We start from the raw sequence: 110,380 nt of genomic DNA, 5'->3' as shown, positions 1-110,380 counted from the left end.
CTAGGGGAGCGCGGAACCTGGCCCCGGGGCGATCCACCCAGCCGGGTTTTCACTGCGGCCCAAAAGGGGCGGGGCGAGGAGCCGCTAAGGGTCGAGCTTGAGTTCGGAGCGGTGAACCCAACTGGAACCCCGAGGGGAGAGATGCTCGGCTCTCCGGGGGAAATGCAGGGGGCTGCAGCGTGCATCCCATCCTCGGGGATCCGCTTTCAGTTCACCTGGACAGTTGCCCTTTGGGATCTAGAAATTCAGGGGCGATGTGCTCACACTCAGCGCGCTCCGCTGGGAGCTTTCATTTTTAGGGCAAATGAACCGAGTGCCGGGGAAGCGGGAGGTGGGGCGGTGAAAGGGAGCCGGATGAGGTGATACACACTGGAGACACAATAGGGGGTTATTCTTTGTACTAAGACTGACACCTTGAGGACACGGGTGGGGATGGGGGGAGAGGTGGGATTTCTCAGCAAGGGCTGCTGCAGTCACATCCCTGCGAACGATCGTGATCCGACATCCGTGCATAAGGAGAAGGAGGCTGCAGGCCGTGCCGGGGAAATCTGGAGGTGGAGGCAGGGGGAGGGGTGTCCTCGCTGCAGGGATCGTCCCTGCGTTTTCCTGTACCCTGACCATAGCAGTCACCTGGTCTTTTCCACCTGTGCACAGGTAACCTCAGACTCAAGTCAGTGACACTGCTCAACGAACCGGCCACAGCCTTCACCTTCGCTCCCCCTCTCCCCCTCGCAACAGCCTACTCTGCCTGTGGCTGGGTTTTTCGGCCGTGGCTCAGCTCGTTCCCCCCACCCTGGGCTGCTGCAGAAGCACCCGCAGCAAGTGCAGCTACAGGCGGGCGCCTCGAAACAAGCCCGAGCGAGCTCCAGGCAGTCATACTGGGCATGCTCAGTGCGCCTGCCCGTTGGGGACTCGGCGCTCGCACCCGGAGCTGCTGCTTCTGCCCCCTCCCTACAGCCCCTGCTCTGCCCTTCCCTCCCCCGGCGCGGTCCGTCCGCCTCCCGCCTCCCCTTGGGCTCCGAGGCGCCTGGGCTCCCGGCGCGGCGGCGCAGGGGGCGGGCAGGCCGGCGGGCGGTGATGTGGCGGGACTCTTTGTGCACTGCGGCAGGATACACGTTCGGGCGCTGGGACGCGGCTGCGCTCAGTTCTCTCCTCTCGGAAGCTGCAGCCATGATGGAAGTTTGAGAGTTGAGCCGCTGTGAGGCGAGGCCGGGCTCAGGCGAAGGAGATGAGAGACGGCGGCGGCCGCGGCCCAGAGCCCCTCTCAGCGCCTGTGAGCAGCCGCGGGGGCAGCGCCCTCGGGGAGCCGGCCGGCCGGCGGCGGCGGCAGCGGCGGCGTTTCTCGCCTCCTCTTCGTCTTCTTTTCTAACCGTGCAGCCTCTTCCTCGGCTTCTCCTGAAAGGGAAGGTGGAAGCTGTGGACTCGGGCGGGAGCCGGCTGAGGCGCGGCGGCTGCACCTCCCGCTCCTGGAGCGGGGGGGAGAAGCGGCGGCGGCGGCGGCGGCTGCAGCTCCGGGGAGGGTGTCGGAGTCGCCTGTCACCATTTCCAGGGCTGGGAACGCCGGAGAGTTGGTCTCTCCCCTTCTACTGCCTCCAACACGGCGGCGGCGGCGGCGGCACATCCAGGGACCCGGGCCGGTTTTAAACCTCCCCTCCGCCGCCGCCGCACCCCTCCTGGCCCGGGCTCCGGAGGCCGCCGGAGGAGGCAGCCGTTCCGAGGATTATTCTTCTCCCCATTCCGCTGCCGCCGCTGCCAGACCTCTGGCTGCTGAGGAGAAGCAGGCCCAGTCGCTGCAACCATCCAGCAGCCGCCGCAGCAGCCATTACCCGGCTGCTGTCCAGAACCAAGCGGCAGCAGAGCGAGGGGCATCAGCCACCGCCAAGTCCAGAGCCATTTCCATCCTGCAGAAGAAGCCCCGCCACCAGCAGCTTCTGCCATCTCTCTCCTCCTTTTTCTTCAGCCACAGGCTCCCAGACATGACAGCCATCATCAAAGAGATCGTTAGCAGAAACAAAAGGAGATATCAAGAGGATGGATTCGACTTAGACTTGACCTGTATCCATTTCTGTGGCTGCCGCTCCTCTTTGCCTTTCTGTCACTCTCTCTTATAACGTGGGAGTAGACGGATGCGAAAAATGTCCATAGTTTGGGTGACTATGACATTTAACCCTGGTCGGATTTCTAGATCATGTATATTTTGTGCCTCTTTTGAATGCATTCAACCTAGGGTGTGTTCGGCTATTCGGAACTCTTGCCTGGTTGCAAGTGTCAAGGCACTGATGGGTTTCTTAGTCTGTCTGTGGGGACTCTCCCTAAGGGCTATTGTCCGTTAATAAAGAATACAGTACACTGCTAGTGGATTAGTGAGCTCGGTAATCCGGTCTGCTAAATGAACAGAAAAGTAGATGCTTTGAGGTTGAGCATATTTCGATTAAATCTTGGCTTTAGGCCCTAGATCAAGGGTATAGATCAGATTAAAATGAAAATTAGTGTTGCGCGTACGCATATTGCATCAGAATCTTGCAGTGATTGCTTTTAGTTTCCTGAGTTGCATTGATAGATTCTTTTAAAATGTGAGTTGTGAACCGAACTGATTTGCATAACTTTAGAGAGAGAATCATTTTAGCATATATGGTGCTCATTTGAAGGCAAAAGTAGGTTTGTATGTTGAAACTAAGTTAATTACAACTTTGAATCGCATTTAGAAGTTTTGTAGCTTGAAATCAATAGTACCGTGATACATCTCAAAGGCGCTCTTACTAGATCTTTGTTAAATTTGCTTTTTTTGTCTCGTGTTGGGCTGATGTGGGATAGGGCATGAAATTTGCAGTTCAGTAGCACTGTATATTCAGTGCTCTTGTGACACATAATAGAATGGAGATTGAGTGGTTTTTGATCCCAGATGATAATGTTGTGTAGGTTCAAGGGTATTGTGTGTAGCAAATGGTGATTGCAGAGATTAAACTTCAGTTTCACTTGAAATTTAAGTATTATTGTGATACCAGAATTGACACTCACCTTATTTAGGTTTCAGGTCCTGTGACACCTTTGGGTATCCATTAACTTTACTCTGGCTTGTGTAGAATATCAGTATAAGTATAATTTACCAGCTAATAACCAGAAATGCTGGCAAGAGTGGATCACTCCAGCTTCGGATTGTAGGTGTGTTCGCTTTTTTCATATGGTGTATTAAATTTACTGAGTCAGCTTGTTGGATAAGACAGAAACCCAAGAGTTTCAGTGGTATATAATTGGTTGTTTAAAAGTTAGGCCTTTATATTTCAAAAGATAGTGGTTATCGAAAGGCATGAGTCTTTGCAGTTTCAGGTATAATAAACCGGTTTTGATCAAGGATGGCGATAGAGCCCTCCTTTTTTGCAGAATGGAAAGTATCGTAGGAATTGAGACTCACTGGTAGGCCAGTGTAAGGCATGAAGAACAGGATTAAGTTATTGGTCTGAGGTGACTGAAGCATTTTATTAAGGCCTCTATTAAGATAAAAAATTTGGTGCTGTGAATTGTAGCAGTGGACAATACTTACTTAAAACTACATAATTGCATAAGTGTTAATAGTCTTAATAAAAATGGTTTCTTAGCAAGTATCAGTAAACATTTTGCCTAAAGGTAGAGTGACACTAAAGTGTCTATACGTCCAGGTAAAAACCGTGGGGAAGACTTTTTTGAAGAAAATGTTACATATCTGAAGAGGTTTTATTCCTTTGGATTATGTATCCACACATAAATGTGCACAGCTAATTTTGCCCCAGTTTTTGGTATGAAATGAAGATAAAAGTTACTGAAGAAGTAGCTTTACAACACACACAACGTAAGTTTTCTGTTAGGTTAAAAAATGATACTTTAAAAGAATATTTGGAAAGTTTGGAGTTGCATTAATTGAAAAACTTTACTAAAGCTGAACTTGACCCGCTTGCCCAGAAGATAATTATGAAAAAACTCTTCTGATTTGTAACCTATTTCAAAAATAGTCTACTATTGGTATGACTTGACAGTCATCTAGATGTATAGAAACAAATTAATTAAATGTTTAAATTTTTAAAATAAACCCCCATTCAAAAAATTTTCTAGAATGCTGTTTGTTGGGCAGATTGCTTTTAGTATTCAGAATATGTTTATGCTATTTTTGCTTTACACATTTGATTTAAAATTATCAGAGTTATAAGACTAACATTCTACCAGGTTCTTATATATGAGCAGTGAGGTGATTAGCCATTTCTCCTTTGATTTCAGAGTGTGTGTGCCTCTGTGTATGAAATTTATGTGACTTACAACTTTCTCTAAAACTGTCCTTTTAGTTATGGTATGCATAGAAAGCATTATCGTATATTGCATCAAATGACTAATAACACTTAATTTCTAGAGTTGTGGTTTTATTGAGCCAAATGTTGATGTGAAAAAAAAATCACTTAGGGAAGTCAGTAAAGGGTTTACTTTTTTGATAGTTGCACTTCCAATAATTTTGAAATACCAAAGCACTTTAGTTTGCTTGGTTTCACTTTAGTGTTTTGTGTTTACTGTGGTGGGGGGAAAATTAAAATGGCCTTTGAAGGCTTTGTCTCTAGCAGGTTGTAGTATCTCTCTAGCAGGTTGTATGTAGTATCTATTTCAACAGCTAACCTGTTCAAAGTTAAATTCTTTTATGAAAGTAGTGATTGGAGTATTTTTATAAAGATCAATAATGAAGTGATTTCCTCAGAGGAAAATTGAGGACCATACTTTACTTAATTTTTTTTGCAGAATTGAATTATTCTAAAAATAGTTTGTTGGTGGGGTTTTATCCTTAATATGTTAGTCTGGAAAGTGGTATTAAACATGAGACTATAAAAAATTCATTGTCTTTAGATTTCATGGAAACTTTAGGCTTCTGTTGTATTTTAATGGATAAGTTTGATAAGTTTGCATCTTCATAGGGAATACTTTTTAATTCGTAGAGAGTACAGGAGCTATTGAAGTTAGCTGTATTATCTTTTAAGATTAGTGATTACTGAAATGACTATTGTGAGGTTTTTTTTGAAAAAAGATTCTACTCACAATTTTAATTTACATTGTTTTGTATCTGTTAAGTTGTATTTCTTTCCTGTGCAACATAATTGGGCCACCTAATTGCTATACAGTAATTTATAAACTTCATTTTCATAAAGCGTATTAAAGAATAAAGCGCATCTGAGAGGAATTTACAGTTTATATAACTCTTAATATAAGTAAAAAGGAATTTTATTGCTGTTCATTGTAAAAGTTTGCACAGTAGTACAGTCATCAGTGCAGATTTAACATTGCTTATGATACACTAAATAAATACTAAGTAAATATAAAATATGGTGAGGTATAATCACCTTAACTTTAAATAGTTTTAGAAAGATAGTAAAGAAAGGTGCATATGTGTGTATTACCTTTCAAAATTTTATTTTAACAACATTCAAGGTAGCTGGTGATACTTTAATGCTTGTGTGGAACCGTATAGTATCTGCTTTTTCCCATTAACCACACACAAAAAAATATAAACCTCTTAATGTTATAAAATTTCTTACTTTTTGGAAGTCTTTAGTACTGATTTTCAAATGTCCTCATTTTGAGATTTGCCCCATTTGCTATTTGTTCATTTGATGATAGCTTAATACTTTTTAATAATTTCTAAGCAACTTAAGAAGTAGTCACTTCAGTGACTTTTTAACGTAGGAGTATTTATTATGGGAAGATCACTTCACAAAGTTTCTACATTAAATCACTCTCAGTAAACATTCTATTTTTAAATTATTGCCTTTGCATTTTTAGTAAGACAGCAGTGTAGGGAATGTTTTTATATTAGTATTGTATGTGAAATTTGAGTTTGTGAAAAGAAATTTAGAAGTTTGTATGCATATGACAGTTTTTCACTTACTTGAAATGTTAGGCCTTGGCTGTACTGTAAGAATTTAGCTTCCAGAAAAATACGTTATTAATGATGGTGTAAGAAATTTATTTGGTGTGTTTTTTTTTTCCTGTAGCCACCATTATTTCTGAAGTTTTATTTCTATTTCATAGAACCGTCACTCTTTATTTTCTCCTGTCTCTTTTTTTGTTAGATAAACTTAAGTAAAATCAGTATTCTTTTGTGGTATGAATTCATTAAGAAAAGGTGTTAGGATTTGTTCTAAGGATAGTGACTTAAGACATTTGTATCAGCTTGTGAGATTGGGGTCACAAATGGTTTCAGTAAATATTCAGTTTTATGATACTAAATATTCTGTTTTACAGTTGCTTTCTATGTGGTAGCTTTGAGGTTAACACAGTTGCTATCAGAAACACCAGTAATGTTAGACCGAACAACCCTAAGTTGTCAAGGATTTGCTGAGCAAACTGATGTCCTTAATTCCTTTATTTAGGCCATATTAGTGCCACATGCATTCTTTGCTAGGTGGTCAAAAGTGTTTTGGTCTGTGATTCTCTAAGTATTGAATATGTATATGCATTTACTAATGTAAAGTACTTTCATTTGTCAGGAAAGGTGAAATTAGTATATTGGATTTGACTATTCACATATCCCCACATTTTTGGAATTTTTTCATGGGTTACAGAAAAGCTATTGGCAGTTTGGTTCTTTTAAAATAATTTGCACTGGAATTAAAAAAGGCTGTTAGAAAAATATTAGTATAAGAAGAATAAACATAATTTAGGGGTAAATTAATTTTATATGGAAAGTCTTAATTTAGTTCAGTATAGTTAAGGCAAATTCACTTCATTTGCAACAGTTTGCATTAAGAGATGAGTGGACATCTTCACGGTATTAGGTATACACTTGTTGGTAGTGTTGAGAATATTGAGAGATTTGGTTACTGTGGTGCACCTTCCAGCAAAAGAATATTCTTAACCTGTATATAGTGTGGAAAAAAAGACTGTTTATGTATTATATTTTAAGTGATTATACACTTAATTCTTACCAGTAGTCATCACTTCAGGTATGGACAGTGAATCTAACTTATAAGTGTTTGAATACTCTGTGTATATATGTAAATAAAGACAGAGTGAGGAAACTATAGTAATATTTCTAAAAACTGAACTTTTTTCTCTTTAGAGATCATTTGTGGATGTGGTTTTATAATTTTTAAATAAGGTTAAATCTATTTTAAATTACATTAAAATATTGAGTATTAGTTTTATCTACACACTGTTTGTACATTGTTTCATTTTAGATTTTAGGGTGGCAGTGTAGGCTCTGGAACCAACACTGCCTGTGTTGGAATCCTGACTGCCGCTTAGTAGCTGGATGACTGTGTAGGTTACTTTTCTCAATCTGTTATATCTGTAAAATGAGGATGATGGTACCAACCCACATAAAGTTTATTTTGAAAAATAAATGAGATAATGTAAATAATTCACTTAGCATAGCACCTACCACATTGTAAATACTTAAATGGTAACAGCTTGTCTTAAAAATCATAATTTCAGATTACCCGTGTATGAGAAATTATTTGTCTTTTCATTTATGGGAGGAGCAGTGATTTTAACTGAATTTTTCCTCAGTTTTGGATATGTTAGCATGTTAATTGGTTCAGGCTATGACTATTTTTTAGAATAGGGGTATTCTTTTAGGAGTTGTGAGTGTAACATGTCTGTGATTTTGCTGTTTCATTGCAAATAATTTGAAGCTCTGCTCCCTCATACTGTGGAGCAAAGAAGAGATAATCATTGCTAATCGAAGAGTATTTGCTTTAAAATACTAAGGTATGATGTAAACTTCCTCTGTTATGGCTTAATGAAGTAGAAGTTTTAAAATAAAAATTTGCTATAATATTAAATTTTCTTTAGTGTTAAAGATAGGTCAGCTAAAATATCATATAGTTTTATTCACAGAGTAATCTCCATCTCAAAACTTTTAATATATGATACAACAGTTATATAAACTGTCTTATCAATAAAGGTATCTTAGCATTTCTTTCTAAGTTCAGATTTTTGGAGGAGTCATGCAACTTTGAATGCCAAGTTAACATTTATTACAGTAACATTTACACTTAATATAATTTGGCAGTGCATTAATATAGGAATTTTATTTAGGTTAAACCTTTGTATTATTGTTTCCCATTTTTGCTTTTGATCAAGATTCTCATTGTAGGCCCTAGAAATGGGAAGAAGAGCTAAAGGATTTCTTTCTTCATTTATTCTTACCAGGTATGGGGAAGGATGGGATAAGCTTGAGACCTGCCTATTAAAGGCCATTACTTGTACATAGGGATCAATCTGTTTTTTCCTTTCCCTGTGCTGGTCTCCAAGCTGTGTGTCGCAGTACCCTCAGTAGTGAAGCACTTGATTTCCAGTGAGTTTTTTTTTACATATTTGTTTTGCATTGCAGAATGAATTGTGCTGTCTAACTTTATATGCAGTTATCTGATTATATGACTTTTACGTGTTTTGTTATGTGTTGGATAAACTAGCTGTATTTTTGGTCCAAGTCTAGGTTGTAGAATTGAACTGTTCATTTTGACAACTTTTAGGAAAATTTAGTTATCTAAAATTCCCTCTCTTTCTTTCTAATGCTTCATGCTCCTGTATTTTGTTTTATATTACTACCTAAAACTTAGTTGATTTAGTGTTATTAAAGCACTTCTGAATAGTTTTCAATTTTATTTATTTTGATCTTTGTAGGTTCTCAGGCTAAATATAATAAGGTTCTATTTTGTTTAGTAGTAATTGCAGGGATTGCACTCTGCTAATTTTATATGTTTAATATTTTTGATCTTTTAAGGAGGCTGTAATTATTTAAGGTATTATGAAATGGGTTGTGATCTGATTCTTTAAATCATATGTATTCCTAAAGTGATTTATAAATATAATAGCATACTTGTTCAGAGTTGCAAACAACTCCTTGTTTTAAAATGTGTGCAATTGTTTTTTCCATTTAAAATTCTTTTGCTCTCATGAATTTAGTGAGACTCTTCTTTTTGAGTGTTCTAGTTACTCGGAACTTACTGGAGATTAAATAAATAGAATTTAAATCTTTTCTCTACTTTTAAAATGAAGTTTGGATACCTGTTTGGATATGAAACAGTGTTATTACTTTTTTGGGGGGTGGGGGATGGACAGTGCTGGATATTCTGTTTGCCCATCAAGATCCATTTTCCGCCTTTCTCCACCCTTCTTTGAGGCCTGGTAGACTGACATCCTTAGATGGCTCATTCAGGCTCCCTTATCCTCTGGCTTCCATTTGGATTCAGTCCCCAGGAAGCTCTAGCAGAATATTGGAGGGAAGAGGGCGAGTTGGCAGGGGTTGCTGTTGGGCACTAAGACTATAGCTCCTTTATGATGGCTCCTCTTCTATGGCTCTTTATTCCGATAATGGCTGCCTTCCATTGTCCCTTTAGGCCTAGGGGTAAAAATGGTTTACAAGGCTTACCACCATTGCTAAATTCTGTGATGCTTCAGTATTCCTTATTGGTTACCTTGCCTTTAAGCGGTCCTTGCATTAAGCTCTCTTCAAATCAAAAAAAAAAAAAGAAAAATGAACTTTGGGGAATGTTACCAAGCTTGATATTTAGGTGTAATGTATTTATCAATTACTTTACTCTGAGTCCCTCAGAGTGAAAGTGGAATGCCTGGACTTTTTTTTCTTTCATAATGTGAAAAAAGTACTTTGCCAGGCTTAACTTAGCCTTGTAAAATTTATTTAACATTTTAACTTACTCGTTTATGAAGTATGAAAGATGAAAAAGGGAGGACTTAAGTCAGAAGTGTTTTTTTCAATTAATAGAATTAGCTAGTATATACCCTAACAGTGTCTTATATTTGTTCAGTATTTTTTCATTAACAAAGCCTTTTCTTAATCATTAGCTCATTTGATTTTGCAAAGAAAAAAGGAGCAACCTAAGAGATGGTACAGGGCTTCCCTGGTGGTGCAGTGGTTGAGAGTCCGCCTGCTGATGCAGGGCACAAAGGTTCGTGGCCCGGTCCGGGAAGATCCCACATGCCGCGGAGCGGCTAGGCCCGTGAGCCATGGCCGCTGAGCCTGCGCGTCAGGAGCCTGTGCTCCGCAACGGGAGAGGCCACAACAGTGAGAGGCCTGCATACCGCAAAAAAAAAAAAAAAGATGGTACAAGCATTACTTTCCTCATTTTTTGTAGTATAGGAATCGTAGCTCCAAAAAAAAAAAAAAAAAAAAAAAGAAATCAGTAACTTGTTAAAGGCTACCTGAAGATTGGGTCCAAAGAAGGATGCAGGGTTTTTAGGTACCTCGTGCAGTATTTTTCCCATTATGTTACATCGGTGGTTCTCAGACTTTAGATGGCATTCGAATAACTTGTAGGGCTTAAGTCATAGATTACTAGCCCCACCTCCAGAGTTTCTGACTCATCAGGTCTGGGTTGGGGCCTGAGAATTTGTTGGTTTTTTTAAATTAATTAATTTCTGGCTGCGTTGGGTCTTCGTTGCTGTGCGTGGGTTTTCTCTAGTTGCGGCGAGCGGAGGCTACTCTTTCGTTGCGGGGCGCAGGCTTCTCATTGCGGTGGCTTCTCGTTGCGGAGCACGGGCTCTAGGCGCACGGGCTTCCGTAGTTGTGGCACGCAGCCTCAGTAGTTGTGGCTCGTGGGCTCTAGAGTGCAGCTCAGTAGTTGTGGCGCACAGGCTTAGTTGCTCTGCGGCATGTGGGATCTTCCTGGACCAGGGCTCGAACCCGTGTCCCCTGCATTGGCAGGCAGGCTCTTAACCACTGTGCCACCAGGGAAGCCCCAGAATTTGTATTTCTAACAAGTTCCCAGGTGGCGCTGATGATGGTAGTCTGGGGATCACAGTTTGTGAATCACTGTGTTATATTATCTCCTGTCAAGCAAATCCTTAATGTGTTATCTCTTTTAGTTTAATAGAATTTACACATACATTATATCATTTGATTTGTAAACCCTAAGTAGCTCAGCATGGCAAATGTTACCCTGATTTTTGTGGACGAGGCAGTGAGTTTAGAAAAGCAGCATAGTGGAATGGAAGGAGCATAGATTTGGGAGTCAGCTAGACCTAAAGTGTAGCTTAAATCCTTGCTCCGCTACTTATCAGTTATGTAATAAAAGATAAACTCCTTAACCTTAGTGAACCTTAGTTTTCACATCTCTAACATGGTAAAAACCCTTAACTTGTAGGGTGCTTTTTAGGTGTGTTAGAAGAATATATTTTCAGAATATTGTTTGCCAACTGGGAGTGATCTCCTTCCACCTTGTCTGGGTATTTGGCAAAGTCTGGAGACATTTTTGGTGGTCACAGCCCCGGGGGTGGGGGAGTGGTCAAAGCGCGGAAGCTGTTGGCATTTGTCTCAGAGTAGAGGCCGGGAATGCTGCTAAACATCCTACAGTGCACAGAACAGCCTCATCCACAACAAATAATTGCCTAGCCCAAACTGCCAACGCTGCCGAGCTTGAGAAACTCTGGTTTAGAGGTGTAAGTGTCTGGTATATAATAAGTATAATATTTGATAAGTCAGTACCTTTGTCCTTAGGTTGTGGTATTTAAGGTGAAATTGCTAATAAATGATAGAGCTAGGCTTTTAATATCTATTTTTTCTGACTGCTGCTAGGCCAGTATTCTTTATAATAACTTTTTCCACAAAACATATCCCTGGTAACAAAAAAGGGTTTATTTGGAGAAGGCTCATGTGTGACTGACTGATTGTGAAGGTGTTGCTTTGAACTTCTGTCAGAAAAGGCTGAAGATGTTTTCAATAAACGTGTGAGTATATTGCAGTACATGAGGTATTCAGAAGGGTGTTACATAGAACTCTAACGGGATGGATATGCTTTATTAAAGCATTTTTCTTTTCATTTTTATATTGCCATTAGTTTTAAAAGTAATTCTTAGCTTGCTTCTTTTAGTTATGTAATTAAGAGGTACTTTGCTCACAGGATATTTGTTTTGTGCTGTTTAATTCATTCTTTAATCTTCTGCTTTTTTTTTCTAAAGCTGTTTTTGTTACAGTCAGATGTGGTGAAGTTAAATCTGCTTATGTAAAATGGCAAATTTCTGACAAGTTATAAGAATTTCTCATATCTTTCCAGATGAAGTAGGGCCAACTCTAAGGTTCTCTGATGCATGTGTTACATTCTTTTCTAGACCCTAAATTTGCTATGTCAGCCTGTTGAATTAAAGTGCTGTATTTATCTACATTAAAAACTTGCGTTAGTGTGTGAAAGTTTTAGAAAAAAATTGGGATGGAGTTTTAGACTAGTCCAGAGATGAGAAGATGCCAAGGGGGTAGCTTAGTGGATTCTGAATTTTGTGTTGTTTTTAGGGCAGACAAACATAATTACGAAAGTGTTCTAGGAATTGATTGTTTGCTATGATTTTTTTCTGTTCACTTGATATTACAATTTACTTTGCCTCTCAACTTTGCACAGGCAGATTAAAATGTCAAGGCCTATTTTAAAAATCCTTATGAAATTTAAGTTTTGACTGTTATGATTCTTTGTGAAATTACAGGAGATAGAGATACTAATATTTTAAAACCAGGACTGCTAATCATGTGATAGCTTCACATTTATTAAGAAAAACAAGTAGCATTTATTATTGTAATTTAATTGAATAAATATGGTATTTATTTCAGTATATGAATAAAACATTCCATTTGCTTTACTGTACTTAAGAATATTTTTTTTATAAAAACTAACTAAAAATTTTAAAAAATTACTCATTGTCCTACTTCTCTGAAACTTCATATTTCCATGTTAGCTTCTAGTTTTTGTTCATATGCATTTATTTTAAAATATAATTCATCATAGTGAACTTAGAGGTGTGTGTGTGTTTTAACAATTTCCAAAGCACCTCATAATTACCTTAATTATTTTAAATGATGAAGTCATCAGAAATATTTGTTTCTCTGTAGTTATACATTGAACATCTATCCAATATTTGGCCAATTTTTTTTCCTGCCCTTTTCAGATTTTCTTTAGTGTGGACTTAAGCTGACCTAAATATTAGAAAAGGTTTTCATGATTTTGATTCACAAAATCATAGTCTCTTACACAAAAAAGTAGCTGAAGTTTGAAGTCTAGAAGCTTTTTTTTTTCCTTATTTACTTACAGGATAGTTATCGCATATTTAAAATTAAAAGCATATTTTAATTATGTAAAAGTGAGGCAAAATAAAATGTATGTAAACACTTTTGATCTGTCAAATTTTCTTTTGCTATTTTCTATTCCTATTACTAATAGCAGTAGTAATCCTATTGTGTTGAAATTAAAGTAGATATAGAAGTAATTTGAATAAACTGTCACATCACTTTATACTAAAGTTGTTATAACCCTGTTGCTGTCCTCTCTTTAATCAGAAAGGGTATGACTTATGATGTTACTGTTCCGTAGAGCATATTTTGAATGATACAGTTTATATTTGCTTAGTTGCCTTGGTGATAGTAATTGGTAATAGTGATTGATGCAGGTTTGATGTGCATTTGCATTTATAATCAATATTAATTTTTGTGGTAAAAAATTGCATTTGTTTGTATCAAATTTTAATTTTAAGTATCAGTTACTAAAACATGGAAATAATTTTAACCTTATTAGCCAAATGATAATTCTCAATGAATTTATTCATGTAGTTAGAAAAAAAATATTGTGGAAGAAACAAACTTTTCTCTTTTTTAAACACAGTTACTTGTTAGAGTAACATTTTTCCAAATGAGATAAAATTGTTTCAATTTTTTTTTTTTTTTTTTTTTTTTTTTTTTTGCGGTACGCGGGCGGAGCACAGGCTCTGGACGCGCAGGCTCAGCGGCCATGGCTCCCGGGCCCAGCCGCTCCGCGGCATGTGGGATCTTCCCGGACCGGGGCACGAACCCTATCCCCTGCATCGGCAGGCGGACTCTCAACCACTACGCCACCAGGGAAGCACTGTTTCAATTCTTAAACATAAGGAAATTTTAATCTAGGTGTGGGGTACCTTCTTGGGTGTTGATGAAAACATAATGAAGGCAAAAATGTTTTGTTTGTAAGTAAATATATGTATTTTTTTAAAACTCAAGAAGCAATCTAATATATGAATAGTTTTCATGGACTAGTGGTAGGAAATCTAAATAAATAACTTAGTATATGGAAAGTATACAATTTTTCATATCTAGGTTCTGTCTAGTGTGAGCAAGTTTATATCTAATACTGTAAAATACACTGAGGTACTGGTTATTAAGGCTAGTTGGATTCTTCTTGATAATGAAAAGGTCACACAGATTGTGATTTTTGTATAGTGTCCAAAAAGTAAGGTTTGCCATCTGTTACACAAATATAGGAAAAAGTTAAGATAATCTAGTGATATAAGTGGTTTTGACACTTCTCTTTTTGGAATCATCTATTAATTACAATTTTTAAAAACTAATAGCAAATTTTAAGCTTTTGCAAAAATAAAACTTAATGGTTATGCCAGTGTTGATACTTTTCTACTAAAATACAAAGATAGCAGTTGGGAACTAAAGATTATGTAATGAAAGCCTGGCTTTTAGTCATTTACTTTTAGAAGATTGTTTGGATATTTAAGTGGAAACATCGTGTTTTAACTTGAGGTATTAAGTTATACAATATTTTGATACTGTAGTTATACAAGATTTTTAAACTGTAGTTTCCCTCAGAGTTGATATATAGGAATTCATTATTACAGAACTTAATCAAGGATCTGATTGAATAAGTATTCCTTAGAGATTTGCTTAAATATTTTTCAAGTTCTCTTCTTTCTTCTACCATAACTCACTTCTTGTCTGTATGCTAGTAAATGAGTTTCCCCTAAAATTTTGCTATTGCATTTTGAACCACTGCAGTAGTTGTTTCTATAACTTAATTTCTTTTCACCCCCCAAGAATTTAATCTTGCCGAGTTGCATAGAAGTCTTTAAAATTGCATATTGGGCTTAATAAGATCTGATTAATTTTAATCTACTTTGTTTTATTTATTATGTTGACATTGTTTTTTATTGAGAAGTTTGTTACCATGCCAAGTGATTAATATGATCAGGTATAATATTTCAGTTTAGATACCATTTTGAATTTATGTTCTCAAATTCAACTTTGTGTCCAGGGTTTCTATTTTCCGTGTAAGAAACATCTTGCCAATTTCAAATTAATGTCCGATGAAAGTAGATTGTTTTACTAACATCAGTTTATAGATTTTGTTCATTCCTGAATTGTAGGCCATGAACAGAATGTTGCCTTTGTGTACCTTTTTGGATAGATAGTGTGTACATAAATTATATCTCTTACATGAAGTGTGGTGCATGTGTAGGTGAGATTTTTTTATCCAAATACTAAAAGTGTAAAAGTCTTCACCTGTTCTGTTTACTTAATAGTATTTAAATGGTGTGAGGTGTTAAGAGCTCCTTTCCCCTCTTTTCATTTCTGTCCCTCCTGTCTAACTTGGTATTTTTGTTTTTCTGTATGTTAAAACGTTATGGTTTTTGTTTTCTTTTTGCGGTACGCGGGCCTCTCACTGTTGTGGCCTCTCCCGTTGCGGAGCACAGGCTCCGGACGCGCAGGTTCAGTGGCTATGGCTCACGGGCCTAGCCGCTCCGCGGCATGTGGGATCTTCCTGGACCAGGGCACGAACCCGTGTGCCCTGCATCGACAGGCGGACTCTCAACCACTGCGCCACAAGGGAAGCCCCAAACGTTATGTTTTTAAAAGTTTATTTACTGGTTGAAAAAGTTAGTAGCCCTTAAGTTAGTTTTTTCTTTAATGTTTCAGTCTAATTAGTTTCCAAGATTTTTACTGTGTTCTCCTTTGAATATGAAGATTCCACAACTAACCGTGATCAGTAATTGTGTTTTCTCCCCCATTTGCAATATTGGATTCATACTAATAATGGTATCCCTTGAGGAACATGCTGTCTAAAATTAAGTGTTATCAGTTCAAAGCAAGCAATGTACCTTATTCTCATAGCTGTTAGTATATTCTAAAATTGCATATTATTAAATCTTAAGATGAATTTTGACTAGTATTTTAGTATATGTAATTTCAGATCTTTTGGATAATATACTTATTCAAGCAGTTATAAATTGATACAATAATTAAAATACCATCAGTGGGAATATGAATCATATTATACAGTAGTATTAGAACAAGGCACTTATCATAAAATCAGTAATATGATTCTTACCAATAGAGTAATGAATGCCAGTATGTGTGCCTTCATATTTTAAAATCTATATGAATTTCTAGTTTATATTGTTCTTATCCAGATTAAAATACTGCACTTAGGCAAAACTTTTTGCTAATTGAGGAAAAAAGTCATTTCCAGATGATTTTCTGACTTAAGATATGGAATAAAGAGATTTGATTTTATAATATTAAAAGTCAAATATAAAATGAAACAGCACACACTTGTTTGGAGCTTTTCTCCTTTAAAATGTTTCAAATTAACAGGACTTTCTTTGAAAAGTAAATTTGATTGTTAGAAGTAAATTTAAAAATCTTGCAGTTTTGGCTAAATTAATAGGAAAAAGAAAATCCACTTGTTGGAGACACATTTGTATTAGAACTGTGTTTTCTTAGTACCTTGTGTGTGTGTGGTAGTTTTTGAATGTTAGGAAATTTGTTCATGATTGTATCTAAAAGATCAATTCAGTTACAAATCTTGGAATCTTTTTGTTCCTTCCAGAATGCAGTTTGCTAATATTGAGTGAATTGGCACTAAACGTTACTGGCCTTTGTTGTCAAACTACTGATAAATCCCTTGGCATCTTGTACCTTAACTCTTTGAGTGTCTTTTTTCTGTAAAAGTTAATGGCCTTTTATCTTTTTGCATAGCTATAGAGTAGCCAAAACTAATGTTTTAGGTAGTCACTTCTATTAAAATAAATGATAAAAGAATGGCTTTTATAATAGAATGATATTACAGAAGTAATTTATAAATCTAACATTGAATATGAATATTAGAGCATAAAAGACACCCTCTTATGTACTTCAGAGTAATGATGGATTGATATAATTTTAACTTTTACAGTCTTTAATATGCTTTATTAAGATTTTATGGTAGAAAACTAATTAGAATTTACATTTGGCTTGGTTCAGGTATATAATGTGGATAAGTATGTCTAATGCATGTTGTTGAACTGATAATCTTTTTGAAAGTTGTTATGTGTTACAGCCATAATTTGTTTGATTTGTCATTGGTAGTCAATCTTAGATGTTTTTTAGTGGGAGCAACACTTTAGGGAGGGGTGTGTGTGTGTGTATTTTAACAGCAGCAGAGTTCTGAAACAGGAAATCAGTCTTATCGTATTCATCCAGAGACCTAGGAAGAAGGTAATTGTTTGGTATACTCGTTAAAACCAGTTAGTTGGGCAACTTAAATTTTTAGAGGTTCACAGATGTAGGCTTGAACAGTTGTGGATATATTATTTCATAATTAACAAACTACTCTGGAGAAGAATTGATTCAGTTAGTTGAGGGGACTAATAATCCCTCAGCTAATACACTAGAAAATTGTACTTTGGATTTTAGACTATTGCTTGCATTATCAGTGACTTGATATTTTTCCATGGCTCTAATTTGATTAAATTTAAATAAATTTCAGTGCCTTGATTATTCCTTTAAAAAGATTTTTTTAACCTCAGTGTAATCAATATATCTAGCTTGAAATGGTTTCAAAATGATTCTTAAATTTGAACAATTTAATAGAAAAGAGTTACTTCTATTTCAGATATTTGTCACTGGAAATTATCTTTCCCTGTTTGTTAATGTACATATGAACATAATTAGATCCTTGTAATCAGTGTTTTCATACTGTTCTGTGTTCTCTTTTATCACAGATTTTTATCTGTCGATGGATACTTATTTTAATAGCTATATAGGTAATATTTCATCAGGCTAAATATCGTGGTTTGCTAAACAGCACTATTGTAAATAATCTTTGTATAGTTTTTTTTCCTTGGTTTGTTTTTTTAGATTATATTGTTAGAGTGGGATTGTTGGAATAAAAGATACAGCAGTTTCATGGCTCTATAGGTTGCAGATTTCTTGTTTTTTTTTTAAGATGCTCATTCCTTTATTTATTTAGTTTATTTATGTTTTTGGCTGCATTGGGTCTTCATTGCTGCGCGCGGGCTTTCTCTAGTTGCAGCGAGTGGGGGCTACTCTTCGTTGTGGTGCGCGGGCTTCTCATTGAGGTGGCTTCTTGTTGCTGAACACGGGCTCTAGGCATGCGGGCTTCAGTAGTTGTGGCACGCGGGCTCTAGATCGCAGGCTCAGTAGTTGTGGCGCATGGGTTTAGTTGCTCTGCAGCATGTGGGATCTTCCCGGATCAGGGCTGGAACCCTTGTCCCCAGCATTGGCAGGTGGATTCTTAACCACTGCGCCACCAGGGAAGTCACATGATTGCAGATTTCTTGCCAAACGAACCAGTTTATAGTATTGTTTCTAAGTGGAAGAATTACTAGCAATTCTTGATATTACCTTAGAAGAATGTAATTTTTCATTTAGAAAGTGAGATATAAACTTGTGTAAACTTTTCAGTCAAGAAGAGTTGGTATAATATAAAAACATCAAAGAAAGTTGTGAGGTTCAAATTGCTTGGAGAAGTAGAAAACTTCAGTGGAGTTCCTAAGTGATTTGGCAGTCAGTTTTCCTTTCTGGTTTGGCACTGCTAGCAGATAATTAAAAAGTGTTAAAAGGAACCTAAAATTTATGCTAATGTGAATTTAAGTTAATATAATTTGTTTATGAAAACTATCTTGAGTTGCCTTGTAATGAGACATTTAAACTAAAAAATAACAGGACATTTCTAACTTATGCAACCTCAAATAATAACAACCCCTTATTTACAATTGTAGACCCCTTTGCAGTTTTACAGATTTAAAGATATTTCCAATATCGCATTTGATCTTTGAAACAACCGGTGAAGAAGTTACAGCAAGTGTTATTATCATTGTTTTACAGAAAAACAAAAATATTTGAGGCTCAGAGATTAACTTAATCTGAAGTCTAGGCTTTTAAGTTGCAAAGCTAAGAATGGAATTCTGGTTTTCTGTATTAAATGACAGTATGCATTAAGTACTTAGTACAGGGCCTGTCATCTAGTAAATATTTTAGAGTTCCTGTGTCCTGTGTTGTTCCTGGACATTTCTTCTTTATTCTTAAAATTCCCATCTTTTTGAGCATTCTTTCTCTTCATATTTCTGTAGTTCATGCTTTTGTATCTACATACCCTTTTCATTTTAGAAAATAAAATTTTAGGCTGCATTAATTTGGTCTGTACAGGGATGATTATATGATGTATATTAGGGCAGATGATCTTAAATACTGAACAATTAACACTTTATCAACTGGGAAATTCAAGGAACTCCTATTTCTGCTTTCCTCCCAATAGAATCATCAGAAACCAGATCCAAACATTTAACACACTTATTAGGGAAAAATAAAATCTAGTTAAGAAATATAAAATCTTTTATTAAATGAGAAAGTCATAGAAGTCTATGAGCATGGGTGGTATTTAAAACATAATGTGATTATAAAAGTTGATAATGTGGATTAACTGTGACATACTTGGAAAGTATTTGTTAAATTTAAACCTGTTAAAATTTGTTGAAAGAAATGTAAAGCTGATGTAGTTAATGAATGAGTGGCTGAATTTCTTTTCCTCTCACCTGAGCCTTAAGTGTCTGTGAGTTGAAAGCACTGACAGAAATCAGGGGAAAAGCTCCAGAAATTCCTTGAAAATGAAATTAAATGGTGATGTCCTGGTATTCGCTAACATGCTTTGATTCTTGTTGTCTTTTGTTAGTCTGACTTTATTCCTTTACTCCCGCTGCCAGTTTAGCTCAGTGTTCCTCTTGTGAGCCAGGCAACTTCAGATTTGCTTTTGAAACTTTTTGATCACTACCTCTCTAAAATCTGTATGTCACTTTTTATTTGACCTGTCGTGTTCCACGTATGCTATAGCTTCACATTGTACAACTTTCAGTTAACTAGAATTCTAAAAATAGCTTTTATGTGGTCTGTGGAAATAATTTTCCTTAAAATAATTATGGCAGGAAAAATAAGTATTTATTGGTTTGTATACGAGCACTGCACTTCAGTTTATAAGTTAAGGGATAAGTATATCTATATACTATACAGAGTACTACAGAGAAACTTTTCAGAACTGCTTTACTGTTAGTAATTATCATATTTATTTATTTTTAATTAATTAATTTTTGGCTGTGTTGGGTCTTCGCTGCTGTGTGTGGGCTTTCTCTAGTTGTGGTGAGCGGGCTTCTCATTGCAGTGGTTTCTCTTGTTGCAGAGCACGGGCTCTAGGTGTGCGGGCTTCAGTAGTTGTGGCGCATGGGCTTCAGTAGTTGTGGCTCACGGGCTCTAGAGCGCAGGCTCAGTAGTTGTGGCGCACGAGCTTAGTTGCTGTGCAGCATGTGGGATCTTCCCGGACCAGGGCTCGAACCCGTGCCCCTTGCATTGGCAGGCAGATTCTTAACCACTGCACCATCAGGGAAGCCCCCGGTAATTATCATATTTAAAATAAGATTCAGTCTGTGTTAGGAACACATTGTTATAAAATAAAGCTTAGGGAGCTATTTTTTCCCTCCCTTGTCATTTTAATAAAATGTGCAATAGAATGGTAAGTAGTAAAACAAAGTATCTTAGGGAGCTATTTTTGGTTGTTATCCTCTATTTGAAAATTCAAGGTAAATTTATAGTTTAAACCCCATTAATTTAGGCTCAAATAAATTTCTGAGATAAGGTAGACTCATGAGATCTCAAGTCACATGTTTTTTGAAAGATGTTTTGTTAATTAGAGGTAACTTCGAACATATTTTTAGTGTTTTAAGTTATGCTTGGATGCTTAGAACAGCCAATAAAAAATTATTTAACTCATAGTAACCACATTATTTTATAATAGGTCATTTATATTATGGGTTGAATCAACTTCTGTGCACAGATTTTAGACCTTAACTATTATTTATTCATTATTTTCTTTGGGACAGTGTTCTGTGGTGTGAAGGGATTGTTGTAGCACTTGAATCAAACATGGTATACTGTATATAATTATCAGAACTCATAAACCAGTCACTTAAGATCTGTGTATTTATGTAAATTATACCTCAATTAAAGGAAAACAAAACACATTTTAACATGTTTACTTGAAGGAGGAGGAGTGGGGAAAGACTGTCCAGTGCATATCAGATCTCCTGTAGCTATGGTGGCATCCGACCTAGGCAAGATAGTACCATGTATGCATTTCTTACTCTCTCCTTGTTGCATGTGCAGGAGCCACTGGGAAAGAAGGCTTTTTTTTTCCTTTTGGAGTTATATTTTGCGTATGTTCTTAAGTAAAAAGGCAAATTGATATAGTAAAGATTTTAAAGAGTTAAAGATTCTGTTGGGTTTTGATGTTCTTTAGAAGGGTTAGGTTATTCAACAAGTCATTGTCATTGAAAACCAACCAAATAGCGGTGGGCTCTTAAGATCTATGGTTATACCATTTGTTCAGTTCATAGACATCACTGTGTTCTAGGCATTGTTCATATATTAAATCATTTAATCTTTATAACAACCCTATATGATAGGTACTTTTATTAGCCCACTTTTATTATTCAAAATAATATCCAGTAAGTGCAAGTTAAGTCTATTCTGTATTAGAAGTCATATATATATATATATTTTTCCCCCCACCTCAGTTATTCCTATTTGGTTTAAATTGTCTAAAAAAGTATGTCATAAAAATTTTAATGGGAAGCAAAAAAGTCATATGTTAGAAAGGTTTTATTTATTGACATAATTCTTGGCATGAGAAATGTTTGCCTCAAAATTGAGCATTCGTAAGTTGCTGACATCAGTTTTGGAAATACCAGTAGATTTTTGTATTGTCTTTTAGAAGTTTTTTAGTTTTAACGTGTGATTAGTAAATTACTTTCATTTGAATATGCTCCCTTTGAAAATTTTATATTTTTACTATTGATTTGGAAGTATAGAAAATCTTAATCTTTTGAGGCAGAATGGTACAAAAAGTTTGGGCTTTAGAGTTACGTACATAATGGGTTTGAATTGTAACTAACTACTTGCTGGCTTTGGGACCAATCTTTTTGACCCTCAATTTCATCATCTATGAAGTGGTAATGTTACTTCATAGAATTGTTAGGATTAAATGAGAATGTATTTGACCTACTGTCTGGGACATGTTCTCTGTTTTTCTAATTTATGATGGATGCCAAAGTGTTGGGTAAAATCTCAAACTGTATGAATAGGGAAGTTGGGAGTCTGAGGAAAAATGAAACCTTAAGAAGGCTAAATTCCTAGATTCTATTTAAAGGAAGGATTGGATTATTGCTCTGCAAGAAACTCCCATGTTGATCCTGGCCTTTGACTCCTTATCTGTCTGATTGAATTGAACTTCCTGTCACAGCATCCTTAAAACCAGACCTAATCTTCTGTCAGTCCTGCCACCTTCTCCATAAAGCTTTGTGTGTGAGCTATACTGGACTGCTCACTTTTTCTGAATATTTTATGTATTTCCATGTATCTGCTCTACCCTCTGTTTGAAATGTTGTAATTGTTCTTGTTTCTTCCTTTGTTTACTGCTGTATGACCTATTTCTTAAGGATTATCTAACATACTACTACCTACTTTGTGAAGCTGTATCTCTGCCTCTACAGAATTAATCCCTCTTTCTCTGGCTCTTAAAATATCTTGATCTTATGTATATATAATGGGGCCTTTGGCATAGTTGTATGTCTGTGCGTCTTTCTTCCCTGATAGAATAGGAACTCCTAGAGTGCTGTAATCTTTGCTTACTTAGTCTTATGTTCTCAGTGCCCCTTGCACAATGTTCAGTGTGGTTTTGAATGTTCAAAATGTGTTTGGACATTAGTATTAGTTGCTGACATCAGTTTTGGAAATCTGTAAATTCAGTCGGCTCCCTCCTAATTAAGTAAATAAAGGAGGGGGCTGACTGAATTTACTTTAACGAGTATATAACATCCCCAGTTATGTGTAGTTACTGATAAGTATTTTTCTTAAGTAAGTTAACCAAGCCCTTTCCAGCCTTATTTACTTTATTAGTTAGTATTCATAGTACACGGATAAATTTGAGTTTAGTCCTTGTTAAAATGACTGCATTTCAAGGGGCTTTATATTTCTATGCTTTGCTTTCTTTCTTTCTTTTTAAATTTATTGAATGAAGTACAGTGTTTCAGGAGTACAGCAAAGTGATTCGGTTTTGTATATATATGATTATAAGAATATATATATTCCTTTCCATTATAGGTTATTCAAGATATTGAATATGATTCCCTGTGCTGTGCAGTAGGTCCTTGTTGTTTATCTATTTTATATATAGTAGTGTGTATCTGTTAATCCCAAATTCCTAATTTATCCCTCCCCCCACTTCTATGCTTTTCTATAAGGCTAGAATCTTACTAGCATTCTCACAGAGATTAATGGTTAGGTAAGTTTGTTAGTAGTAATAAAAATTTTTTTACATAAAAAATTTTCTGTTGCATTGCTCAGAAAAACTTGGCATTATTTCAATTTATATTTTTTACTAAAATGTATTTATAATTTTTTAGGTAGGAATTCCAGATTTGTGGCAGCTGCCACTGCTTTGGGTTCCCTGCTGCTGCCTCATTTTCTTCTGACTGTTATTTCCCATTTTCTTATGTTTCTACTCTATAAGACAGAGTTAAAAAGTAAAGATGATTCATTTTCAGGAATTGTACTGCTTTAGGCTTAATTTGAGCCTCTGTTCTGGTTTTTTTTTTTGCGGTACGTGGGCCTCTCACTGTTGTGGCCTCTCCTGTTGCGGAGAACAGGCTCCGGACACGCAGGCTCAGCGGCCGTGGCTCACGGGCCCAGCCGCTCCACGGCATGTGGGATCTTCCCGGACCGGGGCACGAACCCGTGTCCCCTGCATTGGCAGGCGGACTCTCAACCACTGCGCCACCAGGGGAGCCCTGTTTTGGTTTTTTTTGTGTGTGTGTGAGTGGATACAATATGCTAAAACATTTTGTTAATTGAATAAGGCTACATTTTTAAGTGGGGCTACTTTCTTATGTGAGAATAATAGATGACAGCTAATATTCGTGATGTTAAAAATGTTAATCCTAACGGTTTTGTCTTGGAGTCTTTATAGTAGAAGAACCCTTTGAGGTTGAGGGTGAATTTATGTATTCTTAAAGTGACAAAAATTGTTCCTGGCCCATAGTAAAAGCTATTTAAGTCTTAGATACTTTTATTATTATACTTTTTTTTTTAAAAGAAATTCAGCATTTAAAAAAACTACATACAAAGCTGATTGTAAGTCATATAGGGAAAGACAATATTTTGTCAAGACACTTAGTAAATAGATTTGGAGATAATTATAAAACAAACATAATTTTTAAAACCTGTTATAGAGGGCTTCCCTGGTGGCGCAGTGGTTGAGAGTCCACCTGCCGATGCAGGGGACACGGGTTCATGCCCCGGTCCAGGAAGATCCCACATGCCGCGGAGCGGCTGGGCCCGTGAGCCATGGCCGCTGAGCCTGCGCGTCTGGAGCCTGTGCTCCGCAATGGGAGAAGCCACAACAGTGAGAGGCCCGCATACCGCAAAAAGCAAAAAACCCGTTATAGAAATAGTACAGGTGCATCATACCAAAAATACAGAACAAGCAAAAATGAGAAAAAATATATATTCCTATCATCTAGAGATTATTACTTTTAGTACTTTAATTTGTAATCTTTTTGTCTACATAATTTAATTAAGTATACAGGTATACTGTATATGTTTTCTTTTATCAAAATGGTGTCACACTGTACCTTCGCTCTTGAAACCTTTTTTTCAGTCAATAATGTCTACTCTTCCATTTCTGTAAATTTTCATCTCAACCAATCCTCGGATCATATTAAAATTTCTTAAAATGTCCTTAATGGCTGGTTTGTCTAAAACAGTAACCAGAACAGGATTGTACCAGTGAACTTGACTGTTAGAACACTTATGTCTTTCTAAATCAAGGATAACTACCCATCCCTCCCCTCCTCACCTTTTAAAATGATATTTGACTTTTTAAAAAGATAATTTGAAAGAGACTGCATCATGTCTGGCAGACCTTTTGAATTTGTCCAGTTTATGCTCATAATGTCATTTAGCTTGTTCTATCTCATATAGTGTCTGTAAGTTAAAATTTATATCTCTAAGTGCTTGGTGGATTCGCAGCTTGAAGATGATTTGGCTATCATAGATGATGCTGTGTTCTTCATATTGCAGCACATCAAAAGTTATGTGATCTCTACTTAACTTTCTTGGTAATGCTGAGATTGACCACTGAAATTGGGTGATGACAGTCTTTTCTGCCCATTATTCAATTATATTTGTCTTACATTAGAAGATATTTTGTGCAGTGTTACTTCGGCTCTGTACGAAAGTTCAGGTCCTCATTATCTAATACCTGTTGGTTTAGCACCATTTGTTGATCCTTGCCTAAATCAATAATTTTATTAGGGCTTGCAAAGTTTGATTTTCCTAATTCTGTCTTTTTATGTTTATTAACTAGTATTTTCTGTTGCGTTTGCTTTATGAAATGGAGTTATTTGCTTTCCCTGAAATAGAGTTCCTACAGGAAAAGTAGGATAAATCCTTAATCTCCCCCTTCACCAATTTCAAAGTAAAGAACTATTCCAATAGCCACTTTTATCAAAAGTTATAAATGAAAATAATTTTTTATTTAGTTGCTCTAACTTTTTCTGTTTTGAGTATCTTTATAGACGCACAGATTTTCATTTTATTCAGGATTCTTTAATTTACTACCATTTAAAATTTTTCTTTGATACTCAGTTTGTCACACATTGAGCCATTGTGATATCCTTCATGCTAGCTCCTATGTCTGTTTGATATAGACCACTAATCTCTGTATGCCTTCCTGCTTTTTGGCACAGAAAGATATCCCAGGCTCACCTTGTACCTTCCCTGCCCCAGATCTGACATCAACCAGTTTTCCAAGGAGTTGGTACCCTTTAGTGTATTATGATATTAGGGATGAAATCGGGTTCTAGAAGTGTTTACTACTGCTAAGGTGACATACTTCTAAGTCATTTCTTTGAAAAGACCTAAACAATATAGAGTTCTACAAACATGAGTTCACATTAATATATTCAGTTATTACTTGAGTTCTTGATTTTATAATGGTATCTCTTTTCTCTTACAGTAATAATCATGAATCTTCAAGTCGTTAACATAACTTCATTGTTTTTTCCTATAATATAAGGAAAAAAATTGAAGGTATCAATACTGATATTATTAGAAATAAACTATCGGAAGAAGTTTAAAATTTCTTTTTAGTTCTCTTCCTTCTTAGAATACTTCCTGCCCAGAAGTACAGTAAAATTAGTGTCCAAATAACCCTTGAAATAAATCCTTTCTCCTGGTTACCAGTTTGATATTTAACAGATTTGTTTCAATGTGTGCTTCCCTCTTTCCCCTCCCCTTCTCTATGAAGCAACCATTTTTGTTAGTTTCTCAGTTATCAGTGTGTCTGTGTGTGTGTGTGTGTGTGTGTGTGTGTGTGTGTGTGTTGGAGGGTTCAAATTCAAACAAAAATATGTATAAATATTTCTTTTATAAAATATCTCTTTTATACAAAAGGTAACATACTATATACTCTGTTTTGCACATTTTTTCTTAAAATATTCTGTAGATCTGTCCAAGCAGTACTAGTAATCATAAAGGTAGAACATATAGTAATATAATCTTTTCTTAAATTATAATGATATATCAAAGTGAAAGCTTTTAGTAATTTAATAGTTATTTTTAGATTGAAAATAATACTGAAATAAGCTCAATAGTGTGAATGCAGCAGAAATAAAGAAAAAAAATCTTTAAAAGGGCACTGGATTTGGTGAATTTTAAATTGTATTTGGAAGATGAATGGGTCCAAGTAGGTAGGTGGGCATAGAGCTTTAGAGATGGTCTTGAGTGGCTTAAGGCAGATTAGCTTGGCTGGTTTCTGTGTCAGAAAATCATGAGATTAGAGAGGGTTGATAGAGCTCAAGAATGAGAGCTAGTATGATGGACAAAATGCATAGAAATGTAGATTATTGGTGCTTTTTTATGGTTAATCTGATACAAATCTTTGAGGGTAGAAGTTTGTTTTATGCAACTGTAATATATAACATAAGTTAATAGAATGGGCATGCTAAATATTGGTTACCTTGTTTGGAAATGAGAATAAGTTTCTACCTCGGTTCAGCATTATCAAGTCATAAATACCAAGGGCCAGAAGAGATCATAGTGGTCTTCTCAACCTAACTATTGTGTAGAATAGGAAAGGTTGAGTTGTCCAATTTATACAACTGTTTAGAGGCATAGCCAGTTCTTAAATCTGACTTTGTAACTCTTAATTGTATCTACTTTTCTCTATACTGTAGTACCTTTTACAACCATGAGAAATGAGAAGTTGTACGCTGTTTTTTGTTTTGTTTTTATTTTGAGTTTTGTCCTGATACTTTAGGACTGTAAATATGGAAGTTACCTTTTACCTTAGGTGCATTCTAAATATACTGAGTAGAAGGATTTAAAAATTGTTTTGTCGTATAATTGTTTTGAGGATCTTTTGGGGGATCAATGTATTTACCTGTATTTCTTAATTACACATGATGGCTTATAAGTAAATACATTTGACAATCTTTTATTAGCGTAGCTTGTAGTGGGGAAAGCTGCTTTTTATAATCAGCTAATGTTTTAAAACATGTATATGTAGTTTGCATTGTTGTGTATTTCAATCAGCTAATGTTTTAAAATGTGTACATGTAGTTTGCATTGTTGTGTATTTCAGTCAGCTAATGTTTTAAAATGTGTACATGTAATTTGCATTGTTGCATATTTCCTTAACTTAAGTACTCAGATATTTATCCAAACATTATTGCCATGGGGTTTCCTGCAGAAAGACTTGAAGGCGTATACAGGAACAATATTGATGATGTAGTAAGGTAAGAACTCTTTAATTTTCTGTTTCAAATATTGATGTATATTCGTGTTGTATTTTCATTTAGAAAAGATTTCTAAACCACAGAAAAAGATGTACATTGTGATGTAAACTTTATTTTTATTATGTTGGTGACCTATAACTGCTTTTTTCTTGCTTCACGTACCTACTCAGCCTCAATGGGATAAAACTCATTTGATAAGAACTGACCTTTTACATAATCAGGTGTATGTGATATGATTTCATGGACTCCATAAAATGCCCCTCACCAGTTTAATGTCTGGATTCCATTACACTATGATTTTTGTCTTTTATTTCACAATTGGGTATTATCCTTAAAATCCTGAGTGGATTTATTCACTTAAATTTATTTATGCTAAGGTGTAGGTACCTGGTACCATGTAATTTTACATAGAGCAGTTTATAATGGGGCATAAGTGTGCCAAGGACCTGAAGAAGTATTTGGTACAGGGGATCTAGAAAGGAGTTGCTGGGCATACCAAAGCCTAAGTGTTTGCTTTACAATTTTGCATAATTTTCTAAGTGTAATTATCATTCAGTTCTGAACAGTAGTTCTCAAGGCTCATTTAAGTAATTTTAAATACATTTATGACCTAAGAGTACGTAATATATTTTATGAGAGAAGGAATTTTTGTCTGCTGTGTAAATAGTCAATATGTTTTCTAATTTCAGAGCAAAAAATATGTGTATAAATAAATTAACTGTAAAATGTCAGTAGGAACTTTAATTGGCTTTCAAAAGTTAAAATTTTGGATTATTCCCTGTACTCTCAGAAGTATCTTTTTTGGAGACTTTCAATTTAAATATTTGGTGGTTATGAGAATTAAATGTTATAATGCGCAGGAAAACACTTTGTAAAGCTTTTTGCAGATGTAGAATCCTTTTTAAATAGTTGTCTTAGTATATAAGACTATCTGTACTCTCACATGAGCTAGGCATTGTTGTTTTACTAAGTGGTTAATTTTTAGCAATTTGCTTTGAGCCAGAGTATATTTACATTTTTGCAGTATGAGTTGTATCCAATTGGATTTTTGTAATGTTGTGTTCAGAATTAAATTTCAGTATCTACAAAAAACTCCCAGAGTTCTTTGTAGTTTCTGTTACGGTTATAGATGGTACATGAGGCTGTCAGAGGAACTATTTAAGAACTTGAAAATAGGAAATGAATTTGCCTTCTCATAGTTGGGCAGGACACGATGGAAGAACGTGTAATATCGCAGATCCATGGGAGCAACAGCTTGATATGGCTTAGTCAGTGATAATACCCATCTACAGAAAATAAAGTGAATGATAGAAAAAAGAATAAGAGAGGTAAAGTTTGACTCAAGAGATGGAGAATCTGGGAAATGAGCAGTGCAGTCATCAAACATGTGTTTGCTGCTGTGGTGCAGGAGTGTTTATCAGGCCTCTTTATGGCCTAGACGAAACATCTCTGAAGTCTGTCTACTTCACATGACTATAATTCTGTATTCAACCAAGTCAGGTTAATACTTATACGGAAAAGGAGTATGAGTACTCTGAGCAGAGGATGCGTTTTCTGATCACTGTAAGGATATCCTTGTGATAAATTATCCTAATTTTTACATTGTCCTCTTCTGAATGTGAATTAGTCTCTTTTGACTGAATTTACTGAGGCTGACTGATCATGTTTCAGATTACTGATAAAGTCCAGTTTCTGGTTCTATACGTATGACTATCAGATCTTAGGTTGTAATAACGTCATCAAGCAACTACTGTGCTGGGAAGTATTTTGATCTGTCATCTTCTGACTTCATAACCTCTGCTTTTATGCCTCTGAATTAAGATTCACACATTTAGCTTGTAATCAGGAACAAAGGTTGAAATTTGTTCTATCTTCTTTAAAGTTTATTTTATCTAGCTTTTGACTTTTTCAAATGTCACTCTTGAAAAGAGTTTTATGTGTATGGATTGTTATTTAGCCAGTGGTTACTTTAGCCAACTGATCTTGTCACCCCAGTGATAATGGTAATAGCACATAAAAATGAAAAATTATCAACTGAACATAATAGCTATGCTGTGCTTGTTTTTTTTTTAATTTATTTTATTATTGTATTTTATTTATTTATTGTTTCTGGCTGCGTTCGGTCTCCATTGCTGTGCGCAGGACTTTCTCTAGTTGCGGCGAGCGGGGGCTTCTCATTGCGGCGGCTTCTCTTGTTGTGGAGCACGGGCTCTAGGTGTGCATGCTTCAGTAGTTGTGGCATGCAGGCTCAGTAGTTGTAGCGCACGGGCTTACTTGCTCTGCGGCATGTGGGATCTTCCTGGACCAGGGCTTGAACCCGTGTCCCCTGCATTGGCAGGTGGATTCTTAACCACTGAGCCACCAGGGAAGCCCATTGTGCTTGTTTTGTTTTTGTTTTGGATTGGTGGATAAATGGCCAGTAAGGCTTTGTTGGCCTCAGTTACCCACCCCCCCTTAGTTTATGAGAAAGGATGAACAGTGACCAGGAAGGAAGATGTAGTTTTTCCTATGAAGTAAAATCAAAATAAATAATTCCTAAGTAGATTGCATGTTAGGATTAACCTCTCCATGGAAATGACTGTCTCTAGTACCTAAATAATTGATTTCCTTGAATGGCTTACACTATATTGGAGACACTAGTACTAATCAGTAATGATTCCTTTTTGGTTCAAAGATGATAACATCTCAGTGAAAAATGTATTTTCTTATATCTTTTCTGTTAACAAAAAGAAAACATGGGGATTTAGACATTGGGATGTCTAAAGAATACTTAAAATTACCTTTTCTTCTCTAATTCCATATTTTCCCTATGATTTTCCCCCCAAGCAGGAAATATTGTACAGAATTCAGACTTGGTTGTTGCTGTACGTCATTGCTTTGAGTAAAATAAAATCAAATTACAAATATCTTCATGCTTAAATTATTTAACCGTTTAGGGATATGGTTTATTATAGCAACGTGAGATTTTATACTTGAGGTACTCAAAGTAATACTTCTGTGACAGATATTTAACTTCTCCTTTCGAAGTTACCTCCTGGGATCAGGAATTTAATGTAAAAAATAAAAAGAGGTGAAAAAGAGAACCAAGTTGAAATTTTTTACTATCTTAACTGCAAATGTTTTCTTTAATAAGCGATCAGAATTGACAGGACAGGACAGGGTCATTTCATAGAAGGGAAGTTGAAGAACTAGCTCTTCCCAGATTTTTTTTTCTTCTTAATACTGCCTTCTCTCCCCGTTTTTTCTTGCCACTAAACTCTTGCTGTGACCAGCTGGTAATATGAAACAATGTTTTATTCAGGTGATTGACTATTCTTTGATATGTATATTAATCTTGTGTGTGTGTGTGTGTGTGTGTGTGTGTGTGTGTGTGTGTGTATTAATCTTATCCCTCAGGCTAATATTGAAGTTATCTAATTTACATGTTATCTGGTATAAATCTAGGCAATTTTTAACAAATTGATGCTTCATATGTTTAACAGACATAGCTTGAGAACTGTTCTGTACCTAATAAATCAGGAAAGTTTAGGTTTAATAGAGGTGAACTGGCTTTCTTACTGCAGAAGCTTTAATGTGCTATTACTCATTGTAAATCTCCAAAGAATGAAATTTTAATATGTTGCTTTCCTTTTTTTTTTCTTTTCTTTCCATTTCTCTTCCTCTCCCTCCTTTCCCCCTTCTATCTCTCTTTTCTTTTGTAGTATAGTAAATAGCATCTCTCTAGTGCTAATAGTGTTCCATGGAGCACAATTTGGGAAATGTTGAAAATGAAAAAAGATGTATATAACAATATTTTCCTCTAGTTTGTCAGTAGGAAATAATTTACTTCCTCCTCTTTTATTGGAAAGATTTTAGATGTGGGAAGATTTCTGTATTTATTATGAGGAAATGCTTAGAGCTCAGTCTCCTGATATTTAGTGATTTTTGAAAAAAGCCTTTATTCATTGTCTTGTATACTATCAGCTTTTTTACCCATATATAAGCAGCTGTATTATAGATTCAAAAGTCCATCTTCCCCTTTCCTGTTTTATACATTTTCTTCCCGAAGAAAAATTTCAGATATTCTTTCTTGGGCTTCTCTGGTGGCGCAGTGGTTGAGAGTCCGCTTGCTGATGCAGGGGACACGGGTTTGTGCCCCGGTCCGGGAAGATCCCACATGCCGCGGAGCGGCTGGGCGCGTGAGCCATGGCCGCTGAGCCTGCGCGTCCGGAGCCTGTGCTCCACAACGGGAGAGGCCACAACAGTGAGAGGCCCGCGTACCACCAAACAAACAAACAAACAAACTTTTCTTAATCACATGCTGATCTCTCAATCAACCTTAATTTTATGTTGATTTTCAATAAAAAGTGTTTGTCATCTCAACATTACCATTATTGGTTATTCAGTGAAAAAGAGTTGAAAAGAGATTATTTAGAGGAAAGCTTCAAAATAATTTAGAGGAAAGGATATCAGTTCCCTCTCCCTTTCCAACAGCTTTCGACTAATTCCCTCATATTGCCTCTCTGTTTCCTGCTTCCTTTTTTTTATTGAGGTGTAAATCCCATAACATAAAATTAACCACTTTAAAGTATACAATTCACTTACATTTAGTACCCTCACAATGTTTTGTAACCACCACCTCTGTCAAGTTCCAAAACATTTTTTATAACCCCAGAAGAAAACCCTGTCCCCATTTGCTGCCTCCCATTTCTTTTGTTAGTCTTTTTTTTTTTTTTTTGCCGTTCGCGGGGCTCTCACTGTTGTGGCTCCTCCCGCTGCGGAGCACAGGCTCCTGACGCGCAGGCTCAGTGGCCATGACTCACGGCTCACGGCTCACGGCTCACGGGCCCAGCCACTCCGCAGCATGTGGGATCTTCCCGGACCAGGGCACGAACCTGTGTCCCCTGCATCGGCAGGCGGACTCTCAACCACTGCGCCACCAGGGAAGCCCTGTTAGTCTTATTCTTTACAAATATTGAAGCCATGAAGGATTTGACAATGATTAAATTATCTGCACCAATTCAATTTTTGATATTTTAATAATAGGTAACATTTACGTTTATTATATACATGTGTTACTGTTGTATAAGCAGTTTACATGCGTCATCTTATTAAATTGCTACAGTAAACCGATCACCATTTCATAGATGGTTTAAAAGAAGCTAACTTCCCCAAGTGCCACAGCTGGTAAGAACTGAGGCTGAGGATTGAGTCCAGGTCTGTCAGATTCCAAAGCTGATTTCCTTAATAACCATAAAATCCTGTATATCAGAGGACAAAAACTGGAAACTCTTGGGCTCATCTAGCTTGTTGATGTCCTTTGTTTGGCCTAACACAGTGTTGGTCCCCACACAGTGTGGGAACTCATCAAAGAAAATCGTTTCTGGTATTATACCAGATATTTCTTTAGGATTTGAGTCTCCAGATTGAAAAGACCTATATAGTGCCAAGCACAATAAATGAGAACAGGCCAATACCAGGCAAATTATTTTGAAATTAAAAATACCAAGAATAATGAGAATTTCTCAAAAGCTTTCAGGATCATTTAGAAAGGATTAGGAATATCAGTGGCATCTAACTTCTCAGCAGTAGAATTAAAGATAGAAGATGGAGGAACAGCACTTCAGATGTTCTGCAGTCAGCCTAGAATTCTGTGTCTAGCCAAACCATCAATCAAGTGCAAGAGTAGGAAAAAAAAGACACTCAAGGACTAAAAACAATTTGTCCTTGTAACATATCTTAGGAGATTACTAGAAGATGTGCCCTAGCAAAACAGGGAAATAAACCATGGAAGAAAAGAAAAGGGCTTCAATAAACAGAGAATACAACTCAGAAACAACAAAGGAAAGGCCCAGGGTGACAACGGTGCCACAAAGCTGAAGAGTAACCAGTAGTGATTAGAGCAGTAGGACAGAGGGCTGCAGGGAAAGAAATTATAGGTGGATATTGAAATATTTAGGAGAAAATATAATAGATTCTTAGGAAATTAGGTGAGTTAGAAACAGGAAGCAATTTAAATTTAATATCTGTTGATTTATTTAACCCAAAATTGTGATGGTGCCATTTGGAGGGGATTAAGAGAAATGAAATATTTGTGTTGGGGGTACTACTGGTTTTGTAAGCCTCCTCTAACATGGCAGAAAATATGTAGGTAATTGATAAATTTACAAAAAGCATTATTATGTATATTATGTAGAAATGCTGAATTAAATACCAGGAAAAGGAATTCCAGTACTTGAGGGTAGTTGCTTTGGGGGGAAAAAATATGGGTTTGAGGATGAAAAGAGATGGAAATTAGTAATTTTTTTTTTATTGTGGTATAATATATATAAGGTAATTTCATTTTAACCATTTTTAAGTGTACAGTTTCAGTAACATTAAGTATATTCACTTTCTTGTGCAACTATCACCGCTATCCATCTCTAAAACTATTTTATCATTCCATACTGAAATGTACTCTTTAAACAGTAACTCCCCATTCCCCCTACTCCCAGCCCCTGGAAACCACTGTTCGATTTTCTGTTTCTATATGTTTGACCATTCTAGGTACCTTAGATAAGTGGAGTCATTTAATATTTATCTTTTTGTGACTTACTTCACTTAGTGTAATTTCTTTAAGGTTCACCCATATTGTGGTATGTGTCATTGTATGTATATACCACAATCTGTTTATCCATTCATCTGTTGATGGACACTTGGGTTGCTTCCACCTTTTGACTATTGTAGATAATGTTGGTATGAGCATGGGTCTACCAGTATGTGTTCAAGTCTCTGCTTTGAATTTGTTTAGGTATACACCCAGAAGTGGGATTGCTGGGTCAAATGGTCATTCCACGCTTAATTTTTTGAGGAACTATCGTATTGTTTTCTACTGTGGCTGTATCATTTTACATTCCTACCAGCAATGTACAGATGTTCCAATTTCTCCACATTCTCGTTGCCAACACTGCTATTTTCTGGGCTTTCTGGGTTTTTTTTGTTTGTTTGGTTGTTTCTTTTGGATGATAGCCATCCGAATGGGTGTAAAGTGGTATCTCATTGTGGTTTTGATTTGCATTTCCTTAATGATAAATGATGTTGAGCATCTTTTCATGTGCTTATTGACCATTTTTATATCTTCTTTGGAGATATATCTATTTAAGTCCTTTGCCTGTTTATGAGTTGGATGGTTTGTTTTTTTGTTGTTGAGTTTTATATATCTGGATATTAATCCTTTATTAGATACGTGATTTGCAAATATTTTCTTCCATCCTATGGGTTGCCTTTTTACTATGTTGCTTTTGTCCTTTGATACATAAAAGTTTCAAATTTTGATGCAGTTCAGTGTATCTATTTTTCGTTGCCTGTGTCTTTAGTGTTGCATCCAAGAAATCATTGCTAAATCCAATGTCATGAGCTTTTCCCCTGTCTTTCCTTTTAAGAGTTTTATAGTTTTAGGTCTTTGATCAATTTTAGTTAATTTTTGTATATGATGTAAGATAAAAGTCCAGCTTAATGCTTTGGCAAGTGGATATCCACGTTTCCCAGCACCATTTATTGAAAAGACTCTCCTTTCTCTATTGAATAATTTTGGCACACTAGTCAAAAATCATGTGACAGTATATACAAGGTTTTATTTCTGAGCTCTGTATTCTATTCCATTGGTGTATGTCTGTCTTTATGCCAGTACCATACATTGTAGCTTTGTACAAAGTAAATTTTGAAATCAGGAATTGTGAGTCCTACAACGTTGTTCTTCTATTTCAAGGTTGTTTTGGCGATTTAGGGTCCTGTGAGAATCCATATGAATTTTAGGATGGAATTTTCTATTCATGCAAAAGAAAATAGTTGCTGAGATTTTGATAGGAATTGCATTAATCTATAGATTGCATAGTATGGTATGAAATCTTAACGATATCAAGTCTTCTAATCCAGGAACATGAGATATCTTTCTGTTTATTTAGGTCTTCTTTAATTTTTTTTAACAGTGTTTTGTAGCTTTTTGTGTACAAGTATTTCAACTCCTTGCTTAAGATAATTCCTAGATATTTTATCCTTTTTGATGCTATCGTAAATAGAATTGTTTTCTTAATTTTCCTTTTTGGATTGTTCATTGTTATTGTATAAAAATGCAACTGATTTTTGCATGTTAATTTTGTATGCTGCTACTTTGCTGAATTTGTTTATTCTAACAATTTTTTTTGTGGCATCTTAAAAGTTTTCTATATATAAGATCATGTCATCTGCAAACATAATTTTACTTCTTTCTTTCTAATTTGGATGCCTTTTTTTCTTCTTCTTGCCTAATTACTCTGGCTTGAACATTCAGTACTATGTTTGAATGGAAGTGGCGAAAACAGGCCTCCTGCCTTGTTATTTACTTTAGAGGAAAAACTTTGTCTTTTACCATAGCATATCATATTAGCTGTGGAGTGTTGTTGTTTTTTTTTTAATAGACTTTATTTTTTAGAGCCATATTACATTTGCAGCTATATTGAGCAGAAGGTACAGAGATTTCCCATATACCCCCTGCTATTCATGCATAGCTTCCTCATTATCGATGTCCCCAACCAGAGTGGTACATTTGTTAAAATTGATGAACCTACATTGACACATCTTTATCATGTGAAGTCCATAGTTTACATTAGGGCTTGGTATTGTACAGTCCGTGGGTATGGACAAATTTATCATTATAAATATATATCCACTATTATAGTATCATACAGAGTAGCTTTACTGCCCTAAAAGTGGTCTGTGCTTCGGCTATTCATCCCTCTTTCTCCCCAGCCTCTGGCAACCACTGATGTTTTTACAGTCTCCACTGTAAAGCTTCTGTTTGACTTTTCCAGAATGTATTATAGGTAGAATTATCCAGTATGTAGCATACAGAAACTCTCTTCCTATTCAATATGGCAGTATATGAAAACTCCACAGCACGCTGTGTACAACTACTTTGGGAAGACAGTTGGTGGTTTCTTACAAAACCACACCTACTCCATACAGTCAAGCAATGCACCCCTTTGGCTGTTTACCCGAAGAAGTTGAAGACTAGTGTTCACACAGAAAGACTTAGTGTTCATCCTTTTCATGGATGTCATACTTCTTAAATGTCTGGCTCCCAAAAGAAGAAAAGGGAAAAAAAATAGGCTCTGGATCTCTAAATCCCCTGGAAGCCATTTCAATTGTTGGGAATTGCAACAATGGCAGCCTGCTTCTGTGTCTGCACATCCATAATCGTAATCAGAAGCAGCAGTCAAGGATCAAGACACAGATCTCTGATATTTGGAGGACAAGTCCCACAAGCTCCATCAGGAATACATCCATGGCTGCCTGCTGGGAGGGGATGAGGGGTGGATAGCTGCTACCACACCAAGAGTTGAAATTGAAATTAACTGTGATTTACTGTCCAGGCCTTCTCCTGGAAGCTGCAAGCTTTTGAATAGACTCCAGAGTTCCAAAATAGTTACATCAGACAGATTATGCCAGTACAATTTTTGTCTAGGTGGGGAGATGCATTCCTAGTGCTTCCTATTCTGCCATCTTCACTCAAGTAATTTTTTATTACAAACTTTTTATATCTCTTGGAATATATATGTTTATATATTATTTTGACAAAAATAATTTTAAAAATTTTGCACATTGGAAGCTTATTTAGAACTATCTCATAGGAATTCTTTGAGGAAAGGAAAGACTTAAAAAATACGACAGTGTTTATTCTCACAACTGTCTTTAATGAATTCAGATTTTATATATATATGAAATTATTTGAAATAAGGTATAGAAATGAGAGAGATTTGAATTCAAGATTTTTTAAGTTTTGAGGGTATTACCTCTCTGCTCTTGTCTAAGTTCTTATTCTCAACTTTCCAAGTATCCACAGTTAAATTTTCCCATTTCCCTTTGGAAAGTGCTGTTTTCTTGCTTTTTTCCGCCTTTCCATTGTATCAGACTTATAAGGCAATGAGCCAATTGTGGGCATGAAATCCTTGGGAGGAGAGAGGAGGAAGTGGGAGGGACAGTCATGCTGAATGTTTCCCTAAGTAATATTCAAGTTCTTTGAGAGAACTTACCCTCCCTCCTTTAAAAAAAAAATGCTGTGATGTTTTCTTTTAAATAGATTGTTTATTCTCCTGCCTGTCTCACTGTTGCCCACAGTGCTAGATAAGAAATTACAGTAAAGTTCAAATATTAAAGGGAGCACACAAAAAAGTATGTGTATGATTTCACCAACCCTCATTAAAAAAAAAAGAAAAGAAAACTATAGGAAAATAAAAGAAAGCAGTCAGGGTTCTTGGTTGCACATGACAAAAGGTAACTCTAATTAGCTTAATTAGAAGACAATTTTTTGAAAAATATTAGATAGCTCATAGCTAGAGAACCAGACTTTGAAGATTTTCAGAAGCTAAGAGAAGCAGGGCATAGTCAAGAGGTTATAATAAGAATATCCTATGCTGAGGACATTGCTGCTTGGATATTTGCTGTCCCAGATACTGCCACCATGACTGGATATTGGTGGCTGTGCTCATAAACTTTAAGTTCCTCTGGAGATCTCTCTGAATAATCTCTGACTACTCCGCACCTTGCTCTCACTACCGGGATTCAGTGTTCAGAACACAAGGACATAACTGATCTTAGACGTTGTACATGTGATGCGAGCAAGATGGGGAAGGGTGTATTTGCTTCTCATCTCTTGAAATTCTCCAAAATGGAATGGTTTTGGATGCTCAGCAGCCTAGAGATGGCAAATATCCCCTACAGTTTCTCCTATTTTACACGTCCCACCCTCAGACCCTCTTCCCAAAGATATCTACAATTAAAAGTTTCACATATTCTTTAAAAAATTGTTTTCATCTTATACTCACTTTTTTAAGAATTACAAATGAGAACATACTGCATATTCTTTTTTCATTTAACATACTTAGGAATTTTCCATATTGGTGTGGAGATATAATTGATTATTTTATTGGTTGTCTTTTATTCCATTTTATGATCATACCATAATAAACAGCCTGCCCAGATACATTTTTTAGGGTATTTCCAGTTATTGCTATTGAAAACAGTGCTCTAATGAAAAGCTTCACACATTTATCTTGGTGTCCTTTTGCAAGTACTTAATAATCCTTAAGGTAAATTCTTTGCAGTGGGTCCAGTGGGTCCATGGTTTAAACTAAAAAATGGTATTTTATATTCTCACCAACATGTATGAGTCTTGCCCCTCTCACAGTCTTGGTGAACTGAATATTATGAAACTTAAAACTTTTTACTATTTGCTGTAATTTGATTTTTGATTGCATTTCTTTTTGAGGTTAAACAACTTGGTGATCTTTATTGGTCTTAACAGATTTTTCCTTGGTTTGTTTGTGTATACCACCCTATTATTATTTTTTTTCTTAATGATTTTTATGAACTTTTTGAAAATTAGCAAATTAGTGTTACCGTTTCTTCAGACCATTTTTATAATGCTATGCCACGCTTGCCATTTGAATTTTACAACTACAAGATTCAGATGAAGCAGTGATAAAGAGCTTAGTGGATTATTTCTGTTTGAATTATTTATTGTTAACTGTCTTCTCTACTAATATGTATAATCATGGAATAGCAGAGATTTTTGTTGATAGCTGTTTGTTAAGAAATGTTCTTTAAGAGATAGCCTTGCTTAAATTGCAAATAAAAAATGCTTTTAATCCAGAGAAATATCATGTACCAATCGCTCTTGAGTTATTGAATCAGAGCAATATTCTCTTGGACAGAGAAGATAGAAGTGAAAAGGAGATTTAGGAGTTCCTGCTTTTTTTCTACCTCTAGCATTATACAGCTGTCTAACTCATGGAATTCTACCTTATTTATTGTTCTTTTTTTAGTCTAAACATTGCCCCGCACTCCAAGCCTTTTCTTTTGTCTTTTCCATTTTTATGTTCCTTTATATATGTTACTCTTTTATGTTCATCTATAACTATTTCCCTCCTTTTTTCTGGCGGTATGTATTTATTTGTTTGTTTATTTTTAAAATAACGTTGTGGGTAAATTCTCTGCAGCTATGTTTATTGGTCTTAGATAATTTCTGTTTTTCCTCTTTTGTCTTTTTTAAACTAGAGTCATTTGTAATTGTTTATACAGAATTTTAGTTTTTAAAGCCTCTCTATGGTCTTTCCTTTTAGATATTGAGTTATGAATTCATAGCCTGTTATTTAAATGAAGCTTTTGAAATCCGTTTTACTGATCTGTATCATATCTAACTATGCCAGTATTTCCTTCCTTGTCTGACGTAAATTCTAAAATTATATGAACACTTTCTCCCTGTTTCCTGGCATTTCCACTCAAACTTGTTCCTCATTCTTGGTTAGAAATGTGTCCAAATTGTAGTTCCCTTCTTTATTAGTCTACTGATAAAAGAAAATTAATAAAAAAATATCAAGAATTTGTTAGAAAATTGCATATAGTTGAAAATACCTTTTTCAGTGGATATTTTGACAGTTGTGAAGTCCCCAGTTATTACTGTATCTTTCTTCTGTTTCAATTTTATTCTCTATCCCAAGAATATACCCATTTCTGTTTCCTTTCTAAGAAGCATGTGCATTGTATTCCAGTGGATTTTTTCATAGATACATCTTTTAGACTTATGCTATCCAATATGGTAGCCACTAGCCACATGTAGCTGATTATGATTAAATCTACATTCATTAAAAATAAATTTACTCATTCATTTTCCTTTGCACCAGTCACATTTCAAGTGCTCAGTAGCTACACGTGGCTAGTGTCTACTGTGTTGGACAGCACAGATATAGAACATTTCCATCATTGTGGAAAGTTCTATTGGACTACTATTCTAGACAGTGCCATTTTGCTTTTCATTCAAAAAAGTTCTAATTCCTGAAGATGATGTGTTCCTTCTATTGCTATGTCTGCTATTAATCAAAATAAATTTGAGATTTTTTGAGGTGGGTTGCATTTTATAAATTGATGCTTATAATCATATTACTCTTAAAAACCAATTTTTTAAGGTATAATTTATATGCAACATGTACCTTTTTTAAGTGTACACTTCACTGAGTTTTGACATATATATGCCCATGTAAACATCACCACAATCAAGATTTAGAACATTTCTATTACCATAAAAAGTTTCTTAATGCCCCTTTGCAATCAGTCCCCAGCCCTGGTTCCAGGCAATCTCTAAATTTGTCTTCTCTCACTGTAGATAAGTTTTGCCTGTTCTAGAATTTTATATAAATGTAGTCATATAGTATGTACTGTTTTGTGTCTGGCTTCTTTCTTTTAGCATAATAGTTTTGAAATTCATCCCTGTTGTTGCTTTTATTAGTAATTTGGTTCTTTTTATTGCTGAGTGGTATTCCATTTTATGGATATGATATAATTTATTTATCCATTCCCCTGTGATGGATATTCAGGTTGTTTTCAGTTTGGGTCTATTATGAACAAAGCCGCTATGAGTATTCATGGGCAAGACTTTTGTGGACATATATTTTCATTTCTGTTGGCTACCTATGAGTAGAATTGCTGGGTCATATAGTGTAGATCAATGGAGCAAAATAGAGATTCCAGAAAAACTCACATATACATTAATTGACAAAGGCTTATTAACAAATGAAGCTGGAACAACTGTAAGTCAGTATGAAAAGTAAAATGAACCTTTCTCATCATACAGGCATACCTCATTTTGTTATGCTTCACTTTATTGCACTTCACAAATACTGCATTTTTTTTTTTTTTTTTTTTTTTTACAAATTGAAGGTTTATGGCAGCCCTGAGTTGTCAAGTGATGTTTAGCATTTTTTAGCAATAAGGTATTTTTAAGTTAAGGTAGGTACATTGTTTTTTTTAGACATAATGCTGTTATTGCACACTTAATAGACTATAGTATAGTGCAAACATAACTTTTATATATGCACTGGGATACCAGAAATTTCATGTGATTTGCTTTGTTGCTATATCTGCTTTATTGTAGTCGTCTGGAACCAAACTCAAAATATCTCTGAGGTATGCCTGTACACATAAATTAACTTAAAATGGATTATAGATGGAAACATAAAAGAAAATGTAAAACTATAAAACTTCTAGATAAAAACACCAAAGAAGAAAATCTTTGTGACTTTTTGTTTAGTCAAAGATTTCTTAGTACATACAAAATTAACCATATAAGAAAAAATTGACAAAGTGAACTTCATCAACATTAAATACTTCTGTTTTTTGAAAGACACCATTAGTGAATAAAAAAGCAGCCACAGTCTGGGAGGAATATTTGCAGTGCATATATCTGACAAAGGACTTGAATTCAACACAGTATAAAGATGCTGTTACAAATTCATAAGAGGACAACCCCATAAAGGGCAAAAGATCTGAACAGAAACTTTTTAAAAGAAGATTTATAAATGATCAATAAGCATATGAAAAATTCAAACTCAATCATCAGGAAAATGAAAATTAAAACGCAGTGAGATCCTATTTCATATTTAATGGGGTGGCTAAAACGTAAAGGGCTAATGGGTTGGCAAGGATGTAGATCAACTGGAACTCTTATCCATGTAAAAGCACAAGATGATACAACTTCTTCAGAGAAATGTTTGGTGGTTTCTTATTCATAATATTTTTAATAGTCTTCTGAATTTTTTTCAGTGGGTTATAGATTACTTACTACACTGTTTATTTCTTTTCCTTCTAATTTTATACCTCTTTAGATAGAATAGATTTTCTTTAGTTCTGGGGATTACTACCTTTCACCTGAATATAATATAAAGCTCTTATTTTTGCTCTTCTATTTAACTTGAGATAATGTAGGAGAAAGTACTACTGTGCAGGCAAGAGTGAAAAGTACATTTTCCACAAGATACTTTCCTTGTGTCCGATATATGACTGATTTTAATTCTGACAACCTGAAGATGACTAGAAGGAAATAGTCAAGGGCTAGAATATTTGCAGTTTGTCTGTGTTAATGGGATTAAGGCAGATATAATTTATGTGTTAAAAAGAAAAACAACAATCCAATTTCATGTTTTAGTAGTAGCAGTAGTAATTGTAGGTATGTTAGGGTTCTAAGGGCAAATGTTGATTCAACATGGATACAGCAGATGAATTAAAAATGGTTACGAAATAGTGACTCACCTACAGAAAAATGTAGCAAATAAGTAATTATTTTTCTTTTTAGCCTATTTCTGAATTAGTAAGAGCTATCTAGTGTTCTTAGGCTATTTTCTGAATGGGATACCTTGAAAGGGGGTTTGCTGATGGGTTTTTCTCAAGCTGCTAGGAGCAATTGTTATTATGATTGTGGTTGTTCCTACTTGGAGTTTTGTTACCAATGTATCCACAGTAGTGCTGTCACATTGCAGGTGTTCAATAAATATTTGTTGGATGAATTTTTATCAGTTCCCAGCTCTAATAATATAGACCTTAATATCAGTAAGTACTGGCACCAAGCAGAAATATACCAGTTCACCTTTAAAAAACAGAATGACTCTCAGGCCTTACAGTAAGACTTCAGTTTAATGCAGTGGAGTTTATTTAGTTTGTCAACATAAAGCCTTTCGGTGAAAAGAAGGATTGGTTAGCTATTGAAACATGGAAAAAGCACTGCCAAGAGAAAGGAAGCCTTAGCCAATGAACTTTAGATATTTTTGGCAAAACCATTCCTTTTGTGGAGATGGAAACATCAGAATATCTTAGTCTATTAAAAATTGCTTCATTTAACTAACTTCTCTTGTTTGATTCCACATTTATTCAGCAACATTCTGATTTCAGTTCTCAGGTCTGCTTATGGTGAGATATGGTCATAAAGATATGAATAATTTAGTTCTTATGGCAGTTGGATTTTTCAATAAATTAGTATATTGCCATTATGATCATTGTGATATTTATACATCAGTCATATGATATGGGTTTTAATTTGTCCCTGGGGAGGGGGGGAATAACCCACTCAATATACTAACAGGATCAAGTCTAACCCTGAAAGGTAGAGGGTTAGACTCTGGACCACCAGTAACTTCAAAGTAATAACTGAGTTTCTTATGCCTTCTAAGAGTCAGTATAAAGCTTATCTTGCAACCTAGATTTTTTCTCCTCTACTACAATGAGTTCAGTAGCATGGTGTTAATGTATAGAGCATCTAGATTGAGTTTTGCATTTGATTTATGTAATCTTGTCTTCTTCAGAGTTGAACATTGCATAGTATATTAATTTGTAGAGTGTGACAACTTGTGTAGCAAGTATATGTAAACATTTATATGTACTATATTTCATGAAGAAATATGAAGGTCAGTTTTGAACTTGCTTTGTAATCACTGACTTTTTTTTTTTTTTTTGGCTGAGTTGGGTCTTTGTTGCTGCGTGCAGGCTTTCTCTAGTTGCAGCGAGTGGGAGCTGCTCTTCATTGTGGTGTGCAAGCTTCTCATTGCAGTGGCTTATCTTGTTGTGGAGCATGGGCTCTAGGTGTGCAGGCTTCAGTAGCTGTGGCTCGCAGGCTCAGTAGTAGTGGCTCGTGGGCTCTAGAGCGCAGGCTCAGTAGTTGTGGTGCACGGGCTTAGTTTCTCCACGGCATGTGGGTTCTTCCTGGACCAGGGATCGAACCTGTGTCCCCTGCACTGGCAGGTGGATTCTTAACAATGAGCCACCAAGGAAATCCCCAATCACCAACTTGCTTAATTGGAGTGTTTAGTCCATTTATATTTAATATAATGAGTAATATGTTTTATTTAAGACCAACATCTTTCTATTTGTGTTTAGTTGTTCATTCATTCCTGTTTCATTCTCATTCTCTCCATTCCTCTTTTTCTGTCCTCTTTGGGGTTAATAGAATATTTTCAGGTATTCAATTTAAATTCTTCTATTGACTTTTTATTTGTATGTATAAATATATATATATTTAGAGTTTATTCTAGGTATTATAGAACACATTCTTAGCTTATTACAGTTCCCATTAAAATATAAGAGCCCTACAACAGTAAAATTCTGCTTGCCTCAATTTTTTGGTATGATTTTATATCTATGTGTGTAATAAACCCCAGAATACAGTGTTATTTTATTTGTTTTAAACAGTCAGTTGTCTTTCAGTGGAATCAAGAGAAGAAAAAGATGTCCTTTTATATTTATTCCTATATTTACTATTTCTGATGCTTTTTGTTTCTTTCTGTAGACTCACTTTTCATCTGGAATTAGTTCCCTTCAGCCTGTGGGCAAGTCTGCTGGCGACAGATCCTCTCAGCTTATGTTGATTGTTTTTGAAGGGCATTTTGCTGGATATAGACTTCTGGGATGGCTTTTTTTTTTTTTTTTTGCTTTTCAGCACTTCATTAGATCTGATGAGAAGTCAGCCATTATTCAGACTGGTATTCTCCTATACATAATGTGTCTTTTTCTTTGACTCCTTTTGTTTTTTTCCGTTTGTCTTTGGTTTTCAGTGGTTTTGATCATGATATGCATAGTGTGGTTCTTTTTATATTTGTCTTACTTGAAGTTTATTGAGCTTCTAGTATCTCTAAGTTAATGTTTTACACCATGGGTGGGGAATTTCCGGCTGTGATGTCTTTAAAATTTTTTTCAATTTCTTTCTTCTGTTCTTCAGGTTAGATAATTACTACTAATCTTTGGTCAAATTCGTATCTTTATTTTCCAGCTAATATTTATGCATAACAAACCACCTCTAAACATAAATAGCATAGACCATTTATTTATTTTATACTCACAGATTAAGTGAGTCAGGAATTCAGACAAGGCATGGTGGAGGTGGCTTGTTTCTGCTCCACAGTGTCTGGGGCCTTAGTTGGGAAGACTCAGTGACTGGAGATGAGTTGGCACGTTGGGGGCTGAATCATCTGAAGGTGTTTTCACTCACATGTCTGGTAAATGCAGTCCTTATCTGGGTCTTTAGTTGGGCTGTTGGCCGGAACCCCTGTACTTGGCCTTTTCATGTAGGCTAGTTTGGGCTTCCTCACAGCATGGCAGCTTGTTAAGAATGAAGTGCATGGGTAAAAGTGCATGGCATTTTTATGACCTAGCCTTAGAAATAGCTTTATGTCACTTCTGCCCATACTGTGTTGGTTGAGGCAGTCACAAAGGTGTGCCCAAGTTCAAGGGGGAGGGACCATAGACCCCATCACTTGATAGGAACAGTGTTAAGGTTATGTTGTATGAAGAGCATGTGGGATGGGAGATGTAGTCATTCTTAGAAAATACAATCTGCCACATCTTTCTTCTGCAGTTCGCAGTCTTCCATTAAGACCATGCAAGTAGATTTTTTTCTTTTCAGATACTGTACTTTTGAGACCCAGAATTTCTGTCTTTTATAGTCTCTGTGTCTTTGCTGAGATTTGTCTTTTCATTTGCTATAATCATTTTCCTTTACATTCCCATATATATTTATAATAGCTGCTTCAAAGTCCGTGTCTGCTAATTCTAACATCTGGTTTGTCTTGGTGTTGGTTTCCACTGACTGCTTTTTTTCCCTTGGTCATAGGTCATGTTTTCCTGCTTTGCATGTCTAATAAGTTTTAATTGTATGATGAATGTTGTGGGTGATATGTTGTAGGGAGTCTGAATGTTAATTTAAGGGTGCTGAGTTTCATTTTGTCAGGCATTTAAATTAATGGTTAATCTTCTTGTATTATCAGGTTTGGTTTGCTTTGTTAAGGCAGGCCGATTTTAGTTTTGTCTTTTGTTCAGGGCATGATCCTTACTCCTAACGTGTGGCCTTTCTGGGTTCTCAGCTGAATACGTGAGTTCCTCAGTGAGGTCTCTCCACTCTGGCTGGACCAGAACTCCTTCTCCTAGAGCTGTGCTATCTCTGGTGTCATCTCCATTATGCTTCCAGATTCTGCACATATGCAGCCCAACCCATGGCCAAGGCCCTGAGGTGAATTTCCATACACACTTCGAAGTCCCTCTGTCTGTTCATCCTCCTTTTTCTGCTACCCTCTTCCACAAACTCTAGCTGCTTTACCACCCAACTCCAATCTCTGCCTGTATACCTCAGTGAAACCTTTGTTCCATTTGTGCTACTTCCTTCTGCTGTGTCAGAAAAGAGTCTCCAACCTGAAAACAAGGCAGCCACGGGGTAACCTCATGTTTCTTTTTCCCTAGGGATCATAAGCCCATGCTACCTTTTGTTTAGTGCCTCATACATTTTGCCCAGTTTTACAGTTATTTACAAGAGGAAAACTCCTGTACCAGATACTCTTTAATGGTCAAAAGTATATACATGCTCCTGTAAGAAAAATTTTAAGAGATGGCCCCTTTATATTGAATGCCAGTATAAAAAAAGATTTTTAGAACAAAGTTATTTAAGGCCTATTCATAATAGAACTTTAATCTGGTTACAATAACTTTGCTACTGTATAATAATTTATAATGTTCAAATTTTGCTTTTTACTGAATTTTACCCATATATTTGTATTGATGTTCTCTAGAAATGGCAAATAAAGTGAAAATTTTTATTTTATTCTCTCTCCCTCACTAATGGCAGATATTCTTTCCCAGTCTCCAACCTGTTTTAATAGCCTTAACATTACCCCTCAACAAGCCACTACCAGTTTGACACCTATTTACCATCTCTAATGTATTTCCATTTTACTAGGTCAATCAGTATTATTTTGTGGGATGTTTAATTTAATGAAAGGTTACCCTAATAGATACTTTTCTTTTCTAGAAGTGAAGTGATTTTATTTTTAAATGTGTGTTATAAGGCATCAAATGAGGCTGTTTATTTAGGAAGCCTTTAGTACTTCCTGAATGGAATGTAGAAAAATAAAGGATTGGGAAGCAGAAATTCTTAGCAGTTGTGCCCATAATAAATAATACTTGAAAGTTAAAAGAGGATAAAAGTTGGCTTTGAACATACATTTTAGACACCTAGCTAAAGTAACATATGAAGTGTCCTGATGAAATTGAAGAATAGGCTTTCCATGGCTGGAGCCTCTAGGAGGGATTTAAAGAGATAACACGTTACCAGCATTTTAATGAATTGTTTCTGTTTTGTTGACATTATTTCTCACTGATGTTAGATTTGTGATTTTGGCATACAGTGTGTGCCAATAATTTCTTTTTTTTAACATCCTCAGGACAGGCTCAGTATGAATGAAAATATAATTAAGAAAAACCTCATGAGTCTTTATAAATAGGAATTGCATGAATCATTAAAACTAATTATTTCTCAAGGAGGACTGTTATCACATTGAAAAAAGCTTTGATCCTTGTTTTTTCTACTTTAAAAATAGTATATGAAAATATTAATTTTATGTAAACTCTAAAAAATACTGTTTAAAAGAACCTAGACTTTTAATGAAGCTCACTTTTTGGAGGTAAAACATAGTGTGATATAATTTCATCAGTTCTTACTTTTTTGGGAAAATACATTAGGACAGAAAACTTTTTTCTTTTGAAAGTAGTATGTGCTTATGTTTTAACAACAAAATTGTAGAAGTAAATTGTTGAAAGTAAATCATGAAAGCCTCCATCTTTCCCTGAAAACCCAGGATAGCCACTGTGATCATTTTGGTATGTGTTCTGTCAGTCCTTTAGACTCCAGTTGAAGTGTACGAAGGGCTGCCACATGTGAATAGTATTCCTTGGAGATGGGCAATGGGATGTGTACATACCTATTAATATAGTATTGGTTTATGTATTTAGATTCAAAACATAGTTACCAGACTCAGAATGAACTAAAAATGAACTGTTAATTCTCCAAAATACCTTTTTCCCCGCCTCTGCTCACATTTACATTGTAGGCTTTCCGTAAGAAAATTGTATTTTGTAGATCATTTTTTACTTATTCATTTTCTCTCAGAAGAAACCTATGGTGGAAGATATGGCAGGTAGCAATGAGTTGTTGTTTATTAAATTTTATGATCACTGTCCTTCAAATCATTTGTCTATGTTTTGGTTATTCTAATTACCCATAATATTTACCTAAATTTCCAACCAAATTAAAATAGAAACTGAGAAAAGTCTAAAAGTATGTATAAAGCTTCTAGAACAAAACATAGAGAATATCTTTATGAATTCTTTATGTGTAGGGAAAGATTTCTCAGAGAGGATGCAAAGTTCTAAACAAAAGAAAAATTTGATATATTGGATTTTATCAAAATTTAAATTTGTTTATTTTCAAAGCACAATATTAAGGAAATGAAAAGGCAAGTCATACACAAGGAGCAAATAACTGACAAAGGACTTATACCCAGAATATATAAAAGACTCCTGTAAATCAGTAATAAAAAAGACAAATAATCCATTTGGGGGAAGAAATGAGCCAGTGACTAAAACAGACATTTCAAAGAAGAAAGTGTAAAAATGGCTAATAAACAAATGAAGGACTAGAATTTTAAAAAGCTGACAACACCAAATATTGATGAGACTGTGGAGCAACTGGAACTCTTAAAATGTTGGTAGGACTGTAGAATGGTATAGCTGCTTTTGAAAACTGTTCAGTAGTTTCTTATAGAGTTAAATATGCACGCACCCTATCTCCTCTGTGACCCAGGAGTTCTACTCCTAGCTGTTATTTACTCAAGGAAATGAAAGCATATGTCCCCCAAAAGACTTGCACGAGAATGTTTATGCACTTTATTCATAATAACCCCAAACTGTAAACATCCCAGATATCCATCAAAGGAGAATGGATAAACAAATGGTGTTATGTTCATGCAGTGGAATAATAGAATAAAAAGAATGAACTATCCATACATGTAACAACATGGGTAAATTCGAAAAACATTAAGTGAAGGAAATCAGTTTAAAAAGAATGCATATTACATGATTACAATTACATGAAATTAAAGAACAAGGCCAAACTAATATATGGTAATAGTAGTAGCTACCTGAGAGCTTGGTGGGGCTTGACTGAAAACGGGCATGAGGGAATTTTCTGGGGTGGTAGAAGTGTTCTATATTTTGATTAGAGTGGTTGTTACAAAACTTATAGAATTGTACACCTAAGATCTGTCTATTTCACTGTATGTAAATTTTTACCTCAATTTAAAGAAAAGTCCAAAAGTAAAAATTGAGAAAAAGGTACAGGAATATAGAAGATAAAGAGGGTAGAACAGACAGGAGTGAAAGGGTCTGTAACAAACCACTTTTTCCTGTAATATATTTATAGCTCAGTAGAAGTCTGTAGCAGAATCAGTGCGTCCTGGGTTGGTTGAAGTAGTGGGTTAAAGCAAAGAATTATAAAAAGTTACACATACCTTAAATATTTACTTTAAAAAAGTTGTACACATGAAATACTAAAATCAAATAGTTCTATAGGGTTTATTAACAACCACTGCCACAAAAAAAAAAAAGGTAGTTATTTTCCTTTGTTTCCAAACTATGCCCTGTGGCAAGAGTTCTTAATCTTAGGCCATGCACCTTTTTGACAGTTTGGGGAAGCTTATGAACCCTTTCTTAAAATGATTTTAAATCCATAAAATAAAATTCATAGGATTATAAATGTGCCTATTATATTAGTTTTGGTTATAATTGTTATAAAATATTTTAAAACATTTATATAATAATAGTTATTAACACATTTAAATCAAATCTGTTGGCAGGTCTAATGACTGTTAATTTTTGCAGTGTTGATTGTAAATAATATTTTGATATCTTCATCAACTGTAGTATGACATATCAGTTAGTGATAAAGTTATAAGTACTTCTTGTATTACTGTGTAACATAATTTTTCACATTCAAGTTTATGGACTCTTTTTTTCTTTCCCTCTTAACCCAACCACATATTTTCATTCTCCCATTCTTCCAGTAGTATATTGTAATTTTGGTTATATCAGTATTGGGTTTTTATGTCATTATGACTAGATAAATGTCATTCATAGTTAAGCAATACAGTATATTATAACTGGTTTTTCCTACACATTTTGTTTTCCCTGGATTTACAATTCTCCCTCTCTCCATCCCTTCTTCCCTCCTTTTTTCTCTCTCTCTTTCTCTCTCTCTCTCGGTTAGTTTCTACATTCTTAACTTTAATTCATCCCTAAACTTACTCCTGGTTGTATAAATCTCTATATATGTTTGAGCACATTTTTTTTATATCAATTTCATCTTCTCCAGGAACCTTCCGGTCTGCCCTAATCTGGATTAGTCGTTCTCTAGGCTTGCTGTATGACTGTCTAATCGAGATGTCCCTTCACTATTCATTCTGGGGATTCTCCTTTTTCTTCTCATGCGTTGGATTCTTCAGTTTCTGGAACTTGTCATCTTCTTTCACGGTTTCCCACCCTTGTTTTGGTGGAACACATCTTGTAGTAACTTCCTGAGAGAGATAATGTGGAAAGCAAAATTATTTGAGACTTTGCTTATTTTAAAATGCCTTTATTATATATGTATTCACACTTGTTTTATACTCTATCTTGGTATGGAATTCTAGGCTGGGAATAATTTTAAGTCAGAAGGTTTTGCCCAGTTGTTTTCTAGCTGCTGGTATTGCCATTAAAAAGGATGATGTTATTCGGATTCCAGATTCATTTTATGAAACATGTTTCCTCTCATGCAGCTAGGATCTTATGTTTATGTCTTCAGCATTCAGAAATTTCAGTGAGATATGTATGCCTTTATTTGGGTCTGTTTTAATATTGCTGAATACTCATTATACCCTTTCAGTTTGGAAATTCATGGCCTTCAGTTTTGGGTATTTTTCTTGAATTATATCTTGGATTTCTTCTCCTGTGTTTTCTGTTTTTTTCTCTGGGATGCCTATTCATATGTTGAATCTCCTAGACTTTAGATCTTCTAAAATCTTCTCTTCTGTTTTCCATTTGTTCTTCTATTTATTCTATTTCCTCAGCCTTATACTTTTCTAACCCCTCTATTACCTACCTTACAGGATTAAACAAATTTGTATGCATAAAGTATTTAAAATAGTGCCTGGCATATAGTAAGTGTTGGCTGTAATTGTAGTTGTTTAGTTTCTTAACTAATTGTTGAGGGGAGAGGTCTTTGGTCTTTTGATGTATTATTTTGACGTATTAGCTGTATGACCTTGGGCAAGTCCTGTAATTTCTCTGATACCTACCTCTCAGATGTTTGTGAGCATCAAATGAGAATATGTATGTGAAAATATTTAATAAACTTTGTACAGAGCTAATAGTTATTACTTGCATCTTTCAAATATCAAAAGTTTTTAGTTTGAAAGAAAATGATGGCTGAATTTCCAGGATTATCTTTAAGATTTCTTGATTGCATGTGACTATTTCTCACAAAACTGTATAAGCTAGGTAAACTTGAGCTAAATGCTAATGCTGCTTTTTAAAGAAGTTATTTCTTAATACTCAATCTCATTATGTTAGGCTGAAGAGAGATTATGAAAATATTCATTTTATGAAGAGCTATGGCTTTACTTCAGATTGTATAAATCTGTGTAATGTAATAATTAAGAAAGACCTGATTACTAGTTTAAATCCATGGATAGACAATTTATTGGAGTTTATTTATTTTTCTTAAATGATATTTGAGATTAGGAAAAATAGAATCTGTCTTTTGGTTTTTCTCAATAGTAGTAATGTAATTTCAAATGTTAGCTCATTTTTGTTAATGGTGGCTTTTTGTTTGTTTGTTTTGTTTTAAGGTTTTTGGATTCAAAGCATAAAAACCATTACAAGATATACAATCTGTAAGTATGTTTTCTTGTTTGTATGCTTGCAAATATCTTCTAAAATAACTATTGAGTGAAAGTTATTTCCTTGTTAGAATGAGGTAAAGATATATTTTGACAGAATTGTATTCCTAAAACAATTAGTTCAAGAAGTCTGATTGAGAGCATTGTTAGGTCATTTAGAAAGTGTAATGATGAGGTAAAACAATGTTGGCACAGATTCATGTTACTTGATCTGCTTTAAATGACTTGGCATCTAGCCCATCTTTGGGCCCATAACCATGTGGTAACTTGAAGTATAATTCACACACAGCTTCTGCTAAAGCATTAATGCCATCTTCCATGGAGGGATGCTTCTAGAGTAGACATAATTTTATTCTGTGTCTCTAGATCAATTGATTGAAAAAGCTATTAGCATATTCTCTAACTGTATATAAAATAAATAAGTTAACTAAAATTGTTGAATTGGGTGGTTTCTCTTGTCGGGGGCAGGGATGTAAGGATTGCCTCTTGATTCAGCTAGCTGACCTTATCTTTAACCTTTCATTTTTTCTTTTGACTTTGTGAGTAGAGGTGTAAAATAGAAGAAGAAGGAAAGAAAAGTGTGAAGAAAATATCTTATCATTTTTGCTCTTGACCATTTTTTCCTTCCCAAAATATTGACCATTTTCTAATTAAAAAAACAAATTGTGCATAAAATGTGTTATGTTTCTACCTGGCTTTTATTTTTCCTATGTGATATGTATAAATTATGCAATGGAAAAAATTTTAATCTAAAGTTATGTATGCTAATTTACTGTTATAATTTCTGTAGAGTTTATTTATCAGATGTAAGAACAAGGATTTTTTCTGCGTTCAGTGGGCTTTCAGATATTCACCAAAAAAATGAAAGATTCTCTGTGCCTTATTGGCTTGTGGGATGTTGCTTTTTTATCTTTAATTTAGTGATCTTTGTACTCTGATAAGACTTCAGAAGACCTGAGAGTGAAGTAGACACTAGTATTCTATCTCTTAGTGAGTTGTCACTGATTTCCTCAGATGAACAAAGAAGCAAACATTTATTGAGGGCTTGCTACATGTTAGACATTCTACAACATTTTGTTAGTGCAGAGGTGAATAAGATGTAGTTCCATTCCTCAGGTAATTATAGTCTAATGTGAAAGGTAGACAAAGTATTATAGAAGAGGTAACTCTTGTATAGAAGAGAGCTGTGTAGACAACAGTCAAAATAGTGCATTGCACCCCGTAGGGAAGGTTTCATAAAGAATGGCATGTTTGAGCTGGGGTGAAAAGAATCATAGAGGTTGACCTGAGGCTTAGGAGGAGGGGAAATGGCAGTGCAGGCAGAGAGAATGGCATGTAAGAAGCTTGTTGGCAATAATATTGTCTAGAATATGGCAGATAATCCATTATGGTCAGATTCTGGTGTGTGTGTGTGTGTGTACGGTGTAGTGGTAATAAGTAAGATGAAAGAAAGTAAAAGGTGCTGTAGAAACTTAAGTTTAGGTGGATTCCAACTTAACAAATGATCTGTGCGAGTATCTTTCTCTTTTCTGGATTAACCTCTCCTACATAAACTCTTGTTACAGGTGCCAGAGTGTTTCTGTGGAGGAAAATAAAAACCACAAAGTTTTGTAGTTTTTGAACAACTGGATTCAGAAGTTAAGTTTCAAACAAAAAACCAAACAGGACATGAACTGTCAAAAGCTGGAGTCCACTAAATGAGTCACCTCAGGCTTAGACTCTTAGTACTGGGCATGTAGAGAGTCCCAGACTCTCTACTAAAGATAGAAAGATACTAAAGACAGATTCTGCCTTATTTCAAAACTTTATTTGAGTTTAACATTATATCCAAAGAAAGGAAAGGAAATTCTTTTCATTCCTGTATGCAATGGCTTCCTGCTTCTAGAATTTAGGGCTCAGGTTTGTACTGTCAGTATTGTGGGTCACTTGTGTTATTATGGTTAAAGTTGGCATTGGTATCTAGCCTGGAGAGTTGATTGCCTATTTGTTTTTGTATATCCAAACATCGGACCCCCAAGTTAATGAACTGTCTCATTATTAGTTGAGAGTGGCTTTTGGTGCACATATTTTAACTCCCTTATTCCCCCATCCATTTAATGGAATCATAGACTGGAAAGTACCTGAAAGAGAACATTTAGTCCAACCTTCTCATTTTACTGATGGGGAATCTGAGGCCTAGAGAAGTTAAGTGAGTTGAACAGGGTCACACAGGTACATATGGTAGCAGACCATCCACTGTTGATGCCAGTATTCCCTTTCTGTTTTTTTGTTTGTTTGTTTTAATCACCCCAAATTTTACTTTCTTCAGAAGTTTCTAGAACTACCAAGTTGTAGCATGGTTTGATTTCTGATGTCACTTTTCAGTCTTCTTTACTTTTCTACCTCTGTTTATATTTCTGGCTCTGGGTAAGTGAGTCTGATAAGTAGCAGATGTTTCTATTTTGTTTCTTTTATTTTTAGGATATTAATTAGATGTGATGTATGTCTTTGCAAACATATGTAAATGGAAAGATCTTAAAATATTTGCACTTGACATACCTGTATTTAATAGTATATTAAACTTTTTATGGCAAATATGACATATGTGGGTGAAGAAGAGTTCTTAATGTGGACTTTCTAATAATTGACTGTAACTTTATATCTCTATTATCAGGCATTCAGTAAGTTATTTTAAGAAAGGACAAAATTAGCCTCATATCATTAACCAAATTCAGGTATACTTGGTGAATTACTTAGTACATTAATCAGTTCGTTTTATGCAAGTGTGTGTACTTCATTTTTGTATTTTCCTCTGTAATCTGTCTTCTGGTGGGGGTAAGGGGAGGAGGGGGGAGATAGGGTATAAAGATATACTATAGTTCTTGCCTTTGAGGAAGTTAAATGTTCACTGGATACTAATTTTTAAAAGGTTGACTATATTTCATGGTATATTCTATTTGACATACAGCTATGCATCAATTTGTGGTAAACCTTCAGCTGTTGTTAATTTTTATCTATTAAGTTTTATTTTGTAAGATAGGGATAGCTCCATGGAAGAGAGTAAAGAAGAGACCTACATGCCTAGCTGATTCTATGACGAGTCTCATTTCTCTGGAAGCATTTCCTATTAATCTTATCCCTTTCTTCACTTTCTGTCTACTGCTTCATAAAAGCTCTCTTTCAGTGCATCTTTATTTCTCTTGTCTTATATAAGCCAATATGAGGTGATGATTTAAAAAAAGATATCTTTTGAGTTCTAGTTATAAGGAAGTATAAATACACTTGTCTTAGTCAGATCCCATTTACCATTCATGTATCTTTAATTTTGGTTTGTTGAAAGACTTGTCTTATCACTAATATACCATAAATTTACTAGGGACTCTGTGTGTGTGTGTATGTGTGTGCAGTTATCAGAGAAAGTTTGTGTTTTGTTTTTTTAAATTTTTACAGTTTATTTATTTTTGGCTGCGTTGGGTTTTCGTTGCTGTGCGTGGGCTTTCTCTAGTTGCGGCGAGCGGGGCCTACTCTTCGTTGCGGTGCACAGGCCTCTCATTGCCGTGGCCTCTCCTGCTGCAGAGCACAGGCTCCAGGCATGAGGGCTTCAGCAGTTGTGGCGCACAGGCTCAGTAGTTGTGGCTCGTGGGCTCCAGAGCACAGGCTCAGCAGTTGTGGCGCCTGGGCTTAGCTGCTCCACAGCATGTGGGATCTTCCTGGACCAGGGATCAAACCTGTGTCCCCTGCATTAGCAGACAGGTTCTTAACCACTGCATCACCAGGGAAGCCCCATCAGAGAAGGTTTTAATTAAGAGAGTCTTTTTCCCGTTGCGGAGCACAGGCTCTGGACGCGCAGGCTCAGCAGCCATGGCTCACGGTCCCCACCGCTCCACGGCATGTGGGATCTTCCTGGACTGGGGCACGAACCCGTGTCCCCGGCATTGGCAGGCAGACTCTCAACCACTGTGCCACCAGGGAAGCCCCATCAGAGAAGGTTTTAATTAAGAGAGTCTTCTTTCTTACCCGACCAACCACTCCCCAGATCACTTTTATCACTACCAGGCGCAGTATATGTTTTCACATACTCCCTATCCATACCTGTAGATATTTTCACAATTTTTTCATGTTTTCATTATCACTATTTGTTGGTTCTTTTATGCCAAATAATGCTCTTGTTGGAATGCTGACTTTGACTAAAATTTGTTATTGTTTTGTTTTTTAAACTTCTATATTTTTTATTATGCGTGGAGTATGGAACAATACTGAAAAAAGTTTGACTTTTGTAATCAGAGGTGCTGGGCTCTTCCATTTACATATCGTGGTTTGGGGCCAGTTTTGTAATGCTCTTCTAGATTTTAGCTTTCTCATACATAAAATGGAGACAGTATTAACTGTTAAATGATTGTGAGGATGAATTTAACAACATGGAAACTTTGTAAGGTATGCACATCTAATAGACATTTAATAGCTCATTATTTTCACTTTCCCTCCATTTTTTTCCTCTTAATAATATTTGAGAATCAGTGTATGAAGGCAGTTATCAGCAGTGTTTATCAAGCCAAACATTTTGAGCTGCTAAAAATGTACAGGAATTTTAGATAACTGAAGCTGTATGAAACTCAAAATGTTTATTTTTTATTGTGCTCTTATGAGACCAGTTTCTTAGAATTGTTTCCTGGTATATACCTCTCCCCTCACCTCGTAAGCCCTATTTTACATGATTCCTTATAAAATATTCCATTAAGGATTCTTCTCTATTGACCATACTCCTCTTTAACCTGTACCAAAGAAAGTGTAAAACGTTACTATTTTCTTGGTCAGTTCTCTTCTTTCTGCCTGTCATTTTTTTTTTTAATAAAAGCGAGTATGAAATTATTTAGCAAGGATGCATATATGTGCATATGTCATTGTTAAATAAATTTTCTTTCTAGCAAAACTCAATATACTAAATTATAGTATGCTAAAATGGAAAAGCTTTGTTTTCAGCAATATTATGAGAAGCTGATTTGTTTCAGGTCTGACCAGTTAGAAATTAGTGGGTTGCAGTTTGCTTATAATTAGTTCAACCTTCATGCGGATTTTTTTTTATTTTTGCTGCACCACCTGGCTTGTTGGACCTTAGTTCCCTGACCAGGGATTGAACCCAGGTCCTCGGCAGTGAGAGCACCAGGGAATTCCCACCCTTCATGTGGATTTGAGTTTAAAAATTGTTTAAAATAGATGAACTCTACAGATATTTCAGGATTTCTAAATGTAAAGCACAGGTCCATAACCTCTTATGTGAAATTCTTTGGACTAGCTGTGTTTCAGCATTCAGAATTTTTCAGTTTTTAGAAAGGTAACATGGAAGCATATATTTTGTATTGTATAACACCCCAGTGGGATTTGGAACAGTACCTAGGATAAAATGTTTCACTCTTTGCTGTAAGTGTATTCCTATTAATTAAGGAGTACACATTCTCATAAACTCAGATCAAGTTCTGCTGCAGTTGAGTTTGCCATACAGTTAAGAGAAAGTTTCAGATGCTTCAAAATTTGGGGATTTTGGAATGGTAGATTCAGAGGCTATGGACCTTTATTTGTTTTAAAATGCTAAGTTTTTATTTTAAATAATTTTTTAAATATCTGGTTTGGTTAGTAGTTGAACGTACCAGAATGCTGCTGACCACAAGCTAATGTATGGAATCCCTTTCTGAGCCTATTAATGTCTATAAACATGGCCTATTAATCATGAGTCAGCCAGTGCATGATAACAAACGTGACTACTATTAAAAAGACAAATTTTAGCATGCTGTAAGTAATGCTAAGTCAACGTTACTTTTTTCTATTCTATATTGATTTTACTTACTAGTCTTTCATTACTCTCAGACTTTAATTAAAACTTATAACCTGAGAGATTATTGAAAAAGATGACCTTTGGCTTCTCTAAAGAGAGAAAGATCTGGTTAAAAGATGTAGTAAGTGTTGTGTCTGAGTAGGTTAGCATTATTCAGTTATTCTTTACTTTTCCTTTGCCCTTATAATTTTACTGTTTTTAACATACATCTTTTGTAGTAATAGTTTGAGAAAACTGTATATGCTCAATTATAAGGCAGAGATAAAATTGAAGCTAGTTAGTTGTTTACACATATCTTGTGAAATCAAAAATAAAGACCATTAGCATATATAATTTTCACAAAAGGAATGTGAAGGTATAGATGCAAGTGAATTTGCAATGTTGTATATTAGTGGCATTATAAGTTTTGTAAGCAAACGTATAAGCTCTGATTGTATATACTTAACATTTTCAGCCTTGATTTCCTTAATTGTAAAATGTGGATAATAACAGTACCTACTTCACAGGAGTCTTAAGATTAAAAGCAATAGTTAATGTAAGACATTTAACATAATGCTTGGTACATTATAAAGGTTCAGAAAATGTTTGCTACTAATATACTTTTTTTTCTCAAGTGCAAAAGATAATTTTATATCACATTTAAACTTTTCTTTTAGATGTGCTGAAAGACATTATGATACCGCCAAATTTAACTGCAGAGGTAGGCATAAATACACTGTATTATGTTTGATAACTTGAAGCCAACAGTCTAAATCTTACTGTCATACCAATAATGAATAATCTCAATTATTAAGTGATATATTTATCTTAAAGATGGTCTTAGAAAATTTGAAAAATAAATTTAATTTTGCTATTGTGTTTTTGGAAACAAGTATCATATAAACCTGCCAGTAGTACTAGGAAGACTAAATTGTAGAATAGACTGAGAATTAGGAGAAATTCCTAGACTAACAGTAGAATAAAGAGAGGGTTATTCCTACAGTTTGATGCACTTGGTGTAACAGTAAGAGATTACAGGGAGAAAGAAGAACAACTTAACTCCTATCGAGGAATATGACCTGCGTGGTGGAAAAGGGTATAATGAAATATGGATAAGAGGAGCCTGATAGATGAGAGCAGGAGTTGATTTAAATGTGTTCTTCTCCAGGTGTAGTAAATTCTATCTCAGAGCCCACAGAAACTTTCATTTTTATTTGTGGAACGCTTTGAACCATGAGAGACCTGAAGAGTTGAGAAGCTTGGCAAGATGCTGCCGTGATAGTCAAAAAGAGAAAGTGGGTGCCTTGACAGATTGATATATTTGCCATTGATCCCTCCTAAATGTTTAGAATGGACTTTCAAACAGTTGGTTTGAGAATTCAGAAGTGCTAATGGCTGTGAGAGCCAGGATAGATTTACTAAGAATGTTTCATTTTTAGTGGATTTAGGCTACTGCTTACTGGTCAAAGAGTGTTTTACTCGAGGTTTATCTAGCTTTAACAGGTTTTTCTGGATGTTTTTGTATGCCACTGGGGAAATGAAGATGGAATGATGGTACAGCTGGGCAGATGACTAAGTAAAAGCTGTCCTGATGATTCCCTGTAATGGTAGTCATTGTCTACTTGAAGAGCTGTTCTGTCCCACCAAAGGCTTAATTGAGTATATCTTGTACCCCATTATGAATGACTTGGTTGAAGATATAAAGGACATACTTTTCACATATTTAGATAACACAGAAGATAGGTACATTGAATGTTAGTCGGCATTTTTAAGAATCTTAATAGAGTGGAACCAATAAGATAAAATTTAGTAGTGATATATTTAAAGTCCTATTTCTAGAAAAAATTTTTTAAAAACCTCAACTCTAACTATAGGGAACAGAGAAGTTTTGAGTTCTTATAACTCATGTGAAAAGACCTGAAACTTCGCTTGATAAACTTTACTACAGTTGTATACATTTTATAGCTTGGGTTTTTTTTTTCTCAATTTCTTTTGTAAATGTCTTTAAAGTCATGTGTATACAACACTAACATTTGCAAGACCATCTTTAAAATAACATGTTTGACGTTTTTATTATATGAAGTGTAAAATGCAGTCTTTTCCATTGTTGATTTGTTAGTGATCTGTACTTTCTTTGGAATATATGTTTTGTGATTATGCAATATTATAAGTGTTACAATTCCTTTTGTTAGAAAATGTATTGAGAGCCCTGATAAGAGGCTCCTGTGACATTTAATTTTGAGTTTACCTCCACCTCTGATATGTTGTGACCTCTGATACTTCTTTGCTACTCTATTGCAAAGTTTCCTCCTTCATAAAGTGAGGAAAATAATACCTGGTTTCCCTGTCTAATGAATAAATTTGAGTTGAGAGACTATTTTCTATTCAAAAATTAGAAAATTATGAGACAAATTATTTTCCTCTGGAGTTCAGTTTTTCTTGAAGAACTCTGTTAAGTTTATATGCAACATTTCTAAAGTTAACCTACTTTTAATAAGCAATTCAGGAGAGATTTTTTTCTTATTTGAGGTTATCTTTTTACCACAGTTGCACAGTATCCTTTCGAAGACCATAATCCACCACAGCTAGAACTTATCAAACCCTTTTGTGAAGATCTTGACCAATGGCTAAGTGAAGATGACAATCATGTAGCAGCAATTCACTGTAAAGCTGGAAAGGGACGAACTGGTGTAATGATTTGCGCATATTTGTTACATCGGGGCAAATTTTTAAAGGCACAAGAGGCCCTAGATTTCTATGGGGAAGTAAGGACCAGAGACAAAAAGGTAAGTTATATTTGATGTGTTTTTCTTTATTCTTCCTAGATCTGAGAATTTATTGGAAAATAAATTTTTAAAAAGATAGTTGTTAACCCTTATTTTCTTTCCTCTAAACATTTAAATTAGTATACTACCTTAACTTTCACATGAGCAAATGACAGATTCATTCAATTTTTCTGTTCATTCTAGCATTTTCATGTCATGCTAGCAAATCTTACCCATTAACTGGATTGCATATTTGGTATCATGAAATCTTTACAAAGCATTTAAAAAAGCAGCACATTGATCAAAAGTAAGCTTGATACTCCTGAAGCTTGCTTGAAAATAAAATGTCTTTGGATAATAATTTGGATGCCATTACCTAGTAAAGTGTGATCTTTACTTTTAAAATACATAGAGATTATTCTTTGATTTGAATACTCATAAGTGTGGTTATAATTAAGATTAATCAAGGGTTCTTCTCTTATTCAGAAGACTAAAGACTATGCTGAAAATCATTGACAAATTTAATTTGTGTAGTACATTTGAAAGCAAAAAATGAACTCTTGGGAGAATTTTTTACAGTGATTTTCAAGGGATTTATTTCTTTGGATACTAAGTATGGCAAAACATGTTTACATTTCTTACAAATGGACTTTGTACATTTCTGTCTCCAAGAAAGAAAAAAAACCAAACTACTTCAGATAGATGGAAAAACTCATTTAGAGACCTCTATTGAGGAAGACATCCTAATTTTATATGAAAAATTTATTCTAGTTTTAATAATTTTCTCAATGAGGAAGGTTCTCTTACAGTTTAAGCTAATTTCTTTTTAATTTAACTTCAAAACAGAAACATAAGTGATCATAGCCATCATTTTCAGCTGGCTAATGGCATTGATTCCTGGTTCCTTTACTCCTTCCTCATTTCTTGTTTTACTTGTCGTTGTTACATTTTTGAATTATATCTAAGGATGCCAAAGCACTGTTTATTGGTGACAGTTTACAGAATTGAATCTTATTGTTAATGCATGATTTTGGTGAGTGTTGATTATACTAACTTGCCATACATTTCTGTATACTGTGTGCACCCTGGGATGATAGCACTAGAATGAATTCCAGAGCAGAGGACTGAGATGTTTTCTTTGGTTCATCCTTTCTTCATTTAGAGGGAAACAATTGCTTTTACTGATTAAAAATATAGAAGGTAAATTTTTCTGTACTTAAGTGAATAAACATAGGGCAGCACAGGGAAAAGAGACTGAATGAGAAGAAAACCTAGAGAGATGGCTCAAATTAAAATACAGTCACAGGAGCAGTGGTAGAAATTTAAAACAGGGTTGATGAGCAGCAGATATTTTGGCAATCAAAAAGAAATCAGGTAAAAAGAATTTAAAATAAAAACAGAAAAGTTGTATAATGTTCAGCCAGAAGTAGCTTTAAGTTAGGGGCTCTTAAACTGTTTATGTTATATACCTTTTAAAAATATGATGAAAACTCTATTCTCCCACAAAAAATGTGCATCATGTACATGAGCATAAAATTTTGCTTATAGTATTTAATTGCACTGAAAATTATTTTTTTTTAACAAAGAATGTAAAAAATACTTTAAGAATAATGTCTCATTTTCTTTTTTTATGCCAGGCAGTGGCCACTACTTGAGACTGCTGAATAAATCCAAGTGGTACAAATTAACCAAAATTAAGTTTTAGTTCTGCTCAGTAGTAAATTTTCCTGAAAGGGCTACTATTATTTAGCTTTTAAAGAACACATTGAAACTATGCCATTGTCTTTGACTTGGCAACTTTTATGTCATTTTTGATATCTAATTAGTTTTGACTTTGTTTCCCCATCTCATGAAAGAATGAAAGAGCAAATGGACTCTGTAGATTTTTTTATTTTTTGCCAGATGAAAGTAGGCTTGTGTCAAGAAATAAGAATTCTTATAAGACTCTTCAGATTAATTCATGTTGCATCATTTTCTTTGCCTTCTAGTTATTGAGATCATTTTTTGGCAAGATTCTGGCATAATGCTGTGTTTGAAGGAAAAAATTATGACTCCACATTTTAGTTTTAATATTGAAGAGTTAAACTGTGTTAATGAGTTTGTATTTTATGCAGGTAAAATTCTAGCTATAGAATTTGTCTTCCTAAAGCAAGTGAACTTATGTGTAGCAAAGAATTGCATAGTTGCTCCCACTTCTTGACAAAACCTCTTAAGTCCTTGATTGAAAGTCTTGGCTTTCCTGAATTTGGCAACTTTCACAACAGTAGATTTTTTCATGACAAATCCTCTTGTATAGTCTGTGATTCAAGACTTGGCTCTCATGAAGTCATAGAATACTTTTACAACAATAGCTAAGCTTTCTCTCGGGATTCATGGTAGAGTCTTACACACCAGTGCATACTGGTGAACAAAGCATGGAGTCACAGTGACGTGTAGAACTTCTCTCTTTACCAAAGCAGCAAAACCAGATGTTTTGCCAGGCATTAAGGTGTACTCTGTCTACAGAATACTGAGATTTCTTCAGGGGACTTTTTTTGGGCAGAGAAACTTCACCGTTTTGAAAATGTTACTGTCTGCTGAAGTTTCCAAAAAGGACTCCAAAATAGGAATTATTGTTTGTGTCACCATGCATGTATTTGATGAAAACTAGTAGCTGGCTAAACTGAGATTTCATATGCTGAAGAGAAGTGGTATCTCCAGTCCTTTCATGACCTGCTTCATAGTTTTAGAAAAAAATGTCTGTTTTTTTGGAATGGATAAAACTGTTTGATAGAGATACTACAACAGTCTTACTTTTCTGTTGCAAACTACAAGTATGTTTGACCATTTCTAAGATATTTGCCTTCACCATGTTCACTGTGACTTTTTTGTTTGTTTGGCATTACAGTATCCTTGTAGGTTACTTTAATCAAGAATTTTGAGTTGGGGGGGCAAATAAGGTATTTGTAATGGTCCAGCCTTTGTAACTAAGCTGTGCTCTCACGTGTTCTTACACACACCTCCCACTCCCGTCATACTTCCCTCCCTCTTACTCTCTTATACCCACCCACCCCCGCATATGTGAATATATACTCTGTCTGACGTGGGTGCTTCTTCAGGATAGTTGGCTGAATGCTTCTGATAGTGAGAACTAGCCATATAGGAAGCACTTGGGATATTCTGTCCCATCGTGTTCAAGGAAAAAGTAAAACCTAAGGATACTTCAACTTTATTGTATTTTATTTTCTCTGTTTTCTGTTTAAGTTAGATTCAAGAGATGTCTACATAATGAAAAATGAGGCCATATTTTAATTTTCAATGGCAAGATATTGTAGTCATCACAATCTGGTAATACAATTGTCCGTTCTGTTTCTCTGTGGAGGAGAGGAGAGGAGATTTGATGAAATGGCAAGCCCCATGGGATATTGTTGTGAAACAGAGGCCAGAGTGAAAAGATAGCAAGAGAAGTATTTATGAAAATAAAATGCAAAGCCTGTAGTGTCATGTGGTAGAATAATAGTAGCTACATCATCAGCAGAACTGTTCCAGGCACAGCATATTCTCTGTCCTCTCATAGGTTAGAATCTCACCCAAGTGAAAGGTGATGGGTTAATAGAAAATGGAGTTCTGTATGTACTACTAAGGATGTACTCAGTAAAATTATGTTTAGCTGTTACATGACATTAAACTCAGAGTTATGTAATTTGGCCAAAATTGATCACTTTAGCATCTTGAAGTCAAAGTAAATCATTAAGATCTGCTGTGCTTATTTTATTAGCTCATGATTAATTAATATACCTAGACTATTTTTTGGATGAATTATTCACAGGCTCTAAAGGAGTATCCTACTGTGCTCCTGCCTTTATCCTTGTGTATATTTTAAAAGGCAAAAAGACATTTATGGGCAGATGCTGTTGACAAAGCTGTATTTTACTAAATGGTGTTGTTTCCATTATAGGTTGAAACAGCATTAGAAAGTGAGACAGAGTAGATAAAAGTCATAAGATTATGAGGTTTTTTTTTTTTTTTTTTTTTTGCAGGAGTATTTCTTATTTTATAGATGATAAAACTGAGGCCCAGAAAAATGAAGTGCTTTGAACAGGATTATCCAAACAATTAATGACGGTGTTCAGAGTAAAATTTGAATCCCCTGACACACTGGTGAACTTCTTTCTACAATATCAAGTCCATAAATCCTGGAATTGTAAAAGAGTTTTGAAGCTCTTCAGAATTAATCTCTGCACAGAGTCAAGCTCTCCTGAAAGGTCACATAATGATGATGAAATTGGCCTCTTTTGACAAGGCTCCTCAGTTTATATTTAAAAATAGATTCTGGAGCAGTAAAGACCCCTGATTAAGTAGAATAAGGATAGCTTGAGTTTGTTGGTGTTAAAAATATAATGCTGCAGGCTTCCTTCAAATCTTTGGAATTTGTCTTATGAATTTTCAAATAAATCACATGTTTACCTAATGGTAAGAGTACTAGTGAAATAATATATAGAATAATATATTTTTAGGGCTTCCCTGGTGGCGTAGTGGTTGGGAGTCCGCCTGCCGATGCAGGGGACATGGGTTCGTGCCCCGGTCCGGGAAGATCCCACATGCCGCGGAGCGGCTGGGCCCGTGAGCCATGGCCGCTGAGCCTGCGCGTCCGGAGCCTGTGCTCTGCAGCGGGAGAGGCCACAACAGTGAGAGGCCCGCGTACCGCAAAAAAAAAAAGAAAAAAAAAAAAAATATATATATATATATTTTTTTTAACCTTTAATGAATATAACTTATCATAAGAAAACTTAGCTGAGCGTGGTAGAGCTGTTGTTATACAGCTGTGGAATTCTTCCACAGAAATAAGTTATCTGATAATAAATATAATTGACTATCCAAAGTAGTTTTATTCTTGAAATATCTGTTAGAGAGATTTATTATCTTACCAGTATTATAGGTTGTGTTTGTAGATTTGCATTTTTGTAATTGTGAACCACTATTATAGGAGATATGTACATTTTATCAGTTTGTGTAGGATTAATTTTATTAGAAATGTCTTTAATGTTCTTTCGCTGTAGCCTTAATTTTAACTAAGGAGAAACACTAAGAAGCTGAAGAAAATTGTGTTCTGGTGACATTTTTATAGGAGCAGAATGTTTCTCCTCCTCCTCCCCCACCCTCTTTCTCTTCCTCCTTCTCTTCTCTGCCCCCCCCTCCCCCCGCCCCCACTGCCACCTTCCCCTCCTCCCTCTTGTTTTGAAGAAAGAGGAGCCAGTTGTCATGTTTTTGGTGAAGATTTATAGACTTTGAAGAGACTCTCCTCAAATTAACCTGGTAGAGTCTTGACATTTTTCTCAGCAGACTTGGTACAAATTAGATGGCAGAGTGGTGGGTGCCAACTGACCATAAGATGTGCAGCTGTGTTAGTAAAATACCCAAATAATACTTCAGGATTTGAATGTTGCAGAGAAGTACAACTGATGCCTCTTATTTAAAAAAAAAAGTTTTCTGAGAGTGGTGTAACTACTTGAGGGAAGACTTTCTTACTCAATAATTTACAAGAAGGCAATTATGTTATACTTCTCTAGGAATCGTTTCTTTGCATATTTGATCTTTTGCTTTAAGAGCACGTGGCAAATTACTCTAAAATGAACTGTTGATGGTTCCCACCCCAATAAAGCTCCTAGGGTTGCTTCCTATCTAATCTATGCCTTACACTGTCTGTATTTGTACTTATGCTTCAGAATTAAAGCAGATAACTCACAATATTTATTACAGACTATGAATAAAGAATTAAAACATCCTACCAGTAGGGGTAAGTGTATATTTTGGAAAGATTCCCAAAATTTCTGAATTTAGAGAGAGAAACTTCTTACCCAGAATCTCTCCTCTCTCTCTCGTCTCTTGTCTCTCTTGTCTCTCTTGTCTTCCTGCTTCTAGAATGGTAGCAGGTAAAGTAAGCATTAATACTTACTTTCTTTGATTAAACTCTCAGGAAAAAATTTTGAGGCTTTGATTTTCTTTTTGGGGGGGGTTTGTTTTCGAAGCAGTTATTAAAGTTCTTATGTATTGTGATCTCTCTATGTGAGTTCATTAGCTTACCTTTAATGAAGACTTCTATCTTCTAGAAATAATAAATATTAACTTTATTCTAAGTGATCCCAAGAAGAGGAAATTTTCTAGTGTCTCTGAGGAATGAATTTATGTTCTAATATATAATCAGATTATTTTTTTCTAGTCTGTTTACTAAATTTCCCCATATGGTAACCTAATGAAATTTTCTCATTTTCTTTTCATTTAAAACAAAGTAAGGAAAAACAAACGAAGTAGATGTAACAGGAAAAGAAATGTATTTATGACTTCTTTCTGGTTTTCCTGACAAACTCATGACAATTTATTGGTTGTTTTTTGTTGTTGTTATTGGGTGGCAGGGGAAGAGCAGTGTTTGAGAGTACACACTTGAATTAGTACATATGCACTCTCTGCTATGCCACGCCAGGATAGCTGGACACTTGAGAACAGCTCTGCAAATATTTATTTGTTACAAAACTTTGTCTTATGTGAAGCCTTCAATTCTGAAGCATTTAAAACTTAAAAGAAATTAGGATACTAAGAATGTTGTTGTCTAAAATTGTATCTAAGGAGATAAGGACACACCTATGAATGGGTACATTTTTACTGTAGGGCTTAAAACCGTTTAAGGCTTCATTTTTATTTTTTAATTTATTCCTTGATTAATTATTGAGATATAATTGACATGAAACAGTGTGTAAGTTTAAGATGTGCAACATATTTATTTGATACATTTATATCGCAATATGATTACCATTGTAGCCTTAACCTCTGTTATGCCACAGAAGTATCATTTCTTCTAGTGGTGGGAACACATAAGATCTTGTCTTTTGGCAAGTTTTTAATGTTTATAATGTAGTTTTGTTGTCTGTAATCCCTGTACTTTATATTAGATCTCCAGAAGTTATTTATCTACTAGCTGTAAGTATGTACCCTTAAACATCATCTCTCCCATCCCCTCACCACCCCCAGCGTTTGGTAACCATCATTCTGCTGTTTTCCAGTTCAGTTTTTGGTTTTGTTTTGTTTTTTAAGATTCCATATATAAGGGATATTGTACAGTATTTGTCTTTCTCTGTCTGACATATGTCACTTAGCATGACGTCCTCAAGGTCCATTGGTAGTGTCGAAAATGGCAGAATTTCCTTTTTTCTCAAGGCTGAGTAGTATTCCATTGTATGTATATATACATTTTTATCCATTCATCTCTCGATGGACACTTACGTTGTTTCCGTATCTTGGCTATTGTGAACTACAATAAACATGGAAGTGCATACAAACAAACAAACAAACAAAGTAAGCTATAATTATCCTCTTTTTTGGCTTAAAAAAACTTCCAAATATAACATTCTTATTTTTTCCAACACATTAATTCTCCTGGGCTAAACTGTTTCACTAATATATGGTATTTAAGCCTGTTATCCAATCTGTATATTCATAAAATTTTAAGAGTTTTATACCTTGAAGGACCTTAGCAATTATTTCAGACCCATTTTAGTATAAATGATAAAACAGATCTGCAAAGATCATTTTGTCCTAGGTCATTTAATCTCTCTGTGTAACAACTCAAAACCATATCTCCTAACCTCAAATCCAGTATCCTTTCTACGGTTCTTTGTTCTCCTGTCCAAATTATTTTTCTTTATTATTTTGATCCCCAAAGTAGAAATAGAAACTTAAAAAGGAAAAAAAAAGTGACTGTGTTATAATGTATTATAACTCTTTCAGTTTCAAGTCACAGAAACCCAACTCAAAATAGCTGAAACATAAGGAGACATTTATTGGCTTATATAACCCTAAAACTCTGGCCTGAATCTCGATGCTTAACAGATGTCAGAAATCTCTCTCTCTACTCTCTTTTTTTGTCTTTATATACTTTATTTTTAGGCAGACTCTGCAAGTAATGGCAAGGTAGTAGCTCCAGGTTTACATGCTGTGTACTTTAGCAACTGCGATGGCAGGAGAGCTACAATTTGAGCAAAAATTTCTAGTTTAGGTTCTGGTTTACCTGGATTAGGGCATGTACCCATCCCTGAACGAAACATTCTGACCAGAGGCTTGGGCCATATATCTGAAGCTGAAGAATAGGGCCCCCCGTCCCCCTCCCCCAAACCACAGGGAGAGAGATGGCATCCCAAAGGGGAAAGGATAATAAAAATATCAGTTTTCTGCTTCATATTACTCTCAAGAATTCTATGGTTCATGTACCACTATTTAATACACTACTTATAATTTGTTTCATAGAACTGAAGCACTGTAATACTCTAAGCTTTGGAGATTTTTTGTAGGTGGGAAAAATAAGAGCTCAGAGAGGTTGTGAATCTTTCAGGTTATAGTTGGTATGCGTGCTGTTAGTAAAACCCAGGACGTAGGAGTAAAAAAAATTAGAATCAGACTCATATTTAGGTTCAAATCTTGTTTTTGAACAAGGTGATTATGTGCACCAGGAGTGTTTTCTTATCCTTAAAATAGAGGAGATCTATCTTGTAAAGTGGTGGTAGTTTTAGGGATATATGTAAAATGTCTGGCATGCCGCTTAATATCCAATAACTACTGTTATATGTTGTCATTGTAGGAACTGGCATTCCTAAAAGCCACATTTCTTCCTTTGTTGAATTACTTTCCTGTAATAATCTTGCTGTGATCACTCTGAAACATGGATTTCCAAGCTTCAAGCAAACACTATCATTGTAAAACATCTACATTATTTCTGAGTTTAGAAGTGCCAGTGAAAAGTTTACTGAGGTAGAAAGTTACTTTTTAAACTGAGGAATCTAGATTGTGAATTCATCTTAAAGAAGATGATTTGAAAGTATTGATGTGGAGCAAAATGTGTAAAACTGGATCAGGAATGTCATTTTATTTTAACACAGGGTGCACTCCACAATGAAGACTTAGCAGTTATGGACTTTTTAGTGCTAAACATAACATCATAATATATTAAGCAAAAACTGGAAGAAATTAAGAAAAATTGATAGCAATGCTAGTAGGAATCTTTTTTAATGTACTTTAAGATCAGGAAGGTACAAAATAAGAAGATATATAGATGGCTTGAATAATATAATACAAGTCCATAAAATGTATTTCTTTTTTTTGTCATTCACAAAACAGTTATCAATATTAGTAATTCATTAGGCCAACCATAAAATCTCACCTCCAAGTAGAAATATATAAACCTCATCCCTTGGTTACAATTCAATAGAATGAGAGATTTTGTTAAAAAGTTTAATCAAACTAAATCAACCATTTGGAAATTTAAAGCCACTTACTTAAATAACTTTTGGACAATGAAGAAATAGAAATTTATATTAGATATTATTAAGATAATAACAAATAGATGGATTAATAAAGATGAAAATATAAATTTATGAATTATCAAACAGTAAGCCATTTGAACTAATAAATCCAAACACTGTATAAAAATGCCAATAGGGCTTCCCTGGTGGTGCAGTGGTTGAGAGTCCGCCTGCCAATGCAGGGGACACGGGTTCGTGCCCTGGTCCGGGAAGATCTCACATGCCGCTGAGCGGCTGGGCCCGTGAGCCATGGCCACTGGGCCTGCGCGTCCGGAGCCTGTGCTCCGCAACGGGAGAGGCCACAACAGTGAGAGGCCCGCGTACCACACACACACACACACACACACAAATGCCAATAAAATCAATACATCTCTTTTTAAGCCAATCAAAGGAAAAAGAAAAGAGAGGGAAAACAAAAAATCAGATGTTGGAAGTTTGAGAAAAGAGATAAAACTACAGTGTGGAAGTGACATTAAAAATTATATTCAGGTATATGCTAATTAATTTGAAAATTTCAATGGAAAATGGACAATAAATGCTTCAAGATGAAATCCAAAATCTGAATAGACCATCCAAGAGTGAAAATGAATAGGAGCCCTCAAGAAGTACCTGATGTGAATTGCATTTCAGATGGCTGCTATCAGACCTTGAAGCATCAAATAATTATGTTATTTAAATTGGTCCAGGTGTTATAAAGTATGTAAAACTCCCCATATGACTGCTTGCATAGCCCTTCTACCTCAATATGGTAAAGATAACATTTTTAAAACCAGAAAGTATAATATGGGAGAAATTAAATGGTTTGGCGAAAAGTTAAGAGTACATGGAAGGGAGTTGTGAGGGATAAGAGTGGAAAAAAGAGGTTAGGCTATATTTTCAGGTTGTTAAAGAATTATAGTGTTTGATAAATTTGTTGTCATTTGGGTAGACACTGGAAAGCCAGTTAACATTTTGAATTATTTGGTAATGTGATTAATCTTATATTTTTGTAAAATTAATCCAAAAGCATAAAAAATGAATTGGGGAATAGATAAATGAAAGGCTGATAATCAGTTGGCTATTGCAAAATTGCAGGAGGCGACTGAATAGAAAGGCCACAGAAAACCAGAACTGGTATTCTGAGAAGCATTTCAAAGTCAAAATCTGGGTTTTGACTGAATCTCTTTGCTATGTACCTGAAACTAACAGAACATTGTAAATCAACTATAGTCCAATATAAAATAAAAATTTTTTTAAAAAGAAAAAAATCTGGATTTCGACATCTGAATAGACATGAAGGAATCGTGAGTATGAGTATTCTAAACAAGCTTAGCCTCTGGTTTGCCTTCCATTTTGCATGGAGTGTGTGTGTGTGTGTGTGTGTCTGCGTGCACAGACACACGTGCATATGTGTTTGTGTGTGTGTGTGTGTGTGTGTGTGTGTATATATATATATATATATATATATATATATATATATATATGCCGGGTAGTTGATATGCTGACTGATATACCAATCTCTGCCTCGACTCTGCTGCCTGGACCATTGCCATAGTGCTGGGGTTCCCGCACTTCTCTTTACTATAACCCTGTGTATATCACTGCTGTCTCAGATTGTTTCCTTCACTCAACGATGGTGATGGTATTAGAATAGATTTTCGGCTCAGATGCTGGAGAAGACAGTGAGTTGAGTATAATGACAAATAACAGAGGTTGGTCCGTGCAAGAATGTGAAAGCTTCAGTTCTGGGATATGTTGTGTTTTAAGTGCTTCTGAGATTTCCAGCTAGAAATGTCCAAGTGTAGGAAATTCTGGACTGGGAGTTGGGAACAAAGTCATATTGAGAGACACAGGTTTTGGAGTTAATGTGTAAGACATAATTAAACCAGTGGAGTAGATAGGATTGATATAAAGAGGGAATAGCTGAGATCAATTTTTTGAGATATAACTGCATTTAGGGACAAGAAGAGAAGAGATAACTGGTAAGGATAGGAGAAAACCTTTATTATTTTTAAAAATATTTTATTTATTTTATTTTATTACTTTATTTTATTTTATTTATTTTATTTTATTGTTTTTGGCCACACCGCACCACATGTGGGATCTTAGCTCCCTGACCAGGGATTGAACTCTCGCCCCCTGCATTGGAAGTGGGGAGTCTTAACCACTGGATCTCCAGGGAAGTCCCAGGGGAAAACCTTTAGAGAGTGTATCCTATGGAAGGAACAGGGAGTTTTCAAAATGGCAGCTAAAAAATGAGCCACGATGATAATAAGAAAACAGTAGCAAATGACCATTAATGACCATTAAGAACTAATGACCATTAAGAAATCAGCCTCATAATAACAGATTTCCAAGAGTTAAGGAGTAGAGGCTTCTCAAGAGTTTAGATATAGAGAGAAGATGATAGTTTGAAAGAGATACAAGATTTTGGGGAGAGTGTGGGTCTTTGGTCTTAGAATTGTTTGCTTGTTTTGGATAAAGGATAAGCGTTACCTGAGCTTTTTCATTAGGAGGAGACAGGTGGAGAGAATAAAGGCAAAAGCCAGAGAGGATAAAATTAATAGAACACTTGCAAAAATGGAACCAATGTGAACATGAAGAGACACTGTTAGAAAATATCAGGACTAAAAAGATTTCTTTTTTTTAAGATGTTGGGGGTAGGAGTTTATTAATTAATTTATTTTATTTTTGCTGTATTGGGTCTTCGTTTCTGTGCGAGGGCTTTCTCTAGTTGTGGCAAGCGGGGGCCACTCTTCATCGCGGTGCGCGGGCCTCTCACTATGGCGGCCTCTCTTGTTGTGGAGCACAGGCTCCAGACGCGCAGGCTCAGTAGTTGTGGCTCACGGGCCTAGTCGCTCCACGGCATGTGGGATCTTCCCAGACCAGGGCTCGAACCCGTGTCCCCTGCATTAGCAGGCAGACTCTCAACCACTACGCCACCAGGGAAGCCCCTAAAAAGATTTTGAGACGAGAGAAAATAATTTTGAGGGTGCTCACATCGGGTGACCTCAGGGTTCCCAGTAAAATGGGAACTTAGTTCTTTGAGGATGATATTTGGGACAGGACAGAAAGAGAGGTTTTAAAATGATGAAATCATTATAGTCAAGTGTTAATAAGTGCATAACAGAAGAAAGAGTTATTGAATGATACAGATTTGGAATAGGTGAGACTGAGTAAAGACAGTGGAAAAGTGGATTGGAAGGAATAGTGGGAGGAACACCAAATATCCTCCTGGTCTGTGAATATAAGGGAATTGAAGAAGCAATGGCTGCCTTTTGAGAAGATGGCCAGGAACATGATGCTAAGTCAATCTGAAGAATGCTAAGTTTAGCTAAAATTAGAATGTTTTGAAAGTTTTACTTCAGGAAAAAAGTTAAGAATATAAGTATTTTTCTTCACGGTTAGAGTAGGAAAAGGAGAATAATTAGTGGTAGAGAATAGAACTATATTTGGGGGATATAGTTATAGATCAGTTTAGATTAAAAATTCTTGATTCAAGAATAGAATTGATTTTTATTAGTCTTAATTTAACTGAAATAATGGAAAATTTGAAAATGTAGTAATTTTTAATCTTCAAGAGCTTTAAAGGTCAGCCCTCTTTTCAGATATGTAGAATTTTTGAAAATCAGTAAAAAGTTCATTTCTCAGATTTTTAAAAAGATATATATTTAAATTTAATCTTAATATTCAAGATGCTGTATGTAAAACATGCACATGAATCATTGTTTTCAGTGTATGCATTCAGGAAATATATTTGAAGTGTTACAAATCACATTGTCAACTTAGTGTGGAAGTTTTACTCATTTTATTTCGAATCCTAGATTATAGTGTATTCTGTACAATACATTGTATTGTTAATTAAATTTTAGTAAGTGTGCATGATGGCTGTAAGAGATGAGAACAGAGTGAGGACAACACATTAAGGGCTATGGTCCATACACATTTGGGCCTTCCAAATTTTTTTTTTTTTTTTAAGGAAAACAAAACAAGAGTTTATTCATTACCAGATATCAAGATCTAATATAAAACTGTAAAACTGGCTTGGTGGTGCTGAATTCTTTCAGCTTTTGCTTGTCTGTAAAGCTTTTGATTTCTCCCCAACTTTTTAATTTCTGTTAATTTGGACACATTGAATTTGAGGTGCCGGTAAGCTAACAGGTAGGTAAGGATTGCAAAGTTAAGGTACAGAAGACTAATTATGCATAATTTGATAGTAAAATAATAAATTTACAATTATGTTTTTCACCATTTTTCTTTGAATTGTGTCAATAATTTTGATTCATCTTGTATGTACACATTAATTATTAATCTGCTGGTGAGAACTTACAGATTCATAACACTGTTTCTCTACACATTTGCCTTTCTGTTAAGGATTAACTGGGTGTATAAACACTTGCATTATAGATACGCTACCAGTCACTTGCTACTTGAGTAAAATTAAAGTTTTGACAACCTTTTAATTATTTCATGCAAACTTACACCAAGAATGGAGATAAAGAGAAAAAATATCATCTATCATTCCACTAAACCCCAATAAATAACTTGACAGCTTGGTCATCTAGTAGACTTCCATTGATTTAATTTTTAAAATCTTATTTAATTTTAATTTTTAGACTAGATTATAAATACACATGGTTCAAAAAAGATTCCCTCCCACCCACCCATCTTCTGTCTGCTGTTTCCCCCAACCTGCTTTGCAGTTCTGTATTTTATCTTGATACATATGAATAAGTTTTTTGCTGAAATGGCATTAAATAATGTATAAAAAATAATTTTAAGTTTAAACACTTTTTAAACTTTAATGATAATTTTTAGCATTAGTGTTTGTAGCAGCTATTCAAAGCAACACTGTTTTATTGCCATTTCTTTAAAAAAATAGGTAGAACTAAAAATCCAGCAATTCCAAAATTATACCTTAAATGTAGGTAGAATTTTTCAAACTGCTGATTCAGATTTCTGTAACATTCTGTTGTTTTAGCATGCTTTTGTCTAATTGTGTTTAGTGTTTAATCCTCATGAGAATCCTGTGAAGATGGTATTGTCTTCATTTTCCTGCAGAAACAAAGTTTGTGTTTTGACTGTCAACATTCAAATCCAAGTCTTCTGATTATATGATTTTTGTACTATAGCCAAAATCTTAGATCATTAGTCCTGATTAGAAATGGCTTTTTTTCTTTTTTTTGCGGTACGTGGGCCTCTCACTGCTGTGGCCACTCCCGTTGCGGAGCACAGGCTCCGGAAGTGCAGGCCCAGCGACCATGGCTCACAGGCCCAGCCACTCCACAGCATGCAGGATCCTCCCGGACCGGGGCACGAACCCGTGTCCCCTGCATCGGCAGGCGGACTCTCAACCACTGCGCCACCAGGAAAGCCCATGAAATGGCTTTTATCCATTATTTGGCATTTTATGTACTTTTAAAATTGTAATAAAATCATGCTGACCTTTAAAAAAGAACCAAGAATACTGAAACAAATACCTATATACCTGCCATTCAACATGCTTTTCTTTAAATTCACGTAAATGTACTTTCTACTTTTCATTGGGGAAAGAAAAGTTTTTATGTCCAGAGTTTTTAACACACTGGCATATTTATATGCCAATATAACATCCAAAAGAGAAATATTGCAAATTCTAAGTTAAATGCTTAAATTATTCTGAAGTCATATCATGTAATAGGAAAAGAAACCTTAGATAAGTTCCCTAATACCTCACTTATTCAGCATCATTAGTGAGTGCATTGCTGCACACAGTAGTTTTTTTTTTTTGAGATAAGTCAGGGTCCCCATTTAAACACCACATGAATTGTATATATTTTTAGCACTGTAATACTTAACTTTTCTAAAACATTATGTATTTCCCTGGTTACATGCAAAGAGGTGTATGTAGCTCAGGGACATCTCTAAGTACCTTTGTTGTCAAACTATTGCATACATTTATGTCAACTGCATACTCTTGTTTTTGTTGGGTTCTAAAGCCAGCATCACTTTTTGCTGCTGCTATTTCTGCCTCCTAAAGGCAATATGCCTTTATCTGACTTGCTGATTCTGATATGCTTTTGCCTGGAAAATAGGTATCCAAGTTTTTGAGGAATTCTGTGTTGAATAAGAATCTATACATGCTTGTGGGGAACCCTACGTGTAAAGAGCACAGCTGTAGAGCAGAGGCCTTTGACAGTTATTTTGGATATGCAGTGGCCTTTGCTTATTGGGTACATGGGTCAGAGATTGTTGTGACCATTGAATAGATGGGGGTGTTATGATAATTGTATTTTAAGGGAGAAAAGTTATTCTGATGTTTCCTTTATATTGATGTTGCTTTGATTTACTCTATTACTGAGCTGGATTTAAGTATTGAATCATTTAAGGTCAAATTTCTAATGTATATATGTTCTTCAATGGATACAACCCAGTTACCATAACGATTTAGTGAAATAACTATAATGGAACTTTTCTTTTGAATTTGGCTTTTCTTTTTTTTTTCTGTCCACCAGGGAGTAACTATTCCCAGTCAGAGGCGCTATGTATATTATTATAGCTACCTGTTAAAGAATCATCTGGATTATAGACCAGTGGCATTGTTGTTTCACAAGATGATGTTTGAAACTATTCCAATGTTCAGTGGCGGAACTTGCAGTAAGTGCTCTAAATTCTCATCCTTTGATGTACTGGAACACTTTTCTTAACATAGCTAGAAGTTTATATGAAAGTCTAAAAAGAAATTTACCACACTTAAAATTTATGCAGGTTTGTATATTTCTTAAGTATCCAAACTAATTAATTAGCTCAGTTGTTCAGCACATTGGGCTGTGGAAGCTAAGACCATTGGGTTTTAATGTCTTTGAAGCCAAATTATATTTATGAAAGAAATATTCTGTGCTGCAGCTACCAAATGCAGCCTATATTCTGACTAGATGACTAAAATAACCTGTCCCATCAGCATGAGAGTAGCATTGGGGTTCATCCCTTTACCGGTGTTAGGGCAAGGACCAATTCCTTGATATCTTAGTAAGACTAGATATTAATAGTAATGGTGATAGGGACAAGAAAAAGAAAAAGAAAACGATGATAAGAGATGGCAACAAGCTGAAGTATATTGAATGAATAGGGTAGATTCAGTGTGTGTTGAGTATTAGAGAAAACCTGGATTTAGATCGGAGTTCCAGTGCTAGATTTGTCCTTAATGTGCTATATAACCGAGGGCACATCATCTACCTCTCTTTGTCTTTGCTCATCAACAATATGAAGATATTTTGAAATCTGAAACTTCCTAGAAAAGTACTAAATAAGGATCATGTCATTGATGTCTGTCTCTGATTTATTTCTCTCTTACCCTAACGTCTGTAAGCCTACCTCAGTCACCCTGGTCCCGTTCTGCTTCTCTGCCATTCGCCAGAGTTCTTAGCTAAACTGATAGGAACCTTAATACTTTGACCCAAAGCAGGTAGTCAAGGGAGAACACATGGAAGGAAGTATTGTTCAGCCCTGTAAAAGACCAGACTGTTGCTGCTTTTTTCTGTTACAGAGTTTTTTATATTAGTTTCTACCTTGGAAGTGATCAGTCATGTTTTCATGTTTAAGAACTGTGTTTTATTTATTCAGAATACAATTTTGTAGTTTCTAGGTAAGATACCACTGTATTACTTTTTCTAATACCTCTAATAATATTTCAGTGATATTCTGCAATTTGTTGATGGTTTCAGTTTTTAGCTTAAAGTTTGCTTCTTGACAATATTTATGTAATTAAAATTTTTCTGACCTTAATTTATACCTAGGGAATTAATTTCTTGATGTTGTTTATCTTTGTCAGATAGGTGTGATCACCTTCATTAGATCTTTTCTGTATTCTTAGGGCAAATAACTTTATCAGAGACCACAGATCTATTAACACAGCATATGAAAGGCTTCTAAGAGACCTCACTGATGCTTTTGTCATCTCAGTACAATTTTTAAAACTCCAGAGTACAAGGTACTAGGCTATCAGAGATGATTGGCACAGGAACTTTAGATGTATAGTGGAGAAGGGAAAAGGAAGAAAATAAAAAAGCTCACGCTCTTCCTATAGTATTAGATATCACTGTAAGAGCCAAATGGTAAGGTATAAAATATTAGAGAAATAATAAGGGAGAGAGAACATTCAATTCAGTAATCTTATCTACTATAATTTTTTTCACATTGGTCTCTCTAGCAAACATCTGTCAGTTCTGCTCTACATTTAAATGGGGTGTGTGTGTGTGTGTGTGTGTGTGTGTGTTGCATCTCTCAGTGTATTACATTTAAACTTCTCAACTTACTACTGCAGTCTTTTTAATCTTTACCAATTTGCTGGTTCTCTGTTTATGCACTATGATTTAATACTATGTAGTAAAGCTGTAGTATAAGTAATATATAACTAATGGGAGGTTGTATGTATAAATCATAAATGGTATATTTAGAAAAATCAAGTTTGCGGGGATTGTCAAATAGTTTCATGAAGGAAGTCCAGCTCTTTATTGAACATTTGAGAAAGCATACAGTTTAGATTGGCCTTAAAACCAAAGAAAGTATTACAGGCAATAGGAAATAGCTTGAATTGAAGCACAGCAGAAGGAAATGAGCTGGGCAAGAAATATAGAGATGGAGAATAGAATAGGAACGGAATGTGTGGCTAACTGTTGGAGGACTCCAAATGGGCATATCATACTTGATTTGATAAATACTATGGTGTCAGTGGTCATACTAGAGGCTTAATAAGCTGTATTTAGGTATAGTTTTGTAGAAGGTAGTGATTGCAAGAGGGAGAAAAATGGTGGAAAGGAAAGCAGTTATGTGACTTGCTTTAAGCCAGATGTGCTTTGCTTGGGCAATCAAATGAGATGTGATTAGTTTTTCTTTTGCCATTTATATTTAAATATTTTGTCGGAGCTTTTATTCTGGTCAGGTGAATTATTCACAGAAAAGGGAAGACAGAAAAGGGAATAACTGAGACTTGGAGACATGAATGTTGATATTTTGGTTTTAAACATGTTGTAAATCAGGTAAAGGTGAGCTATTTACGTGAAGATATTTAGTGGGTACTTGAAAGTATGGATTTGAACTTAGGTGAGAGATATACCTGATATTTTGAGAAGCATTAGGAAAGAGACATAGCAGTTAAACCTTTCATGTAAATTTGGCGTGGGGCTAGAAGATGGGAAGGTTCAGAGGAAAACAGGTTGAGGGCTGAGACAAATAGGATTTGTAACAGTGTGGGTTCAGGAGGAGGAAGAGGAATCAGTGAAGAAAACAGACCATGTGCAAATAAAGTATCTTCTGCAAAGTTGTCAGGGGTTAACAGCCATTTTCTTATTTGAGTATTGTCTTAATATTTCTAAATAAAGGAAAGGTTACTATCTTCTGTGTATCTGAAAGGGTTGAAAAAGTTAATAAAAGATGACCAGTGTGATTTTTCTCTCATACTATATCAATATGCATATATCCAAGAAAATTTAATTGTAATTTTTGTCTGCTACATATCAGCCTCTTCATTTCTTCTTTTTAGAACACAGTTGATCATATCAGAGATATATATCTCAGAGTTGTGTCTTAGAAGTCAAAAGAACCATACTAATGTTGGACAACTGTTAAGTTTGGTCTTATCTATCTAAAATGTGAAATTCATACTGTAAAGAAAATTATTTTCTTTAGTGATTTGAAGAAATATTTTCTACTTACTTTTATTATAATGTTTTAGCTTAGTGTTGCTTAGATATTTCCTCAAAAAATTAATTTCTAATTAGATTATCAATTGTATATATAATTCTAAAGTTCTTGAAGGTACACATTTTAGATGTAGTTTAATTGAAATCTGGCTTACACAGTTAATTTGCTTTTTAAAGTCCTAAGATCAGGATTATCAGATTCTGAATTAGTGGAGTTTGAATTAATAAGATTGCAAGGCATTTCCCTCCTGGTTGATTTTTATCACAGCTTTGAAATCATACCTTGTTTATTTGCTTCTTCAAACTAGGCTTCCCAGTGAAATTTTCAGTATCAAATAAAGTCTTGTAAAATAGCTCCTTGTACTTTGAATCTTTAGTCAAGGAAGTGAAAATTATTGACAGGTTGTTAGTGTAATGTTTCCCTTTTTTAGAGTTCCTTTTTCTCATGATAAATGTCTCACGAATCCATATTGGAATAATCCCTCATGCTTTTATGAAGCCTACTATTTATTATGTGATTGATGATACCTCTTTAGGTATTATATAGATGAGCCAGCAGGTGTTTATTACACCGGAAAATTTTAGCCTGAATAAGCTTTTTGCCTTGTCCTCAGTTGTTGGTCACATTGATAAAGAATGTGATACTTCTTTTTTTTGTCTTTAAGGATGATGCCTTTGGTGCTGAGAAATTTATGTCTATATATATGTATTTCTCATGCACTTTATGCAAGCTTATGTTTTTATTTCTTGATTATCTTGGTATGTTTTGAAACTTCAAGACCCACTTCTTACCTCCTCAGGTTAATTACTTTTTTTTCTAATGAACTCTTGTTTTTGAACTTGGTGTACTACAAATAAATTATCCTTTGTCAAATTATTTAGGTAACTTAAAGTTTTTAAAGTCCTAGGATCTTAATGTTCATGACTTTAAATTCTGTCATTAATGTCATTAGGTATAAATGTATTTATGTGTAGATTTTTAAAAATAAAAAACATAATCCTTGCCTGTTCACACTTACCTGCCTTTTAGTTGCGTTGCTAATATAAGCATGATACATCTTGAGAGGTCATATTTTACCAGTTATTTTAAAACACACATGGGTCAAAGCCAAAGTACTTGTTAATGAAAATGGAGTGTGTTTTGGAGAAAGGGGGGTTGTGCTGTAATTTGTACTTGATGTCTGTTGCATTTCTTTGCAGACATTTCAAATCTCTTTCCTCCTGTTTCTTGTGGTGGTGGCTTTATATACCTTTAAAAATAAAATATGAGTTATAAGTAAAATTAATTATGGTTTAAATTTTTATAAATATTGAAACTTGTGCTTATGGAATATATTATAACTTTGTTATAGATTATATTCTCTTCTTGTGAATGTGTAATGATTGGTATTTTGTGGTTTTTATTCTGTGGTAGAGACTTTAAAATACTGCAGCAAATACTTGTTTTAAAAGTTACTTTTTATGCAGTTCATTTATTGTAATGTTGAAATTTTGATATTACTGTACAGTGCTAGAAGTCCAGTCTTGGTACTTACTATTTATGAAATAGAATTGACTTTAATACCAGTAATAGAACCTTATGTTGAAGGCTCAAATTAGGGAAAACCTTGTATTGATTTTACTTTGCCCTAGTTTATTTCTGCTGATTTGTTTTATTTATGTATTTATTTATTTATTTAGCTATCCATTTATTATTTTCTATCCACTGATTTGTTTTAGATCAGGGGTTAAAGATGCAGAATTACTACTTTGTGTATATTGCTGATATTAATCATCAAAATAGCTTTTGACAGTTTGACAGTTAAAGGTATTTCCTGTGAAGTGATACTAGTTATGTATTTGACCACGCAGATCCTCAGTTTGTGGTCTGCCAGCTAAAGGTGAAGATATATTCCTCCAATTCAGGACCCACACGACGGGAAGACAAGTTCATGTACTTTGAGTTCCCTCAGCCGTTGCCTGTGTGTGGTGACATCAAAGTAGAGTTCTTCCACAAACAGAACAAGATGCTAAAAAAGGTTTGCACTTTACTTTTATTGGGAAAAATATCCAGAATAGCCATACCTTGAATAGTAACCTCAGATCTTTTGCTTAAAGCATTTAGTTAGGCAGAAGTCATTTCTGTAAGGAGAGACTAAAAGATGTATTTTATGACTGACATCTAATGAATCATGAATTATTTTCTATTAGATCTGCACATGCTTTTCTTACTATGGCATCGGTGAGCCATTATTAATGGTAAATAGTCCTATTAGAAGGAAACGGCCATGTGGCATTATAATTTGAGATGAATTTTCCTTAACTTAGGTTATGCATATAAATTTTATAAAAGTATTAAAGATTGCATACATATCCCATTCAATCAGTTACAGTCCTTTTAGAAGGGATGATTAATTACTGAGAAGTTAACATGGGACCATGAGTTTGAAAAAAAAATTTGGTCTGTATGTATAAATAAAATCTGTTTTGTGGTCTTGTGTAATGACACAAACCACTTTTCCCCCATTTTGGTTAATGTTTCTTGAGACTGGGTCATTTTATATTTAGCTTCCTCAAATTTACTGAGTATTTTGATTTTTAGTTAGGAGAGAAATAAATATGAAGAGGAAGTAATAAAGAATGAAAAAAGTGTGGTATTATTTAAATATGCAGGTTTAGAAAGTTAGTGAGGTTTGCATCTCACTGAGCTATATTTAGAGAATGCAGGGGCTCATTTTAAAACAAACTGTGTTGGTTTAAAATATTAAGTGTGAGCATTTAAGGTGAACCTAAGGTGCAAAATTTTTAGGTAGTAATGAACAAAAACATTAGCTGTGTATATTGTTACTGCCTCCTTAAACATACCAGATAGTGTATTGCTAATCTTTAGACAGTCTCTGTAATAGGATTGATTTCATTTTCCTGAATTTTAGCTTTTTTTTTTTGAGAGAGAAAATAAGAGGAAGCTTCATTTACTACAAAAGTTTTAACCTCTGTTTTGACTTGTCAAAAGAAGTATAATTTCCTTTATCCAGAATCCAGGTAGCTGGAAAATCACAAAATGTAAAACTGATTTTTTTTCACCAGAAACCCATTTCCTACATGTTCTGTATAAATAAAAGTTAAGTATATCTCAGTAACTTTGAAAATATATTTTTCAATAATCCAAGAAGTGTTAACAAATGTTTTAAAATTAAGGTAAGTAAGTTTTTTCCTTCTATTCACTGTAAGACTGGTACACACAAGATTTTATGTTTTGCTTTTAAAAATAGGCACCTGTATCACTTTCCCTCTATGTTTAGGAGTGTACTCATTCGTATTCTTCTAGTTCTTATCACCTGTACATTATATTAACACATGTAAAATTGAAGATTAAGTTAAATATTTATAATAATTTGTGTATCTTGAATTACTTTACATTTATTTCCATTTTATGTGGTTTTCCTTGCCTGTTACAAATGTTTGTTCTGATTTAAACAAGAACAGTTTTACTATAATCAGTACATTAGCAGAATCTACATTTTTTGAAATTTAAATTCTACTAGCTTATTTTCTTCTGACTCTAAGTAAAATATGTGTCTGGTTATTACTAACTCAGTAACTTTGCTAAAATGATTGAAATTAACAATATTTTCAAAGGCTACCACATATAAAATTGCTATGCTAGGTACTGTTAAAAGATACAAAGACATTTAAGACATAAGTTACTTAAGGGTCTTACCATCTTCCTGGGAAAATAAACTTGAAGACAAATTAAAATAAAAGATTTAAATGGCAGTTTAAGGCACCAGATAAGGTGTCATGGGGTTGTACATCATTAATTGTCAAATAATGCATACAGGCCAGTTCCACTAATTAAGAGAACATTTTCTATGTGGTCAAGAAAGGTTTGAGGGGCTTCCCTGGTGGCGCAGTGGTTGAGAGTCTGTCTGCCAATGCAGGGGACATGGGTTCGTGCCCCAGTCCGGGAAGATCCCACATGCCGCGGAGCGGCTGGGCCCGTGAGCCATGGCCGCTGAGTCTGCACCTCCGGAGCCTGTGCTCCGCAACGGGAGAGGCCACAACAGTGAGAGGCCTGCATACCACAAAAAAAAAAAAAAAAAAAGAAAGAAAGGTTTGAAGTAATGGTCAAGAAAGGTTTGAAGTAATGTTGGTGGTTTTTGATTTACAAGACCTCATTATTAGTTAATAAGTGATTTTTTAAAAAATAGGCATTTTATAACAACAAAAAGTTGAAGTTCTTACCCCCCCCATATTGTATTATGAAAAATTTCAGACATACATTGTCATGCAAGAAACTGGAGCCACTTAATATTTGTATTGCTGTAGAAGTAAAAATGTATCTGCCTTGCTTCCTTGGGAAGTTGTAGTGACATTTTAAGAACTTTTGATAAAGTAAATTTTGTAATAGCTTGTTGAAACAAAATTAAATCCATTTCTGGGTTTTTTAATATGTACATATAAACTCAACACTTTTAAAAGCTAGTGTTAGACTAGAAAAGGAAATATTTTACTTAAAGTATTAAAGTAAGTTTATTTTAGAGCTTGTGGAATTATATTTTTGGTCTAGATTTGAATTAAAGGAAAAATCCTATGTGAATTAGATGCAACAGATAACCCACAGATTGCCCAGTATTAGTCTTTGTGTTTACCTTTATTCAGAATATTATTGACACATGGCATAATTTGTTCACTTCTTAGGGCAAATGTTGAATATAAGTAACATTGTCTTTTTTTAAAAAAATTTATGTCTGTTTTCTTTTTTTTTCTTAGGACAAAATGTTTCACTTTTGGGTAAATACATTCTTCATACCAGGACCAGAGGAAACCTCAGAAAAAGTAGAAAATGGAAGTCTATGTGATCAAGAAATTGATAGTATTTGCAGTATAGAGCGTGCAGATAATGACAAGGAATATCTAGTACTCACTTTAACAAAAAATGATCTCGACAAAGCAAATAAAGACAAGGCCAACCGATACTTTTCTCCAAATTTTAAGGTCAGTTAAAAACATTTTGAGGAGTTGGTGAGTGGTTCTGTGTGTGTGTTTGTTTTATTCTAGGTGTGTAGCTGGTGAAAGACTTGCTTGGCTAATTTTTAAATTACGTATATTCATAAGCATTGTTTATTTGGCAGTAAGTCAATGAAATCCAATGCACAGAGAGTCAAAAGGCTACAGTTTCCTTACCCTATTCTTTGTTAGTTGGTGAAATCTGGGGCATAGGTTAGGGAGGGGATTTAAGTAAGTTGGATATGAAGTAGGAATAGGTGAAAAAAGAAGTGAAAGAGAACTCAGCCCTTTGGGAATGACTCCTATGGAATGTTCTCACTGCTTTTACTCTTGTCCCCTCCAGTTTATTCTCAACTCCTTAGAGTGATCTTAAAAATGACTTGATTGCGTCACTCCTGTTTATACTTTTTAAAGACCTTGTGCTTTTTTGATGTGACCTGCAGGAACCTGCATAATTTAGCACAGGACTACCTTCTGCATCTACTCTAGCCACATTCTCTCCCTGCGATTCACTCTCAGACCTGGTCTCTTTTCAGTTCTTCAAAATGCTATACTCTTCTGCCTCAGGTCTTTACAATTCTTTTCCTTCTCCCCGAACCTCTCCACCCTTGGCCTTTCCCTGCCTTTCACGTGGCTGTCCCTCACATTCTAACCTTAGCTTCAATCTCATGTGCTCTGTAAGGCCTCTGATCATCCTCCCCTCTCCTTCTCTTTGTAAAACTCTGCTTCCTCTAATTATGGAATTATTTGGTTCATTTTACTTTTATCTAAATGTGATATGTATGTGTATATTTCTATTTATATTTGTAGAGGAGAATTCTCCAGGTTAAAAAGCTGACTTGTAAACATTCCCAAATGGTGGTTTGCCATTTTTTTCTTCCCCTTTCCTGTTGCCTATTCTACTTCATTTTTCTCTCTTCCTTTCACCATACCCTCCTCCTTTCTCTTTTTAAATTCTCTCTTCATTCCATTTTTATACCATGTAGCAAACCTAATCATAGCTTATAAGAATATTGCTGCTAGTAATAATAAAAATAAAAGGGGGGCTACCTGTTTTAAGTGAAAATATATCTAATAATAAGTGCCTTTAGATCTTATATTTAAAGTGTTCAGTAGTGTCTTCTAGAATTCGTAGGTTTCCATTTACTTTCTTTTCTCTGTCTATATTTTACTCAATTATTAGCTTTTAAAATGTGACTTCCTCTAACTTTATTATTTTCTGTTTTAATATTGCAAGAGGTTTTATATTTGTAATTACAAATAAAAACTATTTCAGTTATAAGTAAACATATGAGTGAGCTATACAAATATCTGGGAAAAGAGGGAAAAGCTGGTGCAGAAGCCCTGAGACAGGAGTGAGCTTGGTTTATTTGAGGAGTAATAGATAAGAAATTGTTTTGACTAACGCACATCAGTCCAAGTGTGAAGACGTTGAATGTTTTCTGCACGGGAAAGATGTAATCTGAATTTTGTCTTTAAAAGTTTACTCTGTCCCCTCCTTTAAAATATAGACTCGAGAGGGGCAAGAATGAAAGCTGGGAGGCTAGTTGAAGGTAGAACTAAAAGGATTTACTGATGGATTGGGTATTGGTTGTAAGAGAAGGAGAAAAATTGATAATGATTCTTGGATCATGGGGGAGGGGCTGTAGATATAGTAGAATGATCAAAGGATTTGAAGTCAGATCTAATTTAATTCCCACATCCACTACCTACTAGATATGCGGCCTTTAGCGAGTTCCCTAACCTTTCTGAGCTATAGCTTTCTCTCTTTTAAAATAGATACCTACCGTTTAGAGTTGTTTTGTTTTGTTTGGTTTTTTTGCGGTATGCGGGCCTCTCACTGCTGTGGCCTCTCCCGTTGCGGAGCACAGGCTCCGGACGCGCAGGCTCAGCGGCCATGGCTCACGGGCCCAGCCGCTCTGTGGCATGTGGGATCTTCCCGGACCGGGGCACGAACCCGTGTCCCCTGCATCAGCAGGCGGACTCCCAACCACTGCACCACCAGGGAAGCCTTAGAGTTGTTTTGACAGTTATTTCAGCTCTGCCTATAAGGCTGTTGGTTCACTGTTAAGAGCACTGTAGGATATTAACTTTCTTATTACTCCCTTTCGGTGAAGTTTTTAGGGCGAATGGAATCCTAAACATCATTGTTAATTAGTATTTTACATAGTGTAGTATCTGTATTTTTTAGTATTGTTTGTATCAGAAAATACATTGAATTTCAGTAAGTAGTTAAGTGAAACATTCTTTTGGAACTCAACTCTTTGTGAGTTGAATTTTGTGATTGAAAATAGATTATGTGGACTATTGAACTCAATACATTTCTTTTGCAGAATTATTTAGTTAATGCTTATAACATGCCTATTAAAAAATATAGTATATTAACATCCCAGTTTCTTTTCATTATATACCAAGAAAGAAAGTGTAGGAAATCTTAAGAAGAGGGTCATTTAAAAGGCCCTTTAAAGATCATATGTGTCATAGTACTTAAAAATGAATCTGTCAAAAATATGTATCTTTAAGTAATTTAAGATTAGTCAGATTTATGGATTTTCCATTTATACTTTCTCTTCTTTCTCTAGGTGAAGCTGTACTTCACAAAAACAGTAGAGGAGCCATCAAATCCAGAGGCTAGCAGTTCAACTTCTGTAACACCAGATGTTAGTGACAATGAACCTGATCATTATAGATATTCTGACACCACTGACTCTGATCCAGAGAATGAACCTTTTGATGAAGATCAGCATACACAAATTACAAAAGTCTGATTTTTTTTTTTATCAAGAGGGATAAAACACCATGAAAACAAACTTGAATAAACTGAAAATGGACCTTTTTTTTTAATGGCAATAGGACATTGTGTCAGATTACCAGTTATAGGAACAATTCTCTTTTCCTGACCAATCTTGTTTTACCCTATACATCCACAGGGTTTTGACACTTGTTGTCCAGTTGAAAAAAGGTTGTGTAGCTGTGTCATGTATATACCTTTTTGTGTCAAAAGGACATTTAAAATTCAATTAGGATAAATAAAGATGGCACTTTCCCATTTTATTCCAGTTTTATAAAAAGTGGAGACAGACTGATGTGTATACGTAGGAATTTCTCATTTTGTGTTCTGTCACCAACTGAAGTGGCTAAAGAGCTTTGTGATATACAGGTTCACATCCTACCCCTTTGCACTTGTGGCAACAGATAAGTTTGCAGTTGGCTAAGAGGAGTTTCTAAAGGGTTTTGCTACATTCTAATGCATGTATTCGGGTTAGGGGAATGGAGGGAATGCTCAGAAAGGAATATGTTTTACGCTGGACTCTGGACCATATACCATCTCCAGCTATTTACACGCACCTTTCTTTAGCATGCTACAGTTGTTAATCTGGACATTTGAGGAATTGGCCGCTGTCACTGCTTGTTATTTGTGCATTTTATTTTTTTTAAGCATATTGGTGCTAGAAAAGGCAGCTAGAGGGAGTGAATCTGTATAGGGGTACAGGAATGAACCTTCCACAACATCTTAAGAATCCACAAATGAAGGGATATAAAAATAATGTGGTCATAGATAAGAAACACAGCAACAATGACTTAACCATATAAATGTGGAGGCTATCGACAAAGAATGGGCTTGAAACATTATAAAAATTGACAATGATTTATTAAATATGTTTTCTCAATTGTAATGACTGCTCCATCTCCTGTGTAATCAAGGCCAGTGCTAAAAGTCAGATGCTATTATTACCTACATCAGTCAACAACTTACATTTATTTTATTAGTTTTCAATCGTATACCTGCTGTGGATGCTTCATGTGCTGCCTAAAAGCTTCTTTTTTCTCATTAAATATAAAATGTTTTGTAATGCTGCACAGGAAATTTCAATTTGAGATGAATACAGTAAGCGGTTTTTTTTCCTTTAAAGATTTATGATGCACTTACTCAATCCAATAGATGTCAGCCGTTCCACCCTTTTGACCTTACACATTCATTACAATGAGTTTTGCAGTTTTGCACATTTTTTAAATGTCATTAACTGTTAGGGAATTTTACTTGAATACTGAATACATATAATGTTTATATTTAAAAGGACGTTATTTGTGTTAAAAAGGAAATTAGAGTTGCAGTAAATTTTCAACACTGCACAAATAATGTCATTTACTTTTTCAGTAGAAATTGTCCCACATAATGCTTTTATCAATTTGCTATTGAAAGAATAGATTTTTTTAAATGTGCAGTGTTGAATCATTTCTTCATAGTGCTAGAGTTAGGACAAGGGCTTCAATTTCACTTCTTAAATATCATATATTTGATATGCCCAGACTGCATACGATTTTAAGCAGAGTACAACTACTATTGTAAAGTTAATGTGAAGATATGACTAAAAAGAATTTTTTCCCCCAGAAATTTGGTATCTTTCAAATGATACCTTGACCTTGAAACATTTGACCATCCAGCCAATTTATTTCTTAATGGTGTAAAATCTCATTTTCAATAACTTATTGGTGCTGAAATTGTTCACTAGCTGTGGTCTGACCTAGTTAATTTACAAATACAAATTGCATAGGACCTACTAGAGCAGCATTTATAGAGTTTGATGGTAAATAGATTAGGCAGAACTTCATCTAAAATATTCTTAGTAAATAATCTTGACATGTTTTCCATACCTCATCAGTTTCATTCAACAAATAAAATTTTAAAATTTTTAACAAAGCTGTTAGGATTTACACATTTATATTTAAACATTGATATATAGAGAATTGATTGACTGCTCATAAGTTAAATTGGTAAAGTTAGAGACACCTATTCCTAAGATCTCATCATTGAAATTTATATGTCACCTTGTCTTTCATAAAAGCTGAAAACTGTTGACTAAAATGAAAATCAACTATTCATGTTTTGAAGATGGTTATTAATACTGTTCTTTGTTACAGTTTTGGGCACAGTATATTAAAGCGTAACTTGTATGGTTCCAATATGTAACATGGAGGGCCAGGTCATAAATAATGACATTATAATGGGCTTTGCACTGTTATTATTTTTCCTTTGGAATGTGAAGGTCTGAATGAGGGTTTTGATTTTGAATGTTTCAGTGTTTTTGAGAAGCCTTGCTTACATTTTATGGTGTAGTCATTGGAAATGGAAAAATGGCATTATATATATTATATATATATAAATATATATTATACATACTACTCTCCTTTATTTCAGTTACCACGCCCATAGAATTTGACAAGAATTGCTATGACTGAAAGGTTTTTGAGTCCTAATTAAAACTTTATTTATGACAGTATTCATGATTAGCCTGAAATGCATTCTGTAGGTAATCTCTTTGAGTTTCTGGAATGTTTTCTTAGACTTTTTGGATGTGCAGCCGCTTACATGTCTGAAGTTACTTGAAGGCATCACTTTTAAGAAAGCTTACAATTGGGCCCTGTACCATCCCAAGTCCTCTGTAGCTCCTCTTGAACATTTTTTGCCATAATTATTAAAGGGTAGTTGAATAAATAGCATCACCATTCTTTGCTGTGGCACAGGTTATAAACTTAAGTGGAGTTTACTGGCAGCATCAAATGTTTCAGCTTTAAAAAATAAAAGTAGGGTACAAGTTACTGTTTAGTTCTAGAAAATTTGTGCAATATGTTCATAACGATGGCTGTGGTTGCCACAAAGTGCCTCGTTTACCTTTAAATACTGTTAATGTGTTATGCATGCAGATGGAAGGGGTGGAACTGTGCACTAAAGTGGGGGCTTTAACTGCAGTGTTTGGCAGAGTTGCCTTCTACCCTGCCAGTTCAAAAGTTCAATCTGTTTTCATATAGAATATATATACTAAAAAATTTCAGTCTGTTAAACAGCCTTACTCTGATTCAGCCTCTTCAGATACTCTTGTGCTGTGCAGCAGTGGCTCTGTGTGTAAATGCTATGCACTGAGGATACACAAAAAATTACGATGTGTACAGGATAATGCCTCATACCAATCAGATGTCCATTTGTTATTGTGTTTGTTAACAACCCTTTATCTCTTAGTGTTATAAACTCCACTTAAAACTGATTAAAGTCTCATTCTTGTCATTGTGTGGGTGTTTTATTAAATGAGAATATTTAATATTTATAATTTAAATTGATTAGATTTATTGCCATTTTAAATGATGGGCAGCCAAATGTGATTAATAAGTTTTTGTAAGGTTTGTTGGTTTTTTTTTTCCCTGCTGTCCTTCAAAGCCTACAGTTATATAAAAACATGGGCTCTTGTCAGTTTGGGAGTAGAGTATCAAGTCTACTCATGTTTGAGAGAGGCATTTAGCTTTTTTAGTGTCTTAGTCAACACTTAATATCCTGTTTCAAGCACATTAAATAATATGCTAATCCTAAAAAGTTCACGAGTCTTGAAAAATTGTGCATATATATTTTTTTTACTAAGATGTCTGAAGATAATTCCCCAGAATGGATTTGATATCTCAGATTTCAATTTTGTGGCTTTTCCATTCTTTATGATTCTGTAGTATGCCATCAACATATGGGGAGCTTCATCTACTCATTGTGACTTGTGCCATTTAAAAATTGATATTCCAGAATAGTCTAAAGGACTTTGTGTACTTGAACTTAATCTTGTTATTTCTAATATTCTTAAAAGCTAAGTAAGGCACTAAGTAAGACTAAGTAAGGCACATTCTTTCAACAAAGCATAGTAAGGTAATAAGTGAAAGTGTAGCTTGTACAAATGTTTTGAAAATAAAGCAGATCATTTATGTAACAATAGAATTTAATGTTATTTCAGGTTTACATTTTCTCCATGTGACTTTTTTTAAAGTAAATGTGAATATATAATGTAAAGAGGTATGAAAAGTATGTGTGTGTACACACATTTTTTCTTTTTAGGTATCGTAAGTATGGTTGAAAACTATACTGGAGTCTAAAATTATTCTGATTTATAAGATGATCTTGGTGATGTCTGAAAAATAGGAATTTACTGACAATTTTGTTTTTATTGCGTGTTCTCACAACTCTTAATTTGGGCTAGCTTGGTTAAGTGAATGCCATCACCATTTCCATTGAGAATATAAAAATCACCAGTGTTTAACATGCAGGCTTCCAAAGGCTTACAAAAAATCAAGACCCTTAAATCTAGTCAATTTGCTGCTAATGTGAAACTTTCTTGTTCTTTTATTCTTGCCAGATAATTAGCCGCAGATCTAAAACTTAGTCTTAAATGGCTTAAGTGTAAGTTTTGATTAGCAGTGCTGTTACTAGTGCAGAGAGAAATGTTTGTGAATGGAAAAAATAATATAAATATTCAGTCTAAACTGGTATAAGTACCTAAAAAACTAGCAAAAAAGATAATAGAGGAAAACATTTTAAAACTTTTAAAGATGACTTGTTAGAGACCGATTTTCCTATAGAATTATGTATCTATAGGAAGCCTAATGATTATCAGTTGTTTTTAATTTTAGAGCAAATCTATTCCTTTATGACCATGATCTTGGTATTTTTCCATTTTTTAAGAGATCTTCCTTCTTCAAGTATTGGGTTGGCCCAAAAGTTTGTTCGGGTATTTAACATCTTACCCAAAAACCCGAACGAACTTTTTGGCCGACACAATATATCAGACTGTATGTAGCCATTCTGACAAATTCACATGTGTTGGTAGCTTTAAAAGTTCGTTATGTAAAGTCAGTAAAGGACAATAGTTTCATTGGTGGTAATACCCTTTGGTTCTTAGTTAGCTTTTTTGAGAATAGTTTCCCGTAACAAAATCTTCAGTGATAATCTCACCACCTGGAAACAGCTATTATTAATGCTTTAGTGACTATACAATCATTTTTTTCTGTATATTCATGTATATATTTTCTTCAAAAAATGAAATTTGTACTGGGCATACTCTCCAGGCCTTTAAGCTTAGTATTTCCATCACCGATTTGTAGAATGTTAAATTACATCAGAGAATGGACAGTGACTGGATTCTTTCTAACACTACAGATGCAGATTATGTGCAGTTATTAGAGAGCCCTTTCCAATTCAGTGGGTCAGTCATGGACGTTTAAATATTGTTAGCATCAGAATAATACATGTCTAAGTAAATAAAACGGTTACATTTATTTAGCATAGACAAGCTTAACATTGTAGATATTTCTCTTCAAAAACCATTTCAAACATTTGTATTTTGGAATTAGGTGTTAAACAGAATGTGTGAAACACTGTATTAGTAGTGAATTTCATCATCACCTTTCTATTTCTCTTTATAGGTTGGAAGAGAAGGGTGAGCTTTTCACTTTTTATAATTCCCAAACAGTTGCTCAATTTAGAGTGAATTAGTTTAACACCTGGAAAACAGAAAAAAAGCCACTGCTGGTTTATCACTTAGTTGTTTTCACATCTGTGTGCTCATGAGACTTCCATCACATCCAAAACTATTTCATGAATGGTTCACCTTTAGCTCTGGAACTTAACCATGATTAGTATAATGGTGGGCTTAGAACATAGATCTCTTTTTTTTAACAGTTACTTGAGAATTTGGTGGAAAAAAGTTTAGCTGGAGGGCAGTACATAACTTACAAACCAATGTATTGATATTTTATGAACATTTTTACATATATGAGTGAAGTCAACTGCCATCTTTGAGCATTACCACATTTTAAAATAAAGCTGCATATTTTTAAATGAAGTGTTTAACAAGGATTTATATTTTTCATTTTTTTAATTAAAAGTAATTTATATCTCCTTTGTTGCATGTGGATTCTCATCTGTTCTTAAAATGGTTAGAGATTTTGTTTGTGCTGGAATGGAGCAAGGCCTATAGTCATGGCTCTAGTGTTTCAGTTTGTCAAATCTGTTTACCGTAGTGAGATTATCTTAAAATGTTTAGATGTGGCTTTCTGTAGCTTATCATTTATTGGCTTTTATTTATGTACACTTTTAGGATTTTCTGCCTACTTTATACAGTTGTCTAAATGATATCCCACGTTTACAAATGCTCATTCAGTTTCTATTTTCTTTTTCCATTATAATGCCTTAATGGGCAGTTTTTAAGTGTGTGTGCATGTGTGTGAGTGTAGGGAGGTCTGGGTGGGTGGTGAGAGTGCTAGGTTCCGATTTTAGAGATTAAATAGTTTGATTCAGGCAAACAGTTCTCACTGGAATTTTACAGTTCATCGTAATGAAAATAATGTTAACCCTGGATGACCTTTGACATACAGTAATGAATCTTGGATGTTAATGAATTTGTTGGTAGCATCTTGATGCATGCATTATTGAGTTATTTTCTAAGTTGTGCATTTATCCAAAGTTGGTATATTGGAAATGTTTATATCAAATTCCATTTGGCTACTGATGGACGTAAAAACAAATGCTTTATTATGGAGAGTATTTTTTCTTTAAAAAATTAAAAAGGTTAATTATTTTTAATATTTGGTTTTAAACTTTTTATTTGACAAGTATTTATCAAGTCCTCACTATATATAACAGATGTTTGGAATACATTAGAGATCAAAACGACACCCTCTCTTGCCCTTGAGGAGTTTCCACTCTAGTAGAGGAAATAGACCTTATTTAAAAAGTTATAATATGTGATACTGTAATGATTACCAAACATTCCATATGCTCCTCTAAATTTTCACCCCTTTGAAGTTAGATGGAGCCATTGTAACTAGTTTATTCCAACAAAATAGCACTGAAAGTGATGTGACACTTCCAAGGAAAGGCATTGTAAATAAAATCCCTTGTACAATCCTTAGGCTTCTCTCTACTACAGTGACCGAGTACATGACATGTTCCAGATGGTGCGACTCTTGTCAGCTTGGGTCTTGAGTGACTATATGAGCAAAACTTCCTCAGACTCTCTCCCTACATTGAATGTGTTAGATATTAGCATGAGCAAGAAGTAAACATACTGACGTAAACTGAGATTTTGGGACAACTTGTTACCATAGCATAATTAATTACATTCTGACTTATGCTTTGGAAGGATCAGGGAAGGCTCTCTTGAGCAAGGAAGGAGTTAAGAATAAAGCAAAACAGAAAGTGACATCTTTAAACAACATGATGCAATAAGGAAACTAAACTGCAAGTCACTCAATAGTTATTGAGCACTTGATATAGGTCAGGCACTGTTATAGATGCTTGGGATACAAATGGGTGAACAGTGGATTCCTGTCTTCATGGATCTCACATTCTAGCAAGTAATAATAGATAATGAACAATCAACATACCATATGTAAGTTAATAAATGCTATGGGGGGGAAACGTAGAACAGGGTAAGGAAGACCAGGTACGCAGAGGTAGAGAGATTGCAGTGTTGAATAGGGTAAGTCCAGAATAGGCCTCACTGGGAAGGTGAGAATTGAACAGACCCCCTGAAACAGTAGTTAGAACTTTTCATCCTTTTAATCAGCAAGGTGCACTCATTATCTGCTATAAAATTTTATTCTCACCTTTTACAACTCTATATTAATTCTTGAGTTTTTAAGATCATTATTGGTGTATCTAGATAGAATTTTTAAGAATACCACTCAAAATAGTCACAATGTTCTAAGTTACTTAATTTTCTAAATTGGTTTGGCCAAATCTATATAAACAATCTGTTTCTCTTCATTTTCAGAGTTGAGTTCATTTTTAAATTTCTTACAATCTTACTAAATGTGTGTGATTGTACTTTGGCAATATTTGATATCACTTCAGTAGAAGTTAAAGTTCTGTTATGGCCTTAAACACTACTGTAAAGCTGAAAGGAAATGTCACTTACGATTTATTGATGGGAAACAAGTTGTAAATTTTGAGTTACCTCAAGAAACAAAAGGTGAAATTTATGGCCTAGTTCTTTATATTCTTAACTTGAGCAAAAACCTGTGGAAATGTATAAATATCTAAATAGTAAAAGAAATATTTGTTCACAAAGAGGGACACCCCCCCCCACTCTTCTCCTACCCCATTTCAAGATCCCAGAAGTTTAACTTTGTGATCAAGAGAAAATAGTGTAATTAAATTAAGTTGATACAGTAGAAATTTGCAACTACTTATCAGGAATATTTATTATTAACTAGTATTTGCTATTGATCAGTTTCTTCTTCCTATCAGGGCAGGTATGTATAATTGGACATAAAATTTTGAAAGAAAATGTTAACTTTAGCTTTTTAGAAAATAGAATTATAAGTGGTTTAAAAGACATTTCCTTGACAGTTTTGCATTTTGTTTTTATTCTGAGTCCAAGGCTTTTTTTTTTTTTTTTTAATACATTTTACTTTGCTTTGGAAAGAATTTAAGGTAGCTGACTGGGTTTCCCTAACGTGAGAAGAATTGCCAAGTCAGTTTAGGAAAAAATATTACTTGTAGCCATTGGTCTTGGCCTAAGGGTTAAACTTCGCTTACTGGGAATATCTCCTGAACCTACCTCACTGGAATTTGAAAATCCATACATTCCAATATTATTGTGAATTGCTTCTTTAAGCATTGATAAATAAGCCGTCAACCTAATTTTCAGGGAAATAAGCCACATTTTCACCGCAGTGTTTACTCTTCTTGAAACAGCTGAGACTTGGGAAAAATTGAGTTAGTTATGTTTTTCTATTTGATATATTTACAGGTAAATATGACCTGTAGATATTGTGAAACTCACCAAAAATATAATCTGTAAAAAATTTTTTAAGTATGACAATACTACCTATGCTTATGTTTATATCTATGTTTATGCTTCCCTTTTCCGTTATAATCATGCTTTTGAAATTAGACATTTCCTAGTTTTCTAATCCTTACTATAAGGAAGAGAAATGTATTTAAATTTCATGGATATTAAAATTAGCAAACTTCTCAGTTTTATTCAGTATTTCCATGAAGACATCTTTGGCAGGAAAACATTTTACATGGTTATCCTCAACAAGGGAACCACAAGCGTTCCTTAAGTAATTAAATAGCTAATATTTTGTTTACCGTGTACAGCCATCACAACTCATATGAATAATGCATGGGCTTGTTATGACTATTAGTATTGTATATTAAATGAACATTTGAAAGAGAAAATGAGTTTTAGTCTTTGGTAAAATAGTAGGTGTGAGGTAAAATGTCCCTTTTGCCAGACTCGGCAGACGTCATTTAATGTGTTTAGCTGTCCTTGGAGAAGACTTAAGCCTTTGTTTCTATAAAAAAAATCCAATAAGGTTAAAACAAAAATATCACTAAAGTTAAACACAGTTCTACCTCAGAAAATCTGAAGACACGTACTTAAAATTCATGGGAATTCTGTGATGTCAGGTACCTAGAGACTAAAATAAAATAGCACAGAGAGAGAGAGGAAGGTGAAGTAAGAAAAGAAGGGAAGGCAGGAAGAAAAGCATGGGAGAGCTCAAACTAACTCAGTACTGGAGGGCTGGTAGAGGGATAGGAAAATAATATTCGTTTGAGTCTGAAGTATGTGCCAGACACTGTGGTAGATATTTCACAGGCTTTACCCACCCTTCAAGGTAGGTAGTTGTATCTCATTTTCTGCACAAAAACTGAAGGTCAGAGTACATTAATTTCCCAAGTCTGACAGCTAGTAAGTAGAACTGGATATGAACAGGGCAGCCTGCTACCTGTTAAACAGAATCAAATTTACAAAGTGAACAAAACCCAAAGCTTAAACAACTAATGCGTAATGAAGTCATACAGATATTCTTTATTACTGACAGAAGAAAAGCAAACCTCAGTACCAGCTGTAAGTCATGCAAAATGAATTGCAAAGAGAAATACTTAATTGTTTGAGCCATAAAAGAGGAAAAGAAAACTCTATATCTTGCAAACTTCTTGACAGGTAAGATGGTAAGATGTTGGCATGCATTTTCATATCAAGACTCAGAATGAGAGCTCATTTATTTACTAGTTTATTATTAAATCAATTCAATAAACTTTTACTTTATTTTTGCTTGACCTAGAATACCCGGACTGTTCAAAGTAATTGGTTCTCAGTTAAACAGGCCAACCAGCCATCCGACAAGTACGTGTTGCATGCTTTCCGTGTCCGGTTGGAATTATGGTAGTGTAGAAGTCAGAAAAGTTCATAGAGTTTACATTTTAGAGTGGGGAAACAGATTTTACGTAGAGGGAAGAGCAAGTAGCCTGGCTTGCTGTAGGTGCAAACTTGGCCATTTAGGAGCCTGTTAAGAAGAGAAAGGCTGGTGTAGAGTAAGTGACCAGGGAGAGTGGTGGAAGATAAACATTTGGAGAAGTAGGCAGGGAAACTTCTGGTTCCAGCTGAGGTGGGCCAAAACCACTCAAGTCTGTCTGTCTTGCTAACGACAACTAAAAACCTCTGGAGCAAATGTGAAAATCAAGTACCTAAGAACTCTGAAAAGTAAACAAAGGCAGGTAGATTGTGAAGGAGTGTCAAAACTTGGAAAAGCAACCTGTATGAGGATGTTTCCCATTTTTTTCTCTTTTCTCTTACAGCTTTTGCCTTAAGGGTGGGCCCCACTTGTGGAGCTGCACGGCACTGGAGACATGACTAGCTAAAATTCAGAGAAATCCAGCTTTCTGGCCAGAGGAACCAGAAAAAGAGTCTCCTTTGAGCCAGAGAGCATGGGGTTGGGGAAAGCGGGAAAATCTTGAAGAGATGCTGAGAGAAATCCTGACAGTTGGAAAATCTAATTCTGTGTATGACATTCCACACATCCTGGGCTCACTCCTGAGCTGGCATGCACAGGATGGACCCAAGGCACCATAGCAAAGTCTTTGAAAATGAAACTGAGATCGGAACCACCACTCTGAACAGGTGAGACAGAATATGCAATCTGAGCCTAATTCGGTTGATTGCCTGTTTAACTAAACAAACAAACAAAAACAAATAAAATGTTTCCCCCAAGTTCCAACAAGATCCAGAGTTGGTATAACCTAATATCCAAAATTATATAACTAGGAAGAACCAAGAATATTTTTTCTAAAGAAAAAAATATCAAGAGATGCCAGCCTCCAGATTACCCAGATGTTGGAATTATCAGATGTAAATGCAGCTATTATAATTACGCTTCATGAGGTAAACACACTTGAACTGAATGGAAAGATAAAAGTTCTCAGCAGAGAAACAAATTATAAAAAGGATCACATGGAAATTTTACAGCAAAAAGTACACCATCTGATATTAAAATAAAAACCACTGGATGAGCAGCAGAGAAATGGAAATGATAGGAGTCAGCAAACTTGAAGATAAATTAATGTCAGATTTTAATGATGACTTTAAAGTCTTAAAGGTAGATGAGTGCTTGAAAAGCAAACTATATCTGATTGTAATTAGCTACACGTGCCTTAATAAGCTATTAATCCAAGTACATTCATGGGGCACCCTCAGATATATATGAAGAAGTTCCTGCTATTTGTCAATAACACTGAGTGAAGAATTAGTATTATCATAGGTCCAACCATAATTATGTCAATTTTATAGTGTTTTATATAGGCTTAATATGTAAAAACATGTTTCAAATGCTCTGTGACTTACAATGTCCAAAGTGGCATTGACAAAGAAAAGTTTTCTGATTGGGTCTATTACATTGTATACCTGCAGTAAAAGCAATTTTGAAACATGGGAGAGTCATCACCAGATAACTGCTAAGCTCATCCTCAGAATCAGTGCTTGGTAATCGCTTTGCTCATCTGCTCATGTTAACTCATTGATTCATCCTTTGCAGTTGGGCCTTTTCCCAAATATGGATGTTATTACAGAGATGTCCTAAGAAAATCGACCTATCATGTAGGCATAATACATGTTCTTTGATTTTACAACAGAAAAATATTTGATGTTTAATGCTGCTACCACTCGGAAATCTTAACAAATTTCTAGGTTGGTTTGGAGAAAAACTGATAGTATTGCAGTTCATTTGGAAAAAACTACTTCTGATGAAGGAAGAGAATTTCAAGGCTTTAGAATACCTCCCATTGGTATAGTAGCACCATATTACTCTCAGACATTAGTATAAATTTTTGTGATTGCAATGATTATTCTAGATAACAAGTTTTGCCATTTAGTTCTCATAAGGTAGGAAGTATGATTATATCCATCTGATACACGAGGAATTGAGGTACAGAAAGGTTCAAAAACTTGTTGAACATAGCAAAACTAGTAAGTAGTAGGGCCAGGAATTAAATCCCGGTCAATCTGATTGCCAATCCTAGGCCATTAACTACCGTGTTATACATGTTACTTCCTATAACAACTTAATGAAACCTTTAATTTCTTTAAGAGGGCATAGTCTTCAAATTGGAATGGGTAGAACAGTGGGGTAAGGAAACTTTTCAAGCTTTTTGGTCTCAGAATTCTTTCACACTCTTAAAATTTATTGAGGATGTCAATGAGCTTTTGTTTGTGTGGGTTATACTTATTAATATTTACCATATTAGAAACTAAAACTGAGTACTAGCTTTGGCAGCATGTATATTAAAACTGGAACGATACAAAGAAGATTAGTATGGCCCCTGAAAATTTGTGAAGCATTCCAGGATCTGGAACTCACATAGTGTTGTAGGTCAATATACTTCAATTTAAAAAAGAAAGATATTTTACAGCTAAAAAAATAAATAAAACTGAAGCATTATTACCTGACATATTTATTAATTTAAAAAATGACAATAGGGCTTCCCTGGTGGCGCAGTGGTTGGGAGTCCGCCTGCCGATGCGGGGGACGCGGGTTCGTGCCCCGGTCCGGGAGGATCCCGCATGCCGCGGAGCGGCTGGGCCCGTGAGCCATGGCTGCTGAGCCTGCGCGTCCGGAGCCTGTGCTCCGCAACGGGAGAGGCCACAACAGTGAGGGGCCCACGTACTGCAAAAAATAAATAAATAAAAAGATCAAACAGAGTCTCTAGGAGGTAAAACATATATTTAAAAAAAAAAATGACAATAATAAACTCATTACATGTTAACATATATAACATTTTTAATCCAGATGACTGTGCTTTCCAAAACAAAAATTTAGTGATAAGCATGCATTTTAAAAAACAGTTTTTCACATCTTTTTGTTACGTGCCTTAATAGAAAAGAGTTGGATTTTCATACATGCTTCTGTATTGAATCCATTATCATATGGTTTTTGGTTGTAGTATGTGAAGAAAATACGGACTCACATAGATATGTAGTTAGGAAAGGGAGAAGTATGTTAACAGCCTTTTCAGATAATTGTAGATATTTTTATTTGGTACTACCAGCCCATCAAGTTGTAATTTCTTTAAGGTTAGTTGCAATGTGGAATTGGAAACCTTCAGTGAACTTTTTATATTCAGTTTAATGCAAACACATTGATTTATCCTGTTCTTTGAATGGATCTTTTACCCATGCATGATTTTGTAACATCATGCATGGGTTATTTGGAAAATATTGGTTCACTGAGTTGTGTAGATCTTCCAAATGTTGACACATTTCATTACACAATGTGAGAAAAAAATCACGTTTGCAATGATCACTCTGGGCTCATCAGAAAAGTCTTTAAATATTGGGGAGCTGTCAAGTTCACGGTGGCAGATGTAAGTTTTAAAAAACATTAATTTTTACTCAAAAGCTTGAATTTTATTACTGACAACAAATGCTGTTAGTTGTTTTCCTGAAAGGGAGGGTCTCAATATTCTACAGGGGCTGCAGGCCACACTTTGAGGATCACTGATGTAAGAGCTTTGATTGGGAGGAGGCAAGTAAGAGAACATTTACCTAAAAGGCCCCAAAAATTTAATTTTCAGAGTGATGAAGGAACTTGGAAATGAGGTCTCAGAATCACTGGCAGTACTCTTATGATAAATTAGGGGAAATCGGAGAGAGTTCAGACACACAGAAATGAGAAAAGATTGCCTTAACTCTCCAGAGGGATATATTCTGGGCAATGAATGCCAGTGTGTTTAACACTGATTCCCAGAAAAATGACTATACCATATTCTGTAGCCGGTAATTGAAGAACATTAGAAAATAATTCAGTGATTACCAGATGTCATGAGGACAAGGTAGGTCATCTTAAATTTCATTTTTCCTTTATGATCATCTGACCCAATGCTTTACAAGGTATACATGTGAAAATGTTTGAATAACTACATAAAGACAGTTGAATAATAATTTGTATAGGTACTGCTTGTACAATGCACAAATCTCATTTGATTAAAAACCATTTACAGAGCACCCGCCATATGCAAAATACTCTGTTAGGTAAGGGGCTGGTCTGAGAGGCACATATGGAGGACAACTAAAAGAGTTTTCCTTGGGAACAGAAGCCCAAGGGTATTTTCAAATGTTGTAAAATATTTGAAGTCTGCCTTGTGAGAGAAAGCAGTGTGGTGTTTTGGAAAGAGCATAGCCCTGGGAGTTAGAACATCTGAGTGCTCATCCTGGCTTTCCCACCACTCAGTGGATGACTTTGGGCAAGTTACTTCAATTCTAGATCTATATTCTGTATCTGTAATACTAAAGAGGCAAAGGCCTCTGAAAGGGATGAGTTGTACTCATGGAGTGTAACCAGAATTTATGAATGGAATATTCGAAGGCCAAGTTTGCCTCCCAATAAGTAACTTCCAGCTCTGTGCTGTTCAATACCATAGCCTAGCCACATGTGTCTGTTGAGAACTTGAAATGTGACTAGTCTGAATTGAGATTTGCTGGAAGTATAAATTACACACCAGATTTTGAAGATTTAGTGTGAGAAACAGAATGTAAAATATCCCCTCAATACAGTAAGTCCCCTACATACGAACCTTCAAGTTGTGAACTTTCAAAGATGCAAACGTGTGTTTGCATGTCCAGTCGCGTATGTTAGTTCACTTGTCTGGCGTACATTGTCGTGTGCGTGCATCCTCTACAAGCAGTTGTGCTTTTGTGTATTTTACTGTATAGTACTGCAGAGAGTACAGTAGAACGGTATCTTTATTTCAAGCCCAGGATGTCTGGAAGCAAGCAGAAAAGCAGCGGTGATGTAGCTGGTACTACTGTACTTTTCAAAATTAAAAATGTACTGTAAAATTAAAAATGTTTTCTTTATTTTTTGTGTTTGCTTTTTATGTATTATTTGTGTGAAAAGTATTATAAACCTATTACAGTACAGTACTATATAGCCGATTGTGTTAGTTGGGTACCTAGGCTAACTTTGTTGGACTTACGAACAAATTGGACTTAATGAACGTTCTCTCAGAACGGAACTTGTTTGTATTAGGGGACTTACTGTAATTTTTATATTGATTACATGTTAAAATAACTTTCAGATATGTTGGGCTAAATTAATATATTATTAAATTAATTTCACCTGTTTCTCTGTACTTTTTGAAATATATGGCTACTGGAGAACTTAAAATTACACATATGGCTTGCATTATATTTCTTTTGGACAGTGCCGTTCTAGCTAACAGAGTTTCTAACAAAAGAATAATAACTTGAAGAACTTAATCTTACTTTTAACTTTACCTTTTGAGGTACGTAAGGAGAGGCTGGGTCACATTCCACTCAAATGCAGAAGTAAACCAAGAGAGAGGAAGACGTGGGATCTGGAAAAGGGGAGGGAGAGCAGCAAAGAGAAGTCCTAAAAATAAGAGCTGTGTAGCACGCCTAGAGAAACAGCAGCACAGAAGCAGAAACATGGAGTCTTCAAGGAGAAAGATCTCCAGGGGAAAAAAATGGAAAAGATGTGTTTGAGTGTATTCAAAAAGTTACTGACAGGTAAATGACAGAGATGTTGGGGCATCGGGTGCAAAAAGTGTTAGAGGTACATTTAAAATCAAACAAATGAAAAGATGGAGCAGGGACTTCCCTGGAGGTTCAGTGGTTGAGACTCTGCACTTCCAATGCAAGGGGTGAGGGTTCGATCCCTGGTCAGGGAACTAAGATCCCACATGCTGTGCGGTGCGGCCAAGAAAATATATTTTTTTAAATGGGTTAATTGGGGGCTTCCCTGGTGGCGCAGTGGTTGAGAGTCCGCCTGCCGATGCAGGGGACATGGGTTCGTGCCCCGGTCCGGGAAGATCCCGCATGCCGCAGAGCGGCTAGGCCCGTGAGCCATGGCCGCTGAGCCTGCGCGTCCGGAGCCTGCGCGTCCGGAACCTGTGCTCCGCAACGGGAGAGGCCACAGCAGTGAGAGGCCCGCGTACCGAAAAAAAAAAGGGGGGGGGTTTAATTATTGATTCTAGGAAAAACGAAGGGTTGAACAAAATAGGATGTGTGGTTACAAAGTTTCCTCAGAAGCATTACTATACATTATTAAAATGTAAACACTGTTTAATGATTTTACCAAAAATTGCTAAGCTGTTGGTTTGGGTGGGGTGATGGCGTGGGGAGAATGATGCTATGGAGGAAGCTAAGTCCCTGTCCACCATAATGGGAAGGCAATTGTTAATACCTAACACCTAACATTGATGAATCAAGAGATAGAAGCATAATGTTTAGTTAAATATAAGGAGGCAAACACCAAGGAAAACAAGAATAGTTGAGAATGGATTTGAGACATTTCCTCTGGAGGGTCAGGGCACAGAGAGAGGTAGAGATAGGAATCTGTCCCTTTTCATTATAAACCTTTTAGCATTATTTGAAGTTTAAAATTAGGTACATGTGTTATTTTCATACAAAATAATTAAAAATTCAGCATGAGATTTTGATGCTAATGTTTTCCAGGGTTCTGAACTTCTCCCTCTTCCTTTTCTCTACACCAACAGCTTGCTTGGGTGGTTTCTTCTATTTCATGCTATTAACTGTCCTTAGTAATGTATAACTCATATCTGACTTCCCTCAAAAGGCACTGCTTCCCCTGTGGCCCTCTCACGTAGAAGCTGATTTTACCTTTACACTTCAGATGGATCAAGATTTGGTAGGGATGGGGTGGTAGGAGAGGCATGGTCCTGGCTTGTCATCGTTACCTCTCTTGTCCTAAAAAACAAAAACAAAAAAACACATCCCCTCTGAAGTTTATGGCATTAGACTTTACAATTCAATACTCTTCCAAGTTGCAATTTCCTGGTCACCTGCTTTTCTTCACTGATGACTTTAGTACCTTGCTTCCTGTTTTCCTACCTACCCCTAAGGTTAGAGAGGGACATTTCTTAGTGTAAAAGGGGTCAACTCATCAAGAAGCCATAACTGCTTTAAATATGTGTATGTCTAATAACAGAGCTTCAGCTATATGAAACAAAAGCTAATACAACTGAAAGGAGAAATAGACAAATCTACAATTATAGTTGAAGACTGCATTTATAAATATGAAGTAAACCATAATTAAGCAAAATAATTTAATTTTAATTTATTTTGAATGATTATTCCATTCACAAGGTTTAAAAAGTATATACTGTGTAGAGTATATATAGTATAAAGTATACAGTGAAAAGTGTCACCACCTTGTTATACATTCCTTAGCCAGTTCTTTTTGGAGGCAAACACTATAGCCAATTTTTATGTATTGCCTAAAGGTATTTTATGCATATATAAAGACACTTATATATCCTCTATTTTCATTTTTTTATACAAACGGTAGCATGCTGTACACATTTCATATACTCCATTTTGTTTTAATATTTAATAATATTTTGATTTCATTATTGGTACATAAAACTCTACCATAGGCAATTTAGGGCTTGGCACTTTCTCCTTAGTTCTGTGGGGGTTTTTTGTATACAGTTATGCATGCTGTGGCTTGAAATTTTTCAACAGGTCTCAAGCCCCCAGGGAAATTGCAAGAGAATTTTTTTTATTGAGATATAATTCACATACCATAAAATTCACACTTCTAAGTGTACACAACAGTAGTTTTGGTATATTCAGAAAGTTGTCCAAACATCACCACTTTTTATTTCCAAAACATTTTCATCACCTGTATGAATCAGCAGTCACTCCCCATTTCCCTTCCCCACATCTCCTGGCAACCACTATACTACTTTATGTCCCTATAGATTTGTCTAGTTTGGACATTTCATATAAATGAAATCATACAATATATGGCCTCTTATAGCTGGCTTCTTTCAAGTTTCATCCATGGTGTACTTCACTCCTTTCTGTGGTTGAATAATATTCCATTGTGTGGATATACCACCTTTTGTTTGCATTAGAAGTTTAAACATCCTTGTTAACAACATATAATTGAATCAATACAGGACCAAGTGATGTGATGTAGTATATATTGAAACATAAGTCCTTTTTAGGTTGTGAATTTGAAAAGGTCTATTTTTAATACATTTTACAAGAATATTTAGATATGAGTTAAACACGTTTAGGAGAATCGAGAAACCTTGCCATTTGCGACAGATTTCTGGGAAAGATGGTAGCTTACATATAAAATTTTGAAGCTTTTCTCAGAATTAGAAATGGCTAAGAGATATTAAAGAAACAAAACTAAAGTACCTCGAACTAATTTGTTTTGAAACCAGGGAATGGTGCCAACCACATTCCACAAAATTCAAAGAATTTATATCAGAATATGGTGCAATGGGACCAGACTGAAGTGACAGAGAAGAAGGTCAATCCTGGAAACCCTACTGACACCCCTTAATTTAAAATGATCAAGGTTATGAGTGAGGGTGGGAGGTGTGGCTATAATAAGAATATGATTCAAGAGCAAGTTGGGAATTGTTCTTTGATCCATCTTCTCAGTAACTTAGGGCTTCACATCTAGGCAGATAAGGACTTTCCAGATCAGGAGTGGTATAAATGCCTACATTCTCATCAAGAGGATGGAACACTGTTCCAAATGAGTGGGTGGACCAAGAGTGGCTACCAAGCCAAACAGTAAACTAGGCATGGAAAATTGCCTTCCTGTGACAAGAGAAAGAAGCATGGAAGGCGAACAACAGAGATAAATTCTGCCACCCCAATCTGACCCTGGGGCAGGCTCTGGCCTCGTTCTCTCCAGCCTTCTGTAGACTTCTTTTGGAATGGTAATGAGAACACACATGGTCAGCCTTCCCGTTGGATCTAAGAGGAGGTGTCAGGGGTGCTCAAGATGAGCAACAAGCCTCAAGGAGAATCTGTGCACACTATTTGGGGCAAATATCCGATGTGGTATTTACCTCCATGTGTCTAAATAATATGTCAATACTCAATCTCTTTATTATTTAATTTTAAAGATTATATTGACTTCCTATTTGGTAGATGCCATTTATTACACATATACCCCAATTCTTACCCCTTTTCAATCCTCCTGGTATAGCTATATCACAGTTTTTAGTTAAATCAGTATTAAGTATTTGCATCACTGGACTAAATAAATATTGCTCTCTTTGTCCTGATTGTTTCTTATACAACTTTTGGTTTTTCCTATGGTTAGTAGTTGCCTGGTTTGTTTTCATTTGTCCATTTCCTTATGCCTTGTACCCTTTGCTATTTTTTCTCCTTTCTTTTTTTTGTTTTTATTTTTGTTTTTGTTTTTGCAGTACGCGGGCCTCTCACTGTTGTGGCCTCTCCCGTTGCGGAGCACAGGCCCCGGATGCGCAGGCTCAGCAGCCATGGCTCACGGGCCCAGCCGCTCCACGGCATGTGGGATCTTCCCGGACCGCGGCACGAACCCGCGTCCCCTGCATCGGCAGGCGGACTCTCAAACACTGCGCCACCAGGGAAGCCCTCTCCTTTCTTTAATGTAATTTTCCACATGGTCAAATCTGGCTGTAAACTATTCATTCCATTTATTTTCCTGGAGGTGTTCCTTTGATTGTCACTGGTTGCCCTCTTGGCCTGCTATACTGAGGTGATACCGGGACTTTCCTTTTCTTTTCTCTTGTGTTACATTCCTTTTCCCCCTTTATCTTCCAATCCTTTCCTGGCTACTGTGTCTTCCTCTTTCTTGGTTTAATTCCTGTTTTAGTGATGCTCATAGTTCTGGAACTTCCCAGGGAAAGGTACAGAGGAAGTAAAATTTTTTTTGAGATTTTGCATGTCTGAAAAAATGTTTTTTTCTGTTTTCATACTTGTTTTAGTTAGGTATTGACTTTTAGGTAGCAACTCATCCTTAGAATTTTGAAGTCCTGTTCAATTTTCTTCTTTAAATTTATTTAGGAAATACTTAAATTGCAAATATTAGGTGCCAGACATTATTCTGAGCACTTTACAAATATTAACTCATCTAGTCCTCATAATAACCCTATGAGGTAAATACCATTATTAATGCCATTTTTCAAATGAGAAACTGAGGTACAGAAATATTAATTAACTGTGCAAGGTTACATCACTAGTAGGGAGCAGAGTCAGGATTCAAACCCAGGCAGCCAGGTTCCCAACTTTTACACTATTGTGCCACCTCTGATGTAAAGTTCAATAGCATTTGGATTTCTGTTTCTTTTGTGGGATGCTTTTTTTTTCTCTCTGGAAGCTTTTAGAATCTTCTTTTTATTTTTGGTGTTCTAACATTTTATAATGTGCCCTAGGGATTTTAAAAAATTCATTTTGTGTAATAGTAGACTCTTTTAATTTATAGTTTCCTGTCTTTTAACTCCTGAAAATTGTGTGTGTGTGTGTGTGTGTGTGTGTGTGTGTGTGTGTGTGTTTGATAATTTCCCTCCCACTGTTTTCTTTTCTTCCTTTCTGGGACTCCTCTTAGTCATATGTGAACTTCTGGATTGATACTTTAATATTTAAACATCTTTTCTCTCCTTGTTCTACTTTCTGGTGGATTTTCTTGACTTTATCTTCCCAGTCCTTCTATTGATTTTCAAAAAAGAATTTAAGTTACATTTTCATTTCCAGAATCTCTTTCTTGTTCTCTGAATTTTTCTTCTGTGTGGCTTCCTGTTGTTGATTTATAGACACAACATATTCTCATCATTCTGAGGGAAGCAATTACATTTTTAAAAATTTCAAGTTTTCATCTGCTCTTTGCATTGTTTTCTTCTTCTTCAAGTTCCTTTTTGTTTGTTTGGATATCTGTTCACATTAATAAAAATGTCTTTCCAGATATTGCTTGGTTGTCCATTCATATCGAGGAGCAAGAGATCCAAAATCCCAAAGCTCTGTTTTCAGTATTACCCCTCTTTCTACAACACTGGATAACTCTGCTTCCTGCACCTTTTTTGGGGTTTGACAGAATAAACTGACTTTCTTCTTGTAGGTATCTTTCACCATAGGCATTTAAGTTTCACTTGCTACTGTTCTGATAGGTGGTTACTATTCATCCATGTCTGTTCCATTCTTTCCATGTTTATGCTTTGCAGATGTCTCCAGGATTCATTAAAGTTGAATTTGTGTTTCTGTTCTCATTCTCCTTGCTGTTCGGAGGAAGGTTCTGCGAGGAAAGGTGTGCAGAAGTATCTTTACTTTGCAATTTTAAATGGAGGTCAACCACTCTTTCTTCTTGAAACACCTTCCTTTCCTGGCTTCTGTGACTTCACAGTCCTCAGGTTCTGCTCTCACCTCTTTCTTCTATATGATACATCAAAATTTCCCTCAGGCTGTGGTGCATGGCTACCTGGTCATCTCTCTCTATACTTTACCCAACGTGCTCTAGTCCATTCATGTGATATTAATTACCTCTGTAGCCTAACTTCCAAATTTATATTTCCATCCAAGATCTCTCCTTAGAGTCTCAAGCTTGTCTATTTTTCAAATGCATCATCACAAATTTAACATGTCCCAAACTCTTGATTTTCAGCCGTAAACCTGTACCTCCACTAGTCTTTGACATCTCAGTAAATAACAGCACTGTCCAGCCAGTTGCTGAAGCCTAAAGCCTTGTAATTTTTTCTTCTTGTTTAACAACCCCCTCCTCACCACATTTAATCCAGCCCATTTAGTCCAAGATTCTAATTCCAAAATGTAGTTTGAATCCTTCCACCATAATCCAGACAACTATAATTTCTCATTTGGATTCCTGACCCAGCCTCCCAACTGGTCCCCTTCTTCTGCTTTTGTCTTTCCACCCCATGCTTCAGACAGCAGCCACAGTGAATTCAAAATATCCATCAGATCATGCGCTCCTTTTCCTTAAAGACCCTAGTAACTTCTCATAGCATTTCCAGGAACATCCAAGCTTGTATAAGACTGGGAACGTCCTGGTTTTCGCCAACCTCTTGAACTTTATCTCCTGCAGAGTGATTACGGTAGAGAAGAGCAAGAGTGTCTCTGGCCTCAGGGCTTTTGCATGTGCTGTTCCTTTTACCTTCTTCACTCTTACTCACTTTCTTCATACGGATTGCTTATTTCCATCCTCCAAATCCCATCTTAAAGTCACTTCTCAAGAGGTCTTTTGGATCACCCAATCTAAGGTAGGTTCCTCCAGGTTTTCTGTCATAAGACTCCCTTCTTTTTCTTTGATAACTTGCTCCAATTCATATTGGATATTTATTTTCTTACTTACTTAAAGTCTCTCTTTAACGCTAGAGGATGTACTGTAAGCTAGTGCAAGGATTTTTTTCTTTTCATCATTATCCTTCCAGTGCCAGAACTGTGAAGATCTTCCATTAATATATTTTTCTTTTTTTAAATAAATTTATTTTATTATTTATTTATTT

General features: G+C 35.3%; 1 protein-coding gene across 1 annotated transcript; it reads left to right on the top strand.

The window, feature by feature from the left end:
* Window positions 1-1,286: 1,286 nt before the first annotated feature.
* Window positions 1,287-91,060, top strand: PTEN (phosphatase and tensin homolog; the record flags this gene model as incomplete). Its single annotated transcript, XM_079900575.1, has 9 exons — window positions 1,287-2,055; window positions 27,810-27,894; window positions 52,416-52,460; window positions 58,932-58,975; window positions 60,802-61,040; window positions 76,822-76,963; window positions 81,859-82,025; window positions 84,760-84,984; window positions 87,579-91,060. Coding segments are annotated over 9 exons (1,902 nt in total), but the record flags the coding sequence as incomplete, so codon positions are not given.
* Between the last annotated feature and the right edge of the window lie 19,320 nt (window positions 91,061-110,380).

This window comes from Stenella coeruleoalba (genome assembly GCF_951394435.1).
Source record: "Stenella coeruleoalba genome assembly, chromosome: 16".
Classification (NCBI taxonomy): domain Eukaryota; kingdom Metazoa; phylum Chordata; class Mammalia; order Artiodactyla; family Delphinidae; genus Stenella; species Stenella coeruleoalba.
The sequence above is the reverse complement of the archived record's forward strand: the minus strand, read 5'-3'. Positions and strand labels throughout refer to the sequence as shown.